Below are 144,179 nucleotides of genomic sequence, written 5' to 3' on the forward strand. Positions count from 1 at the left end.
GGCCCTGTACAACTGCACACAGTACTCCAGGTGCGGTCTCACTAGGGCCCTGTACAACTGCACACAGTACTCCAGGTGCGGTCTCACTAGGGCCCTGTACAACTGCACACAGTACTCCAGGTGCGGTCTCACTAGGGCCCTGTACAACTGCCGAGGCAGGCTGTTGTTCTGTGCCTTCCCATCCTTGCAGTATTCCCCTCCCTGACACAGTCTGATGAAGGGTCGCGACCTGAAACGTCATCTATTCCTTTTCTCCACAGATGCTGCCTGACCGGCTGAGTTACTCCAGCATTTTGTGTCTATCATTGTTATACTGCAAAGGCAGTTTTATTTGTGACTGCACAAATAAAACCACCAGCCAGCATGTCATGAGGAGCTATAGTAGGTTTCTTATTTAAAAGGTGGAAGAAGTTGTCATTTGGAGACTGGAACAAGACAGACTTCCCTGTAACCCAGCGAGACAGAGCACACAACAACATCTGGTAGTTAGTTGTCCCAGCTTCCTTCCCTGTGCTGTGGTGTAGCGATCAATAACATTCACCTCAACGCGCACGTAACAACTGTGCTGCCACCACATCAACATTTATCACCAAGACATTGTGCAATATGTTACATTCATTGGAATTATTTCCATTGACCAACCTTCCTGGATGCTGATAAACTCAGATTTTCTCCCTCAAACAGTTCTTGGATGACAATGTGTTCAAGAGTGAGTTGGATTTAGCTCTTTGGGCTGACAAAATCAAGGGATATGGGGAGGGGGAGAATGGAGGCACAGGGTACTGATTCTGGATGATCAGCCATGATCATAGTGAATGGCAGTGCTGGCTCGAAGGGCTGAATGGCCTCCTCCTGCACCTATTTTCTATGTTTCTATGATAGGTGAAGAAAAAGATGGTCCAAGCTGATGGAGGGCCGCGTTGATGTGTCAGAGGACTGATCCTGTAAAGAGTGTTCAGAACAAACTTTGGCCATTTCAACTGCAGATGGTACTAATCATCTGTCCACTGGGGAAATGACTCTTCTGACTAACTGCCCAGGGAAATGATGCTCAAAATCACCTTGGATGAAATAGAGTTGTATTGGCGAGTTACATGCTGGCCAAGGACTAGCAGACGAGTGTCTGTAAGGACAATACATAGAGGAGGAAATAACATGGGGGAAAAGGGCAAGTGATGGAAATCTGAAATAGTTTAGTTTATGTCATGTGTACCGAGGTAGAGTGAAAAGCCTTTTTGTTGCATGTTATCCAGTCAGCGGAAAGGGGGAGGGGGAGGGGGAGGGGGAGAGGGAGGGGAGGGGGAGGGAGAGAGGGAGGGGAGGGGGACTCCATCATCAAGTTTGCTGATGACACTGTGGTGGTGGGCCGGATCTCCAACAACGAGGAGAAGGCCTACCGGGAGGAGGTGGCTGATCTGGCACTCTGGTGTCAGGACAATAGCCTCCTCTTGAATGTCACTAAAACAAAGGAGCTGATTGTGGACTTCAGAAGGGCTAAACATCCAAGGACGTACACGCCACTGGAGATAAATGGGTCTATTGTGGATAGGGTGAGCAGTTTCAAATACTTGGGAGTCCGCATCGCAGAGGATCTGACGTGGGCAACGCACATTGCCGCACTGGTGGGTAAGGCTAAGCAGCGCCTTTACCACCTTAGACAACTGAGGAAATTCAGAGTGTCGCTGAGGATCCTTCATTGCTTCTACTCTGGGGCTGTAGAGAGCATCCTGTCCGGCAACATTACAGTCTGGTTTGGGAACAGCTCTGCCCAGGACAGGATGGCCCTGCAGAGAGTAGTGCGTTCGGCAGAACGCACCATGGGAACTACACTCGTCCCCCTGCAGGACCTATACATCAGGAGGTGCAGATCCAGAGCAAGCAAGATCATGAGGGACCCCTGCCACCCCAGTAACGGACTGTTCCAGATGCTACGGTCAGGCAAACGCCTCCGCTGTCACGCTGTGAAAACGGAGAGGATGAGACGGAGCTTCTTCCCACAGGCCATCAGGACTGTCAACTTTGATAACCCCAGAGACTAAATTTTTGTCGACACTTTTGGTGCTATGTTTAGTAACTTATTAACTTTATTTATTGTAACTGTAATTATTTTTGTGCACAACCCGCAGGCATTGCCACTTTCATTTCACTGCACATCGAGTATGTGTATGTGACAAATAAATTTGACTTGACTTGACTTGACTTGAGAGAGGGAGAGAGGGAGAGGGGGAGGGGGAGGGGGAGGGGGAGGGGGAGGGGAGGGAGGGGAGGGGGAGGGAGAGAGGGGGAGGGGGAGGGGGAGGGGAGGGAGAGAGGGAGGGAAGGGGAAGGGGGAGGGGGAAGGGGAAGGGGAGGGGGAGGGGGGAGGGAAGGGGGAGGGGGGAGGGGGGAGGGGGGAGGGGGAGGGAAGGGGGAGGGGGGAGGGAAGGGGGAGGGGGAGGGGGAGGGGGGAGGGAAGGGGGAGGGGGAGGGAAGGGGGAGGGGGAGGGAAGGGGGAGGGGAGAAGGAGAGAGGGAGGGGAGCAATAGGTGCAAGTGCAGGTGGGGCACAGGGGAGGGGGTTGTTAGAAGTTACTTACAATTGGAGCATTGAATGCTCATACCATTGGGATGTAAGCTGTCCATGTAGAACAGGAGGTGATGTTCCTCCAGTTTGGTGTGGCCTCGCTCTGACAATGGAGGAGGCCCAGGACAATAAGGTCAGTGTGGGAATGGGAAGGGGAGTTAAAATGGTCATCAACAGAGACCTGGTAGGTCTTGCCAGACCAACGCAAGTGTTTGGAGAAACGGTTGCCAAGTCTCTGGTTGGCCAATGTATTCACGTTTGAAAGACACTATTCAAATGCTGCCTCAATCCGCAATAACTAGCTGTAACTTTGAATAAAACATACAAAGTACAACTGGCCACAAGCCCAATGCATGGGGCCTGGCCAATCACAACATTACTGCACACCTTTGAAACTTCAATACAAATTAAAACAAATGCTGGGGATGTGTTTCCACACCCAATTCCCATGTTTGTGTTTCCTTGTTGATCCATGACCACAAAGAGCTCCCTGCCATATTTCCAAAACTAGAAAAACCCCATTCTGGTGAGATTTTACCTGCCACTTGTCTGTCCTTTCAGTACCTTTTCAATTCAATTTCCCTGCTAGTCAAACAAAGAGGTATCTCTGTTTCCCTCTCCCACTCCACAGAGATAACAAAAGCACAACAGTCCACTTATACGTTTGCTGTAGAGAGAGTTTACTTTACAGCAGTTGTAAAACTTAACTGCCAAACACAAACACAGAGCGGGTAAATTATGCATCAAACTCAATGAATATCAAAGACAGCATGGAATTTTAAAGTTATTTTGTCTTGATTTAAACTCAAGATAAACATGTTATATTAAAGGTCAGAGTAGTGCATTTTATTTTATGTAATCAATATTTAATAAAGAGTCAAACTATAACTTTCAATTACACAGCGTGCAATGATTTTACTTTGCTGAAAAATGACTTCTCACAATGCCACAATGGGAAGCAACTGCAACCATGCTGTCCGCTTTAGTTAAGTGAGGGACTTGCATCAATGAGCATGGTGGCGCAGCGGTAGAGTTGTTGCCTTACAGCGCCAGAGATCCGGGTTGGATCCTGATTACAGGTGCTATTTGTACGTTCTCCTGTGACTGCGTGGGTTTTCTCCGGGTGCTCCGGTTTCCTCCCACACTCCAAAGATGTATAGGTTTGTAGGTTAAATGGCTTCAGTAAAAATTGCAAATTGACCCTAGTGTGTGAAATTGTACTAGTGTATGGGGATCGCTGGTCGGCGTGGGCTTGGTGGGCCAAAGGGCCTGTTTCCACGCTGTATAGAAAATAGGTGCAGGAGGAGGTCATTTGGCCCTTCCAGCCAGCAGCGTATCTCTAAAATAAACTAGAGAAACTGAGTTGGTCATACAATCCACCAAACAGGATTGAGACAGCCATTAAATACAGCTCACATTTAAACAACATTCTAACTTCCTGGGACAAATACAGCAGCACCAACCAGAAAACAGATCTCCCCAGGCCTGACACAGCAACTTGCACACGTGTCCGTTCAATACACCAGCAAATATATTTAGAAAAGTGAAGTGTATTTTTACAGAGACTCTGACATGGAGCCATCTCTCCAGTTACATGTTAAAATTGTTACCACATTTCTGAAAACAAACTAAGCAGTTATCTCCAGACACTCATTGGATCACAACCGGTAAACCTCATTTTGACAGAGAGCGTGGAGATTAAGAGAATGCAATCAAGTTGGGAATGTTTAGGAACAAAGCCAGGTTATCATTTTACAGAGACCTGTACATTTTTGTTAGCCAAAGACACCAAGTAATTAGAGAGCTATAGCAACCAAATGGAGATGACCAGTTTAGAGGGATATAGGCCAAATGCAGGCAGGTGGGACTAGTGTAGTGGGCAAGTTGGGCCAAAGGGCTTGTTTCTACACTGTACAACTCGATGACTCAAATGGAGATACAGATACTGGCTCAGGGGTTTGAACAACCTCCCCAGGAAGGAGGCACGTTTTTTAAATTTTTAAAAATATTTTATTTAAGTTTTAACAGAACTCATACATTTAAAATTTCATAATAAACAATAATAACTACATTATAAATTCGATTATACACGTATTGTTCTGTATTTTCTCCCCTCCCCCACCCCCCTTCCCCCCACCCCCCAGTTAAAAAGAAAGAAAAAGAAAAAGCAAAAGAAAGAGAGAAAGAGAGGAACCTGGAGGCCCGAGGGAGTCACTTCCGAGTACTTATTATTAAATTCTTATTAAAGGTAACAAAACAATCCTGAATTTAAATATTTCCAATTCTTAATCCTAGCTTTAAAATGGATGGGTTCCACACCTTCAAGAAGAAGTCATATCTATTTCTCAGATTATACGTTGCTTTTTCTAATGGGATTCCTACTACGCATTTCTGCATACCATCTTTCAAATCTTATTTCATTTTGATCTTTCCAAGTGACCGCTACACATTTTTTTGCTACTGCTATTGATATTTTGAGAAATCTTTCCTGATGTTTATCTAAAATTAGCTTTGGTACTATTCCTTTTGTGTCTCCCAATAAAAACAACCTTGAATCCATTGGTATGATCTTATTCATCAATTGTTCCAAAATTTTTTTTAGGTCTTTCCAAAAAGGAGTTACCTTCTGATATGCCCATGTAGAGTGTAAAAAATTACCCACGTCTTGGTTGCATCTAAAACAACTTTCAGATGAGTTTGGTTTTAAATTGTTTAATTTTTTCGGGGTTAAATATAGTTGATGTAGAAAATTATATTGTACTAAACTATATCTCACATTAATAGTATTTTTCATACTATCTAAACACAGTCTTTCCCAACTTGGTTCATCAATAATAATATTAAGATCTGTTTCCCATCTTTGTCTTGATTTTTGAATTCCTATCTTTGGACTAGATTTTTGTAATAATTTATACATTGATGATATAAAAAAAATTATTCCCTTGCCCTGAATCAAGGATTCCATTCCTTTAATCTGAAATAGAGACATTGAATTACCTAACTTTTCCCTTAAAAAAGATTGTAATTGATAATAGAAAAAAATACTATTCCCTGGAATTTGATATTTATTTCTCAATTGGGAAAATGTCAAAATTTTATTTCCTTCATAGCAATCTCCTATATTTTTAATACCCTTCTGTTCCCAGAGTTGTAGTATTTGATTATTCCAAGCAAACGGCAATAATCCATTTTTTACTAATGGAGTTTTAGCTGTTAAAAAAAATATTTTATCATTAACTTTAACTGTTTTCAACAATGTATTAATTAAATGTTTTAGCAAAGGTGACTCTTTATCCTTAACTAATAGCTTCGCTTCCCATTTATATATAAATTCTTCTGGACATAACTCTTTTATTTTATCCATTTCAATTTTAACCCATGCTGTTTTTCCACCCTCTTGATAAAAGGATGAAATAAAACTCATTTGTGCTGCCAGATAGTAATTTTTAAAATTTGGTAATTGCAATCCACCTAATTCAAATTTCCATGTTAATTTTTCCAGAGACACTCTTGGCATTTGACCTTTCCAAAGAAAATTCCTCACAATTTTGTTCAATTCTTGAAAAAAATTATTTGGCAAAGGTATAGGCAGTGTTGAAAATAAATACTGTATCCTCAGAAAAATATTCATCTTAATACAATTCACTCTCCCTATCAATGTAATTGGAAGATTCATCCATTTCTTCAGGTCCTCATCTATTTTTTTTATTAGTGGTTTATAATTTAATTTATACAAATTATTTAACTTATTATCTACTTTAACTCCTAAGAACTTAATGCCTTCTTTTTGCCATTTAAACTGACTTTCTCTTTTACATTGATCATAATTGCCTTCAAAAAGAGGCATTATTTCAGTTTTATCTTTATTAATTTTATATCCTGATACTTTCCCATATTCTTCCAATCTGAAATATAATTTTCTTAAGGATTCCAATGGTCTAGTAAGACAAATTAAGACATCATCTGCAAATAAAGTAATTTTGTGATCTTCCTGATTAACTTTAAATCCTTTAATGTCTAAATCTGATCTTATTAACTCTGCCAGAGGTTCAATGGCCAATACAAATAAAGCTGGTGACAAGGGACATCCCTGTCTACTAGATCTTTCCAAATTAAATGATTGAGAAGATTGGCCATTTGTCACCACTTTGGCTTTAGGTTGTTTATAAAGAGCTTTTACCCAGTTAATGAAACCATTTCCTAATCCGTACTTCTCTAATACTTTAAATAAAAAATCCCATTCTAACCTGTCAAACGCCTTTTCAGCATCTAAAGCAACTGCTACGCTCAATTCCTTTCTTTTCTGTGCTAAATGTAAAATACTTATAAATCTTGCTACATTATCAGATATTTTCCTTTTTTTGACAAATCCAGTTTGGTCCTCTTTAACCAGCTTCGGTAAATATTCTGCCAATCTCCTTGCCAAAAGTTTAGCAACTATTTTATAATCTGCATTCAACAATGATATTGGTCTATAAGAAGATGCATTTAAAGGGTCTTTCCCTTTTTTTTAAATTACGGTTATAATTGCCAGTGAGAAGGATTCTGGTAATGTAGAAGTTTTTTCCGCTTAATGTATCACTTCCATAAATAGTGGTAACAACAAATCTTTAAATTTTTTATAGAACTCAGGCGGGAAACCATCTTCCCCTGGAGATTTATTACTTGGTAAAGAATATAATACTTCCTCCACCTCTCTCAAAGTAAAGGAGGCATTTAGTCCCATCTGCTCCTCATTAGATATTGTTGGTAATTGTATCTTGGATAAAAAATTATTTATCTTAATTTCATCCTTTTCAGATTCAGAATGGTACAGATTAGTGTAGAATTGCTTAAATACCTCATTGATTTCTCTAGGTTTATAAGTAATAATGTTTTGATCTGTTCTAATTGAATTTATTGTTCTTGATATTTGTTCTTCTTTCAGTTGCCATGCCAATACCTTGTGCGCTCTTTCTCCTAATTCATAATATCTTTGGTTAGTTCGTAATATTAGTTTTTCTGTTCTGTAAGTATGTAAAGTATTGTATTGAAATTTTTTATTTGCAAGTTGTGTTTTTTTCGTATCTGAAGAAGTTTTCTGTAAGTCTTTTTCTAATACGGTGATTTCTTTTTCTAGTCTTTCAGATTCATTCCTATAGTCTTTCTTTATCTTAGATGAGTAGCTTATAATTTGGCCTCTCAAATAAGCCTTCATTGCATCCCATACAATAAATTTATCATCAACTGAATTTAAATTTGTTTCCAAATATAATTCAATTTGTCCTCGAATAAAATCACAAAAGTCTTGCCTTTTCAATAGTAAAAAGTTGAGTCTCCATCTATACACTGCCTGTTCTTTATCTGGCATCGTAATTTTCATTAATAATGGTGAGTGATCCGATAACAATCTAGCCTTGTAATCTATTTGTATTATTCTACCCAGGAAGGAGGCACGTTGAACAGAACACCAAAATAACTAAAGAAGGGTCTTGACCCAAAACCTCACCCATTCCTTCCCTCCAGAGATGCTGCCTGACCCGCTGAGTTACTCCAGTTTTCTACAGTTCCCTCCTCCACCAAAATAACGTAACTGTCCCCCCCGGTGGTGCACACGGATCTTCAACATGCATTTGAAGCTTTAGAAGAAAACAAAAACCTCAGAAATCCGCAGTAATCTAACTGTCCTCGCTACCTCATTGGAGAGGTAAGACTGGTTTGTAGTCTCAAATATTTAAGCCAAACCCAGAGTCTACTTCCTTGTAGGGTGGTGACCCTAGCTGGAACTCACTTACCTCAGAATGCAACACAGAAACGCAAGGCCGGTCACCTCAGACTGGTGAAAAGTGCAAGACCATAAGCTTCAGGCAGTCACGGTGTTTCAGTGACGGCACTCCATGGCCTAGAATACCAAGAGTTATCGGTGGTGGACAGGGACAGGGACTGGCAAATGCAACACTCATTGATCCGGGCCATGCCAGTCGCTGGCATTAAACACAAAGCAAGAGGTTGGTGAAGGAAAGGGCAAGAGAGGATGGACACATTAAAGAGGTGAAAGGTCTGTTCACTTACCAGCAGCTTTACTTAAAAATACCATTGCTAAAATCAAATCCAGGTTGTGCTATTAACAAAGGGCAGCTGAGAATAGGGCAACAGCAATTTAAAAATGAATCCATTCATGCCTTGATCAGGAGGATGTAACTAGTAGAGTGGATAAGGGAGAACCAGTGGATAAGAGTGGACACAGATCCAATGGCCCTAACTCGTCCACACTGACCAATCTGGCCATCAACACTAATCCCATTTGCCCGCTTTGGCCCGTGTTGCTCTCAACCTTGGTATCTGTCCAAATATATTTTTAACATTGCAATTGTACCTATCACTCCCCCTAACTCTGGAAGCTCATTCCATGTACCCACCACATTCCATGTACCCACCACATTCCATGTACCCACCACATTCTGTGGAAAATGTTGCCTCTCAGATTCCCTTTTAAATCTTTCCCCTCTCATATAAAACCTCTGCTCTCCACTTGTAGATTCCTCAACCCCAGGGAAAAAGACTGAGACTTTCTACCCTAACTATGCCCGTATGATTTTATAAGCCTCCTTCCCAGCCTATCCAATCTCAATATAACTCCAGCTGCCCAGAGCAACGTTCCTGTGAATCTTTTCTCTCCCTCTCGTCAGCTACTCCCAGTGTAAAATTCCACAGTCTAACCTTTCCCTGCAGAGATGCTGCCTGACCCGCTGAGTTACCTGGTCTCCTGCCTTGTCTACAAAAATGGAAATGTTTTCTCCATTACTGAGTTATAAATTCTTTCATAATTTTGAAGAACCTCCATCAAGTTGTCTGTGTTTGCTTTTCTGGAGGAAAGATCCCTAGGTTCTTCACCTGATTCATAAATCTTTACCTTCTCCAATTATATTTTATATTGTGATCAGAACTGTGCACAAATTGTTTTGCCTATTTAAAGTCTAATACATTTATGAAAACCTGCTTTTAATTCTTCCCCTCAAGCAATGACACCTGGTTATGATTCCTCAGAACACTTCCCCCTCCACAATTCAACTTTTGCATTAGTATTATGGTTACCTTGTCACTAAGGAAGACATAAATAGTCTGCCGGAAATAGTGGGGGACCGGGGGTCTAATGAGATGGAGGAACTGAGGGAAATCCAGGTTAGTCGGGAAGTGGTGTTAGGTAAATTAAATGGATTAAAGGCAGATAAATCCCCAGGGCCAGATAGGCTGCACCCCAGAGTGCTTAAGGAAGTAGCCTCAGAAATAGTGGATGCATTACTGATAATTTTTCAAAACTCTTTAGATTCTGGAGTAGTTCCTGAGGACTGGAGGGTAGCTAATGTAACCCCACTTTTTAAAAAGGGAGGGAGAGAGAAAACGGGGAATTATAGACCAGTTAGCCAAACATCGGTAGTGGGGAAAATGCTAGAGTCAGTTATTAAAGATGTGATAGCATCACATTTGGAAAGTGGTGAAATCATCGGACAAAGTCAGCATGGATTTACAAAAGGCAAATCATGTCTGACGAATCTTATAGAATTTTTCGAGGATGTAATTAGTAGAGTGGATAAGGGAGAACCAGTCGATGTCTTGTATCTGGACTTTCAGAAGGCCTTCGACAAAGTCCCACATAGGAAATTGGTGTACAAACTTAAAGCACACGGTATTGAGGGTTCAGTGTTGAGGTGGATAGAAAATTGGTTGGCGGACAGGAAGCAAAGAGTAGGAATAAACGGGTCCTTTTCGGAATGGCAGGCAGTGACTAGTGGGGTACCGCAAGGCTCAGTGCTGGGACCTCAGTTATTTACAGTGTATATTAATGATTTGGACGAGGGAATTGAATGCAACATCTCTAAATTTGCGGATGACACGAAGCTGGGTGGCAGTGTTAGCTGCGAGGAGGATGCTAGGAGGCTGCAACGTGACTGGGATAGATTGGGCGAGTGGGCAAATGCATGGCAGATGCAATATAATGTGGATAAATGTGAGGTTATCCACTTTGGCGGCAAGAACAGGAAAGCAGAGTATTACCTGAATGGTGACCGATTAGGAGAAGGGGAGATGCAACGTGACCTGGGTGTCATGGTGCACCAGTCATTGAAAGCAAGCGTGCAGGTGCAGCAGGCAGTGAAGAAAGCGAATGGTATGTTGGCATTCATAGCAAGAGGATTTGAGTTTAGGAGCAGGGAGGTTCTACTGCAGTTGTACAGGGCATTGGTGAGACCGCACCTGGAGTATTGTGTGCAGTTTTGGTCTCCTAATCTGAGGAAAGACGTTCTTGCCTTAGAGGGAGTACAGAGAAGGTTCACCAGATTGATCCCTGGGATGGCGGGACTTTTATATGAAGAAAGACTGGATAGACTGGGCTTGTACTCGTTGGAATTTAGAAGACTGAGGGGGATCTTATAGAAACATATAAAATTCTTAAGGGGTTGGAGAGGCTAGATGCGGGAAGATTGTTCCCGATGTTGGGGGAGTCCAGAACCAGGGGTCACAGCTTAAGGATAAGGGGGAAGTCTTTTAGGACCGAGATGAGAAAACATTTCTTCACACAGAGAGTGGTGAGTTTGTGGAATTCTCTGCCACAGAAGGTAGTTGAGGCCAGTTCATTGGCTATATTTAAGAGGGAGTTAGATGTGGCCCTTGTGGCTAAAGGGATCAGGGGGTATGGAGAGAAGGCAGGTACAGGTTACTGAGCTGGATGATCAGCCATGATCATATTGAATGGCGGTGCAGGCTCGAAGGGCCGAATGGCCTACTCCTGCACCTATTTTCTATGTTTCTATGTTTCTATGTCAGACTATTCATGGTTCCTTCAAGTGGTGGCCAATAGTCACACTCACAGAGACTGTGTGCATTCAATGAACTAACTTTACAGTTTAGTTTATTGTCACGTGTACCGAGGTGCAGTGGGAAGCTTTTGATGCGTGCTATAATGCCAGCTCAAAGACAAGACATGATTACAATCGAGCCATTTACAATGTACAGATACATGATAAGGGAATAGCATTTAGTGCAAGGTAAACTGTGTGAATTATGAACACCTGCCTTGTGTCTCAAATCAAATGGCCTATTTCTGACCAGAGGGCAGTAAGTAAATAAATAATGCAGGAAGGAACTGCAGATGCTGGTTTAAATCGAAGATAGACACAAAATGCTGGAGTAACTCAGCGGGACAGGCAGCATCTCTGGAGAGAAGGAATGGGTGATGTTTTGGGTCATTAAATATCACAGGTTGTTCTGCTTGGGCATGTTGGGCATGTTGGGACATGTTGGGCATGCCTGGTAATGGGGCACTGACCTATCTTAGTGCAGCATCTGGCCATGTTATTGAACATGGGGTGGTTACAGCACATCTAGCACAGACTGGTAGTGTGGGACGATGTTGTTCAATGTCATTCTGGGTGGGGGTGAGAAATGAACCAAGGCTTGATGCGTTTTGTCTGTTTGTGAAGGGTGTAGAGTTTATTTTAGAACGTAGACACAACGGGTCAGGCAGCATCTCGGGAGAGAAGGAATGGGTGACGTTTTGGGTCGAGACCCTTCTTCAGACGAAAAAAGGGTCTCGACCCGAAACATCACCTGTTGATGCTGCCTGACCCGCTGAGTTACTCCAGCACATTGTCACTTAGAGTACCGTGTATAGTTGGCATCACCACTCCATGGGATGGTTGTCAGGGCTGTACAGACCATGCGGAGGTGATACGAGTGTTGGGACATTAATGACTCTGTTGTCACAAAATGCTGGAGTAACTCAGCGGGACAGGCAGCATCTCTGGAGAGAAGGAATGGGTGACGTTTCGGGTCGAGACCCTTCTGCAGTCTGTGACTCTGTGGGCTTTGGACAAAGAAAAGTGAAGGGAGTTTAATTAGAGAGATGTACAATTACCAGAGGCTTTGACAAGAAAACATGAGGGACCTATTTCACTTAGCATGTTGGTGAGTCTATTTAAGTGTAAGTTTATTTATTGAGCATAAATCCAAATGTCTTAGAGTCACACAGTGTGGAAACAGGCCCTTTGGCTAAAACTTGCACCTGCTGACCAACATGCCCCATCTACACTAGTCCCACATGCCCATAATCCCTCTAAACCTATCCCATCCACATACCAATTTAAATGGTTCCTAAACGTTGTGATGGTCCCTGCCTCAACTACGTCTGACAGCTCGTTCCATACACCCACTACCCTTTGTGTAAAAAAAAGTTGCCCCTCAGGTTCTAATTAAATTGCTCCCCCCTCCCCTCATTTTAAACATGTCCCCTGGTTCTGGACGGTAGGAAGATGGACCAGTGTTGAGACAATAGTTCACTCAATGAGTGGTGGTTGAGTGAACCTCATTCCTTCAAATGGTGGTGGAACAAAACAACTCTTGGCATTTTATAAAGTACCTGGATGGTCGGTTTAACAACTATGTGCTGCCATGCAATAGGGCAAGAGTTGGAATGTGGGCCCAGCCTGGCCTCTGATATGCAACACTTCATGCAATAGGGCAGGAGTTGGGACCTGGGCCCAGCCTGGCCTCCGGTACGCAACACCTCTGTTGAACTTTCCTTCCTTATTTCTGTTCCTCTCCAGAGCCCTACAATCCACCCATGGCTCTCGTTCCTGGGATGCCCAGACATGGGACCAAGAGGGCCTTTTCCACCAACAATGCAGAGTTGCAGCATTACAAGGAGCATCACTTTGGAAAGCCGACTACTCTGGCCAAGATTCAAGGTATCTGCATTTCACAAAGTTAATGCCTAATGTTCAAGGCTGGCTTCCAGTTAAACAGGTAAATCTATACAATTTGCTTAATCCATATTTTTCCAGGAACATGTTCTGGCTCGTATTCATTCTCTCCTCCTCATAAATATAATATACACAACTATATTGAAATAAAGATGGGAGCGAAACTAATGCATAATTAAGGCCAACCTACAAAACCTATCACAGGTGTTTGTGAAGTGACAGAGCTGGCTTCAACAAGGTGTTTAAACATAAATGTGGTGTTTCAACAAGGTGTTTAAACACTCCAAAGACGTACAGGTATGTAGGTTAATTGACTGGGTAAATGTAAAAATTGTCCCTAGTGTGTGTAGGATAGTGTTAATGTGCGGGGATCGCTGGGCGGTGCGGACTCAGTGGGCCGAAGGGCCTGTTTCCGCGCTGCATCTCTAAATCTAAAAAATCTAAATCTAAAATATTAATATCAGCCTCATGAAATGTAAAATATGATTAACCTTTCAGGAAAAAAATGTATCCTGCCCTTAGTAAAGAAAATGTCTGTTAACATAGAATTAAAGAGCATGGAAGTCAACCATCTGTCCAGTGTGCACATTCTAGTTTTAAAATAGAACAAAAGGCGTAGGAAGGGACTGCAGACGCTGGTTTCATCCGAAGACAAACACAAAAGGCAACAGTAACTCAGCAGGTCAGGCAGCATTCTCTGGAGATGTTGTCTGAGCCGCTGAGTTAATCCAGCCTTTGTTCTACTTCAAGAAGACAGACACAAATCTATGTTCCCATTCCCCTGTCCTTTCTGAATGTTCTGTGTATATGTCTCTTCACATTTATCTGATCTTCTTTCCAAAATTTCTATGATATTTGTCTTTATATTCTTCAGGGAATGCACTCCAGGTAAAAATGAGGCAAATCAATAGCAACGTCACCTCTGGGTTTATTTTGCAATTCACTTTAGATTTGATGTTCTTTACCTCTCTGCCTACTGACACTGAACCATTACAAACAGGCTCACTTTACTGCTTTACACTTTACCACTTTACACAGACTGGCATTCCCAATTTCAATCATACACTCTGGTTTTTCCTCATGATTTTAATAATTCTCTTCCCTTTTATTTTATACCAGTGACCTTGTGTTTTTTGTTCCTCCATTAACAGGAAAAGTGGTCAAACCATCATCATTCAAAGCTCCATCCCATTAGTGAGGGGCTGTGGTGTGGATGTGCTTTCACCATCCGGAGTGTTGATGCTTCCTGGTGATCTGTGGGATGCAGCGTTTCATTAAGCATCATTCAGGAGACTGGGTGGGGGGGATTAAGTCCCACTGCAGATACTGACCACCATTTTGGAAGCCCTCCTTGAGGTGGTGCTAAGGTACAGACCCATGCTCACACTACGACTTGTCAGATAGTAGGTGTCCCTCTGTCACCATTTACCCATTGCCCTTCATGGATCCCTGTTCTAAAGATTGTTTTTTGAGCACCATTTTCTTAACTTTGGCATAGAGTCTTACAGCGTGGTAACAGGCCCTTCGGCCCAACTTGCCCACACTGGCCAACATGCCCTGTCTACACTAGTCCCTATCCCTCTAAACCTGTACCTGTCTAAATGTTGCTTAAACATTGGGATAGTCCCAGCCTTAACTACCACCTCTGGCAGCTTGTTCCATACACCCACCACCCTTTGTGTAAAAAAGTTACTCCTCGGATTCCTATTAAATCTTTCCCCCCTCATCTTAAGCCTATGTCCCCTGGTCCTCGATTCACCTGCTCCAGGCCTGAGACTTTGTGTAACTACCAAATCTATACCGCTCGTGGTTTTGTACACATCGTATGTATACACTTGAAAAGGATTTCATTGGCTACAAAGGACTTCAAAATGTGCCATTTCCAAGTTATTTTTTTCTTTGAATCTTATGACACTGCATGCGTTAGGGAGAGATGATTAAATATTCTCATCCATTCTTGCTCTTGACTGAGCCTTGGGTTAACAATCTTTGCTTTAGCTCCACTCCAGTAGTTGACACCTATCCCAGAATTCCAGAATGGTCACACCCCATTCAGCCCAAGGTGTCCAGACCTGCTGTCTCCCAGTGCAACTCACTGGCTCCAGCCTTCCCCCTCCCCCCCCCTCCCCCCCCCCCCCTCCACGCCACCCCCCCCTCCCTCTGTGGCTTTGCAAACCTTTCCTCATGATGCATTGATCCATTTCCCTCTTGAAGGCCCACTACATCAGCAGGCACTGCATTCCTGACTTCAACCAAACACTCGGTGGTTTTCCTCATGATGCTAATAATTCTCTTCCTTGTCATTTTATACCCGTGACCTTTTTGTCTTTGATTCCTCTTCCAACAGGAAAAGGTGTCTGAACCTCATAATGTTATATTCTTCCATCAGGTCTCCCTTTAGCCATCTCTAAAGAAAATATTCTCGGTCCCACGCCAGTCATTAGCCTCTCATCCCAGGAGCTATCTTTGTGAATCTGTGCTGGATTGTGTCTGGCACCATGTCCTTCCTACAATGTAGTGGCCCATAGAGAACACTCTTTGCTGAGGCCATGTCAATCTCCCTGAAGGGTCAGAATGACTTCTGTGTGGTGACCAGAGCAGTGATGGCCTCACTAATGCGTTTCTTAGCCCCTCTGCAATATCAATGGCTTTTCTTTGCCCCTATTTACCAGGGGCCTTTGCTCGTACACTCCCTTTAGAAGAGCTACCTTTATTCCATGTGTAGGAAAGAACTGCAGATGCTGGTTTAAATAGAAGAAAGACACAAAATGTTGGAGTAACTCAGCAGGACAGGCAGCATCTCTGGAGAGAAGGAATGAGCGATGTTTCGGATCAAAACCCTTCTTCAGACTGGATTTCAGTCCTTTATTCCATGCTGTCTTTCCTGATTCTTCCTGCAGAAATGCAGCACCTCCTACTTCTCAAATTAAACGTCATCTGCCTGTTTAACCAGTCTCTTGATGTCATGTGAGAATGTATCAGTATTTTCTTTATATCTCATAGTAAAGTTTGGCCAAGTTTTAAGTCAACTGCCAACTTTTAAAATGTGGTTTGCAAGACATGTCAAGGTTATTAATGTAGAGTTATTTTTAAAAGAAACGCCCTGGAACTGATCTCTGTTGAATTATTCACCTTTCTCATGAGAGGAATAGATGGAGCAGATGCACAGTCTCTCGCCCAGAGTAGGTAAATCGAAGACCAGAGGAGATGGGTTTAAGGCAAAGGTGAAATGATTTAATAGGAATCTGAGGGGTAACTTTTTCACACAGAGGGTGGTGGATGTATGGAAGAAGCTGCCAGAGGAGGTCGTTGAGGCTGGGACTATCCCAACATTTAAGAAACATTTAGACAGGTATGTGAATAGGACAGGTTTGGAGGGATATGGACCAAATGTGGGCAGGTGGGACTAGTGTAGCTGGGACATGTTGGGTGGCGTGGACACGTTGGGCTGAAGGGCCTGTTTCCATGCTGTATCACTCTGTGACTCTATCACTCCAGACCAAGAAATAACTATTTGCAGTGACTCTGTCGTCTATTACTTGGAAAGAAGTAGAAGTGGGTCTGGAGTGGAGAGTGTGTGTGGAGAGTGGGTATGGAGAGTGGGTGTGGAGTGGAGAGTGGGTGTGGAGAGTGGGTATGGAGAGTGTGTGTGGAGAGTGGGTGTGGAGAGTGGGTATGGAGAGTGTGTGTGGAGAGTGGGTGTGGAGTGGAGAGTGGGTGTGGAGAGTGGGTATGGAGTGGAGAGTGGGTGTGAAGAGTGTGTGTGGAGAGTGTGTGTGGAGAGTGTGTGTGGAGTGTGTGTGTGGAGTGGAGAGTGTGTGTGGAGAGTGGGTATGGAGAGTGGGTATGGAGAGTGTGTGTGGAGAGTGGGTATGGAGAGTGGGTGTGGAGAGTGGGTATGGAGAGTGGGTATGGAGAGTGGGTATGGAGAGTGTGTGTGGAGAGTGTGTGTGGAGAGTGGGTATGGAGAGTGGGTATGGAGAGTGTGTGTGGAGAGTGGGTATGGAGAGTGGGTGTGGAGAGTGGGTATGGAGAGTGGGTGTGGAGTGGAGAGTGGGTATGGAGAGTGGGTATGGAGAGTGTGTGTGGAGAGTGGGTATGGAGAGTGTGTGTGGAGAGTGGGTATGGAGAGTGTGTGTGGAGAGTGTGTGTGGAGAGTGGGTGTGGAGAGTGGGTATGGAGAGTGGGTATGGAGAGTGGGTATGGAGAGTGGGTATGGAGAGTGTGTGTGGAGAGTGTGTGTGGAGAGTGGGTGTGGAGAGTGGGTATGGAGAGTGGGTATGGAGAGGGTATGGAGAGTGGGTGTGGAGTGGAGAGTGGGTATGGAGAGTGGGTATGGAGAGTGTGTGTGGAGAGTGGGTATGGAGAGTGTGTGTGGAGAGTGTGTGTGTGGAGAGTGTGTGTGGAGAGTGTGTGTGGAGAGTGTGTGTGGAGAGTGTGTGTGGAGAGTGGGTATGGAGAGTGTGTGTGGAGAGTGGGTATGGAGAGTGTGTGTGGAGAGTGGGTGTGGAGTGGAGAGTGGGTGTGAAGTTGTGTGTGTACTTTGTCTTTGCTTGTCAAAAGCTGCCTGGAAAACGGTGTCACCAAGTTAACTGCCTTCGCCAGCTCTAACATTACCTCATCCAAACATCCCATCAAACTGGTCAAACAAAGTTTTCCATGGCAAATCTACCTTGGCTTAATTTTTTCATTTTCTTCCTGGTTACTATTAACTCTGTCCTGAATCAATGTTATGAAGTGCTTTCCCCATCGCTGAGTTTAAATGGCTGTGTTGCTGTGCTTGTCCTTGGTGCTTTATGTTTGAACAAGGGAATAAGATTCACCATGTAGATCAAGGAACTGCAGATGCTGGTTTATACAAAAGGACACAGAGTGCTGGAGTAACTCAGCGGGTCAGGCAGCATCTGTGGGGAACATGGATAGGTGACGTTTCACAGAGTGCTGGAGTAACTCAGCGGGTCAGGCAGCATCACTGGAGAACATGGACAGGTGATGTTTTGGGTCGGAATTCTTTTTCACACTTTCGACTGAAGAAGAGTCAAGAGTGTTTTATTGTCATAGGTCCTGACACGGAGCAACAACATTCTTTCTTGCAGTAGGACTGATATGTAAACAGAGATGCAGTGCACGCCATCAACACAATAAAAGGTTCAATATAAAAACAAGCAAACAACAGAGCAAAGACAGAAACATTGCGCTCCCCCCCCCCTACCCCCCCTATCCCCCCCCCTACCCCCCCCCCCCCCCCCCCCCCCCCCCCTATCCCCCCTGGTGCTATCAAGACAGTTTGTAGTTTGGAGTTTAGTTGGAGTGTTATCACTCTGTGTTAGAGTGTGTTAGAGTGTGTTAGAGTGTGTTAGAGTGTGTTAGAGTGTGTTAGAGTGTGTCAGGGGTTACTGGGAGAAGGCAGGAGAATGGGGTTAGGAGGGAGAGATGATTAGGTGACATTTCACAGAGCGCTGGAGTAACTCAGCGGGTCAGGCAGCATCTGTGGGGAACATGGTTGAGCAGTCTAATGTGTTCCTATTGATTTGAGAAGCTGTTTTCTGGGAATTCTGGGCTGGTGTTCATTGTTTTGGGATATATATTTGGCCATTCTAGACTGAGATGAAAAGAAATACTTTTTCCCAGGATTGGAACTGCCCAAGACTCGAGGGCATCGCTATGGTGTGAGAGGGGACAGTTTAAACGAGATGTACGGGGCAAGTTTTTATTTCACAGAGTGATGGGGCCTGGAACACATTGCCCAGGGTGGTGGTGGTGGTGGAGGCAAATATGATAGTGGTGTTTAAGAGGCTTTTAGACAGGCGCGTAGGAACTGTTGGTACACGAGGGATATGGGTCACAGACAGACAGGTGAGATTAGTTTAACATGGCATCATGTTCGGCACAGACATCGTGGGCCGAAGGGCCTGTTCCTGTGCTGTACTGTTGGATGTTCTAATTGATTCACGTGCTTGTGGACATGTGGCATTGCCGACCCTCGAGAGCTGGTGATACTCAGCCAGAGTCAACGCCAAACATACACTGGGGGAAGGTGAGCTCAGCACAATCAGCATCTACTGCCCAGCTGGAGTTGGTCAATATTTAACCACCGCATTTGCAGAGGGGGCTTGGGGGAATGGGGCTTATATTTTCCAGTATTTCTCTCAATAATTACCTACGTTTATGAAAATTGAGCTAAATACTTCTTGCAGTCAATAACAAATGGCATCACATTGTGATTCCTGTCTGTGACGTTTCCTGACAAATCATAAACAGAAACTGGGTGTGTGCGTTCTTGGATAAAAGGCATAAAATAATGTCTTTCAATTTGTGGTCAGTCACACACAGAGTAAGCACTGGCATCAAGGCTTGGAGTGTTCTTTGTATTCCGATGCACCTTGTCCCTGAGGCAGAGAGAACAAACTAAGCCCCTCGCTCACAAACATTCCGACTCCGACTCCGACCAGCGACTCTTTCATTTAGTTTAATGATGCAGTGTGGGATTGGGCCTCTTGGCTCACTAGGTCCATGCCAACCATCACTGCTAACACACTAGTGGCAATTTACAGTGGCCAGTTAACCTCTCAAACCCGCATGTCTTTGGATGTGGGTGGAAACCAGAGCGCCCGGAGAAAACCCACGTGGTCACAGGGAGAACGTGGGAACTCCACACAGACAGCACCAGAGGTCAGGATGGATCCTGGGTCTGTGGCGCTGTGAGGCAGCAGCTCTACCTGCTGTGCCAGGTTGGTAGCTCAGTGAGTCACCTGTCAGTGGGGGACCCTGGTGCACATTGCCTGCCCCAGTCACATTGCCTGCCCCAGTCATGGCCTACAGTGACTCTGCCAAAACTAATTGAGCTGCTGACTCACTGGGAACTGCCCAAGGAAATAAAGCTTTCGCATAAACAAATGGTTTCATTTGAATTAATCTGAAACTAAACTAGAGAAGCATCACTCTGAAATTCAAAGAAACTTGGAGCTGATGAGAAGGGAGAAGGATTCCCACAGAATGTGATTTAAATTGTATGATTTAAGTACGAAAATGAGGCTAAAAGAAAAGTTAAAAAATATACACTGCAAATGCTGGAAATCTTAAATAGATTCATACAGCGGGGAAACAGGCCCTTCGGCCCATCCTGCCCATGCTGACCCAGATGCCCCATCGACATTGGTTACACATGCCTATATTTGACATCTACCTCTAATTTTTTTTATCCATGCACCTATCTAAATGTCTTTTAAATGTTGTTACAGTACCTGCTTCAACTATTCCCATCCCACCTGCCCTGGGCAGCTTGTTCCATGCACCCACCACCCTCTGTGTGAAAACACAAAGTACTGGACACACTCAGCAGGTCAGGAAGTGTCTGTGGACAGGGAATCGATGTCTCGGTCAGTAACCCTTCCCCAGTTGCAAGGAACGGTCTAGGTCTGTTTCTCTTTCCACATTTGTGGCACGGTGGCGCAGTGGTAGAGTTGCTGCCTCACAGCGCCTGAGACCCAGGTTCGATCCTGACTACGGGTGCTGTCTGTACGGAGTCTGTACGTTCTCCCCGTGACCTGAGTGGGTTTTCTCCGGGTGCTCTGGTTTCCTCCCACACTTCAAAGATGTACAGGTTTGGTATAATTGTAAATTGTCCCAAGTGTGTGCAGGATAGTGTTAGTATGTGGGGATCATTTGTCGGTGTGGAATCAGTGGGCCGAAGGGCCTGTTTCCACACTGTATCTCTAAAGTAAACTCAAAGTATGAAAGCAAAAGCCTGACTTCAGTTATGAAGTAACTGCAGGTGGCGTGGGAGAGGCCAGGGGTAAGCTGGGACTTTTAGGACTGGAAATGAAGAAGTATTTCTACACTGAAATTAAAGAACTTCCCTTTTTTAATCAGTATCTGAACTAATTTTAGAATCTATACTGATGTTATTGAAGGTAGACACAAAATGCTGGAGTAACTCAGCGCGTCAGGCAGCATCTCTGGAGTAAGTGGATAGTGACGTTTCGGGTCGGGACCATTTTTCAGACTTGTTTTGAAGAAGGGTCTGGACTTTACTTCTCTCCAGAGATGCTGCCTGTCCTGCTGAGTTACTCCAGCATTTTGTGTCTATTAATAGTAATATAATAGTTGTATCTGTCAATAATAATGACGATCGTTTGCATGCAAACATTTTAAACATATCAACCAGTTGAGGAATTGGTTCTCCCATCCCATGGACAGCTGATACATAGCTCTTCAGCTAGTCACTGATGGTTATCAAGACACCCTGTCCATTATCACTGTGCTGGAACAATAGTCCTGTAACCTCTTTGCGTATCCAGCATCAGCTGCCTCAGTGCTGATAAGGGAGGCCAAGTTCATCAAATGGAATGTTGCCACGTACCACAATAACTAGTTCTCCATTTTGTAACATAGGGTGTGGCTCTCCTCTGTGTTGTTACATGTCCACCTCTGATTCCCACGTGCCTTCTGTTGCAATGCTGATCAACTGGAACAATCGTCCCTCATCACAAATGGAAGAGAGAGAAATCCTCTTAAATTGTAGGAATGTGCAGAGCTGGAGAGAGGCAGGTCCATGAGTGAGATAGTGTCACGTGTGGTCATGGGGCAGGAGGCTGTGGGCTCATCACAGGTACAGAGTGTGGAAGGGGGGGGGCGAGATAGGAAATGTGGCTGGAAAAGAAACACTGAGACAAGATAACGAAACTGAAGGAGGGAGCGAGAAAAAAACAGAGAAAATGGGCAGGGAGAGAGAGAGGCCTAGAAACGGGTAGAAGAAGTGAAACCGAGACCGTCGAAAGCCGAGAGAGAAGGGAGAAATGACAGAACAGGAAGAACTAAATTTGACAACAAGAGAATTCTGTGAAGCTTGGGGGAGACAAATGAAAGGCAAAGACATTGGGCTGTGTGGACCTGCACCAGCTCTGAGCCAATGTTCAGCAGGGAAGAGACTTGGGATATCGTGTAAGATCACCCCTCACTCTTCTAAACTCCAAAGAATACCAAGCAAACATTGTTTAGTATCTCTTGATAAGATAGTATCCTATCTGTAATTAGACCAGTTACTGTCTTTTGCTACTATGTCCTTTCCTAGATCAGGGGCCCAGAATTGCAAGCAGCATTCCAGGTGTGGCCTCACCAGCACCCTGCACAACTGTAATATACTTCCCTCTCTCTGAATCCGACCCCTTCACAATAAAGACCAACCTGTGCACAAGATGCAGCGGCTGACATCTGGCACATCTGGCACAGACCCAGACAGCCGAATCCTCATGTCTGTCGCCTGTCTCCTCCCACGTTTATGCGATCCTCTTGGGCAATCAATGTTGTGTATTGCTATTGAGGGCGTGCAGCGTAGGTTTACTACGTTAATTCCCGGAATGGCGGGACTGTCATATGTTGAAAGACTGGAGCTTGTATACACTGGAATTTAGAAGGATGAGAGGAGATCTTATCGAAACGTATAAGATTATTAAGGGAATGGACACATTAGAGGCAGGAAACATGTTCCCAATGTTGGGGGAGTCCAGAACAAGGGGCCACAATTTAAGAATAAGGGGTAGGCCATTTAGAACTGAGATGAGGAAAAACTTTTTCAGTCAGAGAGTTGTGAATCTGTGGAATTCTCTGCCTCAGAAGGCAGTGGAGGCCAATTCTCTGAATACATTCAAGAGAGAGCTAGATAGAGCTCTTAAGGATAGCGGAGTCAGGGGGTATGGGGAGAAGGCAGAAACGGGATACTGATTGAGAATGATCAGCCATGATCACATTGAATGGCGGTGCTGGCTCGAAGGGCCGAATGACCTCCTCCTGCACCTATTGTTTATTGTCTATTGTTGGTGTGTTATTGCTCTGCCCCTCTCTCTGTGCCTCTGCCACTCTTTTTCTGTCTCTCTCCTTTGTATGTCTGTGTACATTTTCTATCGACTAGAGCCGCTGCCTCACAGCGCCAGAGACCCGGGCTTGATCCTGACTATAGGATCGGTCTGTACGGAGTTTGTACGTTCTTCCTGTGACTGCGTGGGTTTTCTCCGGGTGCTCTGGTTTTCTCCCACATTCCAAGGACGTACAGGTTTTTGGGTTAATGGCTTCTGTAAAATTGTAAATTGCCTCTCATGTGTAGAATAATGCTAGTGTGCGGGGATAGAAACATAGAAAATAGGTGCAGGAGGAGGCCACTTGGCACCTCGAGCCTGTACGCACTGCTGACAGTGCAGAACGACGGGGCTGTTTCCATGCTGCATCTCTAAGGTTTCAGGGTAAGTGGCCAATCATTGAATACTCTAGAATAATCACATTTTGTCTGACAGTAAGTGCTAATTCTATGCCCAGAATTGTGGAGGCCAGCTGATCATGAATATTGTGTGGAGACCATCTATTTGCAAGAGCAGGGAGTTGAGGGCATGGAGGGGTACTTGGGTCGAGCAGACGTATCGTGTTGGACGGCCGGGCGGGATTGAAGGGACAGAGAGCTACTGTAAGCCCACTGTTACTGTGATGGTATCTCCACCTTGACTGCCAGCCACCGACTGACCAGTGTGAAAGCTGCAAGCAGCTCCATCTACTGGTCACTTCTCTCACTGCGCCAGTGATACACACTGTCACACACACACACACACACACACACACTGTCACACACACACACACTGACACACACACACACTGTGACACACACACACACACTGTGACACACACACACACTGTGACACACACACACTGTGACACACACACACACTGTGACACACACACACTGTGTCACACACACACACTGTCACACACACACACTGTGTCACACACACACTGTCACACACACACACTGTCACACACACACAGTGACACACGCACACTGTGACACACACACACTGTGACACACACACACACTGTCACACACACATACACTGTCACACACACACTGTCACACACACTGTCACACACACTCACACAGTGACACACACACTGTGACACACCCTGTGACACACACACACACACTGTCACACACACACTGTCACACACACTGTCACACACACACACACACACTGTCACACACACTCACACAGTGACACACACACACACTGTCACACACACTGTCACACACACTGTCACACACACACTCACACACACACACTGTCACACACACACACTGTCACACACACTGTCACACACACACTGTGACACACACTCACACACACACACACACTGTCACACACACACTCACACACACTCACACACACACACACTGTCACACACACACTCACACACACACACTGGTGGAGGAGAAGAAACTGGGGGGTGGAGAATCCAGTGTCCAAGGATGTGGGGAGGACGCAGAGAATCACATGCAGAGAATCAGTTGATTTCAGCCCATCAGGTCTATCCCACTGACAGAACACCACCACCACATTCCCTGTAACCTGTTCTTCCCACATTCCCACCAACTACCCCTGGATTCCCCACACCAGGGGAATTTACAGTCTCTAGTTCACCCACTGAACCACACGTCTTTGGAAGTTCCTGGGGAAACCCAAGTTCTTTCTCAGAGTCCCCTGTGCTCGAGAGTTACTTCTCCTCCAGTTGTGTTGTAGCTGATGTGGTCAGTGTGGGGATTTGTGGCGAATGGCCTTCCACTGTTTGCACTGGACCTCCATGCTGGTCATCAAAGAGGTCCTCTCTCGCTAACTGGATGCACCATCTCCAGGGTGGGGGGGGCAGGGATCCTGTGATCAGTCTAGTTTATTGTCACGTGTACCGATATACAGTGAAAAGCTTTTTGTTGCGTGGTAACCAGTCAGCAGAAAGACTATACAGGCGGTGGGGACAGTTCAACTTTCTTAAAGAGACTTTGAGAGAATCCCTAATGCTTCCTTTGTGCGCGTGGATATCTCTGCTTGTGTGGAGCTGTAAGCTGAGTGCCTGTGTTGGGAACCCATGACTCAGCATGTGAATGGTGGAGGACGCTGGGTAGCTGGCCGCTTTGTGTCATTCAAGCTTGGCTGCTGGAGGTGGCCGTCTGATGAAGGTCTCTGACGATGGCTCATTGATCTGCCAGTGGATTGGGAAGGTTTTATGGACAGTGTTGGTGCTAACCAATCTGCTAATCCAGCTTGCCTGTGTACACATAAAGAACTGGTTTACAAACATGGAAGCAAAGTGTTGGAGTAACTTAGCAGGTCAGGCAGTATCACACGGGAAATGGATGGGTGATGTTTGGGTTGGGTCATTCTTCAGATTGTTTGTAGGAGGTGTGGGGGGAAAAGAAAGCTCGGAGAAGAAAGAGGCAGCACAGAGCGAGGTGGGTGATAGGTGGATACGGGAGGGGGGCGGGATAGGCAGATGGTGTAAATGAAGGCCAGAGATTAGAGAAGAAGGTATGAGATGAACTGAATGGATAACAGTAGAATCCACCGTTGCTTCTCGTGCACCTGTGAGGCTGCAGCAAGCAATAACTGTTTTTCTGGTTCATACGACAAATGGACACTGGTGATTCTTGCCAGCACGGCCTCTGCTCATCTGAGGTACAGCACCTCAAGCTCAGCACAAGGGTGTGTCACAAGGCCGGCTGCAACCTACAAGAGGCACGAATCCTCTCCTGCCTCAGACTGGCCAGGATCTGCTTCAATCCCCAGAGCCGTGACACCTGCCTGAACTAACCGCTGCGTGCGACGCTGGCAACAATAGACAATAGACAAAAGGTGCAGGAGGAGGCCATTCGGCCCTTCGAGCCAACACCGCCATTCACTGTGATCATGGCTGATCATTCTCAATCAGTACCCCGTTCCTGCCTTCTCCCCATACCCCCTGACTCCGCTATCCTTAAGAGCTCTATCCAGCTCTCTCTTGAATGCATTCAGAGAATTGGCCTCCACTGCCTTCTGAGGCAGAGAATTCCACAGATTCACAACTCTCTGACTGAAAAAGTTTTTCCTCATCTCAGTTCTAAATGGCCTACCCCTTATTCTTAAACTGTGGCCCCTTGTTCTGGACTCCCCCAAAATTGGGAACATGTTTCCTTCCTCTAACGTGTCCAACCCCTTAATAATCTTATATGTTTCGATAAGATCTCCTCTCATCCTTCTAAATTCCAGCGTATAACAAAGTCCCACTGATGTATTCTGGTACATTTTCAGCAAGTTTATTCCAATTTTTTAATTGTGTTACTCCTTATCTGCATTTTTTTATTTGTTTAGGGCAGTCCCCTCTGGCATCCATTTAAAAAATTAAAAATAGAATTTCATTTCATTAGCAGCATGTAAAAGACACAAAGTCGAGTGTGAACTTTATTGAGGATGCAGTCCGGTCCTTGCAGTGACCAGAGATCACAGAAGGTCTGGAGTATTTTGCTGACTCTGTCTAGGATGACTTGCATAAACCCTGGCAGTCAAGCAGTAGGTCAGATCCTTCCCCGATAGCCCAGTGCCTGGATCTATGAGTGGCCACCGTGGCAAGGCCCAGGAACGATGTACCACTGCAACCCCTTGACCAGCCCACCATCTACACCAGGTGCCTGAAGACCAGAGAAGCAGTGTTTCCCACACACACTGCTCGTGGAGGATGAGGTGGGGAGGGGAGTTGGAGGAAGGAGAGTGGAGAGAAATGGTGGGAAGATAAAGAAGGGGAATGGGTGGGGGAGGGGGGAGATGTGGAGAGAAGGGCAGAGTACCTGGAGACGGGGTGGGAGAGGGAGGGGAACAGAGATGTGGTGTGGATGATGAAGGAGGGGCAGTGTGATGTTGGTGAAGTTTGATGTTTGCCCCAGCTTCATGTGCGCAGCGCAGCTGATTGTTTGGTCTATTTTGAGCACTACTGTGCTTGACTTGTCAGGAATCAGGACAAACCAGTTTCAGGGGTAGCCGAGTCTGCTGGGAGTTCTCGATCACAACGGCAAATGCTGCACTTGCTGCAGTCTCGCGGGGAAATAATGGGTAAGCTCTGGGTCAGAGGACCCTGCGTCCAGCTCTGGTTTGTTGCTTCAATGTTTAAACCGGTTTTATTCTTGTTCCCCCCCCACCCCCCCCCCCATCTCCGTAACATCAGAGGATGATGGAACTGTAAAGAATGTGAGAATTGTGTGCGCGTGTAACAAGAGATGCTCTCTGCCTCTGAATATATTTATCACTTCACTTATGCTCTGTCCTTTGTTCGGATTAAAAGGACTGGGACTTTTCTAACTTTGTGTCGGTGTTCCTGCAATTATTATTATTGGACAGGTGAACAATTACCCACCAGGCTGAAAGTCCCCCTGAGACCAAATCCAGAGCTCCGTGCGCCAGCCCTGTGTGGTACATCACACACCATCCCCCCAGCTCCATCATGTTCCAGAGCTCCGTGCACGGGGCCTGTGGTACACCACACACCATCCCCCCAGCTCCATCATGTTCCAGAGCACCGTGCCATGGGCCCTGTGTGGTACATCACACAGCAGGCACCATCCCCCCAGCTCCATCATGTTCCAGAGCTCTGTGCCATGGGCCCTGTGTGGTACATCACACAGCAGGCACCATCCCCCCAGCTCCATCATGTTCCAGAGCACCGTGCCATGGGCCCTGTGTGGTACATCACACACCATCCCCCCAGCTCCATCATGTTCCAGAGCACCTTGCACGGGGCCTGTGGTACATCACACAGCAGGCACCATCCTCCCAGCTCCATCATGTTCCAGAGCTCCGTGCGCCAGCCCTGTGTGGTACACCACACACCATCCCCCCAGCTCCATCATGTTCCAGAGCTCCGTGCGCCAGCCCTGTGTGGTACACCACACACCATCCCCCCAGCTCCATCATGTTCCAGAGCTCCGAGCGCCAGCCCTGTGTGGTACATCACACAGCAGGCACCATCCACCCATCTCGGCCGTGTCTAACTGGCAGCTTTTGTGTGTGCAAAGTGGATGTGCTGGGCAATGCAGCTCAGTGTTCCCCCTGGACACACCCTCTCTTGGTAGTGGGTGCTGATGGTTTATCTTATTCAGGAGTCTTAGAGCGCTGCAGCTGATGTTGAATTGCAGGAAGCACTGCGGTTAGTTTGTATACGGCAGATTCACACAGAGTGCAAAGTTTGCTAACAATCGGTTACCAATATTTCATTGCTCTTCCTGGTCCTAAACGTGGTCACAGATCTGGGTCGAGCTCCTCGTTAATGGTCTGCCAGATTGGGGGGACAGGGCTTTCTCCATCGCTGCTCCCACCCTCTGGAACTCACTACCCCAAACCGTCAGAGACTCCTCCTCACTCACCACATTCAAAACATCACTGAAGTCTCATCTGTTCAGCACTGCCTTCAACCACTGACCGTTACCTCACCTTCTTTTTCCGTTTCTCTTCGTTTATTCATTTATCTATTTATTTTCTTTTATGTTTTAGTAAAACTTGTAAAGCGTCTTTGAGTGTTAGAAAAGCGCTATATAAATGTAATGCATTATTATTATTATTATTATTAATCACCATCTGTGAGAACATGTTCATATGTGATAGGAGCAGAATTAGGCCATTCGGCCCATCAAGTCTACTCCGCCATTCAATCATGGCTGATCTATCTCTCCCTCTCAGCCCCATTCTCCTGCCTTCTCCCCATCACCCTGACACCCTTACGAATCAAGAATCTGTCAATCTCTGCCGTAAAAATATCCATTGATTTGATCTCCACAGCCGTCTGTGTCAATGACAGAGAGATCCAGGTTTAAATTCTGACCAGAATGATGACAATTCTGGCAACAAGGCACACTAGATTTTGTGCTAGTTTCTCAAGATGACTCTGACTCTCAAGCTTTCATTTCAAAGGCATGACCACTATGCATTCAAGCCTGGCTGACAGCAGTGTTGTGGACACCTGCAACCTTCCCAGAGGTGCGGTGAAAGCTGCAGGCAGATGAGCGAGGCCTCAGCTTCGACCATCGCCCCGCTGCACCAACGCCCACGGTCACCTGCATCTCTTCTTTTCCGTAGATCACCCGTACGGGAAACTCACAACAGTCGTTCCTTCAGGTGATGTCCTCCGACTCATCCAAAGGCTGGTTACTCCGACAAACCATACTGAGACGGGAAATAGTAAGGAGAACGTGCCGACATTCCATTCATTGCTGAATAAACTAAATCTTAAATATTTAACCAATAACCGAAACTAAAATAAAGCAAACATTCCATTTATATGCTACCTTGTGCAATCTTAGCGTGTTCCTAATGATCTCAGGTGCTTTATAGCTGTAAAGTACCTTTTCATAATGCTGCCATTGTAACTTTAGACTTTAGAGATACAGCACAGAAACAGGCCCTTCAGTCCACCGAGACCGTGCCGGCCAGCCATCACCCCGTATACTAACCTACACACACCAGGGACAATTTTACAATTTATGAAGCCAATTAACCTACAAACCTCTATGTCTTTGGAGTGTGGGAGGAAACTGGAGCACCTGGAGAAAACCCACGAGGTCACAGTGAGAATGTACAAACTCCGTACAGACAGCACCCCTGATCAGGATCCAACCCTCAGGAATCGAGCACAGGAATGGCAAGGGAAGTTAAAGCTAGCATAAGATGAATGGAAACGTTTTATAATATTACCAAAAGAGCAATAAGCTTGACTGGGGAGATTTTCAGAATTTAACAAAGGGCAATTAACAAATTGATGACTTGTGAAAATAAAGGGTAAATGTAATTCAGTGAGAAACAGGCGGATTTTAAATGTGGTTGTAAATTTGCATAAAGGAAAGGATTAACTATATAATGGGCACTGATAAGGACGGAGACAGGAGAAATTATATTGGGAAATATAATGAAATGACGGAGAATTTCAGCAAAAATTAGAAGTGATGCTGAGAGCCTTGGGAATGTAGATCCAGTGAATGAGGAGCTGAAAGAAAATAATGCAAGTGATGTGAGTTGAGTATATGATCCGATGCGATAGAACTTTATGCCCCCAGTCATGAAACACAACAAGATCTATGAAACATGAAATTAAAGTGACGAATGGAAAGGATTGAAGGTGTGCAAAGATTGGGGATGGGATGGGATGGGGGGGGGGTTGTGTGTACATGTGTATATATGTGTGTACATGTGTGTACATGTGTGTACATGTGTATATATGTGTGTAAAGTAAGTAAAAACGAGGCATTGGTAAAATTAATGGAATTGACAAAATATTGATTTCCAAAGACCTGATGAACTTCACCTCAAGGCTTTGAAAGAGGTGTCCATGGAGATAATGGATGCACTTGTTGAAATCCTCTTCCAGAGCTCTATCGATTCTAGAATGGTTCCTGCAGATTATCGTTAGTCTCTACTTAAGAGATAATGGGAGAGAAAACCAGTTAACCTGGCAAAAGGCTCGATTTTATTATTAAATAATAGTAACATGGAAGATATTAATAGAAGATCTATTTATATTTTTCATATCACCTCTCAGCCTCTAACATTTTAGGGGAAATAAACCTCGTGTCTCCACTCTCTCCTCATAACTCAAGCCCTCCAGTCCATGCAGCGTAACTGCAAGTCTCTTCTGCACCCTCTCTGCTTTAATCAGGTCCCTCTATGGTGAATAGCCAGAACTGCATAAAATACTCCAAATGCAACCTATAACCTTTCCTGCAAATGTGACATGACAGCCCAACCCACATATTCAGTGCCTTGACCAATGAAGGCAAACATGCCAATTGTAAAGCAGCATCTGCAGTTCCTTATTCTGTCATCCTCACCCCCTGTCATCCTTGGTCCCATTTTCAGGGAAGTTGGTACTTGTACCTCAAGGCCGTTCTGATCAACAACAGTCCCTCGTTCACTCTGCACATCCTCTCGTAGTTTAATTTTCCAAAATGCTTCACTTTGCATTTGTTCAAGTTAACTTTCATCCATTTCCTGACCCACTTTCACAGTTAATCTACGTCATGGGGTGATCGTAGACAACCTTCTTCACTGTCCACTCGACACCAACTTTGGTGACTTCTGCTCACTTGCTAATCATGTCAGTTACATTCTCATTGAAATCATTATTGTGGTGTGTGCTGGCTGTGAACATAGTGGAGGTATCCTAAACCAGCCCCACACAAACACGCCTGGAGAATTGGCTTCCTAGTTTAATAGAATATGGAACTTGGCGTAAAGTGGATTATATTCATTTGAGGGAAAATTATAAATGTGAGGGAGGTTGCAATGGGAAGCTGGGATGATAGGCTGTGGTGGGGTAGATGTGTGTGCATGAGGAGGGATGATAGGCTGTGGTAGGGTAGATGTGTGTGCATGAGGAGGGATGATAGGCTGTGGTGGGGTAGATGTGTGTGCATGAGGAGGGATGATAGGCTGTGGTGGGATGATAGGCTGTGGTGGGGTAGATGTGTGTGCATGAGGAGGGATGATAGGCTGTGGTAGGGTAGATGTGTGTGCATGAGGAGGGATGATAGGCTGTGGTAGGGTAGATGTGTGTGCATGAGGAGGGATGATAGGCTGTGGTAGGGTAGATGTGTGTGCATGAGGAGGGATGATAGGCTGTGGTGGGGTAGATGTGCTGGGATGATAGGCTGTGGTGGGGTAGATGTGTGTGCATGAGGAGGGATGATAGGCTGTGGTAGGGTAGATGTGTGTGCATGAGGAGGGATGATAGGCTGTGGTGGGGTAGATGTGTGTGCATGAGGAGGGATGATAGGCTGTGGTGGGATGATAGGCTGTGGTGGGGTAGATGTGCTGGGATGATAGGCTGTGGTGGGGTAGATGTGTGTGCATGAGGAGGGATGATAGGCTGTGGTGGGGTAGATGTGTGTGCATGAGGAGGGGCTGTTCCTTGTGTCTTTGTTGTCATTTAAGAGTTCCAGTCAGAAACATCAAACAATGAAAAGGCAGTCTGCGCTGCGGGTAGTACTGAGACGTGCTCATTCTGATGATGTTCCTCTCTCTGGTTTCAGATGGCGGTGTGAATACGCGAGGCATCATCATTGCCGTCTGCTTGCTGCTGCTGACCGTTGTTTCCCTGGCTGCCCTCTACACCCTCTACCACCAACGTGGGCACTGCTTTAAAAGTACACCAGCAATGTTTCTGTAATCACTGACCCCTCACTGACCCCCAGTGACCCCCCCACTGCCCCCCCCCCCCACTATCACCAACCACTGACCAGATCTACCTCCCACCCCTTCCCCCTAAACCAATGCCTATTGTTTTGCTCACGTGCTATGGGGAAATATTTCCGACTGTCTACGCCACTCACGCTGCCTGGAACATTGTAGTCCCTCCTCAGCCTCTCCCACATCAAGGAATACAGATGGCACCATCCCAACCTTTCTTCAAGTGAAACACTGCATCCCAGAGATCCTGGTGGGTCGTCTCTGTGGACCTCTCTTGTGCAAACACGCCTTCCCTACAGTGTGCCGACCTGTGTGTGAGTGTGTTCTGTGTGTGTGCTTGATGCATGTGTGTACTGGCACCGTGTGCGGGCGTTTGTGCAGGTGTGCACATATTAGACCAGCTTGTTGCTTCAATGCAAAGCCCGTTCTAATCCTTGTTCCTCTTTCTGTACATCCACAGGGCCCAAGATGAACTTCAGTCGGAATATTCTGAGGTACAGTTCACTATTGGTGTAGATGTGGACAGTTCACTATCGGTGTGGGTGTGGACAGTTCACTACCAGTGTGGTGTGGATAGTTCACTATCAGTGTGAGTGTGGACAGTTCACTATCAGTGTGAGTGTGGACAGTTCACTATCAGTGTGGGTGTGGACAGTTCACTATCGGTGTGGGTGTGGACAGTTCACTACCAGTGTGGGTGTGGACAGTTCACTATTGGTGTAGATGTGGACAGTTCACTATCGGTGTTGTGTGGACAGTTCACTATCGGTGTGGTGTGGACAGTTCACTATCAGTGTGAGTGTGGACAGTTCACTATTGGTGTAGATGTGAATAGTTCACTATTGGTGTAGATGTGGATAGTTCACTATCAGTGTGGGTGTGGACATAAAACGGAATGAAGTCAAAGACTTGCCATTCAATGGTGTGCAGCGTGTGCTGGTCCCTGTAAAAGCACAACGTTTAATTGTTGTTCAGTAAAACTGGCTCAAATCTGAGCTGAGTTGTGTGCCACATGCCAGCTGCATTGCAGTTCCGCTTCACATTGCAGGTCAGAAGAACCTTGCACTAAACACGGTTCTTTTCCTTAATCCATTGTAAGACACATGGCTGCCCTCCAAAATACACCCACCAGCCTTTGTGTAAAATGTTGCCCCTCAGGTTCCTATTAAACATTTCCCCCATCACCTTGACTTGTGGAACTGGACATGTACTAACTGCTGGATTCTTTTTACAGAGAGCTGAACTCCATCCAGCTGGAGTTCGACCCCCCATTTACTGTCAGTGGGATGATGAACAGTGTGGGAAATCGCAGCTCAGACCACCAGTTCCAGTATCACAACATGAGGACTAGTGAAGAGGACTTCTCTGCAGCCAGTGTGTAGCATCCTTGCTTCATGGGCGGCTGGTGCAGGGACCAGGACTGCATCACCATCAACAACTCCTAGAGAAATAAGGGACCTCGTCCTCTGGTTTCTGTGGAACTCATTGCCACAGGCGGCTGTGGAGACCAAGTCAGTGGATATATTTAAGGCAGAGATAGATAGATTCTTGATTAGTGCGGGTGTCAGGGGTTATTGGGAGAAAGCAGGAGAATGGGGTTAGGAGGGAGAGATAGATCAGCCATGATTGAATGTCAGAGTAGACTTGATGGGCCGAATGGCCTAATTCAGCTCCTATCACTTGACCAGCTGCTCGGCTGTGTGTATGAATGTCCATGTTGGGCGTACACAGCCCAGAGAGGAGCCGTAAGCTTCTGCCATTCATTCTGTACAATGTACAAGGTCAAGAGGTTCCAGAGTTCCTGCTCATTCATAACTAGTCAGTTCACAGCTTTGGTTTTGGTGAACCTGGCTTGCGCCACTCTCTGGATAAGGTCAGTGATGGAGCAAAGACTTTGCCTTCAACGCCTGCCCGTGGAGATGGGAGCCACCTTGCCTCGGTAATGGCCAGCTGACTACTTGAGACCAGACGATTTCTACATACTGGACAGCAGAGTGTAGCAGCAGACAGCAGATGCTTTATCTGTGCTATCCTTTGGCTGAGATTTCAAACTGAGGCCCCACCTTTCCTCTTGGGTAGAAATAAAATATCCCAGAGTAAGTTTTAAGACTACAAGAAGAGGGATAATTCTGGCCAATATTTATCCAGATATTACAGAAACATATCTGGTAAAGTACTGATCGGAGCCTAATTGGCTCAAAACGACTCCTGCATTTCCGCCAGCAGTGACTACTCTAGAGTCGCTGTGAGATAAAAGGAGTGAGTGAGTGAGTTAGCCCTTGACATTGGAGCAATGGGTCCTCCTGATATCTTTCTCCACCTCTGTTTTGTGAGAAAGATTCACCAGGTAGTTTACATTTTTCCCATTTCTGAGATTTGTTTGCCAGGGAGTGCAAATGTTTTTAATTCAATATTTTTTTAACCATTTGAACATGAGAAAAGACTAACGCCTTGCATTTATACGGTAACACTGAGAGCTACATCTTACCAGCAAGTACTTTGCAAGTAACTATTGCTATAAATGTAGAAATGTTTCTGGTGTGAACTTGCTGTGTGCCAATTTGTACAGATCAAGCTAAGATACAATGCCCAGTTATTTGTTTTACTGTAAAGAGACACAAAGTGCTGGAGTAACTCAGCGGGTTAGGCAGCATCTCTGGAGAACGTGGATAGGTGACGTTTGGGGTCAGGACCCTTCTTCAGATGTTGGTTACGGATCAGGGTAACAGGGCAGAAAGTACTCAGATCAAGGAGATCTGCTCGTCTACTCGAGAGGCCAGACAGTCTCCCTAGGGTGCTGTTTATTCTGAGATTCAGCACCTCAAATAACCCATGCCAGAGAGAACGTCAGGTTATACGTTCACACTTCACAGTGGGTCCTGAACATTCTGACCCTGTGGGCCAGCGATCTGATTGTGATCCTCGTGTCCAGAATCCAATGAAGATTTGAATACTTGTGCCATTGTGAGTAGCTTGAGCTGCCTTCAGCTTTGTGTTGAGTTGAAATCATTGTTTATTTATCAAGGCTTCTAGAAATTTATCAAATGCTTCTAGAAATAAATCAAATTGCAATGGGTGGGAGAAATGAAGTTTTTTTAATAAATAGTTAAATTATAAAATGCATGGTAATCGCTTTCAGAATGTTGAATATGAGGATCTTTTGCTTAAAGTTCATTATCCATGAACATGACATCACCTAAAGTGAGAGGTGTGTTTGTGAAGTCTTGTGCCACCGTGATGCCTGTTACTGGGATGGTGCAGGGCTGGGCGTCTGGGCCAGGCTCTGCCATCATACTGCTCATTGCTGCCTCTGGGTCTACGTGAGTCCTGGGCATCTGCCTCTGATAGCCCGAGCCAGTGGTGTCCCCAGTGCGGTTGCCCAAGACCGTCCTTGCAGCTGGGATGTGTACCGAGCACACATTGATGGGCTGGCAACTGTTCTGCCCACACTCAGAGTCAGTGCTCTGGACACCACTGGAGTCTGGCGTTTGCTGCCTGTAGAGATTCATAACCTCATCAAACAACACTGCCCGTCCTGACGTGTTGCTGCCAATATCAATCCCACTGTCCACAGAGGATGCCTCCCTCATCTTCTGCTCTGGCCATGTGTCATCCTGGTCCAGAGTCCTGGTGACACTGTGATGAGCACCATCGGCAAACACCTTCTGTACCACCACATCCTCCGTGAAACCCAGGTAGTTCATTTTGCTCAAAAACTTGCTGTTCTTTCCAAAGGTTTCCTGTGAGAGGGAATAACAGTTTAATTGTAAATGCAAAGCAATGCGATGGAGAGCACAGGATGGGAAAGTCGTTCAACCCCAATGAGGGAACCCAAAGCCTGTTTCAGCCCAGCGTCGAGCCGATCCTGAGATGCCAGACACAGACCATGCACATCCACCATCAGGTCTGAATGCAGCCTCAACCGAACTCACTAATGTGATTCCATCCGAGCATTCCTGCATCAATGAGTACCATGTACCGGTGTAGATGGGGCATGTGGAGTGTAGATGGGGCATGTGGAGTGTAGATGGGACATGTTGAGTGTAGATGGGGCATGTTGAGTGTAGATGGGGCATGTTGAGTGTAGATGGGGCAAGTCGAGTGTAGATGGGACAAGTTGAGTGTAGATAGGGCATGTTGAGTGTAGATGGGGCATGTTGAGTGTAGATGGGGCATGTTGAGTGTAGATGGGGCAAGTCGAGTGTAGATGGGGCATGTTGAGTGTAGATGGGGCATGTTGAGTGTAGATGGGACATGTTGAGTGTAGATGGGACATGTTGAGTGTTGATGGGGCAAGTCGAGTGTAGATGGGGCATGTTGGTCGGCATGGGTAAGTTTGCCAAAGGGCCTGTTTCCACGCTGTCTGACTCGAAGCCTCCATTGGGCTGTGCACCTCACAGGGATGATGGTTCATCCTATTTGCTGCTTTAATGCGAGAGGGGTAAAGTTTACAAGGTTCGTGGGGCAAGTATTTTTTACAGAGGGCACTAGGTGGTTGGAACATGCTGTCAGGGGTGATGGTGGAGGCATATATACGAGAGACATTCAAGGGGCTTTGATATGAGCATGGATATCGCAGTGAATGGAGGAATATGGATCATGTTCCAGCAGAGGAGATTAGCTCATCCTGACATCATGTTTGGGGCAGTCATTGTGACCTGAGGGTCCTGTTCTTGTGCTCTACTCTGGAAATGTGTTAAGGAGGTTGTGGCTCCTGAGCAGATTAGGCACAGAGTGAGTGCCTGGATTTAAAGCTGAAGTGCGAGACCCATCGAGCTACTAACTGGTGTTTGATGTGGGCTGGGTTGGCAGCAATCTCCCAACAAGCATAGACACAGTGGCATTCACGAATCCCTCCTCCCAACCATTTTTTTTGTTGCCTAGTTGCCTGAAACAGACACGAGGACCATCTGTGCGAGACTATTAATTGAACGGAGAGGCCAACGTTCAGGAGACTGGATTTGGAGTAATTGGTAGAAAGATGAAAATGGAGCTGAGGAACAACTTTCTACCCAGGATGGTGGTGGCCATGCAACTTCACCTGAGCACTGTCACTGATGTACAATGCTCTCAAGTGTTCCTGGAGAGGGATGTAATGTCATAACATCCCTCCCTATCCAGGCCCTTCGTGCGGTGCTGGCTCGAAGGGCCAAATGGCCTCCTCCTGCACCTATAACCCAGAAAGCATGCTGGCATAGGGATGATGAACCCAGCAACCTCTATTTGTGCCATTATGTTCTAAAGTCACACTTTCTCTTTAGTTACAAAATATTTCAGAACCTCTGGACACCTTAAAATCACCCTGATGCAAAATTATCAAGTACTAGAAAATCACCCATGGGTCAAAGAAATTGGCCTTCATTACAATTTAGTTTTGTTTAGTTTAGAGGTACAGCACTTCGGAAACAGGCCCTTTGGCCCATCGAGTCCCCTCTGACTATTGATCACACACACGTTCATGCTACACGTTATCCATTTACTCATCCACTCCCTACACATTACTTTTTTACAAAGGCCAGTTAACCTACAAACCCGCAAATCTTTGGGATGTGGGAGGAAACCAGAGCACCTCTGACAGACTGACGTGATCCAGTTACGTCTGTACGATTCTACTGCTTCATAGTAGTTTCTAAGCTTTTTTTCCAGATGTACATGTCTCAAAGGGAAGGAGAAAGGAACATTGTGAGCTGGTCTTGCCCATGTTGCCCTTATGCTGCGTATGATTAACACCCAAGTGAATAATAAACTCGGATTTGCAAATTGACAATTACTCATCAGATTATTAACCATCAACGTTACCGCACTGAGCTAGCAAATCAGGCGTGAGGATTCACACGGCGACGTTACTAGCTGGTAAACGTACACTGGGACATTCTGAAAGGGACGTGGAAACTGCTTACATGCTGCAAGCAGCTCTTTATTTATAATCCATACAAAACAAACAGCGATCCTCACACATTAACATATCCTATACACAATTGCCCGAGTGTGTGCAGGATGGTGTTTGTGTGCGGGGATCGTTGGTCGGTGCAGACATGGTGAGCCAGAGAGCCTGCATCCATGCTGTATCTCAGTCTAAACTAAACAAAGCTAAGTCCTGCTAGTTTTCTCTATCTAGTTTAGTAACCCTGATGGAAATACAGGGGGCACTAAATAGTCAGTCAGAGGAGCAGGTGGCCGGGCAGCTTTGGGTTGTGGAGGACTGCCAACAATGTGAATATGTCGGTGGGGAGTCAGGGTCGAGTTATGCCACTGGGATCACTCTGGAGGTAAGAGGTTAGATCAGATTTCTTGGCAGTAATTACTTTGGATATAATGGTTTGCTAAACTGTCAGTGAGTGAGAGGAGAACTTACCAGGACAGCTGGAGTTGCTCTTCGTTGCTTCACATAATGCCGGCAGAACATTGCCAGGCAGAAGCTCAGAACCAACAGAGTGGTGGCTGCACCAAATACCCCAACGACTGTGTTAATCAAAGTCTCCAAATCTGGAGGGAAAAAAAGGCCACTAATTATCAGTAGGAATAATAAAAACTTAATTCAGGCCCTTGAGATTCATCTGCAATTCAATGAGATCAACCTCGATCCAAATCTCAACTACATTTGCCTGGGTATTTTTGTTCTTTGTGGATAACGATCTAGCAGGCTCAGACATCCCACCCATCCCTGTTCCAAACGACCCTGTTATAATCGTTTCACAATCCCTAAACCAGCCCTATACTTCCATATATTCCAGGCTACGTCAACCGGTTTATGCTTCTTGCTCCAGGGCATTGAGTATTACAGGGGTTTGCATGCACATGGACATTGAGTATTACAGGGGGTTTGCATGCACATGGTCTAAGCATGTGGATGCACATGGACTAAGCACTATTACAGGGGGTTGCATGCACATGGGCATTGAGTATTACTGGGGGTTTGCATGTACATGGACATTGAGTATTACAGGGGTTTGCATGCACATGGTCTAAGCATGTGGATGCACATGGACTAAGCACTATTACAGGGGGTTGCATGCACATGGACTAAGCACTATTACTGGGGGTTTGCATGCACATGGGCATTGAGTATTACTGGGGGTTTGCATGCACATGGACATTTGAGTATTACTGGGGGTTTGCATGCACATGGACTAAGCATTTATTGTTTTGTTTATGAAGTCAACGTGAAAATAAATGTTGCCCCAGAAATGCTGCCAAATACATCACCCTGTTCTTTCATGAGAAGTGTTTTATCATATAATTAAGCAAGAAGAGATATGTATTATCTTGTGTCTTCCATGCCCCTGTTTTGTTTATCCATCAGATTCCTACAGCTTGGCTGCCTGTTGAATTGCAAGTGAATGTAATGGCAAAGTTGGCACTGTGGCAAAGGGGCTGACTTCAAACAGGAAGTGCTACTAACTGTGTCACAGTTAAATACTTCACTAATCCATATCCCCTTTTCAAGTTTCTTCCAGCGTTTAAACTAAATTCTACTTGGATGGGCCGAGTAGTTTTTAATTTCGGACATTTTACATTCTTTTCTTGGTCTTTCCACTGGAATAAGGTCTTAGGTCCATTGTTTCCTAACAAGTGTACTAGGAAAATTAGCAGGCCAAAGAAAACTTCAAAATTGGAAATGGTCAGGCAGTTTCTGACAGGAATTGGTTCATTTACTAACTTTCCAACTCAGCACAATAGATCAGGTTAGGAGGCAAAGCCTTCCTCAATCTGTCTGGACTATATTCACTTGGCCCTGTTCTGTTATGCCAGAATAATCTTGTCAAACTAAACAACCAACAGGCTCTTGAGACACCAATAACATTTATATTAGTCAAATTCTTTGAATGTTGCAAAACATACTTGGCTAATAAATTAATTACGATTATGATTACGATTAATGTCAGACATTACCTGGATTAGGGATTTGGATACATTTCTTTTCTGTAATGTTGCTTTTCCTCGAGTCTCCCTCCAAATGTGCTCTGATGCTGATGCAATACATATTCCCTGGTCGCACGGCAGTTTTGCTCGGTGTTCCCGAACTGTGAATTTCCTCAGGCTGTTGGAACATGAGGTAAGTGAATATAGTCCGGACAGATTGAGGAAGATTGAGGACACGTTAAAAACCAGCCAACGTGCTATTCATATCAAAACAATGTTCCAAGAAGTTAGTTCTAATTAATCACCATCCATACCACAAACAGCTTGCAAACTACTTATTGCTGGTGCCACAGTAAGTTTGAACCAACCGTGGAGTTATTTGACATGGCAAATGGTTCAGATTTGAGTCACCGTGCTGAGATTGACATGGTGAGAGGGGAAATCTAAATATTGGCCGTGAACTTCTCAAAGCTCTCCATTCCTGCTTCCATCACCATGGCTTCTGACTGTGGTAGACTACATAGTGAAGAATGGTTTCTATGATTTATTGGCATCTTCCACAGAATTTGGCATAGTAAAAAATGACTTTGATTTACCTAGTTATTGCTGTCCCATTACCAATTAGTATTCCATCCAAAACTAGCCAGTTGCCAGGTGAATAGCACTGTAATGTCCAAGGTATCTCTTCCTCCATTGATAGTATGCTTCATCTTGGCTGTTAGTGCAGTCACACAGGAAGCAAGGAATCTACAACTTGGCCCAATATTCCACACCGACTGACATTGTGGGGCATATAAGGAGATGGGTGACTGCACTTTCCATCAGGAAAGGTATCTGTGTCCTAAGTGTAACATTGGGGCTCACATTGTCGACCTCCCCATGGTGAGCCCTGTAAACTGACCTCAGTCAGGCAGACGACAACAAACAGAGACAGCAGAAGCAGAAGCAGCTTCATAACTTCTGCTGCCTCAAACGCAAGAAGAAGAAGTGTAACATTGAATTTAATTCCTGAATTCACTTGCAAGTGATAGGAGGCAAGACTCGGCCGCAAGAGAAGGAGAACCAAGTTTCTTCTGCATCCCTATTTTATAATGCTTCATCATTGGTTTGTGTTCTTTCAGCAGTCGGAGTACAAATCTCACCAACCGTCTCTCTGAATCTCTCCGTCTCTCAAGTCCTCTCACCTCCATTAAGTTGTTCCCTGAAAACCCCTCTGTGCATTAGGTCACTGATCCTATTATATCATGAGCTTGAGGTCAAATATTGCTTGATAATATTTCTCTGAAATGATATGCTAAAGCTCTGTATAAATTCAATTTATTAGTATTAAAGAAACCTAGTAGACCAAACCAGTGTGGACCTAGCAATGCTCAGCTGCAGGGTTGGGCCTCTATAGTTCTCAAACAGTGAAGGGAAAATACAATCACGGGGGTTTCTATCCATTGCTGGTGTGATAGCCAGTAAATCTATCCTGCAAGCACATGCAGAACTGTAGTAGGGTGAAGTTAGGGCTGCTAACTGACTACCCAACTGTGCCTTACACTCCTGGGATGACCCGCTCTCGAGAAACAATCATCAGGGCAAGCAACAGGAGGATTTTGCTCCAGTCCTGTCAGGAGTGAGTGGGGAAATGTGGGTGGCAGTTTGACTACCAAGGCGCGTATGGGTCAGCAATGTATAAATTTGTCATCAGCAAGCACCAATTTTATGAAAATTACCATTGTCATTATTAACCGTGGCAGAGATTGGCAGAGATCCACAAGGTCTTACCCTGTCAGTGTCACTCGCATTGATATAAATGATGTACTTCAATCTGTGTGGGTACACGTCCTCCATTGACCTGTTTCTCTTTGCTGTGTACAGGGTGGGTGGGAAGAGTTGGACTGTAATCATGTCCTGCTCAACTTCGGTAACAAAGGATGGCAAACCCAACAAGGCTGAAAGGAAATGAAATCCAAAATTAGATTTTGGTCTACATACAAAATGACAATGAATTAATCTGTAAGTATTAATGTGTCAATTAATTAATGAATTAATGTGTCAATATGCATGGTGAATGTTTCCATAGGTGTGCATTGGTGAGCAAATCTGTCCGTGCCTGATGTCCATAGGAGGATGTGGCAGTGTTTATGTCAGACAATAAACAATAGACAATACACAATAGGTGCAGGAGTAGGCCATTCAGCCCTTCGAGCCAGCACCACCATTCAATGTGATCATGGCTGATCATTCTCAATCAGTTCCCCGTTCCTGCCTTCTCCCCATACCCCCTGACTCCGCTATCCTTAAGAGCTCTATCCAGCTCTCTCTTGAATGCATTCAGAGAATTGGCCTCCACTGCCTTCTGAGGCAGAGAATTCCACAGATTTACAACTCTCTGACTGGAAAAGTTTTTCCTCATCTCCGTTCTAAATGGCCTACCCCTTATTCTTAAACTGTGGCCCCTGGTTCTGGACTCCCCCAACATTGGGAAAAGATTTCCTGCCTCTAACGTGTCCAACCCCTTAATAATCTTATATGTTTTGATAAGATCCCCTCTCATCCTTCTAAATTCCAGTGTATACAAGCCTAGTCGCTCCAGTCTTTCAACATACGACAGTCACGCCATTCCGGGAATTAACCTATTAAACCTACTCTGCACGCTCTCAATAGCAAGAATATCCTTCCTCAAATTTGAAGACCACAACTGCACACAGTACTCAAGGTGCGGTCTCACTGGGGCCCTGTACAACTGCAGAAGGAACTCTTTTGCTCCTATACTTAACTCCTCTTGTTATGAAGGCCAACATTCCATTGGCTTTCTTCACTGCCTGCTGTACCTGCATGCTTCCTTTCAGTGACTGATACAATAGGACACCCAGATCTCGTTGTACGTCCCCTTTTCCTAACTTGACACCATTCAGATAATACTCTGCCTTCCTATTCTTACCACCAAAGTGGATAACCTCACACTTATCCACATTAAACTGCATCTGCCATGCATCCGCCCACTCACACAACCTGTCCAAGTCACCCTGCAACCTCATAGCATCTTCCTCACAGTTCACACTACCACCCAGCTTTGTATCATCTGCAAATTTGCTAATGGTACTTTTAATCCCTTCATCCAAGTCATTCATGTATATTGTAAATAGCTGCGGTCCCAGCACCGAGCCTTGCGGTACCCCACTGGTCACTGCCTGCCATTCTGAAAGGGACCCATTTATCCCCACTCTTTGCTTTCTGTCTGCCAAACAATTTTCTATCCATGTCAGTACCCAACCCCCAATACCATGTGCTCTAATTTTGCCCACTAATCTCCTATGTGGGACCTTGTCGAAGGCTTTCTGAAAGTCGAGGTGCACCACATCCACCGGCTCTCCCCTGTCAATTTTCCTAGTTACATCCTCAAAGAATTCCAGAAGATTAGTCAAGCATGATTTCCCCTTCGTAAATCCATGCTGACTCGGAACGATCCTGTTACTGCTATCCAAATGCTCCGCAATTTCGTCGTTTATAATTGACTCCAGCATCTTCCCCACCACTGAGTCATTGACATCAGTGAGCCTGCATGTCAATGACTATGGACGTCAGTGATGATGTCTAAGTAAATATCAATGTGCATTCTGGTCTGGATGTGTTGGTGAGTGTAAATATACTTGCGATGTTTATAAGATGGAGCATGTCAGTGAGTATGAGCGACTGAGTCTCTCTTCCTTCCCTTTCTGCTCATTTCCCTCTCCCCTGACTCAGTCTGAAGGTCTTGATCTAAAACGTCACCTATTCCTTTTCTCCAGAGATGCTGTCTAACTTCAAGTTGCCCTTGCTTTCCCTCTCTCTCCATCCCCTCCCGCTTCCCAGTTCTCTGACTAGTATTTTATCTCTGTCCCGCCCACTCCCCTGACATCAGTCTGAAGAAGGGTCTCGACCCGAAACGTCACCCATTCCTTCTCTCCAGAGATGCTGTCTGACTCGCTGAGTTACTCCAACATTTTATGACTATCTTCAGTTTAAACCAGCATCTGCAGTTCCTTCCTACACCACATGTAGGTCTTGCTACACACACAGACCACCTCCCACAATTAACTGTGTCAGGCTAGCAAAAGGCAAGAGTCAGGGCTTCTGTTAGTATTAATGCTTAAAAAGCAAAAACATCAGGCAGCCTTTCGGTTTTTGGCTAACTTTTGGTTAGGATAGAGTTGATCGAGAGATTATAATCCCAGACCGATCACCTTGAAAGTGAGACAATAGCTGTGTTCTCCATTTGTGCCGTGGATATCAATCTCAGCAGTGAATTTAAAAAAAAAGGTTTAACTCATAATGAAGCAACTTAAAATTTATCATCAATCACCAGATTTGCAGAAACTTTTCAAGGTGTCATCTTTCATTAAAAACTGTTCCATAACAGTAGTGGGCACTGTAGGTGATTGAAGTTACAGTCATTGTGGTATGAGAGGTCACTTACTGGAATCGAAGGGTCTAAAAATGGTCCTTTCCCATTCTGAGGTTGTGTTGCCGATCACACTTCTGACATAGGTGTAGTAGGTAATGTTGACATCCCATGTCTCCTCAGTCAGGTCACAGTAGCAGTGGGCAGTCCCAGTGCAGTGTGAGACGGGGATAGATTCTTCATCATGTCCATACCTGGGAATCAATAACCAGACTCATCAACAACTTCACATTACCAGGCAAGCTAACGTCCACAAGAAGCAGCCTCATTGCAGACTTTTCCTGTGCTAACTCTGGGCATTCATATTTCAGGATGTTCTCTCACACGATCTCTCCCCTACAACCACCCTCCCTGACACTGTTATAAAAACAGGGGAGGACTCCTTGTGTCCAAACCAACCTTTATACAACCCACCAGTAAAAGCAGTGGAAATGTAGAAACAGGGTGATGACGCGGTTAGAGCTGCTGCCTCACAGTGCCCGAGTCCCGGGCTCGATTCTGACTTTGGGTGTTGTCTGTGTGGTGTTTGGGTGGACTTTATGGGTTGGTCACACAATCTCCACGTGACTGCATGGGTTCCTCCCACATCCCAAAGACGTGCGGGTTTGTTGGTTAATCGGTTCTGTAAACTGCCCCGAGTGTGTAGAGAATGGATGCAAAAGTGGGACAACAGAACTGATGTGAATAGGCGACCAATGATCGGGATAGACTCGGAGGGCTGAAGGGCCTGTTTCCATGCGATATCTCTCAATCAATCTAGTCATTTCCACATTGCTGTCTATGTGAACTTGCGCACACTGCTGTGTTTTCCACATTAAACGGTAACTATATTTCAATGCGATTTGGCCATGCTGAAAGGGCATTTGAAAGGCAGTAGTTTCATGCAGATATTTTTTATATGCTTTGGATGCCACATTAAAATCAAGCTCTGATACCTGTTATGTGTTTGCTAAAGATGCTCTGTGGAGAAAAGTCTAATACTTTGAAATGACCTTAAACATTTCCTCTCTGGGCATGCAAAACATTGTATTAATATGTCGACACAACATCACTGGCAGATAGACACAAGAAGCTGGAGTAACTCAGCGGGTCAGGCAGCATCTCTGGAGAGAAGGAATGGGTGACATTTTGGGTCGAGACCCTTCTTCAGACACTGTGGCAGAACCATTAATCTAGTAATCTGACTAAGTTTCACAGCAGGGCGCAGAGTATTATTGTCCCATTTCCCTGATCCTTGCACACCAATGGTTTGGCTCTCTGCAGTAAAGGCTTAGTGGTGGAATGAGAAACCCCAAGTCATTGCTACAACTCGCAAATGGACTTGGTAGGAATACTGAGAATTACAGTTTTGCAGATAGACAATGTCATTTGTGGTTTTTTACAATTAACTCGTAAACAAGCTTGGTAAAAATGGGTTTATTCACAGTAATGGTGGATGCGTTTACATGTATGGATGACTCATGGCCAAACCAGGAACAAGAAGTCTGAAGAAGGGTCTCAACCCGAAACATCATCTATTCCTTTTCTCAAGAGATGCTGCCTAATGCTGAGTTACTCCAGCTTTTTGTGTCGATATCCAGGTCTATGTTCTGTAGAGCATAATCAAAGTGCATTTAAAGGCTGCATTGGCCCTTACAATTCCAAAACATCTCACGGTACAGGTGGGCTCGCCAACACATTCTCAAGGGTTACTGGGGATTAGTGACAGAATGCTGGCTTTATTAGTGACTAAAAGATCCCTAGGACTTTCCTGCTGTAGTTTCTGTGGCTGGAATAAAGCGTTCTAGTTATAGTGCTGTGTAGAAACAGTTCTTCACGTCACCGTTTACTTCTCAGTTTAAAACGCGTTGCTGAGATAAGTACATAATCACACACACAAGATTCATGATCACTGTGCGCAGGTTTTAACATTTCCGCATTTGGACATTTCCAACATTGCAACACAAATACACAACACAGCGTCAGTGAAAGTCATAATTTACAAAACATTGATAAATCAGGAAGTTAACTGTAAAATGCTGACATATTGAGTAAATCAAACTTGAATTTTTTTGATACTGGCATGTTCCGAGTCATCATGTTAGTCCATACTTAAAGCGACTTCAGTTCATTCACTGACTCAGACCTCCACTGAACCTCTGCTCAAATTTGATGTGGATTGTTCATCTGTAAACATACAATTCCTATTACACCCCAGTTTTCGGTTAAATTTGTCACCTGGTCCAGATTAAGCCGGCCATTATCTGATAGTTTGTTGATGACCCATAACTCAACTGTGGTAAATAATGAGGGGGTTGTACAATAGTCTCCAGGACAACATTAATTAACCTGGGAAATGACCCATGAAAGCATAAAATTAATGCTGTGTTGTGGCATTTTCAATTAGAAGTTATGAGGAGAAAGAAGGAGACACAACCTCAAGTGTGATCTAAAAGAGGTAAAGTGTTGGAGTAACTCAGCAGGTCATGCAATATCTCTGGAGAACAGGGTCAGGTGACATTTTGCATCAGGACCCTTCTTCAGACAGATTGGAGTGGGTGCAAGAAAGCTGGAAGAGAGGTAGTACAAAACCTGGCGTCTGAGGAAGGTCCTGGCCCGAAATGTCACCTATCCATGTTCTCCAGAGATACTGCCTGACCCGCTGAGTTACTCCAGTGCTCTGTGAAACGTCACCTATCCATGTTCTCCAGAGATGCTGCCTGACCCGCTGAGTTACTCCAGCACATTTTGTCTTTTTTTTTGTGAGGTGATAGGTAGATACAGGTGAGGGGTGTTTATGATTGGCAGATTTGGTTGGATAAAGGCCTGAGATGAAAAGACAAAGAGTGTGGGATAGGGCCTGTGAACTGTGTTGCATGTGGTGCCAAGGGAAGAATGTGAGCCTTGCTCTGGACAGCGCTGCCTGCCACTGACTGGGGTCCACTGGGTACTGCTAACTATGGATGCTCCGACCACAATAGAGCTTGCATTAATTGATACCTTGTCTGCATGCTCTCTGATTCCCAAAACAAATAATCTCAGTTGAAACAATAAGAAGAAGTGCTGCTTGTTGTATGCCAGGCACCCCAGCCCTTGCCCGCATTACCCTGCTCACATTGCCCACAAATCCACCCATGTGCAAGAGTTCAGTTCAGTTCAGTTTAGCTTATTGTCACGTGTACTGAGGAGGTACAGTAAAAAGCTTTTGTTGCATGCTAACCAGTCAGCAGAAATACAATACATGATTACAATTGAGCCACTTACAGTGTATAGATACATGATAAGGGAATAATGTTTAGTGCAAGGTAAAGCCAGTAACAGATTCACTGAGCTTAATGTAGTTGCTGCATAAAAACCTTCAAATATCCTCAAAGATCACCATGTTGGCTATGAGACAACGACTCTCTTACCTGTGGTACTGCACATCATATCGGATGTGTTGTGAACCATTCTCGGCTGGACTCCAGTGAAGGATGTTTTCAGTATTCACAGAATTAAAATGAGGACATTTAGGGGGCTGTAGGATGATTTCAGCTGCTGTGAAGAAAGTTGAAACAATAATTCCAGTGTACAGCAATCAATGCAAGTTCACTCCACAGGTTGATTGTCAATGGCGTTTAGCACAAGTAATATTCCTCTGAACTTCCGCACATTTTTTCAAATCAAATGAAAGTGTAATCCCCAAGAGGGATCACAATGCAGAGAGCAACAGAAAAAACGCAGACAATCAGTGTGTGGCATTGTGCACAAATATATCAATGTGTTGTAAATAGTTACACTTGGTCTTGTATGGCAAGTCCCTTATGTAATTCCTGCCATGATTTACACTAAGAAAATTCAACCGTATATACGTAGAGATAATGTGGGTCCAGTGGTACCAAAGAAAGACAACCTATTACTCCTTGGAAACCAGAAAACATAATGTTTGGCTCCACCTGATTCACATTGCAATTCCCAAGGAAAAATGAAAATCTGCAATTCAAGAAAAGTTTGTTCGGCAAGTCTGTACTAGACCCTTGTAACCATCCCTGGTGTGTGTGACTCAGCTGGAGGGAGATGGGGTGGGGTAGCAGGAGAAACATGACTGGCATACATCCTGGTGGGCTCCACAGCATTATTCGTGTTAACAGTGATGGCGGTTTTGCCCTGGCACAAATGATTGTGTGTGGTCTTTTACAGCTGCCAGTGGACAGGATGTTTGCAATACTAGTTATTTATATAGAATATATAAAATGGAGAGCTCAGAAACATACTGCTTATCATGCAAAACATGCCTTTGTTTATGCTCTATCACCAGGAAACACAATCTTTCCCATCTCATTTATATCCTTGGCTTACCCATAAATGGACCAGCATTACATTCACTTCCGGAACCCACCACTGGACAGGTAGAGTCAATAGACAATAGGTGCAGGAGGAGGCCATTCGGCCCTTCGAGCCAGCACCGCCATTCAATGTGATCATGGCTGATCATTCTCAATCAGTACCCCGTTCCTGCCTTCTCCCCACACCCCCTGACTCCGCTATCCTTAAGAGCTCTATCTAGCTCTCTCTTGAATGCATTCAGAGAACTGACCTCCACTGCTTCTGAGGCAGAGAATTCCACAGATTCACAACTCTTTGACTGAAAAAGTTTTTCCTCATCTCCGTTCTAAATGGCCTAAATAGTCTCCCATTCATGAGCAAGTATTTATGTAATTATTGATCCCTCGTCTTAGAGTTTCTCTGAAGAGAAAACATCTTTTCCACCTGTTCCCTGTTAAACTATATCATAATAAATTAATGTGTGGAATTTATAGTGAATGCGTAGACTCCACAATCCACAGACAGATCATCCACAATCAGTACCCCGTTCCTGCCTTCTCCCAATATCCCTTGATCCCGCTAAATTTAACTCTCTTTTTATGATCTTTTGACTGATTTTAGATGATCAGCCATGATCACATTGAATGGCGGTGCTGGCTCGAAGGGCCGAATGGCCTCCTCCTGCACCTATTTTTCTGTTTCTATGCTTCCGTAATTTAAAATCAAATCCTCCCTTCAGCTAACACTGCCTTTTAAATTCAAAGTCGCCTCCAGAGACTGTTCAACGTGCAGAATGCAGCTAACTAACCCAGGCGTGTGCAGTCGTGAGATCACAAGTCAGAGGTGCAGTATTAGGCCATTCGGCCCGTCAAGACTACTTCGCCATTCAATCGTGGCTGATCTATCTTTCCCTCCTATCCACATTCTCCTGCCGAAGATAGACACAGAATACTGGGGAAACTAAACACAGCGGGTCAGGCAGCATCTCTGGAAACTCCACTGAGTTACTCCAGCTCTTTGTGTCTATCGTCGGTGTAAACCAGCACCTACTGGCAGTCCCTTCTTACATGTTCTCCTGCTTCTCCCCATTACCCCCGACACCCGCACTAATCAAGGTTGTGTCAACAATAGTGTCCACTCTCTCGGTTGGAGGTCACTGTGGAAGCACGGCGAGATACACAGCATTCCCCCTCGACCCGAAACGTCACCCATTCCTTCTCTCCTGAGATGCTGCCTGACCTACTGAGTTACTCCAGCATTTTGTGAATAAACACATCGGTTCATTAATTAACACGTTGCTTTCCCCGGAACATTGCTGCGTGTAACAGGCCGGTGCACAGGGCGAAGGTTGCATTTCAGGGAATACTCATTTGGCTGAAAGGCACTTTGTGGCCAAATAAAGCGACCCTGCAGATAGACACAAAACGCTGGAGTAACTCAGCGGGACAGACAGCATCTCTGGAGAGAAGTAATGGGTGACGTTTCGTGTCGAGACCCTCTTCAGACCTACCCTGCCTTGAAACAAGAAGATAGGTACAGGAGAAGGCCATTCGGCCCTTCGACCCAGCACCACCATTCAATATGATCATCTCAAATCAGTACCCCGTTCCTGCTTTCTCCTGATATCCCTTTAGCTGTGACCAATCCTAATCACCAGGATCAACTCCGTCCGGGAAGCACCAACTATCGCCACTCCTCAAACTCTCTCCATTCAACACGTTCAACAATGCTGAGTTAATGATCGACCCAACAGGATAAAATGTGACCATAAAATCCTACAGCAACGAGAAAGTTTCCGCATTTTGCCGAGTAGATCGCTTCAGCAGATGAATAAACCTACCGGTGAGGGTGGTGACCAGTGTCAGGAGAGTTGGGATCACAAGTTCCATTGCGCTTTGCTGTTGCAGTGATGAGATATCTAGGGAGCAGACAGAGCCCCTTCAGTGCTGACTGCACTGTGCTAGCCTGGCCCCAGGCAGGTATAAGCGTGGGAGGAGGGTGGGAAGGACAACCCGCTTCCGCCTCCACAACGGCGGCCAGTAATCAGCAGTAGCGGGGAATTTTCTTCAAACTCTCCCAGAAGCTGCTGCACTGAGCTCACCAGCACGGGGGTGCAGGGAGAGGAAGTGTTTCTTGGACCCATCCCAGCCGCTGTCAATAGAGAGACGAAAACGAAATCTGAACTGGCTCTGATTCCCCACATCACACAAAAGCATTTCAAACTCCACATTGACAAAGCTCAAATTATAACAGAATGTAAGTGTTCTGCATTTTTGAATGGAGCCAGAAAAGACTGCCAATGTTGGAATCTGGAACAACAGAAAAATAAAGTGCTGGAGGAACACAGAGGGTCGGGCAGCCTCTGTGGAGACAGAGGGATGGTCGACACTTCGGTGTAGATCAATCCCCGAGGCGGATTGATCCATACCTGACTTTCGTATTGCTGACCTGATCTACGGTCCATGCCTGGTTTTGGTAGTGTTACCTGTATTGTGCTGCTGATTAAATTCGTTTAACTTCTATATAAGCGTTTTGATCGTCAATTATCCCATGTATTGGGAAAATGAAATCTGTATATTAATTTTTGTAAATATTGTTATGTAAATATTCATGTAAATATTCAATAATTTTCATGAAACACAATTAAACAATTTTCTAAAAGGGTTAGGTGTTAGGTTTAGTTAAATAATCCCTTTAGTTAAAAATGGATTGGGTGCACGAGAATGACACTAGATTTAATCAGTGCCACCAGAAAAGTAAATCCCAAACGTTTATTTCTGTGTGTTTGTTTACAACTTTACAGGTTATATTGAAAAGCCACCGTTTTTATTATTGTCCACACTCATTAGAATGAGTGAAGAATGGTAGTGGTAGCGATATCATCCAGTCAACTTGTCCTTTCCAGAGGTCCTGCTTGACCTGCTGAGTAACTCCAGCTTTTTGTGTCTATCTTTGGTTTAAACCAGCATCTACAATTCCTTGTTCTTCATTGCCGATCTGAAGGCAGGCAAGCAGCAGACTGTCCCCATTCCTCCCGCATGTCCATATTGCATCACACCGCAAACAAGATGGCAGGTTCTCAAACTGGTCCATGTTGAAATAACAGGTCAGCACAGTGGCACAGCTGGTAGAACAGCTGCCTCGCAGCACCAGAGACCTGGATTTGATCCCGACCTCTGGGACTGTCTGTGTGGAGCTTGTGTGATCTCCTTGTTGCCACATGTACTTCCTCTGGGTGCTCCAGTTTCCTCCTACATTCCAAACATGTGCAGGTTTGTAAGTTAATCGGCCTCTACAAAATTGTCGCTAATGTGTAGGAAGTGGATACGAGCGTTAAGTAATGTGGAACTAGTGTGAATGGATGATCAATGGTCAATGTAACCTGGAGAATCACCAGGATGTTACCTGGTGTAGGGATGTTTCAGTTAGGAGATGAAACTGGTGAGACTAGGCCTATTTTCCCTGGAGTGGAGAGTTCATAAATCATAGGAGCTGAATTCGGCCATTCAGCCCATTAAGTCTGCTCCACCATTCAATCATAGCTGATCTATCTTTCCCTCGCAACCCCATTCTTCTGCCTTCTCCCAAGTCAAATATATGAACATTAAATGCGGTTATCTGCCAGATACATTTGCCCACATTAAATGGGGATAAAACTAGAAGAATAGATTTAGGGTAAGGGGTAAGAAACTGTGAGGGTATCTGCAAAGGGCCTTTTCACCCAGAGAGTGGTGTGCAGCTGGAATGCACCGCACACAAAGGATAGAAGCAGAGTTGGTGACAACATCAAAGAGGTATCTAGAGCATTTGACAGCACTGGGCATGTACTCGCTGGAGTTTACAAGGATCAGGGGGAACCTCATTAAAACTTACTGAATAGTGAAAGGCTTGGATAGAGTGGATGCGGAGAGAATGTTTCCACTCATGGGAGAGTCTAGGACCAGAGGACATAGTCTCAGGATAAAAGGACGTACCTTTAGAAAGGAGATAAGGAGGAATTACTTTTGCCAGAGGATGGTGAATCTGTGGAATTCATTGCAACTGATGGCTGTGGAAACCAAGTCAATGGCTATTTTTAAGCTGGAGATTGATAGATTCTCATTTGTAGGGGGATCAGGGTTTATGGGGACAAGGCAGGAGAATGGGGTTAGGAGGGAGAAATAGATCAGCCATGTTTGAAAGGCGGAATAGGCTGGATGGGCCGAATGGCTTAATTCTGCTTCTACACAACTTATGAACTTGAATCATCTAGACATAGAAGACTAAAGGCCAAATACACAAACATCTGATTAATAGGATTGGTTGGCACAGATATGATGGGCCTGATGCCTGTTGCTGTACTGTGTGACTGTATGGCCTTGTGTAAGAGAAGGGAGAGAAGTGCTAACACATATCTATAAATTCAATTCCTGTCTTGCTTTGACTTCATAACAGTTAAGAATTATCCATGGGAAAATGTTTTGTGTTTCATTTCTGGTTTCTTATGCGTTAACTGAAAGTGGTCATGAGAATATGGGACCAGTGGCCTGCGTAAAATAGGATCATACTTGTTCATTTTACAAAGCAATATTAAGCCGATTGCTGGTGTAGTTATTCTGTACTTTCTCAAGAAACAAAAAAGGATTAAAAATCATTGTACTACTCAGAGTAAAGCTGGCTTGCCCCAAATTAGTTTCACATTTTCATATAATGTTGCTGTTCAGAATAACTAAACTTGTTTCATGTGAATTGTAGCTCAAACCAAGTTGTGGTTAAGTTCAGAAGTTCCTGCTTCCCTCCATAGCCTGATCGTTCCCCATCGTTGTAACCTCTTCAAGCTTTACAGCCTTCATATTTCTGCCTTAGTCCAGTTACGGTATTATTCACTCCTCAAGACAATTGTTCCAGCATCAGCTTACTAGGCCCTAAATCTGTCTCCTTTTACTGTTTTTACACCGAGGGTGGTGAGAGGCTAGAACGTGCTGCCAGGGGTGATGGATGAAGCAGATATGTTATTGGCATTTAAAAGACTTTTGGATAGGCACATGGATGTGCAGGGAATGAATGGATGTGGGTTATGTGAAGGTAGATAAGAGATGGTCTTGGCATTATGTTCGGCACAGACGTTGTGGGCTGAAGGGCCCGCTCTTCGGCTGTATTCTATGTTAAGATTAAATCTTTCTCTTATCAAACATTTAGTCACCTATTTTTATATCTCCTCTGTGGCTCAGTGTCAAATTTTGTTCAATAATGCTCTTCTGAACTGTCTTGGGAAATGTTGTTGTGTTACAGGTGCTTTCTCAATGCAAATTGTTGTTCAAATTCATAAATGGTTAAATACATTGGTCTTTTCTCTTTTAGTCTTTCAGTGTTTTTTTTCTATTTTGTTTGCAGGGTGTGGTCAACCATAACAAGGGCAGCATTTATTATCATCCTTAATTGTCCTTGGGAAGGTGGAGGTTAGGATCAGTAAGACTCAAAGGAAGGACAGGCAGGGAGGGCTGAAGGACTATGGTCATGCTGATGGATTGACGTATGGTTATTTCAATGCAAGGAGTGTTGTGGAGAAAGCAAATGAACTTAGAACCTGGATCAGTGCTTGAAACTATGATGTTGAGGCCCCGGAAACATGGTTGTAAGAATGATACAACTGGCAGCTCAATGTTCTGGGGATTCATAGTTTCAGATGTGATCGAGAGGGAGACAAAAGAGGTGGAGGAGTTGCGCTACTTGGCAGATGAAATTTAATCCAAGCAGGTGCACGGTGTTGCACTTTGAGAAGTCAAATGTAAGGGGAAAATACACAATTAATGGCATGACCCTCAACAGCGATTGCCCGACTCATCCATGATGAGCCCATTTGCCCACGTTGGCCCTATAAACCTTTCCTGTCCATGCACCTGTCCAGGTGTCTTTTAAATGCTGTTATTGTACCTGCCTCAGCCTCCTCCTTTGTCAGCTTGTTCCATATACCCACCACCCTCTGAGTGAAAAGGTTACCCCTCAAGTTCCTATTAAATCATTCCCCTCTCACCTTAAACTTATGTCCTCTGGCTCTTGATTCCCTACCCTGGGTAAAAGACTCTGTGAATTCACCCAATCTATGACAGCTTTAATGATTGATGGCAGTGCCTTTTGTAGATGGTACTGGCTTTCTGCTCAGTGGAAAACTAATGTTTAGGATGGTGGCAACCAATCTAATGGCTGCTTTGTTCTCAAGAGGGTCAAGCTCCTTAAGTGTTGGTGCCATTCAGACAAGTGGAGAATATCCCATTGTGTTTGATCCTATATATGGGACACATGGTAATATACACTTCGATTTGCTGACCGACAGAAACCATCCTGAGTTTCAATTCAGGTTCACTCACACATGAGATTAAAAATGGAAGGTTGAAGATCATATGGAATGGAGTCATATTGGAGCACTGTGACAGTCCAGTCTATCGTGCTGTGACTCTTCATCGATCTCTGACCTACAAAGCACATATCACCAAGCTTAAAGGAAAAGTCAGTTCCAGAAATGCTCTTCTTAGCAAGCTGAGTACCTCAACATGGGGAGCAAATTCTAAAACCATTCGATCAACAGCTCTGGCTCTCTGCTTCACCACTGCCGAGTATGCTTGCACGGTATGGGAAGATTGATCCTGTGCTAAACACAAGCTGTTGCTGCATCAGTGGATGCATGAAACCTACCAAGACTGACAACATCTACCCACTCTCAGGCATTGCACCTCCTGGAATCAGAAGAGGTGTAGCCAGTCCAAAAGAACGCCACAGACAATCAGAGGATGAAAGACACCCCCTACATGACCACCCTTTGCTACCTCAGCGTTTGAAATCACGCAGAAGGTTCCTCTCCTCTGTCCATCCCCTGGACTGCAGTGCATCGTCCAGAAAGCTCAAACTCTGGGAAGAGAGACGAGAGAAATCTCTGGAAGACATTCACATGGCAATCGATCCCTCTGAGAAAGTCCCACCAGGTTCTGACCAATCGTGGATAACCTGGCGCAGTCTCAACAGACTGGGGACAGGCACGGGGAAGAGCAAATGGAACATGCTGAAGTGGGGATATACTGAAGATGCAGCAGACTGCGAATGTGGACGGGGCCTCCAGACTATGGAACATCTCCTGAGCTGTGACATGCTGCATGACACACGCACTGTAAAGGATCTTGCAGAGGCCAAGACTTGGCACTAAAATTTTCTAGCTATTGGCAAGCAGTTGTGTGATGCGCGAATAAATAAATAAATAAATAAATAAATAGATAAATAAATGAGACTAAAGCTTCAGACACAAATATGGAACCTTCAAACTGCCAGCATTGCACAAGGTTATTGATATGGTGATTGTAGTATAGGGGAAATACTCACAAGTGCAAATTCCACAATAAGAAAGAGTGAAACTAACTGCAACTTAAAAATAAGCAACAATATAAGCAGTTTGATTGTCACAGACTGATTTTACACCCATAATATGAGAATGGTGCATTCTGAAATCACAGTATCACCTTGCTATTTCTTATTCTTCAGAAATAGTGATAATATCTACATGACTGCATTAATTTCAACTCCACTCCTTATAGCCTTCCTTTGTCAATAAGACATCGTTGGTTCAATATTTTGGAAAAAATGTTCAACCAAATTCCTGGCTTTGGATGGGAAAGATCCCAAGGCATTATATGGATAACAAGAGAGTTTTCTGGTCCCCTGCTGAATATTTCCAACATCTTCTGTAATTATATTTGATTTCTAACATCCACAGTAATTTACTATGTAAATACCTGAAGCCAGAAGTAAACATGGCGGTTTGCAAAATGATGCCGAACAGTATCGCTGGCTACATTGCTTCCCTGATAAGCTCAGTGCTCACTTTCAACAGAAGGTCAGTGAAATGACGTCACCCATCCCGACAGCCTCGGGTGCACATGTTCATCCACTGTCACCGTAGCACATGTCAGATAGCCTTCTTGTGTGTTAAATTGTGAAAAGCAACTGGGCTGGATGGAGTCCCTGGCATTGTCCTCAGAACCTGTGTGGATCAGCTGGCAGTATTTGTGGACATACTTAACCTCCCCCTACTCCAATCTGAGATATCTATTGCTTTAACAAGACCACACTGACCATCAGTTTGCAAATGACACCACTCATAGTGGGCTGGATTTTGAACAATACAAGAGTCTCAGAAGGAAATAGAGAGCTCAGTAACATGGTGTGGTCGTTACTGATAAAATACGTTGCCTTAAAACAATGTAATTTCAAAGCTTGATATTATGTCAAATATGTTTATTTGTCTTGGTCTCTGTTACATAAGTGAAGAACACAGAAAACCTGCAGCCCTAACATGAACTATTGGCACAATATCCAATAAAATATTAATCTCCAGTTATTTCTGCCCATAATAAATGGAACACTGAAGATGCCACAACAGGTAACTCTGAATTTAACTTTAATGAAACTAGTTAATGTTTTCCACTTATTGCTCAACACAATCAATAGTTTGTTTTAAATATGGCGGCATGTATTTGGATATAATTGGTTTCCCTGCATCCAAAACATTTATATGCTAGAATATCTTAGAATATTAAGTTTTGAAAACATAACTGATCATCAATTTAAATAAGATTTAGTTGGATGAATATATTTATTATGTAACATTTCACATGAATGCATGTCAGGATTGGTGTGAATTGTGCTGGACAACTCATTTTCAGTTCCATCATTTTAATAAATGGAAACCTTGATGTTGCTGGTTCTGTCATCTTCACCTTTTCCCAATTATCCACTTGCATCCCACACCCAATGTGCATTACTATTATGCTCAATGTTTACATTTCATCCTTAAAATCTGCTTGGAACGTTGTGTGCTTGGTGCAAACTCCATTTTCACCATAGCAGAGAAAATCTTCTAAGTAATCCCGATTATTTCTGTACTCCTTGTAAATGTCGTCTTCTGTAAAGTCTCCCAGGTAAGCCTGGCACATTTTGAATAATCTGTAACAATTACACATAAATGTTAATCTGCATGGAAGAACTGAAGTGAGGAGTACAAAAGCAATTTCTGCTTCCTCTTATACAAATTTACACCAAAGATTATTAAGGGGTTGGACACGTTAGAGGCAGGAAACATGTTCCCAATGTTGGGGGAGTCCAGAACCAGGGGCCACAGTTTAAGAATAAGGGATAGGCCATTTAGAACGGAGATGAGGAAAAACTTTTTCAGTCAGAGTTGTAAATCTGTGGAATTCTCTGCCTCAGAAGGCAGTGGAGGCCAATTCTCTGAATGCATTCAGGAGAGAGCTAGATAGAGCTCTTAAGGATAGCGGAGTCAGGGGGTATGGGGAGAAGGCAGGAACAGGGTACTGATTGAGAATGATCAGCCATGATCACATTGAATGGTGGTGCTGGCTCGAAGGGCCGAATGGCCTACTCCTGCACCTATTGTCTATTGTCAAAGCTATTTTCAGTTTGAGATTTTATAATGAAATCGTTGAAGAGCTTAAAAATCTCTTAAAATGATTATAGTTTTGTGCATTTTAAATTATTTACATCTAAAAGACAACTTTAAACCGGATTGTTGTTCCTCTAAAGTGACATTTGAACACACACTAAGCAACAAATTTACTGTGTAGAAATAATCTAAAAGTGTGGGCCAACCAAACCAGAAGTCCTTGCACTTCCACAATCAATTACAATTGCCATGCAGAAGGGGATGTTGAAGTTCTAACAGCTTAGTGAAGACATCAGGAATAATGAAATGTAAAAATTACTACATACAATATGATAGAACTTTATTTATCCCAGGAGGGAAATTGATCTGCCAAGCCATAAAATATAAGATACATGAAACATGAAATTAAAGTGACGAGTGGAAAGGATTGGGGATGTGCAACTATTTGGGGGGGACGGGGGGGGGGGGGGGGGGACAGACAGTCTACCCCACTACAGAAGGGGGAGGAGTTGTACAGTTTCTGTTTCTTTTAGTTACCTTCCAGGCCATGGTCCACTCAACATCTTCACTCCTGTAAAGTCTTCTGTTTCCAGTCCTGGACCCGACAGGCGTTTAACACCATCGAGGTCTATTACACCATGCCTGAATGGCATATCAAATAAAGCCAAAAATATCACTGATCTATAGGGCTTTAGGGCCAAATAACAGCAAATTCTCATTATTGTAAAAATGTAATTATGCAATAGATGCAATTATCCAAAGACGTACAGGTTTGTAGGTTAATTGACTGGGTAAATGTAAAAAATTGTCCCTAGTGGGTGTAGGATAGTGTTAATGTGCGGGGATCGCTGGGCGGCGCGGACTTGGTGGGCCGAAAAGGCCTGTTTCCGCACTGTATATATATGATATGATGATATGATATTGTGTTGAAACTCTGGTAAGTTTACCAGGGTGTGATTGTAATTTATTAAACTACATACCACAGAACACAACATACAATAACGTTGGTCAGCTCCAAATTATTACTTGAGCCACATGCAAATTGATGAATGTTAAACAAGATTAGAAAGGTAAAAGTGTGGTGTGAAATGGGTCCCTATTCATGCGACACTGGGGAACGAGAGAGCTATTCTGAAGATAGACAAAAATGCTCGAGTAACCCAGCGGGGCAGGCAGCATCTCTGGATAGAAAGAATGGGTGAAGTTTCTTCAGACAATGTTTCAGAGAGCTGTTCTGTTGGAATAGGCTTCATCTGGATCTTACCGAGACCTGTGTCTATGTCAACCATAGGGTTGTGGACAGGGCTTTATGTTAAGAATAGGCTCCAAGAATGAGATAATTGGTGGAGTACCAGTATTGGAGTACCTCAGTGGGTCAAGTCAAGCAGCATCTCTGGAGAATATGGAAAGGTGACTTTTTGGGATTGAAGAAAGGTCCCAATCTGAAGAAGATCCCGACCCGAAACGTCACTTATCCATGTTCACCCTCAGATGCTGCCTGACCCGCTGAGTTACTCCAGCACTTTGTGTCTTTCTTCCCATCAATGGGATGTATGGTAAATCATGAGGAAATGAGAGTGCAGTGGCACGGGATTGTGAGGGGAAAATGACTCGTGGCAACAAATGTAAATAGTACCCAGCACAGATTATATTCAGAGTTAGTCAAAATTATTAAAAATATGAAAGCACAATATAGATGTTGATGGCACGTAACAATGTATAAGTATGATATAATATTGTCATGGAGAGTTGGCTGCAGGGTGAGCAAGGTTGGGGGTTCATTTTCCCAGGTCGCCAGGCTAATACCAGGGATGACAGGGCCATCGCTTCAGAGGATATACACATTAGTTCTGTGTTCCTTGAACTTATTCAAACATAAGATCCCAACGTTGATGCCAAAATGTTTTCACTAATGGGAGAGTTACAAAAATGGAGACATAGCTGAAAAATATGTGTCCATTCATTTATAACTGAAATGAATACAAATTTAGAGAAATAAGGAACTGCAGATACTGGAGTCTTGAGCAAAATACAAAGTGTTGGAGTAACTCAGCAGGTCAGGCAGTATCAGTGGAGGACATGGATAGGCAACATTTCGGGGGAAGTGAAACATCGCCTATGCATCTTTGTGTCTATCGTCCTGAGAAGCTGCCTGACCACTGAGTCCAGCACTTTGTGTAATGCATAACCATTTCTCATGTCAGAAGGGTAATACATTTTTAGAATCCACTGCCTGCAAGGGTGGTTCAGGCTAGATCATTAGATAAATTTAAGGTAGAGATAGATAGATTTTTTTTCTGCAAAAACCTGAATGAATTTAGTAAATCGATTACATGCTATCTGAAGAAGGGTCTCGACCCAAAACGTCACCCATTCCTTCTCTCCAGAGATGCTGCCTGTCCTGCTGAGTTACTCCACCTTTTTGTGTCTGCATGCTACATAATTTCATGGAAATGAACTAAACATTGTTTCTTGATAAAACTAAAAATTCTGGTTAAAGACAGATATTTTAGAGAAGGGTTAAAAATATTGGCGAGGTTATAAGCTCCGATTATACTTTTGCTGCAAGAGATGATGATCATAAACCTCACCAAATATGATTACCAAATATGATCTGAACCACAATTCACTTTTGTAGTTTGTGATGTTGTTGGAAAGTTTAGTCAGATAATGTCTTCCTCACTCTTGTACACTACGCAAAATCTCATTTCAGTGTTTATTTCAAACACTTACTTACTTATCTATATCACTGCCAAGACAAAAAACTAAAAGTTTCATAAAAGACAAACTTGCAGCAAACTCACCTTTCCCAACTCTGAGCACAGCACTTCTCCAAAGCATCAGTGTACTCAGATTCAGTCAGCATTGCTTTGCCCTCTTTCACCGCAGATATCTGCGATTCCCTTTTGGAAAGATATTCTTGCATCTTTTCCACATCAAGTTGAACAATAATGAAAGAATAGTTTGGCAAAACATCAATAAGTTTCAAAGAAGTAAAACCACTTTTTGTTAATTAGTATAATTCAGTTTCCTTCTGGATATGGTCAACAGGAACATTAATACTTATGCCTCACACAAAACTGCTTCCTCCTTGTTTCACCCATTTCCAAACTCCCATAATAATATTCTCTATTGTGAACAAGTTGAGATTAGACATCCTCAATAATCAGATAGTTCAATTCCCAGCAAAATAAAATCATAAGGACTTAATTGTTTTGCTATCCTTTCATTATCTCTAATGTTTTTTCCACTGAAATATATGAGAGCCTGTAAAGGACTATCTTCACTAATTTGTTTAGTCTGTCTTTAACGAAAAGGTAGTGCTTCTCAGTTTGTAAGTAAAAATCTAATAATCGATAGCTAGCAATCAAAATGTACCTATCAGATATCAGATGGGCGGCACGGTAGCGCAGCGGTAGAGTTGCTGCTTTACAGCGAATGCAGCGCCGGAGACTCAGGTTCGATCCTGACTACGGGTGCTGCACTGTAAGGAGTTTGTACGTTCTCCCCGTGACCTGCGTGGGTTTTCTCCGAGATCTTCGGTTTCCTCCCACACTCCAAAGACGTACAGGTATGTAGGTTAATTGGCTGGGTAAATGTAAAAATTGTCCCTAGTGGGTGTAGGATAGTGTTAATGTACGAAAATCACTGGGCGGCACGGACTTGGAGGGCCGAAAAGGCCTGTTTCCGGCTGTATATATATGATATATGATATATGACAACGCCACACAATCAATGAAAAATCTTAGTCCTTCATAAATGCATTCATTCTAAATTTACTTTGTTTTGCCAATTCAAATTTGGCTGCAGTTTCTATTATAGGCCATCAGGTAGTGTGGAGGAAGGAGGGAGGCTGCAGAAGGACCTGGACAGGTTGGGAGAGTGGGCAAATAAGTAGCAAATGGAATACAGGGTAGCAAAGTATACCGTCATGCACTTTGGTAGAAGGAATAAAGGTGCAGACTATTTTGCTAAATGGGGAGCAGATTCAGAAACCAGAAGTGCAAAGAGCCTTGGGAGTGATGATGCAGGATTCGTTAAAGGTTCATTTGCAGGTTGAGTCGACAGTAAGGAAGGCAAATACAATGTTAGCATTCATTTCAAAAGGACGAGAATATAAAAGCATGGATGTAATGCTGAGGCTTTATCAGGTGCTGGTAAGGCCACATTTAGAATGTTGTGCGCAGTTTTGAGCCACATGTCTGAGGAAGGATGCACTGGCATTGGAGAGGGTTCAGTGGAGGTTTATGAGAATGATCCCAGGGATGATTGGCAAAATGTATGATGAGCGTTTGAAAGCTCTGTGAATGTACTCGCTGGAGTTGAGAAGCATGAGGGGGATCTCATGGAAACATATCAGATAATGAAAAGCTTCGAAAGAGTGGACATGTACAGTAATGGGAGAGTCTAGAACCAGAGGGCACAGCCCCAGAATAAAAGGACATACCTTAAAAATGGACAGGAGCAGGAATTTCTTCAGCCAAAAGGTGGTGAATCTGTGACATTCATTGCCACAGTTGGCTATGAAGGCCAAGACAATGAGTATTTTTAAGGCAGGGATAGATAGATTCTTGATTGGGAAGGGCATGAAAGATTATGGGGAGAAGGCAGGAGAATGGGGTTGAGAGGGAAAAATAAAACATCCATGCTTATCTTATGATCGATCAGGGTATTTTGGGATTGTGGTCACCATTATAATATGGGGATAATATGGGGATTTTTGGTTATCAACTTATTAATTTTCCCTTTAGTATTGAAATGACTCATGTCAATGAATTTGTCATTTGTTAATTGAAGAAATGTTCAACTTTGAATTATTAGATTAATAAACCTGGTTGCAAAATATAAAGGAAATGATAAGTAAAGACAGAAATAATGAAAAAAGTTCAGATAAAGATCACTGCATCTCTACACGAGCAGTGCCAAAACATAGCATTGGTAGCACAGCAGAGTACGTAACCCACCTGATAAGAAATAGCTCTGCAGGAATCACACTTCAAATGATCAGGCATATGGCTGGAGTGAAACTCTTCATCATTTAGATCTGGCGATTTCATCTCAATAGTCCCCGAGTTTTGAAATTTTCCCGTATTTTGAGAAATAGTCAATTTCTTGTTAATCTTCTGACTGACTCCGACGACCGTTTTATGCACGCAAAAGAGTAGAATTGTCAGAACAAGAAGCTTCATGATAGCTTCGTGTTAATGGTTGGCGATATATTCAATCAGCGTAATTCAAAATCGAAGGCTGATAATAACAATTTCCAATGCTTATGTGGAACGATGCTGCGTTTCCTTGTGCTGCACCAATGAGGAAATGAAAGGTTGCACTGTCTGATTTTACAATATGAAAGGGGGAGGAGAGAAGAAAAATAATTTTTATTTTAGTTTCTCAGAGATAACTCAACAATCGTCTTGCATCATCCCACATAAGCATTTTCAAAATGAAAAATGTTAATGGTCATTTAGAAGGTCTCTGACAATATTTGTCACTCTTTACCAATAATCATCTACTCCCTATATTTTCCTGTTACTTTCATACCTAAATCACCTCAGGTTTAGACAACCTCTGGCTTATTGCTTATCTAAACCAATTGAAATATTCTCTGCTCATATTCATTGCCTGCAAGACAGAAATATTTCGTCTCCACACAGTGCTTTGTCACAATTTCTTGGAGCACTAAAGAGTCACTGGAGACTGCAGGTTAGAAACATAGAAACATAGAAAATAGGTGCAGGAGGAGGCCATTCGGCCCTTCGAGCCAGCACTGCCATTCATTGTGATCATGGCTGATCGTCCACAATCAATAACCCGTACCTGCCTCCTTGCCATATCCCTTGATTCCACCAGCCCCTAGAGCTCTATCTAACTCTCTCTTAAATCCATCCATTGATTTGGCCTCCATTGCCCTCTGTGGCAGAGAATTCCACAAATTCACAACTCTCTGGGTGAAAAAGTTCCTTCTCACATCAGTTTTAAATGGCCTCCCCTTTATCCTAAGACTGTGGCCCCTGATTCTGGACTCACCCAACATTGGGAACATTTTTCCTGCATCTAGCTTGTCCAGTCCTTTTATAATTTTATATGTTTCTATAAGAGGTTCTGGAATCTTGAGCAAAGAAACAATGTGTCAAAGGATCTCTGTGAGTCAGGCAGCATCCGTGGAGGGAGATAGTCAGACTAAGTTTCAGGCTGGGACCCTTCTTCAGACCCACCACAGATGCTACCTGGCCTGCTGAGTTCCTCCAACACTTTCTTTTTCAATACAGGGATACACACTAGGAGCAAGTGCAACCACACGCCCCTCAAACCTGATCTGATATTCGATAAGATGAGCCATCTGATGATAATCTATACGGTACATTTCTACCAATTCCCAGTGACTCTTCATTCCCTTGCCTATGAAAAACATACACACTTTTGTCTATAAAAAAGCAAAGATTCTGCTTTGAGGAAGTGAGTACCAAAGATTCATGAGAGAAAAATAGCTCTATCTTGAATAAGTAACCACATGTTTAAGCTGACCTTCACTTCTAGAACAAAAGACAAAGTGCTGCACAAACTCAGCAAATCCCCTCTCAGTCTTCTAAAAGCCAGTGCATATAAGCCAAGCCTGTGCAACCTTTTCTTCCAAAACAACCCATCTTTCCCATCATTAGTCTAGTAAATCTTCTTTGACATGCTACCAACATATGCATCCTTCCTCAAAGAAGGAAACCAATCCTGTACATGAAACTTCATGTGATACTAACAATATTTTACAGGTCCTCCCCAGGTTACAACTGCAACCCCGACAGTTTGCAAGCTGGAAATGTGGTTAACTGGCAAGTTATTTAAATAAGAACATAGGCCAGCCAAAGGCAACGTGTAGTTAAATCAGGGCGTCCAAAACAACCATTTAGATATTTCTGTGAACCGAGTTCCCAAACTATAAAATTATTAAGGGATTGAACACGCTAGATGCAGGAAACATGTTCCTGATATTGGGGGAGTCCAGAACCAGGGGCCACAGTTTAAGAATAAGGGGTAGGCCATTTAGAACTGAGATGAGGAAGAACTTTTTCACACAGAGAGTTGTGAATTTGTGGAATTCTCTGCCTCAAAAGGCAGTGGAGGCCGATTCACTGGATGAATTCAAAAGAGAGTTAGATAGAGCTCTTAGGGCTAGCGGAATCAAGGGGTATGGGGAGAAGGCAGGAACAGGGCACTGATTGTGGATGATCAGCCATGATCACATTGAATGGCAGTGCTAGCTCGAAGGGCCGAATGGCCCACTCCTGCACCTATTGTCTATGTATCTATGGTACCTGCAGCTGCCAGCAAATACAACCTGCCAGCTTTCCAAATATGTACGGGCTGCAATAAATCCGGCATTCGTATCCTGGGGAGTACCTGTACACAACTGTAATCACCTGCTTCTCATCTCATTGCATCGATGATAACATTGTTAACTTAATTACCTGCTCGCCTGCACAATAACCTTTTATAAATTATACGCTAGGACATAAAGGACCTTTAATCTCCCAAAACATTTAGAAAACATGCTCCATGTTATTTTTCCTGCCAGGTGTACAATTTCATATTTTCCCACACACAATATTGCATTTGCCACACCTTTGTTCACACAGTCAATTTCTTCGTAGACTTCCTTTGTCCTCTTCACAACTAACTTTGCTAGTAATCTTTGAGTCATCGGCAAATTTAGCAATCATACCTTCCATGCCTTCAGGCAAGTCTCTTATATTGTAAAAAGTCACCGATCCCGAAACAATCCCTGTGGCACGGCAACTATTTAATTTTGTCAAGCAGAAAAAGACCCATTTATGCCTATACTGTTTTCTGTTAACTAGCCAATGTCCTATCCACATCAGTGTTTCTTGCATCATGAGCTGTTATTTTCTCCAATAATCTATACTGTGGCATCTTATACCATATCAAAGGAGCAGAATCAGGCCATTCAGCCCAGTCTACACTGTTATTCAATCATGACTGATCTATTTTTCCCTCTTAATCCCATCTCCTGCCTTCTCCCCATAACCTTTGACACCTATCCTAGTCGAGAGCCTTTACAAATGCCTTCTAGAAATCTAAGTACAATAACTCCGACGGTTCCTTTTTATAAACTGCATGTTATTTTTTTTTATAACACTCCAATAAAATCAGGCAAAAATGATTTGCCTTTCATAAAATCATGTTGTCCATTTCTGATTACTTTGAATGTTGCCCCTTCCTTTGCTATAATGTTATTAATAACCTCTAGTCTAGCTGGCCTTGCACTTTACATCTTTCTCTCTCTCTCTCTCTCTCGATTTTTCAATAAAAACGGTTATACATGCTATTTTCCAATCTAAAGGAATCTATATATGCTATTTTCCAATGCAAAGGAACCTTCCCAAATCCAGGGAGTTTTAGAAAATTAAATTTATAAAAATTAAATTAATACATCAACTTTCTCGCTAACCTCTTTTTAAGACATCAGGAGACGGGTTTTGCTCTCTCTCTCTCTCTCTCTCTCTCTCTCTCTCTCTCTCTCTCTCTCTCTCTCCAAATTCCAGCTATTTTATTCCTCCAGCTCCACCAGTACCCATTCTCCATTCCCAAAGGAGAAACACCAACATCTGCCAACAAGTTGCTGGAGTACCTCAGCAGATCTGACAGCATCTGTGGAGAACATGAACGGGTGACGTTTTGGGTCGGGACCCTTCTTCAGACACAGTCCCGACCCGAAACATCAAGGCTTCCAGAGATGCTGTCTGACCCGGTGAGTCACTCTAGCACTTTGTATCTTATTTTGTAAACCAACATCTGCAGTTCCTTGTACCTACGATATCTACCCTTTTACTGCCTCTGAGCTATCATCCAGGGCTCTAAATACACTTTCCGCATGAGTCACCAAATTCTTTCTGTTTACTATTCTGTATTTGCGGCTCACCGCTCACTCCTACTCAGCCAGCTACAGTGTGCAGCTCGATGCAAGTATGAGAAGTTGCACACCATCTTCTTATTAGGCACATCACATTTGGATAACAATGAGTTCAACAATTTCAAACAATCAATATTTCCAATTTAATTTATATTTCAGATTTCCAGCATGTACTCCACATTCCTTTTGAAATTCCACACTTTTGCAGTATTTCTAACACTCCAGACTGACCTAATCCTTATCACAACCATTCTACATCTTGCATTCACACCTCCTCACACCTGACCTTTGCTACCTAATGTCGTTTTTTCCATCATGCATTCACACCTCCTCCAGACTGACCTTTGGTCATTTTAATTTTACCTTGCACAGTCATTCATCTGTTATTTTATCTCTCAGGGGTTATGGGGAGAAGGCAGGAGAATGGGGTTAGGAGGGAAAAGTAGATCAGCCATGACTGAATATGTGTCTTGATGGGCCGAATGGTCTAATTCCGCTCCTATCACTTATGACAATAGACAATAGACAATAGACAATAGACAATAGGTGCAGGAGTAGGCCATTCAGCCCTTCGAGCCAGCACCGCCATTCAATGCGATCATGGCTGATCACTATCAATCAGTACCCCGTTCCTGCCTTCTCCCCATACCCCCTCACTCCGCTATCCTTAAGAGCTCTATCCAGCTCTCTCTTGAAAGCATCCAACGAACTGGCCTCCACTGCCTTCTGAGGCAGAGAATTCCACACCTTCACCACCCTCTGACTGAAAAAGTTCTTCCTCATCTCCATTCTAAATGGCCTACCCCTTATTCTCAAACTGTGGCCCCTTGTTCTGGACTCCCCCAACATTGGGAACATGTTATCTGCCTCTAATGTGTCCAATCCCCTAATTATCTTATATGTTTCAATAAGATCCCCCCTCATCCTTCTAAATTCCAGTGTATACAAGCCCAATCGCTCCAGCCTTTCAACATACGACAGTCCCGCCATTCCGGGAATTAATCTAGTGAACCTACGCTGCACGCCCTCCATAGCAAGAATATCCTTCCTCAAATTTGGAGACCAAAACTGCACACAGTACTCCAGGTGCGGTCTCACCAGGGCCCGGTACAACTGTAGAAGGACCTCTTTGCTCCTATACTCAACTCCTCTTGTTACGAAGGCCAACATTCCATTGGCTTTCTTCACTGCCTGCTGAACCTGCATGCTTCCTTTCATTGACTGATGCACTAGGACACCCAGATCTCGTTGAACTCCCCCTCCTCCTAACTTGACACCATTCAGATAATAATCTGCCTTTCTATTCTTACTTCCAAAGTGAATAACCTCACACTTATCTACATTAAACTGCATCTGCCATGTATCCGCCCACTCACACAACCTGTCCAGGTCACCCTGCAGCCTTATTGCATCTTCCTCACAATTCACACTACCCCCCAACTTAGTATCATCTGCAAATTTGCTAATGGTACTTTTAATCCCTTCGTCTAAGTCATTAATGTATATCGTAAATAGCTGGGGTCCCAGCACCGAACCTTGCGGTACCCCACTGGTCACTGCCTGCCATTCCGAAAAGGACCCATTTATCCCCACTCTTTGCTTTCTGTCTGTTAACCAATTTTCTATCCATGTCAGTACCCTACCCCCAATACCATGTGCCCTAATTTTGCCCACTAATCTCCTATGTGGGACCTTGTCGAAGGCTTTCTGAAAGTCGAGGTACACCACATCCACTGACTCTCCCTTGTCAATTTTCCTAGTTTCAATTAAACTAAACTGTAGAAACAAAGGACTATAGTTGCTGGTTTATAGCAAAGATACACACAAAATGCTATAACATTCTGTAACATTTAACCTTATTTATGCATTCTGGATTTTAAAGGGTACAATATAATATTCTTTAAATAAACACCGTAAAAACATAACTTGAACTTGTGGCCCAGTTATCATGGTTTTTTTTAAACCTTGTGCCATATCAGAGACGCCAAAAGAAGACATGGGCAGAACACGTTTTGTTGGTTTACTGATAAGATTCATATTTTGTTCCCTTTGCAAACAAGTGCGGTTAACACTCAATTTTCTGTCTGATTCTGCCTGAAGTTGCTCAATAACTAATTCTGAAGAAGATACTTTACTGAAAATAACTTTTATCTATGTTTAACATCTTTCTCTCAATTTCTAGACCCATGTGGTTGATGATATCTGTTCAGAGGAAAAAAACCTCTGCAGCTGCACTCACTGACACAGCAGGTGTCAATTGTTTTCTTGAACTTTAATGGTGAACTTGAAATGGTCAAGAACATTTTAATTCCACTTGTGATAAAGGACAAGCATCCATTTTAATCCAGAATGCAGATTCCTTGGGAACAATACTTTATATTTGTCCAAAGTCCACCTGATCAACTGTCAGTTATGATGCAAAAATAAGGTAGAGTTTATATCTCATGCCCCCCAAGAATTATAAGCAAACATCCAACCACATCTTAAATATTCTACTTTTGACCAGATTGTTCCAGATATTTTAAGGACCCTTTCAAAAATAAATTTAAATGGTTTATTATGAGCTTATTCAAGTAACTACCTATTGTTTCTGTCACTTCTAAATTCTCTTTTGTTTCTGATCTGAATGGGCTGACTCTGCTTGCTCCAGAGCGAAGGAGTCAAGGGTGACATGGACGAGGTATATAAAATGATGAGAGGCATGGATAGGGTCGATATCCAGCAACTGTTTTCTGCAGTAGGACTATCAACAATTAGAGGGCAAAGGTTTAAGGTGAGAGGGAGGAGTTTTAAAGGTGATCCCAGGGGCTAGATTTTTCACACAAAGAGTCATTGGTGAATGGAATGAGCTGCCAGAGGAGGTGGTGCAGGCAGGAATAGTAACAACATTTAAGCGGCATCTGGACTGCTACTTGAATGAGGGAGAGAGATTAGAACTAATGCATGTGAGATTAGTAAAGACAGGCATTTTGGCAAGCTGAACTGTTCAAATCTATGACTCTATGAATTTTTAAAATGTATATGGCACAACTAGGGTAATCATTTTATTATCTGGAATCCAGATCATTTCATGTCGATGAACCCATTTATTGCTTTTCATACAATCTTTATGTTATTTTTTTTTAAATGGTCATATTTATCTCCTTTCTGAACCTCCATCAACACTGAACTGGTCAAATTAACAACTGGAGGTTCAAAAATATCCTGGACATTCCTGTAAGGATATATCAAATCAAAGAATAGCTCATTGGAAACCTAATAAAACTTTTAATTAGCTAAAGCCAAACTATAAAGACAACATAAAAGTGACATCGGGCTTAACAAACTAAAAACTGATCTTCACCCAATGAACCAATGAGTATTCTGTCCTGTCTAAGACAGGGTGCTATTTACATCACATTGATATCTGATGCGTTTCTTGTAGGTAAATGAGCTATCAAATGAGGAACCAAGTCACAGAGGGCACAAAAGTCCCATCTTCAATTACTCGTGCTGAGTGAGCCAAGTACGTTGAGCAGCAATAGTAGCCCGTTACCTCAAAGTTCCTAATTAGGGAAGAGTAACATTTAGTCTGCATTCACAATAAATCCCAATCCGTTGTTTTCTGCTGAAAAGTGCCTAGTTATAATCATCTCTGGAGAAAAAGGATGAGTGATGTTTCAAGTCGAACCCTTCTTCAAAGGGTTAGAAACATAGAAAATAGGTGCAGGAGTAGTCCATTTGGCCCTTCGAGCCAGAACCGCCATTCAATATGATCATGGCTGATCATCCACAAACAGTACACTGTTCCTGCTTTTTCCCTATATCCCTTGATTCCATTAACCCTAAGAGTTAAATCTCCAGAGGCAGGGTCCCGACCCAAAACGTAACCCATCCTTTTTTCCAGAGATGCTGTCTGACTCAGAGGTATGCCAGCACATTGTGTCGATGAGTGATCTGGGAGAGTTGTTGGACTGGAAAAGATTATAGAGGTGATTGTGTTGATGAGCAATAGAGGGCAAGTGGTAATTGCACAGTGACTTTAAATGGATATTTGGGCCAGTTAGTTTCTTACGTTGGGAACAGAAAGAGTAGCAAGACGCCCATACGCAAGAAGACCACTCTCCATGGACACAATAGAAATATAGAAAATGGTACCAAACTGGTGATTGTATACTGCTGTTTTACACTTGTACTGTATCTGGGATGCTTATCTAAGATGTATTTAATTGTTTGTGTGGTGATACTTGTATTGAACTGTATACAAATCTGAATTTCATTGTAGCTCGGTACATGGGACTTACCAAATAGTGAAAGGCTTGGATAGAGTGGATGTGGAGAGGATGTTTCCACTAGTGGGACAGTCTGGGACTAGAAGTCATAGCCTCAGAATTAAAGGACATTCCTTTAGGAAGGAGATGAGGACGAATTTATTTAGTCAGAGGAATCTGTGGAATTCTGCCACCGTAGGCTGAAGAGGCCAAGTCAATGGATATTTTTAAGGCAGGGATAGTTAAGATTCTTGATTAGTACGGGTGTCAGGGTTATGGGGAGAAGGCAGGAGAATGGGGTTAGGAGGGAGAAATCGATCAGCCATGATTAAATGGCGGAGTAGACTTAATGGGCCGAATGGCCTAATTCTGCTCCGATCTCTTATAACCTAAATAAAGTACCATTAAACCATATACAAAGACCTCAAAACCAGGCCTACAATGATGTTCTGACAAACTAAATTCCAAAGACAGGTTGGTGTCAGTTTTAAATATTTGGTAACTAAGGCACAGAATACCCTAATGTCTTAGGGAGCTTCAATGTGAATCTTTCCAAAATGTACAATTACTAGGTTATCCGCATCATTCAAGCCATGTCCACAAGGTTCAACTCTCACCACCTGTAATCTGGCAATCACCTCAACTCCCTCCGCACTCCCCCCACACACACACATCACCCACCCGCCCCCCCACAACCCCACCTCCCCCCCCCACACAACCCCACCTCCCCCCCTCCACAACCCCACCTCCCCCCCAACACACCACCTCCCCCCGACACAACCCCACACCCCACACACAACCCCACCTCCCCCCCACAACCCCACCTCCCCCCCCCATAACCCCACCACCTCCCCCCAACCCAACCCCATCACCCCCACCTCCCCACCTTCCCCCCCCACAACCCCACCTTCCCCCCCACAACCCCACCTCCCCCTCCCCTCCAACAACCTCACCTCCCCCTCCCCCCACAACCCCACCTCCCCCCACAACCCCACCTCCCCCTCCCCCCCACAACCTCACCTCCCCCTCCCCCCACAACCCCACCTCCCCCCCACGACCCCACCTCCCACTCCCCTCCCCCCATGACCCCACCTCCCACTCCCCTCCCCCCACGACCCCACCTCCCCCCCCCACAACCCCACCTCCCCCTCCCCCCCACAACCCCACCTCCCCCCCCACGACCCACCTCCCCTCCCCCCATGACCCCACCTCCCACTCCCCTCCCCCCACGACCCCACCTCCCACTCCCCTCCCCCCATGACCCCACCTCCCCCCCACGACCCCACCTCCCACTCCCACTCCCCCCCACGACCCCACGTCCTCCCCTACCCACTCACGTCGCCTGCCCCCCCCACCTCACCTTTCCCCCACCGACGTCACTCGCCCCCCACCCACGTCATCCACGTCACCCGCCCCCCACCTCCCCCACCCACAACCCCACCCCCCACACTCACGTCACCCACCTCAAGGACCCGCCCCCGTCGCGCGCTATTGGCTCAAGTGCCTCACACTGATAGTGGACAGCTCAACCGACCAATGAGCGCGGTGTAATGTTGAGCAACACGACGCGAGCGATAGGCGGGATCACGTGGGCCAACGGGCGCGCCGGGGTCACGTGGGTACCGGTCGGTGCGCGCGGGAGGGGGCGGGGTCACGTGGGTACCGGTCGGTGCGGGGTAACGGTCGGTGCGCGCGGGAGGGGGCGGGGTCACATGGGGCAACGGCCGCGCCGGGGTCACGTGGGGGCCAACGGCCGTTTTATTCTACATGCAACGTGGTTATTCGGCCCGACGCGTCCATGCTGGCCATTGACCTAGTCCCACTTGCCAGCGCCTGGCTCATAGCCCTCCAAACTATTCCTGTCCATAGATCTGTCCAAATGGCCCTTAAACTGTGTGATTGTAATGGTGCCACTGCCAATGGCAGGTTGTGCCTTATATCCACCATTCTTGGTGAGAAAGTTGCCCTGCAGATCCTTCTAATATCTTTCCTCTCTCACCTTAAGCCCACCATGCCCTCTGATTATGTACTCCCCGACCCTAGAGGAAGGGCACCTTGCATTTTGTCTGGGCAGACTAGAACCCTGCATCATGAACACTGAATTCTCCAATTTTAGGTAACTTGCAGCCCTCTGTCCATATGGTTCCTATCTCCCCAGCCCCTCACAGGCAACCTTTTCCTCACCTTACCCCCCACCCCCTTCAGCTGCCTATCACCCTGTTTGCTTTTTACGCTTCCCTTCCTCATTTTACTGATCTGATCTGCCCTTGCCCCTGCCCATCTCTTTATCTTGGCTACTTCTCCTCTACTCTGAAATGTTAACTGTTCATTTCCCTCCACAGATTCTGCCCAACACCTGGGTTCCTTCGGCTGCTTTCCTTTTATTTTACTGCAAATTCCAGCATATGCAGTATCTTGTGCCTTCTGGAACAAAGACTGTCACCATTTGCTTTATCTGTGCCCCTCCTGATTTTATAAATATCCACAAGGTCACCTCAGGTTCCTACACTCCAGTGAATAAAACCCAGTCTTTTGTTGTACATTATTTTGATGTTTAGTTTGAGATACAGTAGGAAACAGGCCCTTTATCCATGCTGACCATCGATCACCTATTCACATTAGTTCTATGTTATCCCTCTTTCTCATCCATTCCCTGAACATTAGAAGGTAGACTCAAAATACTGGAGTAACTCAGCGGGACAGGCAGCATCTCTGGAGAGAAGGAATGGGTGACATTTTGGGTCGAGACCCTTCTTCAGACCCATTCCTTCGCTCCAGAGATGCTGCCTGTTCCGCTGAGTTACTCCAGCATTTTGTGTCTTGCTTTGATTTAAACCAGCATCTGCAGTTCTTTCCTATACATTTTGTCCCCTAAACATTAGAGACAGATTGCAGAAGCCAATTAACCGACACCTGTACATCGTTGGAATTAATATGGGAGGAAACCAGAACACTCGGAGAAAAACCAAGTGGTCACAGGGAGAATGTGCAAACTCCACCCAGATATCACCAAGGTCAGGATTGAACTCTGGTGCTGTGAGGCAGTAGCTCTGCCATCTGTGCTACCCTTATTGCTGCTGCTTTTTGTCTAACTGAGTTACATCTTGTTACAGGTGAGAAAGCTTTGCAAAGTGAGCAATTATTTTTTGTTGAAGTATATTTTGTGTTTGATATGTTTTGGTTACTGGGGTTATTAAGGATCAGATCAGTCATTTTCACTGTACCTCGGTGCGTGTGACAATAAATAAACTAAACTAAACTTCTGTCAATGTTGATCCTCAGCAGGTTATGTGACTGCACAATGGTAATGGACTTGAGAAGCAAGGGGAAATAGCAACATTTCCTGTGGAAATTCAAAAAATTGTTTTACTTATGGCAGACAGAGGGTAGTGAGTGGTGGGAGGGCATTATTCTGGCTGGAGATCTGTGACCAGTGAAGTTTTGCAAGGATCTGTGCTAGGACACAAAAAAAGGATAGAATTCTATCACTTCTGTTTTTATAATTCTGAAGATCACTGTGACCAAATTACTAGCTGAATGAACAAGCTGCATTGTGTAGTAGAGATTCGGAAACCTTGAAAGATTGTACAGTCTCATTCATTCTAATATTACAGTGTAATATTAAGCATCAGACTTGCTTTTTGCAATGTTTAATTGGCTTTCGACACGATACAATACGATAAAACTGCCAACAGTCATAAAACACAGGATACATGAAGCATGAAATTAAAGTAACGAGTGGAAAGTCCAGAAACGGGAATGGGCAAAGATTGGGGAGGGGAGTCAGTCTACCCCACGACAGAAGGGGGGAGGAGTTGTACAGTTTGATAGCCACAGTGAAAAAGGATCTCTTGTGGCATTCTGTGCTGCATCTTGGTGGAGCAAGTCTGTTGCTGAAGGTGCTCCTCAGGTTGACCAGTGTGTCATGGAGGGGGTGAACTGTATTGTCCAAGATGCTCTGCATTTTGAGGAGCATCCTCCCCTCCAAGACCATCTCCAGTGAATCCAACTCCACTCCCAGGATGGAGCCAGCCTTCCTGATGAGCTTGTAAATTCAGTTGGCCTCTGTGGCCTTCGCTCTGCTACCCCAGCACGCGACAGCAAAGAAGATGCAAAATAGAGGAAAGTTTTGAAAGTCAAAGGGAGGTTGCAATAAAGCTTCCATTTTCACAAGGGTAACCGTGCAAACTGCCTACAGTCTTGGGGATTTACAGCTCTTGAGGTATATTTTCTTTATAAAGGCGTGCAGTGTAATTTATTAAATAATAGCACTGCCTGATGTGAAGGAGTCTGCGTAGGCAGCACAAGTGAAAGTGGTTAAGCTGTTTGGCATGTCTGCTGTAGACAGTCCAGGTCTCACTGGCATAGAGAAGAGTGGTGATTACCACTGCACGGTAGACCTTCAGCTTGGTGGTAAGGCTGAGTCCTCTCTGCTCCCAAACATTCTCACGGAGTCGCCCAAAGGCAGCGCTGGCCTTGGCAATCCTGTTGTTGACCTCAGCGTCAATGTTCACCACTCGCGAGAGTGTACTACCCAGATAGGTAAAGCTGTCGACTGCCTGTAGATTCTGCCCCTTCACCATGATGTGTGGTTCCTGGTAGGGCTTTCCAGGCGCGGGCTGGTACATAACTTCAGACTTTTCAGTGCTAATGGAGAGACCAAAGTTGTCACAGGCCTGTGAGAAGCAGTCCATTTCATTGGTAAATTCAGAGTCGGAATCCCCAACGTCCACACCCTCCTACGGAAAGCCCAAGCCAGATGGGCAGGCCATGTCGTCAGAATGCCCGAGAGTCGACTGCCAAAACAGCTTCTGTATGGAGAACTGTGTCAGGGCAAGCACTCAGTAGGAGGACAGAAGAAACGGTTTAAGGACTGCCTCAAAGTGTCCCTCAAAGACTTGGACATCCACCTCGGCACTTGGGAGTCTCTTGCTCTGGACCGTCCAACCTGGCACAGCAAGCTCACCACAGGAGCCTGTGCAGCAAAGAACAGACGCACTGCAGAGGCCCAGAGGAAACGCACTGCGCGCAAGGCCCGGGCTACCTTCACCCACTGCAGCAGCCATCCACTAGTGTCCTACGTGTGGGCGTGCCTTCCGGGCCCGGATTGGCCTCACCAGTCACTTCCGGACCCACAGTCACCAATCCTCCAACTGAAAGTGAAGTCATGGTCATCTTCGAACCCGAAGGACGAACAACAACAGCAACTTCCATTGATCTCGCCATTATTTATCTCGCTAAGATAACACAGAGCCATTGTGAACGGGTGTTTGATGGTTGGTGTGGACTCGGTGGGCTGACAGGCCTGTTTTCATGCTGTACCTCTAAACCTTGCTGGGTTGTGGATCCATGGCCGCCATCTCCTAAAGTCAATAATTAGCTTGTTACTTTTACTGACGTTGAGAGCAAGATTGTTGTTCAGGCACCATTCAATCGGTCGATTGATTCCCCCCCCCCCCCCCCCCCCCCACATATACTCTGACTCGTCATCATCTGTAATTCGTTCAACAACAGTGGTGTCGTTGGTGAATTTGAATATTAGATTGATTGTAACTATGTCCGGCTACACATTCATGGGTATGGAGTAAATCTCCAATATCTTGAGTCATCTACTTGAAAGACAGATGTTTCCTGTCAGAGGATGAAAAGCAAGAATAAACTAAAAAGATTCTGTAAAATTATTTTTTTGCTATCGTCTTTTAACTACTGTTTAACAAAAGTCCCTATCTTCCCCCGATCTAATTATCAGAGGACCAATTCATTTCACCGATACACACTAATGTTTAGAAATTCAATTGTCTGCGTTCTGCAGCTGCGGCTCACCGGCAGTCTCTCTGTCTTTTTTTTGTTTTTTTGTCTATTGTCATCGTTTAATGTACGTTTTGTTCTATTTTTAACTCTGTTTATGGGGGGGGTGGGGGAAACCTTTTTTTCTAATCTCCTCCTCAACGGAGATGCGATCTTTACCGTGTCGTGTCTCCGTTCGCGCTACGGCCTAACACCGTGGAGTCGGCGGCCTCCAGCTGGGATCGACCTTGAAGACTCCGGTCGCAGGGCCCGGACTTACCATCTCGGAGGCTTCGGCCGTGGGTCCTGCAGACCGCAACATCGGGAGTTCGCAGGTCCCTGGCTGGCGACCGGCTTTCGGGAGCTCCAGCCGTAGCAGCTTCGACCGCCCCGGAGCGCGAGGTACGATCGACCCGCCCGCAGGCCCTTCATCACCCTGCGTGGCCTGGCCGCGGCACTTTCCATCGCCCGGTGGGGGCTCAGGACTTTCATCGGCCTGCTCGGCTCGGCCCTGGGACTTTCCATCGCCCGGTGGGGGCTTCAAAAGTTGGGAGCCTCGATCGCCTCGTGGCGCCACGGGAGAAGAATGAGGAGGAGATAATTGACTTTTCTTTGCCTTCCATCACAGTGAGGGTGTGCCTGGAACAATCACTGTGATGGCTGTTTGTGTTCAAATTGTATCTGTGTGTCCTGTGCTTTTTGTTGTCTACTGCCGGACCCTGACGTGAGAGGACGCTGGCGCTGTTCGCCGCTTCTCCGTCAGGATAGTTTGTCTGTTTGTTTTTATGTTATGACTGTTTTTGTAAAGCGCTTTGAGCACCTGGTAAAGCGCTATATAAAATAAATGCCTATTATTATTATTATTATTAATTGTATAAGCATGTTTTAGTTTGAAGCATTAGGGAAATGAAATTGCTTTTGACATTTCACATCACTTGGTAGTTGTAGTGTCATAGAGTATTACACTGTGGAAACAGGCCCTTCGGGCCAACTTGCCCACACCGGCCAACATGTCCCAGCTACACTAGTCCCACCTGCCTGCGTTTGTCCAATATCCCTCCAAACCTGTCCTAATCAGGTTTCTTAAAAGGTTGGGATAGTCCATGCCCCAACTACCTCCTCTGGCAGCTCGTTCCATACACCCACCACCCTTTGTGTAAAAATGGTACCCCTCTGATTCCTATTAAATCATTTCCCCTTTGCCTTAAACCTATGTTGTCTGGTTTTCGATTTATCTACTCTGGGGAAGAGACTCTGCATCTATCTGGCCTATTCCTCTCATGATTTTACACACCATTGCACACTCAGTGATTTCACCAAATAATGCATGTGGATGATGCCATTTCCTGTGCAATGCTTTAGGAATATGAAAGGGAACATGAACTATTTGTGTAGGAAGGAACTGCAGATGCTGGTTTAAACTGAAGACAGGCACAAAAGGCTGGAGTAACTCAGCAGGTCAGACAGCATCTCTGGAGAAAAGGAATAGGTGACGTTTCAGATCAAAACCCTTCTTCAGACTCAATCCACTTTAATGTATGGCCCGTGGCCAATTCACCACATGGCCAAGTGACAGTAGTACAGTATTCATCCAGTAACAGCCAGGTGAGCAAAGACAGCAGAAACATCTAGGTGTCTGTCTTTTGGATCCAGAGTTAAATTGTGACTCAGATTGCACCTTGGGTAAGCATAATCGAGCTACAGCATTGTTTTAAAGAAGTGCAAGCAGTTCCTTGTTACCAGTTCCTTGTTACACTTATACATAACAAGTTTTACTATATAATCTCTTAACATTAGCCAAAGTGATTAAAAAGACAAATGATCTGCTCATTATCTCTGTAATTGAAAGTCAAAAAGCTGCTGAAAATCTGTCGTGAAAACACAAATGCTGGAAACATGTGGCAAGTAAGTCGTGTAAAATGTGGAAATAAAACAGATATAGCATTTCACGTCAAAGACTCTTCATCAACATTTTTTGACAGATAAAGTCATAAGAGTTCTAGAGCACACAAACGAGCCATTCCGCCCAGCATGTCCATGCTGAAATTTTCGTCCATTTACATTAATCGCACTTCCCTACATTTGGCATGTATCTTTACATGCATTGCTATTTAAGTGCCTGTCTAAATGGTGATTGTATCTAATTTCACCACCTCTGGCAACGAGTTCCAGATATCAACTACACTATGTTTTTAAAAATAAACTTCCTCTCAAATCTCTTTTAAATCACTTTCCTCTCACCTTAAACCTTTACCCTCTTGTTTTTAATGCAACTAACATGTGAAATGATCCCTGTCTCTTGTGTGATTTTTTATCTATTGGGTCATACTTCAGTATTCTTCCCTTCACGGCAGCCTAAAACTAAAGTTCTCCAATCCAGGCACCATCCTCTGCACTCTCTCCAGCATGACCACATCTTTCCTATAGAAACCACATTTGTACATAATATTCCAAGTGTAGTCTAATTTTACAAAATTGCAATATAATATCCCAACTTTTATATTCTGTGCTACAATCTACCTAGCTAGGCCAGTGTTTATTCATTGCAATACTAAGGGAATGCTGCACAATTAGAAGACACTGTCTTTCAATTGAAATGTTAAACCAAATGGATTTGGAGTGCACTGGCTGCCCTGTTTAGAATTCTGGATGGGAATTTACTGTTACAGTTCAAGCATGCAGATTAGATGGGATGTGAGTGATTAGTAGTCAGGGACACCTGTACTGTTGGACCTCCAGAAGAAGTAAGAAGATAAAATTATGATGATAAAATGTTGTATTAATTCCCATTCTGTTGGAATTGGGCCCATGCAAAAGTTGAATGTGGGAGTTTACTGCATTTCCTGCATTAGAACAGTAACTAAATTTCAGAAGTAAGGAATTGGCAGTAACATGTTTTTGGAATATACTGAGGCTCTTTCACATCCAAGTTCTTTTTTTTAGTTTGGTATAACACTGCCCTCAGTAACACTGTAGGATATAAAGGACAGGTAGACACAAAATGCTGGAGTAACTCAGTGGGACAGGCAGCATCTCTGGAGAGAGGGACGGTCAGGTTCTGGGTGTTCAAGACCTTGGGAGGATGCCACGATTAGATGCTGGAACGATACCAGTAGTGAAGGGGTTCTTTTATGTGCAAGGATGCACAAAACTGCAATTGTATTCAGTGCAAAGACGTCTAAGATAAAATGTTATACTGGTGCTCTCAGGGATGAAAGGTTTTAAGAAACAAAAACTTTCTATTTACAAGAAGGCAATTAAACAGTGCATGTATCATATCATATCATATATATACAGCCGGAAACAGGCCTTTTCGGCCCTCCAAGTCCGTGCCGCCCAGCAATCCCCGTACATTAACACTATCCTACACCCACTAGGGACAATTTTTACATTTACCCAGCCAATTAACCTACATACCAGTACGTCTTTGGAGTGTGGGAGGAAACCGAAGATCTCGGAGAAAACCCACGCAGGTCACGGGGAGAACGTACAAACTCCTTACAGTGCAGCACCCGTAGTCAGGATCGAACCTGAGTGTCCGGCGCTGCATTCGCTGTAAAGCAGCAACTCTACCGCTGCGCTACCGTGCCGCCCGTGTAAATTTAGGAAAATAAGCAAAAGAACCAGAAAGGCAAATTAGATTGTTTTTTAATTGTGCAGTGGCTTGTTATGATCTGGAGTTCACTGCCTAAAGGGTGGTGGAAGCAAAGTCAGCAAAAACCTTCAATAGGGAAATGGATACATATTTAAAAAGGAAACACTATCAGGGCTGTGGGGAAAGAGCAGGGGAAGTGGGACGAACTGGATAGCACTTTCAAAGAGCTGGCACAGGCGCAATGGCCCAAATGGCCTCTTTCTTTGCCATGTGATGCTACGAATGTTATTGCTGTTGAACTGGAAGATGTAACCAAATACTTACCTTTAAATCCCTTCTAATCTCTCAAGATCTGAACTAAGCAAGAGGAATTCAATTACAAAGTATTCAGCACTGCGGTAGGCAGTCTGTTCTTTCACTTTATCAGAATTCAGTTTAGTTTCTTGGTTTTCTCTGTTGCAAAATAGATTATATTTTCAGTTTACATCTAATGAGTGTCAACTATTTTCAATAGCTATGCAACTGATCTTGGATAACAATCATGCCAATTGCATATGATGATCAAATTCAAAGTCCTCCTTGCACATACATGGTCATCCCAAGGCATTTTACAGTCAATGAGCATTTTTGAACTATGCTCACTCTTCTCAGTTAGGAAATGGTTGAGTAAATTTTCAGAAAGCAATCTCTGAAACAGCCAAGTAATGATCATATAATATGCCTGAGTAATGTTGATTGAGAGATGAATATCGGTGAGCCTCATAATGCCTGAAGGTAATGATTGAAAAGTACACACGTCCTGCTAAAATGTAATGTATCCTGATAAAAAGTGTAGGAAAGAACTGCAGATGCTGGTTTAAATCGAAGATAGACACAAAATGCTGGAGTAACTCAGCGGGACAGGCAGCATTTCTGGAGAGAAGGAATGATAAAAAACTAGAGTATATGTATCCAGATAATTATATACATTCTCATACAGGGTTCACATATTCAAATAAATTGACAAGTGCATGCTTATATTCCAGTGAAGAATCTATGTAATAAACACTCCTCACAGCGAGCTATGAAGTTGCAGTTTCTGGTGGTACACATTGCTGCTGCTGCTGGTCCACAAAAGCTTATGGATGTCCATTTTTGAGCTGTCAGATATCTATTGAAGGTATTGTGCTGATGATTACACTGCTGCACAACACGATGGATTGTGTTCTCAATGCGAGCATTCAGCTTTATCACCACATGAACTGTACAGTTGCCACATCTACTAAAGCTGTGTTTGACAGATGCATCTGCCACCGGTCTGTTAGTGAGCACAAGGTCATTCAGGTTCATCCTATGTGTTGGTTGTCTCATTACCTGCCTCAGGTGCAGCCTGACTGCTACATATTTCAGGGCTCAGTCATCTCAGTCACTGTGGTGGTACCAAGCTGACAGAAATTGAGTTTCTTTGCCCAAAGTATGCTTTGTGTTATTATTATTTTAATTGGTCCGAACAAGTATGGTACAACGTGGGGAAGTACTGATTTTTTTCAACTGAGGGAGAATGATGATTGATAATCAGAAGGAAGTATTCTTGCCATATTTGAATGGACTTAACATATAAGATTATTAAGGGGTTGGATACGTTAGAGGCAGGAAACATGTTCCCAATGTTGGGGAAGTCCAGAACCAAGGGCCACAGTTTAAGAATAAGGGGTAGGCCATTTAGATCGGAGATGAGGAAAAACCTTTTCAGTCAGAGAGTTGTAAATCTGTGGAATTCTCTGCCTCAGAAGGCAGTGGAGGCCAATTCTCTAAATGCATTCAAGTGAGAACTGGATAGAGCTCTTAAGGATAGCGGAGTCAGGGAGTATGGGGAGAAGGCAGGAACAGGGTACTGATTGAGAATGATCAGCCACAATCACATTGAATGGCGGTGCTGGCTCGAAGGGCCGAATGGCCTACTCCTGCACTTATTGTCTATTGACTTGAGGAAGCCCAGAGCTATTCCTTCCCACCTATATATCAATGCATTGCCCCCTTTGGTCTTTGCTGCCAGTTGGACAGGAAATGCTGCAGATTGTGATGGAGGAGTCTGCCATCTTGTCAGTAAGATACGACTCAGTGAAGGAAACTAAGCCAGGTTATCACTTAACCAACTGGACACCAGTCCTCAGATGTTTGTGAGAGGGACTTTGCAGGTAAGTTGAGAATGAGTGACTTTGCCGTGTAACTGGAAGAGTGTAGTTTTATTTTCCCTTTAAAGCTGACTGCTGGGATCACAGCTGCAAAGCTGTATGGTGACAGTCACAAGATTAGCAATCACCCAGTGCAGTAGTACCCATTGAACTGATTTTGTGCAGGAAGCCCATATTCTGGAACTCGGCAACTGAAGATTGCAGCATTTATGCAGCTTTTAAAAGCAGTATTGGTGTGACACACAATACAGTCTTCGTGCTACTAAAAATTCCTTTAGTGCATTTTGGACCAGTCTACCTCTGACACTGTAGCAAGCATTGGGAGTAGCAAACTGGATTATATATTTAACCTGTTTGGAGTGATTGTTGAACACATTCTTCTTTTGCAGTGCCACAGAGAGGGGAAGCTTTTGTGAAGCTTAACAGAACAGTATGGAAATGAGGCTTGATTTGGTGCTGTAAAATTATCTGTAATGCAATTCAAAGTAAATCGTTATTTTAAAGTTCCTCCAGCAATAAAACCTGAGAGGCAAATGGGTCTGGGTCTGTGCCACATAGTTCGAAGTAAATCTGCACATAGAGTATTAAAGAGTGGTTGCATTGCGCTGTGAAAACATTTAAGAGAAAACTGTTCCATCTTTAGTTCACGATTATGTAAAGTATTTGGGATTGTTGACGTGCATTCAAACACACTGGCTGTTCAGCATTTTGTATTACATTAATTTTTCTCTGACAGTAAGCAGCTTTAGGCAAATGACCGTTTCTATTTATATCTCTCTACTCGTTCCTCCATGACTTTAGTCCAAGTATTGCCTGGCACTCCCAACTTCATTGTTTCCTCTTTGAACCTATTCCAACCCTTTCCTGTGTCGGCTGCAGGTTGGATTTCAAAGCTCTTGACATTAATCCTCTGAGACAACTGGTTCAGCTTGCAACCCAAACCAGCAGCAGAACAGCTCTGTAGTGATTTACAAGGGATGATACCAGAACAGGCAAGATTGTGATTCTGTTCTCTAGATAAGACAAGACTGAAGGGTGAACAGAGGTCATTTATAATTATGAAAGAATTTGATAGAGCAAATGTTTCCTTCATGTGAGGTGTTTTCAATATTTTGGAGGGAATTCTAAAACTGGTTTTATGATAATACAAACCAATGAGAAATTAGGAAAAATATCTTCATATTAAGAATGTAATTAGAATTAAGAACTTGCTTCTATTGGGAATAGTTGAGGTGAAAACCATTGAAATATTTAGGGGGAAAGAACGGAAGGGTATTGTGCTTTGGTTAAACATGGCAAGGCGGTTTGAGGCTCATGTGGATTAGTTAGTCCAGTAACTGCTTCTGTGCTGTGTAAGGCAAGTATTCTCTACAGACGCAGACACACATTTAACATCAATTTTTTAAAGAACTGTAGAACTTCTTGACCTTTTTATTTTGCATGTGGTCAAGACACTTTAATTGCAGCATATTGTATCTTCTACCCCAGCTGTACACCTGTAGCGCTTGTCATTCTAAACATATCTCGCTACCCAGTCAGGAGATGTTGGAATGCTAATTTTAAAGGTAACATTTTGCAATTCTTTGAACATGCAGCAGTTTGTCAATGTTACACCAATGCACCAGCCTAGACTTTATGCTTAAATTGAATAGATTGAAAGATACAGCATGAAAACAGTCCCTTTGGTCCATTGAGTTCACATCGACTATTGATCACTCATTCACACCAGTTCTATGTTATCCACTTCCGCCGTTTAACTCTCTGGAAGTCAAACACTTGCTTATCTAACTAAGATGAGAGCTTCTATTGAGCCATTGCTGAATGTCAACTGAGATTTAAAATAAACCACATGGGTATAAAGACAAAGAATTTTGATTGATTGACATAATCTGCAGATTCACTGGGATGTTGCCTGGTGCGGTAATTTTACAGCTACAGGGTGGGGCAGCTGGTAGAGCTGCTGCCTCAGTGCCAGAGACCCGGATTCAACCCCGACCTCAGGTGCTGTGTATATGTGGAGTTTGCACGTTCTCCCTATGACCGCATGGGTTTCCTCCAGATACTCCTGTTTCCTCTGGATACTCCCCAATATCCCAAAGATGTACAGGTTTGTAGATTAATTGGCCTCTGTAAAATTGCCACTGCATCGGGAGTGGATATGAAAGTGAGATAACATGGAACTAATGTGAATGAGTTATCAATAGTCGTCGTGGATTCGGCGGTTCGAAGGGTCTGTTTCCATGGCGTATCTCTAAAGTTACTATTGAACCCATTGTCTAATAGTTTATCTAAGGCCAATTTTTGGAAACGCTGTATTTTTTCTGTGTTTATATTGTCAACCAGCACAACAGTCTGACCGGGTGTTCATGATTCACCTGATCCTCTGCTTATTCTTTATCAAACAGAGCAATAAATCCCATTCCTTCCCTCTTCAGTTTAGCTCTTTGTGCCTTGATTGCAGTTATGTTATTTGTCTCAACTCTACTGCTGCTGTGCCACCAAGAATGTAACCAAGAGCGCAGCGGTAGAGTTTCTGCCTTACAGCGAATGCAGCGCCGGAGACCCGGGTTGGATCCTGACTACGGGTGCTGTCTGTACAGAGTTTGTATGTTCTCCCCGTGACCTGCGTGGGTTTTCTCCGATATCTTCGGTTTCCTCCCGCACTCCAAAGACGTACAGGTATGTACGTTAATTGACTGGTGTATAATGTAAAAATTGTCCCAAGTGGGTGTAGGATAGTGTTAATGTGCGGGGATCACAGGTCGGCACGGACCTGGTGGGCCGAAGGGCCTGTTTCCACGATGTATCTCAAACTAAACCAAACCTATTCCTCATGTTAGAATTTCTAACCAATTTCTGAGTATTTTTTGTTGAATTGAGAAATGTCTATTAATTATTTATAATTTGTTAAAGCAAACTCTTTAGTATTGCAGGGAAAGCAAAGTTGTTACCCTGAGTTTATCAAGGTGCAGTGCCAACAGAATAATGTGCAATGGATGTAAAAAAATGAAGTGCTAGTAGAACTCGACAGGTCAGGTAGCATCCGTGGAGGGAATGGCCAATGATTTTTTGGGTCAGGTCCCTTCTTGAAGTAGGGGGAAGAATGCTGGAAAAGAGAGGTGGGTGTGGGGCAAAGCCTGGAAAGTGTTAAGAGGATACAGGTGAGGGGTGAGTAATTAGCAGATGGGTGGAGTAAATAAACAAGGCTAGGCAAATGCTAATTGATATAGTTAGGGGGATACAAATTAGCAAGGTGAGAAAGAAATAGAAGGATATTCCCAGTTTGGGTAAATGTGCTCAATTGGTTGGAGGCTCATGTGGCTCAATCAGCCTAAACACTATTGTTTGTTAGTACATTCATAACTCTGGGTTTACTGTTGCATTGTCATAAAGTGTACATTTCCTCAGCCACATGTTGCCTAGTTAAGAATTTATGATCAAATAATACTAAGCGCGTTTCAAAATGGTAGTTGCTTCAATTTTGGTCCTCTGTTGAACAACAAAGGAATATAACTGAGGATTTCACATTTTTTGTTTAGAATCCCTTCAGCAAAGTGTGTATTGCTATTTACATATTTACAATAAAATTCTCTCAGGAGGTCTTTATTTGTTATTCATCATAAGATGCAATCATTTTCATACAAGACAAACCTGTGGAATACAAGTGTGATAGCATATCAGATACCATAACATGTCTTAATCTGGTACAAAACGTAAGCAGAACTAAATAGTATTTGCATTCTCAAAAGGCGTGATTGTAACTTTAAAAAGTAACAAAAGATATATGATTCCACAAATCATTTCTTACACTAAAGTCACTATAAAACACTATATCCCTTTCAGGCTTTGAAGAAGTTATATAGTGTCTTTCGTGATCTTGGGGCATTCTAAATTACTTGACAACCAATAAACTACATTTGAAGTATAGTCACTGTTATAATGTAGGAAAAATGGCCAATTTGTACACGGTAAGGGAGTAACAAACTGCAATAAAGTGAATGACTAGATAATCTGTTGTAGGTGCTGAATGAGGAATAAGAGTTGAACAAGGCATTGGAGAAAATTCCCCTGTTCTTCAAATAGCATCATCTGACCTTTCACACCAAATGTACAGGACAGACTGGGTTTCAATTTAACAGCTGATCTAAAAAGAAGTACCTCCTTCAGGGTATCTTCCTGCAGCTATGTTCTTGAGAATGTTAGCCTAAATGTTGTGCTCGTGTTTCTGGAGCAGGCCTTTAATCCACAATATTTTAACTCGGGTTTGAGAGCAACACTGCTCAATAGCCTGATTCTGAAAATTATCGCAATGAATTTAGGATCAAGATCATTTTCATTGAAGACTAATCTTAACATAAAAAAGGCATTTTTATGCTAGACATCAGTAATAACTGGGGTGGTTCAGGGGCTATTAGCTGTCTGTTTTACCTCGTGCAGAGTTTCTGACTTTTGCTGGGAAGGCCAGAATAGAACGAGCAAAAGAAATTGTCTTGAGCTCCCCTCTGTTGTTTTATAAAAGGTTACATGAATATTGTCCCAAAGACCAGAAACCTCTCGGGGCTCTTTTTACCTTGGGCATTTATTTATGTTTTAAAGGGTACTGATTTACACATAGGAGCATTTCTGATAAGCCCCATAGGAGCTTCTGAAGAGCAGACATTAAATTTGTTGAAAATAGATCTTACTCCACCGTAGCAGCAGTTTTACAATAAGAATTTTGAGGGTTATTAATAGTTATAATTGTGGGATTTTGAAGCTTAGAAACCATGGCCATTAGTACAATATTGCATTGCACATATAAACATCACAAGATATAAAACCTAAAACTTAATGCATAAATAAAACTAGTATTAACTCCCATTTTATAATGTTTCACTGTCATATTAGGCCTCTATTTGCATACAATTGTTAATCACTTTCATGTACTACTTTCTTCACTTTTCTCAAAAATGCTTGCTCCTAACAAGGTCTAGCTCTCCTTGACTATTTTAATTTAAGCCCAAACCATTAGGTTTGACACAGTGGCCATCATAGTCCCTTTTTGTTCCTATGTTGTCTTGTTCATATAAATGTTACCAGTGGGAGTCATGAACTCACAGCATATCGGGTGGCATTTTGCCCAATGTACTGTGCATTGCCAGCTCCCTGAAAGAGCTGTGCAATGATTCCCATCCCTCACAGATTGTCATAATTCCCCTACATAGAATATTTTGAATTTACTTTTAAAAGTTAATGTTGTTTCTACTTATGCTATTGCTTCAGGCAATGCATTCCATGTAATAAAAACGAAAAACATTTAAGACAATGCCAAATTAATTTGCCTCGGCCAAAGTGAGGGTGATGCTTGTGAGTGGAGTCTGTGAATCATTTTCACACTACTTTTTAGCCGTTAGGTCAATTGATAGAGACAGCTCCTGTCATCCTGATGATCTGGTTCATACAATGCAGATCACCACTGATGGTTGTATCCTTCTTGTCTTCATAGTTTAGTATCCTGGCAGGCAGTGAACATATCCACACTTATTTAAGAGAGGACATCAATCACTCATCCTTTGTTACATCTAATGCTGCAATTAGCTGAGTTGCTGTTATGAACTGATACATTTGTAATGAATGGATTCAACACTGCCATGATAGTATGTTATTTGCACAGTGACTAATACCTCTGGATGCTACAATCCAGTTAGTCAACTCAACATTAACAGCTTAGTTTTCTTGCCTTGAAGCTTTCCTGTTGGATTCATTCTCCTTTATACAGATTTTTAACAAGTAGCAAAAGATTTTCAGAGATAATGCAAAGGAAAATACCAAGGGACCTAACCTGATCTGAAAAGCACTGCAATAACTAATGATGGAAACAAGGATTTGAAATAGTTTTTCAAGTATTTGCCTGGAATAATTTATCTGGATAGATCAAATGGATTACAGTTCCTTTAATAGCTTTCTTCGGTACTGTCAGATTAAATGATTTAATGATCAATATGATTTTTTTTATTTTTTAATCCTCTTTTAAAACCTTCCTTTTTTGTTAGCTGTGACACCTTACAGCTCGACAGAGGGAATTTCCCAGTTTCCAGTGAATGGAAAATTAACTATGGGATCAAAGAGATAGTGTAAGTCCCTTTGAGGAATGTGGATGTTAACTACTATTGTTTCTCTATAACATAATGCTCAACATTCCTCCACAATATTAGCACATTAGAATTACAGACTGCATGCAGGAAATAGGAGAACAAGGCTTTTGCAATTAGCACATTGGGTACAGCAAGACAATCGGAGTAAGTAGCTGTAGGTCTTTGATGTCGAGTTTTAAATCCATTCGCTATGGAGAAGTAAGGTGGAGGGAAAAAATGAAGCTTTGAAAAGTGAAAAAACAGGGATGATGGTTTCATCGGTAGTGTCAACAAGATAATAACAGGCAAATTTGAGAGGTAATTACAATGTTCTATTAATGGACTAGTCAATGGCTTGATCTAACAACCCAGAAGCTGAGCACAAGCCCAATTTGGGTATTTTGAGAATCTTAATTCGAATTTAAGTTTTAAATAGAAAACTAATATTGGTTTAAAAAGAACCACAAAATTGTTAGATTACTGTAAAAACTCAGCTTTTTCATTCATGCTCCCTAACTCTTCAGATTTATATTTGACTCCAATCCTGCACCAATGTAGGTGGCACTTAATTGCCCTCTGATTAGTTCTTAATTTGCAACAATTCAAAAATGGTAATCCATCACATTCAAAAGAGCACCTGCTGTTTGAAAATTGCAAATGATCCTCAAATCACAAAAGACAGACTTGGCACATTCAGAGGTGTGGTTTGCAGAGTCCAGTTGGACTTTGCTGGATCACACCCCTGCGATTGATCTAAGTCAGCAGCTAAAACGGGTGGTGAAAGTAGTACCCAGATAAGAGTTGTGTTCAACCAAATTTTACAGTTGAACAAACCTTATGAGCTTGTTCTTGAGTAAATACAATTAAAGATGATGCTGAAGTAAGAGATGGGTAATACTCACATACCTTCGACCAGAGTTCAATTCTAGACCAAAATAATAACTTTGCTCTCTTAGCTGCAAAGGTAAGCCTAAGGCATTCCCTAGTGAATACACGCTCGCATAAACCTGAGCATATCAGGAAAGAAAGGAGCTCATTCAGGAAAGTTCTAATGTTGGCAAGTGTCATTAATGTAATGACTGCACTGGTGTATAGGTAATCTTGTATTTTAGGACAGGTTTCTGGAAAGAAAAATCCATGTTTTGTTTACATTTGAGTCCAAGTATGATATAGGAGCATTTATACTGATATCATAGTGGATTTGTGTACATCCCTTAAACCGAAAAAATGGTGTGGCATATATTAGAAAATATATTTCTATGGCCATTAGTTTCACGGACTCCTTTCTTACTGAACAACTCTTTTCTCCTTTCTCCTCATACCACATTTGTAAATCACATTTTTATCTTTTAGAAAATTAGAGAAATCTTAATGGATCTATTTTACCGCCTTGGTATGTACACTGAATAACATGTTTCCAACGCATGCTCAACAGTTACTATACTTCAAGGGAGATTTATTATGTTAATATGTTTAGAGCTGATATATAAATGCAAGTACAAATTAAACTGAGCAGCGTAATTTTTTTAACGCACACCTAAATGGAGATCACCATCAGTCACGGCATTGGTAGAAAATATATCCCCAACATTAGCAGCCTTAGTTAATGCTAAGTGCTCAATCTGTATTATTCCAGCAATGCCTACATGAAATGTAGTCTAATTCAACTTTGAAGCGGACTCAATTAATATATAGGGTTCAAGAATCACCCCCCAATAAAAAAACATTTCTGTTGACAGGTCTCTGAATTCATTTAAGGTGTTTTTTTTGTGTCAAAAGGTAAGAAAAGTTGTTGATATTTGTTAAATTAATAATATAGCTCATCTTTATAAGCTTAATGATAAATTCTATTTCAGATTGCACAACGATATATCGATGGCCGATTGCAAATTCCTCAAAAGTGTGACACGTAGAATGAAATAAAACTTTACAGAGTATTTCTTTGCTTGAACCGCCTAGATTGCAGTTAACTGTGGACTCACAATCAGGTTTGCCGACAATTTTACCACATGCACTATGCCCATATGAACATTATTTTAAAATCATAGAAATATTCATGTCAGTGTTTATATAAATAGTTGCTTAGATAGTATTTGTGGAACTCACAGGAAATATACAGTGGGTCCAGAGCACTGTCCTCACATAACTTTGGCCTTTTACTGATTGTTTTATGACAATAAAACATTACATTTATGGTGGCTTTAAGCAACAGTAACTAAACATCTTTGATGTTATTTCTTTTCACTCAAACTGCAGGGACCAAAGTCAGCGAACCCATTGTAGCCATGTATGAATTGCTCACATACTTCAGTAGCTGAAAAGAAGGCTGAGGCGATACTCAATCAATTCTCCTCGATTCTTTGGTCTTGTATTGAACCAAACTCCTTCCACGAACTAGGGCACAGTAAATGCTTCCCGGCATCATCTGAATAAAGCCATGAACAAAACCTTATGGCCCTGGAGTGATAATGTTGAGATGCCTGGTGGAAAATACTTGTATGGTGTACAGTGCTTGCCAGTTGTTCATTCCGTGGCAATGTGGTTGAATCTGCAGCCAATGTTTGATCCTTGCTCATTTGCAGGTTCTTCTTGCCACACCGTAGCCTCTCATCAGATATACCGTGTTTTCTGCTTATTCCACTACAAAGCTGCTTGGCCTTCCGTGGGGCAGATAATTGCTCACGTCATAAGTATGTTGGATTGGCCAATAACCTATAGCTTTATTGTCTTTGACATCAACATTAGGTTTGGCTTGCATGGCTACTTGCTGCAGAGCAGGTTGACTTGGGTTTGGATATAATGGCATACCTGTCGGTATATAATACAAAGTCTCCATCTGTGCAGACTCAGAGGAGAAGCTCCTATGGAGGGGGTGTTCATGATGGTGCATATCTGCTTTATCTTGTGCAGTGCCTTGTTGAGACTGTGGTTGGCTTTGCATCTCCAGAGATCTCTGAGAAGACACAGGAGGACCAACAAATACCCCAGGATATGGCATATTGGGTAAATAAGATGGACCCATAACTCCTGGATGTAAAAGGTAAGGAGAGAAAGGCACTTGATACACACCACCGAAAGGTTGCTGAGACATTACAACTTCCACATATTGTCCTGTTACTGGGTCCAATAACATTCTGCGTGAAGGTTGAACTGGAGCATCCACATAGTAATAGTTTCCAGTCTCTGGATCCACAAGCATCTTTTTCTGAGTCTGAGGGTACTGAAAAGAAGAGATGCAAGGATTATCTGTTTCTTGAGACTGGGGTACATCACAAGCTGTCTCCACGAAGCTTGATGGCTTTGTCCCTAGAAAACAAGAGGACAATTGAGGCTGACCTTGTTTTGAGGAGCCATAGCATGGATTCTGCTGAGAAGCCTGTGGCTCCTGAGGATGAGAAAGTGACTGCTTTTCCTGTTTTGTAGGTTCAGTTATCTCCAAGCTGCGCTGATGTTGAAAATAGGGCAATGGTTTAATGGCGGTAGAATGAGGGGAAGTGGTTGTTTGTCCCAAATTTGGCACCTGTGACCTTCGTTCGTTGTTAGGAATAGCAAGGTAATTTACACTTTCCAAGGATGTTGATCCATGTTCTTGTGTGCCTTCTGCTCTAGCCGATTGCACCTTACCTGAGCAGGAATTCTGCTTCTGATCCAGGCCAAATAGTCTGGTGACAGAATTTATTGGAGGAAGTGTCTTCGCCTTCAATTCTGCTGAACTTGGAAGGATTTGTGAAGCTATATCTTGGTATTCCACTAAAGTTGAAACAGGAAGATTAGTGGCAAAAACTGATGTGCTTTTCTTATTAACATTGCTTTCAGGTTTGTAAGTTGATGTCTTTGCTGTGCTCTGTGTGGTCTGGTGGTGATTTGTGGCCTTCACGGTAAGTGTACTTTGTTTATCTTTGACACCTATCGGAGATGGTTGAGAAGCTTGTGCAGTAATGCTATTTAAGGCCTGATTCTTCATAGATGAATGTTTATTTCTAATGTCATCATCAGATGACTCGGAGTTATTCTTGCTTTCTTCTTCTAAAATCAATGATAAAACATAACTATCCTTTATTGGCTCTTTTAGCATTTTCGGTCCACTTTTTTCCACTGTTTGTGCTTGTTCAACATTTTTTACTTGTTCCTCAGAATCACACTTGTTTTCCTTCTTAGACTCACTCTTGCTTTCACTAGTTTCGGTGCAGTAACCCGGGAGTCTTCTCTGATGATCCTGCCCAGCCTGACTTTCACCAGCAGCTTTCGTTTTCCCAACCCTTTCTTCATTTGACTTTCCTTGAACTTTACACTGATTCTCCAGTCGCACTTGTATATCTTTGACAGTTTCATATTTCCCAAATGTTTCATCTATTACGTCGCTCTTTGATGTGGAATTATTTGAAACACTTTTTTCCCTTTTCTGTCCAGCTTGTGTCTCATTTTTAGACTCTACTCTCCTAGGCAACTTTGTGACTTCTGCAGTTTGGGAGAGTGACTTACTCATCAATGCACTCTTACTTTCCAGACCATACTGAACAGTCTTTATATTCTCCTCTTTTCCTACGGATGTGTTAAGCATCGAGCTCCCAGAGGATTTTCTCTTCTGTTCTACCTTGACTTGACCTTCTGTTCCACATTCATCCTTTCCTTTAATTTTTTCAGTCTTAAAAACGGAATATTCAGAACTGTTATTTTTATTTCCCAGGTTTCTGGCTTGGCTTTCCTTGTTGAGTTGTCCTTTCCCAGTTAACTCTTGAGTCTTCTCACTGTTTAATGAAGACATCCTTGAGGATGTCTTCTGAAGATCCAATTTGGAATGGAGTTTCTCCAATATATCTTTACCTGCTGATAACTTTGTATCATTTATGTTATGAGTTGAAGTATTCAAATGTATATTCTGGTTTTCCACACTTTTAGGCTCATTAATCCCCACTATTTTGGTATCATTATTCTTTGAAATTGTAATCTTCTGGAGTTTATTTGTTTGTTCTGATCTGTTCTGAATTTCACTTTTAGAATCAGCTTTTCCATGTACTGAATTTTGATCCTCATGGAGTGAAGATATATTTCCAGTATGTTTCTTTTCACTGTTCAGTTTTACTGAATCTTCTCTTTTACAACCAACTCTATTGGTTGGCACTTTGCTGTCGTTCCTCCTTGGAGCAGGCTCTACAAAATCCTTCCTGAACTTCTCTGCTACGTTTTGATTAGCCCCAACGGATTCGACATTCTTATCTTCTGTGTATGCATTAGACATTGATAAAGATGAATTCTGGTTCTCTACTCGAGCAGAATGCCTTATTTTATCCTGTGAAGTATTATCTTTTTTTGGAGGCACCTTGGTATCTTCCATTCTAGAAGCAAATGAAATTTGTGATTCATCATCGTTCATCATTTTCTTTTTGTAGTTCTTCATTTCAGTTGGCACTCCACACTCTTTCTTCCCATCTTTTTTACCACTTTGAGTTTCAGTTCTTGCCTTTTGTGGGTGATCAATTGTGCTTTTGTTTGTATTGAACGGAATCAATAACTTGATATCATCAGAGTATGTCCTGGAGGTGTCTGTGCTCCCAGCATAGGTCCAATACTTTTTGTCGACTGATACATTGCTGTTGACTCTCCAACTAGTTGCCTTGCCCTGGATGTAGACTGGCAGTATGGGGGAACCTTCCATTGCTGCAATGCTTTGATCAGATGCCCTGGGCATGCGTGAGCCATTGGGCTGAAGAACCTGTGCAGATCCAAAAGCTTTTGCTTCATTGGCATTGAATCTTAAGGCACCATAGGTATTCTTGACAAGCTTACGCACATCCCGCACCTGGTGGATTGGACCTTTATTTTTCTCTATTATAGATTCTCTTCTTTTAAACTGTAACTCTTGGATCCTGCAGCCATCCGTTTCAAACTTAAACGAAGCAGGAAGAGTCTGATACTTGGGGTCAAGGGCAATGACCTTACTCCGAGAGCCAATGTGTGGAGCCAACTGTTCAACTGTTCCAAAGGGATCTACTTGATGCTGGTGTTTGGCACCAGAAGCAGATGTCTTCCCTAAAGGCTGTGGCATTGTGATGCTCCTGGAGGCATTCCTTCTTTCCAAGTTACTACCTGACTGCTTACAAATGGCTTTGTCCTCGCAACCTGCCAGCTTGCTTTCCACCAAACTGCCAGCCTGCAATCTCTCTCTGGCAGCAGGTTGGGTACAGTCCACATTATCTGAGGCGCCTCGGACGCTTGGGGTTTCACACTGATTGTTGGCCAAATCGCCGAGCGTGGCCTGGGATTTATTTCCGCCCAACCCCATGCCCCTCCCTGACCTGACTCCTCTCGGGGCGTCCGCACTGTTTTCCTTCCAGTGGTCGAGGATGTGGTGGTTGCTCTGCCCATCCATGGAGATACCTTCACCCATGAGGGAGCCGCAGCTGTCCTGCCGGAGCACGCCCCTCTTGCCATCTGCACTGTCGCCATTCACCTCGCTGCTTCTCCTCCTTAATAGCGCCGGCACATCCTCCCCCGTAACATCACTCTCCGGCTTTGCGCTGGAATCACGCCGCTTGCATTCGGCGTTGACGGGGAACTCGAACTCCTTCAGGTTGACGGAGGAGGGTGTGGAGGGCACGGACGACAGGGGTTCCTGGACCGCGCCGCGTTCCATCTTCAGTTCTTGCTCAAACTGCATCTTCTTGGAGATGACATTGGAGATGTGGCAGGATGCGAGCTTGGCTTTTTTGGAACACTCCTCCGTCGACTCCATCCTCTGCAGCGGCCTCTCGCAGCCCCCTTCCTTCACCTCCGGACCCGCATCCTCTCTGCAAACACCGCTCTCCTCGTCCCTCGGTGCCACCTCCCCACACCGAGTGCCATCCTGCCCGCCATTGGCATCGCTGGACCTGAAGAAGGTCAGCTCGCTTCTCTCCCTCTTCTTAAATTGGATCTCCCTCTTGGGGACGGTCCGGCCCTCCTGTGTCTCCACGGCCACATCGACACACTCAACCTGCCCTCCCCCGATGGAAGGGCCGCCTCTCTCCTCCCTACTCTCCTCGCACTTTGCGCTTGCAGCGCGGATGGGGGTGCCGGGGTGCTGGTGACTTTCGGCCAAGTTAGCCTCACTCAGCTCGGCGTAGGTGGACCACTTATTAGTGGCGCTGCTGTCCTCAGACAGCGACAGGGACCACTCTGTGGACGCCCTGGAGCTGGAAAGCTCGATGTAATTGTTGTGGGGACAGGCCAGGCTCCGGAAAGATAAAGCAGTCAGCTTTCGCACCTCGTAGTCCGTTTCATCTAATTCACTCACCAAACTGGCCGTGTCGCTCACATAATCAGCGTAGGCGCTTGCAACACTTCCGCGAGGGTCCTTGGAGAAATGGTCCCCAAAGTCCTTCTCAATCTGGAACATCTCCCCAGTTTGTGTTCAGTCCGTGGCCCTGGGCGCATTCACTGTCCCTTCGCGCTTCTGCTCTGCAAAGCTGTCTAGCTTGCTCCCCTTGCTCACTCTGCACTATTCTGGGCAGTGGCTGACAGCTGAACCTGTCGCTCTCCCTCGTCCTTGCAGTTGTTGTTGTGCCCGTCCCTCTAACAACCCCCCTCCCCCCGCCTCTCTCGTTCTTTCCCCCCTCTCTCTCTCCCTCCCTCCCCCTTCTAATGATGGATCAGGTTCATTGCATTTGCTGACTATCCCTTCAATCTCTAGATTGGCGTTTGCAGTTCATAAATTATAAGCAGTGGCTTGGACCAAAGGGTGTTTTATTTTTAATATTCCTGAAAATGTTTTGTTCCTGTGGTGTTAGTTTGGATGCAGAGTTAAATATTGGGTATCTCTGCCACCTCTTCTGAAGGTTATCACCTCTCCTGCATTATACAAGGTGTTAACATTTTCTATAGTATTGGGGTTGCCAGCCTTAAGTTGACAGAGACATTCTTTTTGAGAGAACCCTCTAAATTGATATTTTTTTCAATGTAATTCTCTCAGATCCTCCATATATTTATAATCATCCTTTTCATAACAGTGGTAAAGGTCTTTTTGTAGGCAATTAAGTATTTTTCAATGATGCAAAAATGTGAAGTACAAACACCAATTAGAGTCATAAAGTCATAGAGTGATACAGGTTGGAAACAGGCCTTTTGGCCCAACTTGCCCACACTGGCAACATGCCCCTGCTACACTAGTCCCACCTGCTCGCATTTGTTCCATACCCCTTCAAACCTGCCCTATCCATGTACCTGTCTAACTGTTTCTTAAATGATGGGATAGTTAGTCCCTGCCCCAACTACCTCCTCTGGCAGCTTGTTCCATGCAACCATCACCCTCTGCGTGAAAAAGTTACCCCTCAGATTCCTATTAAATCTTTTCCTCTTCACCTTAAACCTATGTCCTCTGGTCCTCGATTCACCTAATATGAGCAACCATTCCTACAAAAAAGAATGTTTTTCATTTAGTTCTATTGTATGGGGTTAATTGATTAGGACACTGGAGAAACCTGCTGGTGCTAGAGACATATCGACTACAGCAGCAGCCATTTTTGCCCAGTGTAGTTGTGCCATCATGGTGGAAAATTAGGAAAAATCACCAGATTGGGTCCTCAACTTTCCCAAAAGTCTTTTATTTAATACTATTCAAATTTACATTCAAATCCCTTTGAAAATTACTATTAAATGTGCTTCAGTATTTTCCATTCAGTGCATTTCATACTGTAAAAAGTGGAGCTGTGGGAATTTTTGTATGTCGGACTGAAAGTGCAGACAAGGCCTTAATTTAACGTTGCATTTGGAAGTTAATACCTTGACAGGCAGTGCTCTCTTTGCATTGGACTGGGATTTTCAGCCTAGATATCTGGAAAACCAATTAACCCACGGCCTCTTGAATCATAGGTGAGAGAGATCTCCACTGAGTGATGGCCGATGCGAAATATGGCTCGTGGTTGTACTGATTCGCTCTGTTGACTGATCGAGACTGGGTTACCAGCAAACAGCTAGAAGTGGTCTTTCAGATAAGTGACTCCTACTGACCGTGAATGTGCACATTTGGCAGGTTCAAGACTGGCTGCATTTTTCTTCATGATCAATTATTCAGCCAGTACTCCCCATCTAGACCCATTCATCATTTGAGCTGTGACTTCAGGTGAGGAGAAACCAAATTGGAAAGGTGTGGTGTTGACTAGAAAGAAGGGTGTTCACTTGTACACCATTGTGTACTGTACACCACTGTGTACAAGTGACTGTTAATGAAGGAATGGTGTTCACTAGTGACTTATGAGAATTCAAATGTTACGAATTGTGTTTCATGAATATAAAATGGATAATAAACACTTGATGAGCTTGCAATCTAAATATTCATGGTTTTGCAATGCATGAAAATGTATTTTAACCTTTTTGTGTATTTATTAAAATAAGATAAATAGCAGATTCTACAATCATTTTTGGATAATGCTTTGTTACTGCATCGCAGGAGATTTTTTAAGCAAATACATGCATGAGGTACAATTTTGCGTGTAAGATGATTTTAGTGCTTGTGACTAAATTTGGGTTACCATAGCAATGTATTTGGCTTGTCAGCAATTTCCATCAGACAACACTTTCATAAAAGGACCAGAGGTAACCTAATCAGTATAAGCTATGTGGAATGTGAGAGTTTGTTTGGAGAGCTCCTTCTCCGATTACAGGGGACCTGGACGATATTAGCGGAATTAGAATTGGCTGAGCTTTTGTCAAGTTTAATGCTGATTTCTTCCTGGACTGACCTCTCCATGAGAGTATTTCAAGAGTAGCCAACACCTTGCTCACCCACCTATTTTTGCTCTGAAATCCAACCAGCCACTGCATTTACAATGCAGAGAGGGTGAATAGGGCTCGGAGCCAAGGGTCAGGTTCTGTTTGCTCTGAAACATGAGTTCAGCATAGGAGCTTTAAGAGGATCTAAAACCTCGCAGTAGAAGACAGTGTTCCCCCTAAATATTCAACTTATTTCACAGTGTTAACTTCAAGTTAACAAATCAATACAACTCTGCGTTCATTTTTATTGCAGCTATTTTTAAAATTACTTTCATGACTTCAAATGCCGTCTCTTGTGGTCCTGTGATTATAAATTCAGCAGGCACCCTTATCTCCAAAGTAGTTCTCATTAGCTAGACTCCGAGTAAGGAATAATTTTTCTACCATTTCCTCTATTGCAATGTTTCTGCTTCCCTTCTCCTACATGTTTTATGTTTGCTATTAGTTAGAGTCATAGAGTGATATAGTGGGGAAACTGGCCCAACTTGCCCACGCTGGCCAACACGTCCCGTTCTTGTCCCTTAATATATGCAATCAACAGCAGGTACAAGCTCAGGGTGACTATGCTCCCACAACAACTCTTCCATTCCAGGTATTATTCTAGCAAATCCACTCCCAAACTACTTCCAATGTAGTATTATCCTCCCTTAAATAAGGAGACCAATACAATACGCAGTTCTCTAGATGTAGTCTCATCCTATTTGACTGGAGTATAAGCTCCCCACTTTTATATCTAATTCCATATAGCAATAATTGATAATATTCTGTCAGCTTTCCATGTTACTTTCTGCATCTGCATTTTACCCTTGTGTGAATTCTGCATTAGAACTCTCAGATCCCTCTGCATCTCTGGGCACTGGACTCTCTCACCATTTAGATAATATTACTTTATATTGTTCCTGCATAATTAAATAAGTTCACATTTTCCCACAATATGCTCCATATACTAGATCTTTGTTCACACATAACCCATCAACATTCCTTTGTGGCCCTCGTGGGTCCACATTACAATGTACTTTGCTACCTGTCTTTGTGTCTTGAGCAAATTTAACAACTATCTTTGTTATTTTCATCCAAGACATACATTATAAAAAAATTAAAGTGCTAACTCCAATGTGTGTGGAACACCACTCATTACATCTTGCCAATCGAGGGAAGACCCATTTGAGCCTTGTCTGTTTTCTGTTAGTCCTGTTAGTCATTAAATGGTCTATCTACACTAATTTGTTCAATCCTACACCATGATCTTTTATTCTCCACAATCACCTTTGATGTCAATCTTATCAAATACCTTCTAAAAATCTACCCACAATACATCTACTGGTTCTCCTCTATCCATGGCCTGTTATGTTTTCAAAGAACTCAAATAAATTGTTGAAAAGTGATTTATTTTTCAGAAAATCATGTGCTTTGTCAGATTACTTTGAATTTATGTAAATGCCCTACTTTAATGTCAATAATAATAGCTTCAGATATTTTCACAAGACAGATGTTGAGTTAATTGACCTTTGGTTTCCTGTTTGCTGGCTCCCTTTTTGAATAAAATAGTTAAATTTGCATTTGTCCAAACTAATGGAACCTTCCATGAATATAACGTCAACAAAGTATGACAAACCAGATATTCCCAATCCTAGTGTTTTAAAGTATGTCGCTGTATAAATTTCCAAAGTTCCCTTAATTTAGTAACTGTTTCATTAGCTGGAAAATGATCCACTTTTTAAAATGTCTGAATGATGAAAATCAGGAAATGACCAACAAATTTACATAACATCCATTGTGGGGAATATTAGCAGAGTGAGTGAATGTGTAGATCCGTGAGGTCCAGTATAAATTTGCAAATGAGAGTTCAAGCTCACTGAATTCAAGTGTTTTTAGAGAGATAACTAAATAGTGGGCAGTGATGTTATTCATTTGGACCTCTGTATGGCATTTGATGAAGAGACTGTTAACCAAAGCTCTTTGAATTGAAGGGAACTTTTTGCAGTGGCTAGAAAATTGGCTGAGTGGGGAGAATAGGCAATGTCTGAAGAAGGGTCTTGACCTGAAACGTCACCCATTCCTTCTCTCCAGAGATGCTGCCTGTCCCGCTGAGGTAGTCCAGCATTTTGTGTCTATCTTCGATTTAAACAAGCATCTGCAGTTCCATCCTACATATTTTGGATACTATTAAATATGCCCATCCATTTTGCACCTGGAAAGAACGGAATGCTTTCTAAATGGTGAGAGATGTGATTAAATAGAAGTTGAAATACCTCGGGGTCCATATAATGTCGTGGACAATACTGAAAATAATCAGTATTGCTTTATGGGATGCTGCTTTTTATAACTAGTGGACTGGGGTCAAAAATACATATTGTGCTACACCTGTGCAAAACACTTCTTCGGCCACACCTGGAGTACTGTACTGTAAGCAGTTTTGGGCACCTCTCTTCGGGAAGGCTACATTAGTCTGAAAATCAGATCGAATCTTTCAGAAGCAATTTTGTCGATAGCTTTATCAGGCAGTGAATGGCAACATTTTGGATAGATTTGGATAAACAGAGGTATTAAGGAATATGGGACATATGAGCCCATATGGAGTTAGATTAGAGAACAGCCATGACAGGGTGGAATGAGGTTGAGGAGCTAAATAGGCTAAACCGGTTCCTATAGTCAGACAGTGCTCTTGTAAACATCTTGTGATGATTAAATAAAACAAATGCTGTATAACTGCATTTCAGTATTTTTTTTACCAGGAAAGATAGTTGATATAAATGACTTCCATCCCGGATGGTCAACAGGGAAGTGCCCCAGTTTAATAAGCAAAGGGCCATCTCCAGCAACAGTTGTGTGGCCAATCACCCTGGATTGTATGGCAGTCTCCCAGAATTGAAGGTTAGTTTCCTGAACATGATAGTGAACAAAACACAGGAGAAAATCATAGAAGGAAATTGGAAAAAAAACACTTTATTTTAACACAAATAGAAATGCGATGAAAAAGGAGAAAAGATTGTCAGACTGTGCTGAGTCACTGTGGGTGGCCAGGACTAGGCATTGTTTCAGATGTGTCAAGGATGAACAATAATTGGTGGCTAGCAATGTCCCCATCCGTGCTCATAGCTAACTGATGGAAACAATTTTTTGAGCCATCAGGGTGTTGATGAGAGGCTAATTTTACTATTATGTCAAATACAAAAGCTTTATTTACCTGACAATACTGCGCTCACTAGTGATTTCCACATCCTTCCATCTGATAGCATCATTCCCAAATCTTCAAAGTTCAAGTCCAGATGCAAATGAAAATTATCATCGTTATTGAACCAACAATTCATGGAGAAAAACGATGAAACAGACAGAACCAAGGCTGAAAGGAGTCATCGCGGAGATGATGTCGACCAAGATGTAATGAATGGGTGTTGTGGATATGATGGCCAAAGGTCAATTAGCCAGTTATCTGAAATGGGTACATTGCTGAACGATGGAAGTATACGCTTGAGAAACTAGTCCACGGATAAAGCAGCAGAATAGGAAATATTTTAAGGAGCAAAAAACCCAGCGAAGTGTGACCAAACAATTATGTCTCCTGGATAGATTTCAGGCAAACAGTAACCTCCTGTTGGCAGCAACCAATTCCTCTTTCTGCACCCAATCTTGCCACAGTGCACATGCTCAGGAATTCCCCAGTCAGCATGGGGAAACTCCACCATTCCTGAACAATGGTGGATCTTTCCATCTTTATCTTCAGTGAGAAAGGACCAATTACCATTGTGCCATTTGCAAACACTCCCTGTCTTGTGGTAATAAGTTGCAAGTAGGAAGAATGCAAGGCTTGTCTCAGCCTGACGGCCACATATACTTCATTAGCACTTGTCATTTTTGTGACCTTGTTCCTGATTGATGATCTATTATCAAGCCCAGATCTAAATCATTTCTCTGTTTCTTGGTAAGAATATCTTTAAAATCAAAAAAACAAAAACACTTCAGTTTGCCTGAGAGCTCATGTGGTGAGCATTTGTGTGTGCGTGTGATAACAGAAAGGTGAAGATTCCTTGCAAGACTTATTTCTATCTAAGAGCCTGCTGTTTTTCACTCTAGTCTCACACATGAAGATAGGCCTTTGATAGCGTACTGAAATAGATTTAGAGAGGGACTTGATGGTGAAAAGGCAATTCCTTCCAGCTCCAGAGAGCAGGATTATGGAAAGAAAATAAGAGAAATGTTATCTTCATTCCAATAAATTCAGACTTCATTTCCATGCTGGCAAAAAGAAACTGACAGTATAGGAAGGAACTACAGATGCTGGTTTAAACCGAAGATAGACACAAGATGTTGGAGTAACTCAGCAGGACAGGCAGCATCTCTGAAGAGAAGGAAGACGTTTCTGTTCAAGACCCTTCTGGATGACATTCCTTTCTAACGTATTATCAGCTAGGAAGATGCATTCTTAAACATTAACTTTATCTGCAATTGATTTCAGTAATTATCCTTTTTAGTGAGATGAGGAATCCACGTTGGCCAATAAACATGGCACCTTTCTCACCTTCTGAAAAGTTATAGAAATCGTCAAAATAAAAATATCCAAATATGGAGGCAGGAATATGTGGTCATGGGGGTATTAACAAGATTGATTACAGTCCCAACCTAGTGATGTCTTTGAATCAATTATAGGATACGTAGTTTGATAATAGTCATGACCAACACAAAAGGTTTAGCACTCTATTGCCTTTGTAATAGGCGTTGAAATCCAGAGATCTGGACCAGCAAACCAGAATAAATGAAATTGAATATTGCTATTATAACTTGAGAATGTTAATTCTTTGGTTTAAACCAGCATCTGCAGTTCTTTCTTACAACAAGGTGAACGTTCATTGACTGCAGCAGTTCAGGAAGGAAGCACATCACCAGTGGCATATCAAGGCAGCTAGGAACAGGCAATTAACTATTAGCATTGTTAATTATACCCACATCCCAAGAATACAGTTGGAGTTGATGCCAACAGAATACAGATCAAGGTTGGTGAGAAGATGTATCCACCCCAGAGAAGCCGCCTGGCATCAACTTTCCGTCCTTCTGAAAAGATACAGAACAGCTTATCAGGTATTAGCAAAGGATTGAGTCCCACTCAGACAATTCATTGTCAACTAAAGCAAGAAGACTCATCCCAATACCATGCGTCGATGCAGGGGAAACACATTCCCCACCTTGAGTACAGTGGATCAAAAACCTTTGTGATCCATTGGATTTCCATTTTATTGAAAAATAACACAGAGATTGTCTTATAAAATTCAGCCTCAGAGATCTGTGATACATATCAGCCATGTTGTATTGTTTAACAAAATGGCCACAGTTGGAATATGGAAACACGGCTTAATCTTGCAGGGCCTTAGGAAAATGGCATGACTGGGAAACTTGCTCCACAATGGGAAATGTCTGCTCTGTTGCCTGCATGACCAATAGATTTCATTCTCAACCTTGGCTATGTTGGCAACACACTTGACTTGAGGTCACTCCAGGGAATTGAGTACATAATCTTATCTGAGAGGTCGGTGGTGTAGCTTGAGATGATGTCTTCCGATTGAATGTCCTTATCTGCCTTCTCGGATGGGTGTAAGACATCCCGCAGCACTATTTCGAAGAACTGCAGATGCATTTTCTCTGGAGTACTGGCCAATATATAAACCTCAACCAAACTTCACTAAAAATAGATTATTTGATATTATCACATTTCTTGTTGTGGGATCTTGCTAAGTGCTAATTGGCTGTCCTATCTTCTCTCGACAGAGTGAACACATATCAAAATGACATTGTGACCAAGATGTCTTATCATGCATTCCCGAGATCCACTATAAAAATGCAAGACACTATTTAACCTTGCATCGAGTCTTGTAGCTTGAGTAGAGGAAATGGATCTGAAAAGATTGCAGGCGGGAGGTGCGGATAAACAGAAATCATTTTGAATGTGTATGCTCTAAAGTTACAGTTAGCAGCAGGTGTCCAAATCACACCCAGCCCAGAATCTGAAGCCTGCTATCAGACGCAGTCACGTGGTAGCTAAAATTACCCATAGCTGGGTCAAGTCGTGTTGGCAAATGTTGTTTGAATTCATTGTTGCCCTGGAGACAAAGCTTTCTAACCCGTACAGAGTTGACAGAAGGAAGATATCAACATGACCACAACAAAAAGTCACCCTACACACACCCTGCAGCCTTTTCAACATGGCTTAAAATGCCTTCCCTGTGGATTATTCTCCACTATTCTATTGCTCTCCTGGCCAGAATCCCACCTTGCAAACCATCTACATTTCAACTCATTAATACTCGTACCCTAGCTTGCACTAAGCTCTGTTCACATTTCACCCTTGTGATCTCTGACCTATACTAGATTCCAATCCAGCAACACATCTCGGTTTTAAAACTTTCATTCTTGTTTTTAAATCTGTCCATGGCTCCTGTCTCTATCCGTCTCTAGCCTCTAATTTGTCCAGGATTCGTGCACTATTCCAATTCTGGCTTCTGTGCATTCCCAGTTCTACTAGATCCACCATTGACATTCATGCCTTCAGCTGCATGTGCCAGACTCTCCACAGTTCCCTCCCTACATTTCTCCAGCTCGGCATTTCTATCCTACTTTAGTTTGTTCCTAAACACTCTTTTTTTTCTTGAATCACATTTTCAGTCACTGTCATAATATTTCCTAATTCGATCAGTGTCAGATTTTGACTGGCAATATACTTGGAGGGATCAGGTGTTTTGGAGAGACCTTGAAGGGTACTGGCACAAACTGGCCTTTAAGGAGTGATCTCAGTTGCAGAATATGGTGCATCTAATGCATCTTAGATTGGATATTGCATGTTATGTCAATTGAGGTGACACAAGAGACTGCAGATGCTGGAATCTTGAGCAAGACACAAAGTGCTAGAGGAATACAGCAGGTCAGGCAGCAACTATGGAGGGAAGGAACAGGTACCAATTTGGGTCGGGACCCTTCTTCAGGCTGATTGTCGTAGGTGGGAGAAAGCTGCAAATGAAAAGTGGGGTGATACAAAGTTTCTAGCAGGTGATAGGTGAATACAAATGAGGTGTGTTTAGTTGGGAAATGGATAGGATATGTGACAAAGGCTAGAGATGGTAAGGTCACAAAAGTAGAAGAGAAGTGAAATGTAAAGCTAAACAGTGAGGTGGAACGGTCAGGGCGTAGTGTAAAGATGGGGGTTAAAAGGGAAATGATAACAAAGTCAATTGAGGAACCTGTTGTGTGAACAAAATAGGAGGAGAAGGGGTTATTTTGGGAAAAGGGGGGTCAGGAATGTGGAGATGGTGGAGAGGGAGAAAATGGTCTGGAGAAGGGAAAGATAATGGGAAGATAGTTAAGTTGACTGGGAAAGATCTGGATTATTGGAAGGGGAGTGAATGCTGAATGGGGTTTCTAGAATTATAACAGACCATGCCAGTATAAGGTTTATGTAGGAAGGAACTGCAGATGCTAATTTAAACCAAAGATAGACACAAAATTGTTCTCACCTCTCTTGTTCTCACCTATTGTTCTCACCTCTCTTGATTCCTCACTAATTACAATCTCTCCTCTTAATTCCTACCCCTCGCTCAGTCTCAATGATCAATCCAATCCTTCACGTTCTAATAATAAGACTAACTATGACCCGTGTGGTACAGGTATACATCAAAAGCTCACAATTGCCTTCCTCTCAAAACTTTGTTTATAAAAGGGAAATTTACAGGGGTTTATAGGGAAATAAAACTGCGATTCGGGAAATGCTATTCCAGGAAGTGAGAAATAAGGAAGTTCTGGTTTACTGGCTGAGTGTGGAGGATGAAGCTGAGAAACCTGGGCGAGTACAGTCCTCAGAGCTGCAACAGTGGATGCGAACAGTAATTTACCCGTCAGTAAATCAGTGGCATTAAAACCAGACGGCCACGTTGTTTCAGTACTGTCTCTGGCAGGTTGAAGATAGGAAGACTTATTTCCGGACTGAGAGTGAGGCCAAACGGTGCTAACTCCTTCACTTTGTACAATGCATGTGGTTTGTGTATGTCAGGGATGGAAGAAAAAGGGAGCTAAGTTTCTCTCATATGCTCTCTTTCAAAAAGCATTACGCCATTGTCACACTCACCATTTTTTTCATCTCCAACCTCTCTGTCTTCAGGCTGCCATACTTTTTTATTACAGTGGTGACTGCTCAAATCTAGTTTCATCTCTTGCTTGCCCTCCCAAATGTTAGTGTGGCACAGTAAGGCATTGGTTCTGTGTCATGAGTTTGTGGCAAAGGCTGGAAGCTCACTCCAAGGCAACACTTAGAAAGCACCCATGTTCTCAGAGATAGAACAGTACAGGAACAGGCCCTTCAGCCTACAATGTCCACGCCGAACATGATGCCATGTGAAACTAACCTCTGCTGCCCGCATGTGATCCATATCCCTCCACTCCCTGCATATCTATGTGCCTCTGCAAAAGTCTCTATAAATGCCACTATCATACGAATATGTTTATTAGCCAAGTATGTGCATATACAAGGAATGTGCCTTGGTGCTCCACTCACAAATGACAACACAAACATACAGTCAACAATTAAGAATAAAGCATAACCACATCAAAACAATAAGGATACAACGTTATGGTCTAAACATGTGGGTGAAAATAAACCAGAGCAAAAAAGAGACGACAGACGTTGGTTATTGAGTAGAACTACTACTCGTGGACAAAAGCTGTTTTTATGTCTGGCTGTGGCTGCTTTGACAGTCGGGAGTAGCCTTCCAGAGGGAAGTGCTTCAAAGACTTTGTGGCCAGGGTGAGAGGGGTGAGAGATGATCTTGCCCGCTCACTTCCTGGCCCTTGCAGTGTACAGTTGGTCAATGGGGGGAAGGTTGCAGCCAACATAGCTGCCTCCACCACCATCCTTGGCACCCATCACTCTCTGTGTAAAAAAAACATACCCTGCACATCTCCTTTAAGTTTTACTCCTCTCATCTTAAAATTATGCCCTCTAGTCTTGGACATTTCCACTCAATATACCAAGTTTTGACTGCTGCCTAAGTCATGCTGACTTTTGATGGATACAAATCGTGGATTTTTGCTCCCTTCCAGGTGATCCTATTTTGAAGAAAAGTAGTGTCTGATAAATATTTCTTGCTCAATTGACATATATTAAAAGCATAGATTATTTGGTCATTCTGCTAATGCCATTTTTTTAAACTGGCTTTACAAAAATCAGTTGCCATTTTTGTACATTGGAGCATTTATTGCACTGTAATAGCATTTAAACCATATAAATCATAGACATTCATGGGACCAAAGGAAGTCATTCAACCTTTCATGTCGGTGTCAGTCAGCATGCACTTTAATTTAATCTCCATTCCCAGCTGTTGGTCCAGAGCGTGCTGATTATACTGCTCACTAGGCTCCTTTTAAATGTGGGAAGAATTTTTGTTTCCACCACTCTTTCAAACTTTGATTTCTAAATCTTCACCACTTTTACCCTCATCTGTATATGTTAATCCTTTACTAATTTACTTATGAATCCCCTACCCTTTTTCTTCCTTTGATTAAATCAAGTTAAATTAAATTTATTGTTATATGCACATGTCTGGTGAGGTACAGGTACAATGAAAATCTTGCTTGCTCATCGACTCTGACAACACATAGAAACATAAATTATACATACATTCTGCAAGGCAGTGAAAATAAAAAGTCTGTGCAATGAAGACTTTAATGCATCTGATATACTGTATTGGTCTTGTCCACGTGCCCAAGAAATGATGTACTTGTGATACGAGCGAGTGTGAAGAAGGCTCACCAGATTGCTGCCAATGATGTGGGCTTGCTCTGGGAGAGGTGAGACAGACCAAGCTTATATACTTTCTTGAGTTTGGAATAATATGTGATATCTGTGAAAAGAGAAACCAAATGCAGCCCGTTTCTCTTTCCATACCTCCTGATGACCTCTTGCAGCATTTTCTGGCTTTATTTCAGATTTCCGGAGTTTTTTCAATTTATGTCCACATATTTCTTAGTCCCACAACTTCTGCCAAACAGAAGTCCACAAATTTTCCTTTTGAAATATTCAGTTGACTCTCAGTCTCAATGTCTTTCTAATTTCCTCTATCCTTTACAATTGATGGTTAAGGTCATGCCCTACCACCCTCCTTCCCTGCCAGAGGAAGCACCCAAGCAAATGATCCAACAATGAATAAAAATAATTAAATGGATTATAGAACATAGAAAATAGGTGCAGGAGGAGGCCATTCGGCCCTTCGAGCCAGCACCGCCATTCATTGTGATCATGGCTGATCGTTCGCAATCAATAACCCGTGCCAGCCTTCTCCCCATATCCCTTGATTCCACTAGTCCCTGGAGCTCTATCTAACTCTCTCTTAAATCCATCCAGTGATTTGGTTTCCACTGCCCTCTGTGGCAGAGAATTCCACAAATTCACAACTCTCTGGGTGAAAAAGTTCCTTCTCACCTCAGTTTTAAATGAGGTGAGAAGGAACTTTTTCACCCAGTGAGTGAAAAATTGTTCTAAGATCAGTGGGAGTAAGACAGGGTGAAGAAGGTGAGTTGCTCTTTACATGTGAGTTAACAGTAGAAGAGTCATTATCTTTCTGCATTTCATGTTTAGCTGGAGCTGATACCTAACGGAAGACTACGATCGCTGATACTAACAGTTTGTTCACTACCCAATCATAGAATTGCAAGAATCATAGGAAACCTGTTTGGTCCTTCACATTTATCCTAGTCTCGTACAGAGTACACAGTCTTTCATTCAGCCAATGATCTTCTCTGGAGTGCATATCCCATTGCAGTTTGAAAGTTCTGATTGATTCTGTTTGCACCAAACTCTTGGATCATGAGTTCCATCACCACTCTCTTCCAAGAAAATTGTTACTGGTTGATTTTTAACTTTCATCTGGGAATCCCACGTTTCCAAAATATGTCCATGTCTCTGTCTTTGGGATGGACATCACGATGTGGATGGTTATTCAAAGAATCTTGGTCTGTACAGTTGCAGTCTATGAGAGATTTTCCGAATACCCCAATATGAATGGGGAGGAGTTGATGGGAATGTGGGGGGAATGGCATGGAGTTAGTGTAGGATTACTGTTAATAGCTAGTGTAGATTCTGTGACTATTGTGCTGTGAGACATGATTGCTAGAAGGCGCTGTCATAAGTTCTTCTCAATTGGTACCTTTTACTCAGTGGTAGCTTTCTCTTCTCCAGGATTGAGCCACACTGTAATGCAGTGGCAGACCTGAGCCCAACAATAGTACCTGGCAGCATTCCAGTGTCCAGCAATAATGTGCCAGCGCAATACAGCACCACCGCTCAGTGATGGAGGGTGACATAAGAGACTGGAGATGCTGACTCTTGAGCAATCGACAAAGTGCTGGAGGAACTCAGCAGATCAGGCATTATCAAAGCAGGGGAATGGACAATGTTTTGGGTTCAGACTCTTCGGACTGAATGGAGAAGAGGAAAGAAAACTGTTAAGGAAAGGTGATGGGAAGGAGTGGGGTAAAACTAGTAGGTAATAGGTGGGAATAGGTGAGGAAGGATGCTTGTCAGATGGGTGGAGACAGTAACAAAGGCTAGTGGTTTGCTCAGTCTGGTTTTGGGTTGCACCCCCGTTTTTAAAGAATGGCAAGTTGCAGGAGACCAGCATGGGAGGATAGTTTATAACTCTTGGTAACACTAGAGAATTATTTACTCAGGATTACCTCTTTAGCCCCATATCATTTAACAGTCGCATGTGACCACTTGTAATGTCCCTGCTCTTTCTTTGCGTGGAATTTCCCTCTGCTGTGCAAGGGGAATTCATTGGTTGCATTCGAAGAAAATGGGGTATTTTGTCATGTTCCTACAAACAGAAAAACTTCCTCTTCAGAAAACCAGAAATTCCAGTGCCGCATCTATTTGGTATCAGTTCTGACCTCTTGTTGTTTACACTCTGCAAGTAAGTTTTAAGTCATACTCCAGAGACTTGACACATAAGTCTGGGTTAGTATTCCAGTAGAGTGCAGAGGGAGCGATTCATTTTCAGAGGTACAATGTTTTAGATTTTACATTAAACTGGCGCCATTCTGCTTTTTCAGTGGGTATGAAGAATCCCAAGGAATTATTTTGAAGATCAGCAGGCTCGATGTCTGAGGTGTCAAAGAATCAGATTAAATGCGTACTAACATTGTACTGTTTCTTTAGGAACATGTTATGTATAACGTAATTCATTATTTAATTGGCTGTAAAGTGCTTTAGGATGGTGTGAATCGTACTTGTTGGGATTAACTCTACCTTTTAGTTTTAGGAATAATGTCTCATCAAATCGTAAAGTCAACTTGCTCGGAGAGACAGGATCTTTGACCCACTGAATGTAAGCTAACCATCAGGCACACATTTACACTACACTGATCCAATTGTATTACAACATAGAGCTGTACAGCAGCACAACAGTCCCTTTGGTCCACTGTGTCTGTGCCGAACATGATGTGAAGACCATCACTTATCCACCTGCATTATCCCTCCATATCCATGTGCCTATCCAAAAGTCTTTTAAATGTCACCAACATATCTGCTCCTGCCAGCACGTTCCAGCCACTCAACATCCTCTATGTAGAAAAAATTGCCCCGCGCATCTCCTTTAAACTTTGCCCCTCTCACCTTAAACCTATGCCCTCTACTACATACTTTATTTGAATTTTTCCATCCCAGTCTACCCTATCTATGCCTCTCATAATTTTATATACTTCTAGCGCAGCGGTAGAGTTGCTGCTTTACAGCAAATGCAGCGCCGGAGACTCAGGTTCGATCCTGACTACGGGTGCTGCACTGTAAGGAGTTTGTACGTTCTCCCCGTGACCTGCGTGGGTTTTCTCCGAGATCTTCGGTTTCCTCCCACACTCCAAAGACGTACAGGTATGTAGGTTAATTGGCTGGGTAAATGTAAAAATTGTCCCTAGTGGGTGTAGGACAGTGTTAGTGTGCGGGGATCGCTGGGCGGCACGGACTTGGTGGGCCGAAAAGGCCTGTTTCCGGCTGTATGTATATGATATGATATCAGGTCTCAGATAAAACAGACAAAACAATCCAAATCTGCCAACCTCTCCCTGTAGCTAATACTACCTAATACTACCTAATCCAGGCAACATTCTGATAAACCTCCTCTGCGCACTTTTCAAAGCCTCCACATTTTTCCTGGAATAGGGTGACCAGAACTACACACAATACTCCAAATGCAGCCTAACCAAAGTCTTGTAAAGCTGCATCATGACTTCCTGACTCGTGCACAATGCCCCAACCTATGAAAAGCAACCATACCATATTTCCCCACTTTCCTGTCAACTCCCCAGATTCTAGCACACACTTGCACAATTGTTGTGATTTACAGTGGCCAATTAACTTATCAACCTGCATATCTTGGGAATGTGGGATGAAACTGAGCCTGGGCCCTGGCACTGTGAGGCAGCACTGTTATGAGTGCTGGAATTCGGTTGGAATTCCCGAAGTCGGTCTCCAGCAAAGGCCACCAGCTCCACTATGTTAGACCGCAGTACGGACAGAGATACGATACGGAAAAAAATCGCAAACTCCGTCGAGGTAAAATTTTTTTTTAAAAGTTTCCCCCAACACACCATAAAACAAGCTAAAGAACACTAAAAGCATACAATTAACACATACTATAAAACGCCAGAGAAGGAAGTGACAGACAGACTGTTGGCGAGGCAGCCATTGCTGGCACCACCCCACTTCCTGGGTGTACTGCAGTTTTTGACTATGAGTCCTGTTGGGGGTGAGCTGGAAGACTTGAGATAAAAAGACATGTTCTCGCACATTCCCATTCACAAACTCTCTCAAAATATTTTATGGTCAATTGAGTATTCTTTAATCTGTAGTCACCTTTACAATGTGGAAAAAACAAAAGCCAGTCTGTGCATTACAGTGGCCAATTAACTTATCAACCTGCATATCTTGGGAATGTGGGATGAAACAGCCTGGGCCCTGGCACTGTGAGGCAGCACTGTTATGAGCTGCACCAGTGTGCTAGCTTCTATTTCCATTTTGCAGCAGTCTCATAAAACAGCAATGCAGACACCATACCTTTTTATTGCCTTTCCTGATTGTGGTTGTTTTTAATAATTTGGATTGTGTTGAACACTTGTTTCAGTAATAGTGATGTGAGGTTTTGTTCTGGGGACTGTGTGGGAGGGGAATTTTTAATTTCTTTGTACAACTGACCTTTGACGAGATTACAACTATCCAGCAAATGTCATGTTGAGTGTTTGCATGTATGGCACTGAGCTGTTAGAGGCCCTGGGAAGGATCGCTTGTTCCAATCCATTAAAGAAGTTGCATCCTTATTCTTTGGAGAAACATGAGGGGTGTTCTTAGTGAAACATAGAAGGGGAGCAGGGAAGGGTGGATGTGGAGATATTTCAACAAGTGGGAGGGTGTCAGATGAAGGGGAACATTAACGAGAGCAGAGGTTGGTCTTTAGAAACTGAAAAGTGTAGAGATTTCTTCTTGGAGAAGGTGATGTAGCATTAGAATTCTCTACCCTGTGGATTGTGAGGGTACCAACATTGGAAATGTTTAAAAAGGAGGAAGTGTACTTTTTGAAAGGCCTGGGAACTGAGAGCTAAAGGGAAGTAGCACAGGAGAGGAGTTAAGATAATATAAGAAAATAACTGCAGATGCTGGTACAAATCGATTTATTCACAAAATGCTGGAGTAACTCAGCAGGTCAGGCAGCATCTCGGGAGAGAAGGAATGGGTGACGTTTCGGGTCGAGACCCTTCTTCAGACAGGAGAGGAGTTAAGGCTGAGGCCACATCAACCTTGTTCACACAGACGGGCCAAATGTCCACTTCTTGGTTCTATTTTCTTGTCGTCTTGTGTTCTGAACAATCACTCTGCCTTAAGTGCTCAACATATCAACTTCCTGGGAGCACATTGCTACATCATGCAATCTTCTGCCTTTCATTTTCCCTCCCTTGAGCTTCCAGCACTGAGTCATGCCACTGGGATTATGGTGGCTACAATACCCACACTCTCTGCCTTCCCTTTCTACCTAGTCCACCTTTTTATGTAACATTACTTCAAACATTTCTAAGGTATTTTATTGTCACGTGTACCATTTAAGTTACAGTGATATTTGTATTACCATACAGCCATACTAACAAAAAAGTAACAAGACACACAACCACTTAAAAGTTATCATAAACATCCACCACAGCGGATTCCCCACATTCCTCACTGTGATGGATGGCAATAAAATCTAATCTTCTTTCTTCATTTTTCTCCCGTGGTCGGGGTAGTTGAACCATTCGTCGGGGAGATTAAAACTCCCGCAGCCGGCGGTGGAAGATCCTGCATCGGGGTGGTTGAAGCTCCTGCAGCTTCGAGCTCCCGAAGCCTGTCTCTAACCAGAGACCGCCAGCTCCACGATGTTAATGTACGTAGGCTCGCACGGTTGGAGCTCCGAGGTCAATCCTTGGCAAACGGATCGACAGCTCTGCGATGTTAAAGTCCCGCAGGCTCCTGCGGTTGGAATTCCCGAAGTCGGCCTCCAGCAAAGGCCACCAGCTCCACTATGTTAGACCGTAGTACAGACAGAGATACGATACGGAAAAAAATCGCAAACTCCGTCGAGGTAAAAAAAAAAAATTAAGTTTCCCCCAACACACCCCCCCCCCCCCCCCCACATAAAACAAGCTAAAGAACACTAAAAACATACAATTAACACATACTATAAAACACCAGAGAAGGAAGTGACAGACAGACTGTTGGCGAGGCAGCCATTGCTGGCACCACCCCACTTCCTGGGTGTACTGCAGTTTTTGACTACGAGTCCAGTTGGGGTGAGCTGGAAGACTTGAGATAAAAAGACATGTTCTCGCACATTCCCATTCACAAACTCTCTCAAAATATTTTATGGTCAATTGAGTATTCTTTAATATGTAGTCACCTTTACAATGTGGAAAAAACAAAAGCCAGTCCGTGCATTACAGTGGCATTCAAACAGCAATGTGATAAAGAACAGAATTACGTGGCTGAGGAATAAACACTGTCCGAAACAGGTGTGCCCCTCAGAGTACCTCAGTTTCGATGCTCAGCTAAATAACATCTTCCACAAGGATGCCTCCTTGACAATGCCTCAGCGCTGCACTGGAATCCCACATCTCACAGCTCCATGCACTCATATTTTCACAACACTTCATTCATTCTTTCTAACTCAGATGCACAGGGATATCCTTGTGGTGCGTATTCATTCCTCAGCCAGTACCAACTACATCTGACCGCAAGCCTGGTCTTCAATTCCAGGATAGACACAAAAAGCTGCAGTAACTCAGTGGGACAGGCAGCATTTCTGGAGAAGGAATGGGTGACGTTTCGGGTCGAGTAACTGGAGCTCCTTCTGGTGAAGTGTGCCACCTGCTGGTGGAAATTAATTACAATTATTATAACAAGAGAAATGGTCTGGATACTGGGGAAACAGTTGGAAGAAAAAGAAAATGTCAGAAAGCATCTGTGCAGAGCATCAGTCTCAATATTTAAACTCTGTGATCTTTTGTCCAGATATTAACAAGAAAAATGTCGGCGAGGAGGAAAAAACAAGGAAAATGCGTGATTAAGTTGAGGCTAGAAATGATGAAAGAGATGACCGTCCAAAGCAAACATTAGTGCCGATGGATGTACATAAGAACTAAAGGTCAGTCCAGAGGAATTGTGATTGCTTACATTTAAAGCTCTCTGATGGTATGGATGTGGTGATGATGATCTAAAATGGTTGATGATGATGATCTAATAATGGAATACAGGAGGCTCCCAGCAATGTCATTTGTGGCTCAATTTGATGGCAGGTTTTTCTTGCACAGATTCCAGCACCGACAGTCTCTCATGTCTCCGTTTCAGCCAAGCGATTGAGTTCAAGTCTCACCATGGCAAACTGAGGACCAAAGTTTGGTCTAACAGTTTGGTAGTGTAGAACAAGCTGGGGTTTTAGAGTTGCTGCATTTTGCATGTGAAGTTCAAGATAGGCAGAGAACTCACCAACCAACTTGTACGCTGTGGTCTCCCACTAACAGGAACAGCAATGATCACATAATGGGTTTATAATAATACAGCTGAGGAATAAATATTAACCACCAGAACACTCCTGTTCAGCTTCAAAGCAGCACCAAAAATATTGACTATCTACCTTAGCGGCATACATAGATAGAGCCTTGGTTTAGTGTCACAACTCACTGGTGATCTGTGCTAATTTGCTACGTTTTTGTTACTGCAAAGGGACTCTGCTGACATTGGGAGACATAGAACAGGACAACACAAGAACAGGCCCATCGGCCCACAGTGCCTGGGCTCAACATGATGCCAAGATAATTACTTATCTCCCAACAATAACCCATATCCCTCCATTTCCTGCATATCCATGTGCCCATCCAAAGTGTTTTAAATGCCACTAACGTATCTGCTTCAACCATCACCCTCGGCAGCACGTTCCAGGCCTTCACCACCCCCTGTGTAAAAAAACTTGCCCCACCCAACTCCTTTACACTTTCCTCCTTGCCACAGACACCTGACTAATTACTTCCAAGATTGATTGCGTGTGGCTCAAGCATCTTCCTAAGTCTGCCCTGTCTGAGTGGTTTCTCCACCATTTAGCTGCAGAGGTTTCATGGATGTCTGTGTTGCTTGCTCTGGCAACATTCCACATCATCCTGACCATGGTTGGCACTGAGAGTGGGTTAGGCTGGAGGCAGAAACATCGACAGACACTCTCCTGCCAAAGGGCTATCAGGAGCACCATTTCTTACCTCAGCCTCTCTGTTAAACTGTGTATTCACAGAACATAGACACAAAAAGATAGATTAACTCAGCAGCATCTACGGAGAAAAGGAACAGGTGACGTTTCGGGTCGAGATCCTTCTTCACTGAGTTCTCCCACACTTCTCCACACTCCAGCCTTTTGTGTCTATCTTTGGTGTAAACCAGCATCTGGAGTTCCTTCCGACACATGTATTCACTGTCTTGGCTTTACCATGGCTGTCGGAACATCTTGATCCTGGCACGGCTCTCTCCATGGAAGTCAAGATCATATTGATTTTCCCACCAGAGGAACTTTTCCAAGTTTCTGGAATGAACATTGCTGCTGGTGATGATAGTTAGGTGGGTAGAGAACAATATTGATTGGTTCCGCAAACTCGGCAGAGTAATGGCAGATGGAATTTAATTCTGATAATTGTAAGGTGATGCATTTAGGGAGGTCTAATAAGGGTAGGGCATAGGGCCTTGGGAGCTTTGAGGAACAAAGGGACCTTGTACAGGTCAAATATACCTGAAGGTGGCAGCACAAGTAGACTGCGTGCTGAAGAAGGTTTGTTTACTTTAGTCAGGGCATAATGTGTAAGGACAAGGAGGTTTTGGTGCAACTTTATGAAACGTTGGTTAGACCACAGCTGGAGAATTGAGTGCAGTTCCGGTCACAAAACTATAGGAGGGACATGACCACTGGAGAAGATGCAGACAGATTCACCAGCCTTGTGCCTGGAGGAGGGACTGGGTAGATTGTGTTTGTTTTCACTGGAGCAGAGGAGGCTGCGGGTTTCCTGATAGAGGTGTGAGAAGTATTGATCAGGCATATGGTAAAAAACATTTCCCCAAGACAGGACATTATGAGTACGGGTGTCAGGAGTTATAGGGAGAAGGCAGGAGAATGGGGTAGAGAGGGAAAGATAGATCAGTTATGATTGAATGGCAGAGTAGATGAGCCGAATGGCCTAATTCTGCTCCTAGATCTTATGAACAAAGATCATGGTTAGAGGAGATCTGAGGAAGAATTTTTTCACACAGAGAGTGGTTGGAGACTGGAACACATTGCCTGGGAAGTGGTGAAGGGAGTTGCTTTCACAACATTTAAGAAGTATCTGGATGAGTACTTGAGTGTTAAAGCCCGTCTGAAATAACAAACACCGTCAGACACTGGTAGTAAAGACATAACTTTATTGTGTGAGTGGGAGATTCACTGCGAGTATGGTCATACACTTGCAACTCCTCGCGGGCTCACTCAATTATGTTGTGCACCGACATATATTTATACAGGAGTAGTCACGGGTCTAGCTAATCGCACACTCAGCACATTTCTGCACTGGTTCTATTGTCTAGAACAGACTTGCTGTTCTCTGCAGTACCACTTGGTGTCGGGCCTTTCTCTGGTCACAACACCCTCTACATTATGCAAAATAACCTGTTATACTCTAGCTAGCAATTCTAAGTAAGTAAAGCAGGCTCACCATGCACAACATGCAATCTGTACACATTAACTGTTAAAGTGCCATCCCCCTCTACATGAGTTGCCAAGGCATTTAGAACAAGTGTTAGGAAATGGGATTAGTATGGATGCCCTGGTCGTAATCTATTAAAATTCCAGCATTCTGAAGAGGTCCCACAGGATTGGATAAACCACTAATGCATTGCCAAAATTCAAGAAAGGAAGGAGGCAGGGAGCAACAAACTAAAGGCCAGTTAGTGTAACGCCTGTCATTGGACAAATGCTGAACACTGTTGTTGAGTGGGTGGCAGGGGAGCAGAACACTCCCATCAGTGGAGACAACATGGGCTTCTGAAAAGGAAACCGCGACAGACAAATTTGCCACGGATTTTGAAGAAATAACAGAATGGATTATGGAAAAAAGAGTTAATTTCCAGGACGCATTTGTTAAGGGACCCCATTAAAAATATGAGATTACCAAATCTAAAGGAAAATAATTTTTTTAATATATTATATTATTTAAATAGAGTGGCTTAACCAAGTGTTTTAGGAAAAGGGAATCTGGAGCTCCTGACGCACGCAGCTTAAGGATAAGAAAGCGAATGGAATGTTGGTCTTTATGGTGAAAGGCATGGAATATAGATGCAGTCTTGGTGCATCTTTATAGAATGATGATAAGGCTCCACCTGGAGTGCAGCGTACAGTTTTGGTCTCCATAATTAACTAAGCATTGGACAGTGAGCGAGAGACTGCCCATTTACATCAGAGGCAAAGAAAGATTCCTTTTCCCAGAGGATTGTGACTCATTGGAGTTCTTTACCCCAGAGAACTGTGAAGCCATTGAGTATCTTTAAAGCAGAAATTGACAGACATTTGAACTACAAAGGAATCAGCCGGTATGGGAGGAAAATGGTGTTGATCCCAAGACTGGACCTGTCACGGCATTATTGAACGGTGGAGCAGGCCAGAGATGCTGATTGCACCTGTTTGTCATACCTTCATGTTTCTTCACTAAATCTCGTGGCATAGTTCAAATGGTTTATTGATAAGGTTTAATTTTTAGCTTTTCTATTTTCCACCAAGAATAAATTTACAATTACTTATAAGTACCAGAAATATGAAGTGAGGATCTATTGAGTCTTGCAGTACTGTGGTGGAAATAACTCTCTGTGCTGGAGGCTTTAAGTCATCTTGGAACATGATCAAAGTGTTGTATAACTTGAAAGGAATAATAAATGTTATGCTATCTATGACACAGTTTGTGAGACAGCCCTTGACAGGTGACATGAAGACTATGTATGACAATGGTAGAGAAACTAACGGCTGATCAAATGTAGAGATTTAATTTACGTTTAATCTTTATAGACAATAGACAATAGGGGCTGGCGTAGGCAATTCGGCCCTTCGAGCCAGCACCGTCATTCACTGTGATCATGGCTGATCATCCACAATCAGTACCCCGTTCCTGTCTTCTCCCCATATCCTTTGACTCCACTATCTTTAAGAGCTCTATCTTGCTCTCTCTTGAAAGCATCCAGAGAATTGGCCTCCACTGCCTTCTCAGGTAGAGAATTCCACAGATTTATAACACTCTGACTGAAAAAGTTTTACCTCATCTCAATTCTAAATAGCCTACCCCTTATTCTTAAACTGTGGCCCCTGGTTCTGGACTCCCCCAACATTGGGAACATGTTTCTTGCCTCTAACATGTCCAATCCCTTAATAATTTTATATGTTTCAATAAGATCCCCTCTCATCCTTCTAAATTCCAGCGTATACAAGCCTAGTCGCTCCAGTCTTTCAACATATGACAGTCCCGCCATTCCGGGAATTAACCTAGTGAACCTACGCTGCAAACCCTCAATAGCAAGAATGTCCTTCCTCAAATTTGGAGACCAAAACTGCACACAATACTCCAGGTGCAGTCTCAGTAGGGCCCTGTACAACTGCAGAAGGACCTCTTTGCTCCTATACTCAATTCCTTTTGTCATAAAGGCCAACATGCCATTAGCTTTCTTCACTGCCTGCTGTACCTGCATGCTAACTTTAAGTGACTGATGAACAAGGACATCCAGATCTCTTTGCACTTCCCCATTTCCTAACATGACACCATTTAGATAATAATCTGCCTTCCTGTTCTTACCACCAAAGTGGATAACCTCACATTTATCCACATTAAACTGCATCTGCCATGCATCTGCCCACTCACACAACCTGTCCAAGTCACTCTTTATCGTTGTTACTTTATCATTCATTCTTTAAATAGGCATCATGTTCAGCACAAACATTATGGGTCAATCGGCCTGTTTCTGTGTTGTACTGAGCGGTCCTAAGCTGCTATCTAACACATTGGAAACCATCGGACTATCTTTAATCGGATTTGACTGGACTTTGTCTTGCACCACGCTGCACCGTGGGCAGCACGGTGGCGCAGCGGTAGAGTTGCTGCCTTGCAGCGAATGCAGCGCCGGAGGCTCAGGTTCAATCTTGACTATGGGCGCCGTCTGTACGGAGTTTGTACGTTCTCCCCGTGACCTGCGTGGGTTTTCTCCGAGATCTTCGGTTTCCTCCCACACTCCAAAGAAGTACAGGTATGTAGGTTAATTGACTGGGTAAAATGTAAAAATTGTCCCTAGTGTGTGTCGGATAGTGTTAATGTGCGGGGATCGTTGGGCGGCGCGGACTTGGTGGGCCGAAGGGCCTGTTTCCGCGCTGTATCTCTAAATCTAAACCAAACATTATTCCCGTTATCATCTGTACACTGTGGACGGCCCGATTGTAATCATCGTCTTTCCGCTGACTGGATAGCACGCAACAGAAGCTTTTTACTGTACCTCGGTACACCTGACAATAAACTAATCTAAACTAAACTAAACTACTGTTCTATGTTCTATATACTTTATACAGAACATTGACCATCATTGTAAGTAGTGTAGCCCTGAAGAGCAGACCTGTGCAAGTAGTATGTATGAGTATAGCTGCCCTGTTCCAATCGTGTCTTGTGATAGATCGATTAGATGTATCTCCATACAGGTGAGATACATGCACATGTATATCCACCACCTGCAGACACGTGCATTGTAATGACCTGCTCAGGTGTGCACATGCCCTTGCAAATTACAGGTCTGTTCGTGTGTGCAGCTTTGGGTGGATCCCTACAATCAAAGAACGTTCATGTTGTAAAATTCTCTATTGTGGTCATTGTAGCACTCACACAAATTGTGCATTAATATAGAGACATTCCTGAGAGCATTTTACTCATTCTCTTCATTCCTGGCAAGAGTCAGAAAATGTGTCACTGCTCAGCCAGAGGCTGCTCAGTTTATTCTATCTTTGTAATGGCACCTGAAAGCCCCTGAGCAGATGTACAGACCACTGTAGATCCCAATCCCCTCAAGCTTCTATCATTCACCTTAAATCTATGATCATCCTTAAAGACGCTTTCACCTTTACTGCCATTACCATACAAACCATTGGCCATTGTCGTAACTAGTTTAGTTTAGAGACACAGCATTGAAATTGTCCCTTCGGCCCACAGAGTCCACACCAGCCACTGATCACCTGTCCATACTAGTGCTATGTTATCCCACTTTCACATACAGTCCCGACAACTGAGGGTAATTTACAGAGGCTACAAACACGCACATCATGGGATGTGGGATGAAAACAGAGGGCCCAGAGGAAAGCTACAAAATCTTCACCAGGGTCACGGGTCTCTGGTGCTGTGAGGCAGCAGCTCTAACAGCTGTGCTACTGTGTCACCCTGATGAAGCCCCAAGTAACCTGGGTCCCAGTCACATGCACCTTCTTCCTGGCCTTCTATGCAGGGGCAGAATGATCAAGGCGTGAATGTGCAACTAGATCAGCCCTGGGGCATGTACCTGTACAGGTAGCAGGTAAGGGCATATCTGTAAAGTTATGACTAATGTATCATTGTGTGGAGGTGAGAGGTGTTGCTGTACCTGCATGGGTGTACCTGTGGAGACATGTGCAATGCTTTCATCTGTGCAGGTTTGCATGTGCCTCTACAGGTTACAGGTTTGTCTATGCTTCAGTGAGTTTGCAAAGTAAGAGGTCCCAACTCCATCCTCCATGCGTGTCAGACCCACAGAATGTCAAAAGCTGTCATTTGCTTATGTTTGAGATAACAACCCTAATAGGAGAATGAGGCGATCGAGAGGAAATACAGATTCTGTTTAATGAACACTATTGTTCATTCGCACCATTTGTTGTGATCTGTAAGACCCGTATAGAACCTCTAGAGCTAACCCGACCGCACCCGATACGGTGCATTCAGAAAGTATTCACACCCCATTTTGACAAAATGGCGGCACTGCCCTAGCAGCTGCCGCTCACCTGCGGTCCATTTGTCTTTGTGTTTTTGTTGTTTTTTTTTGGGTCTTAATTGTGGTTGTGATGTGGTGTTTTTGTGTTTGTGTGCTGTGTGTGTATGTGGGGGGGGAGGGGGAAACTAACACTGTAAATAGATGTCCCTTCAGAACGGAGACCCGACCTTTGTTTTCTGGGCCGTGTCTCCGTTCCAGCTGCGGCCTACCATCGGCCCAACTCCTGGAGCTGTCGGCCTCCAGGGCTCTGGTTCGCGGAGCCCGCGGATCGGACTTACCATCACCGGAGCCGGCCGTCTTCGGAGGCTGCGGGAGCAGCTGCGACTCGCCTTAGGCTCGGGCCGCGTGGATGCCGACATCGGGAGCTCCGGCAGCGGCAGCGTGTTCGCCCGCCCCGGATCGCGGGGCTTGGGGCGCGGACATTTCACCGTCCGGCGCGGCCTAGGATGGCCGCGGGATATTTCTCTGCTGGGCGGGGGCTTCAATGTCGGGAGCCACGACCGCCCCGACGTGCAACAACAGCAGCAGCGTGTTCGCCCGCCCCGGATCGGACTTATCATCGGCGGAGCCGGCCGTTTTCGGAGGCTGCGGGAGCGGCTGCGACGCGACGCGCCTTGGGCTCGGCCCGATGTGGACCGTCCGGTGCGGCCTGCAACCACAACAACCTGGCTGCGGGCGAGGACAGCGGGAGAAGGGAAAGACATTGTGGCCTTCCATCACAGTGAGGAGAGAGAGGACTGGAGGAGACTCACTGTGATGGATGTTTCTTTGATGGATGTTTCTTTTTTTGTGTGTTTTTTTGGGGTTGGGTGGTTTGAGTGCCTGTTTGATGCATTTATTGTTGGACTGTGTTTTGGGGGGTTTTTGGGGTTGGGTAATTTGGGTGCCTGTTTAGTGCTTTTATTGTTGGACTGTGGGTGATTGAATTAACATTTTGTTCAAGATGGCCGCGCCGTTGTGTTTGGCTGCCTGCCACTATGTTTCTTTTTTTTTTCCTAGTCAGATGTGCAGCACTTTGGTCAACGTGGGTTGTTTTTAAATGTGCTATACAAATAAATTGACTTGACTTGACTTGACTTCACTTTTTCCACATTTTGTTACGTTACAGCCTGATTTTAAAATGGATTACATTTTTTATCATCAATCTACACACCCGAATGAAGAAGCGAAAACAGGTGTTTAGAAATTTTTGCAAAGTAATTAAAAATAAATAACTGAAATATCACATTTACATAAGTATTCAGACCCTTTGCTATGACCATACGGTGAAGCATGGTGGTGGCAGCATGCTGTGGGGATGTTTTTCAGCGGCAGGAACTGGGAGACAAGTCAGGATTAAGGGAAAGATGAACGGAGCAAAGTACAGAGAGATCCTTGATGTAAACCTGCTCCAGAGCGTTCTGGAACTCAGACTGGGGGGGAGGCTCACCTTCCAACAGGACAACGACCCTAACGGCACAGCCAAGACAACGCAGGAGTGGCTTTGTGACAAGTCTGTGAATGTCCTTGAGTGGCCCAGCCAGAGCCCGGACTTGAACCTGATCGAACATCTGTGGAGGGACCTGAAAATAGCTGAGCATCGACACTCCCCATCCAACCTGACAGAGCTTGAGAGGATCTGCAGAGAAGAATGGGAGAAATTACCCAAATACAGGTGTGCCAAGCTTGTAGTGTCATACCCAAGAACACTTGAGACTGTAATCGCTGCCAAAGGTGCCTCAACAAAGTATTGAGTAAATGGTCTGAATACTTATGTAAATGTGACATTTCAGTTATTTCGTTTTAATGACTTTGCAAAAATTTCAAACCACCTGTTTTCACCATTTTATTATGGGGTATTGTGTGTCGATTAATGATTAAAAAATGAATTTAATCCATTTTAAAATAAGGCTGCAATGTAACAAAATGGGGAAAAAGTGAAGGGGTCTGAATACTTTCTGAATTCACTGAATCTCACTCATCTGAACTCCCAAATCAGTACAGTACAATTTGTTGAATGTTGCCTAGTGATTGTTGCTGTGGACTCCTGATTCCGTGCAAAAGTTGCATTGATAAATACACAAGGAAAGGCATTGATGTAATGCTGTTACTGTACTGACGTACAGTCGAGTGGTTTATTGTCATATGTCCAAGATAGATCAATGACATTCTTACTCATGGAGATGGAATCTACACCATGCATATAAGACACTTATTATTATTACAAATAATTCAAAATTATTTCCTAATGCCCTTTCTCCTGAAAATAGAGGAAACATGCAACACAAAATAAATAGTTGGAGGTAAGTAGCTAAGGTGTAGCCCTGGGAGGTGAGGTTGACAGATGAAGGAGAAAGGAATCCAGGGACACAGGCAGGCAGAAATGGTGGATGGATGAGGCTCTGGGACAGTGGACACTCCCAAAGGAACAAGTTATTCCAAATAGATTTGGTCAACTCCACTGGTGAGAAAGAAATCTGCAGTTATTTGTGCTAAACCCACGATAGATTAGAAGCAGGTTATTGTACTCTGGGTATGAAATGTAGTTTAAATGATTTCCACTTTACCTGCATCTGTACCATGTGACAGGTAACAATATCCTCCAATCTGTACTGGGACAGATACATGTCCTAACTAAACACGTGTCTAAACCTCTATTGTCTAAACACGTGTCTAAACCTCTATTGATAGACACGCCCTTTAGCTGCCTAAGTATAGAAACATAGAACACAGGTGCAGAAGTAGGCCATTTGGCCCTTTGAGCCAGCACTGCCTTTCAATATGATCATGGTTGATCATTCAGAATCAGTACCCTGTTCATGATTTTCCCCTATATCCTTGATTTTATTGATTTTTTTTTGGTCAGACTTTTCTGCAGTGCTTTTGTGCACGGGAATTGTGGCAACCCACCTGCCCCAGCGACAGCAGGGATGTGCACAAGGCCCGATGGCTCAGGGCCTCATTACTAATGCTAAGGCAGCTTTGGTCAAGAACCTGGCACTAGTGTTTCAGCAGAATGCAAGACCTTGCAATTCATTCAGATAGTGTTGTTTGATCAAAGACCTGTATTACCAAACATCCAAAGATGGACACAAAAAGCTGGAGTAACTCAGTGGGACAGGCAGCATCTCTGGAGAGAAGAAATGGGTGACATTTCAGGTCGAGACCCTTCTTCAGACATCCACTTTGGTTGGAGAGAATCCCAATAACGGCCGTTTCAACGCACTGGCGAAATCTGACCAGGTTCTTCCCAGCATAAATTGGACTTTGATATTTGATAATGTACCAGAACATCCCCCCCCCCCTCCATGTTTCCCCCCCTCCCACCAATGTCACTTCATAATCCCTTATGCTCAGCTGGCTGAAATCCTCCATCACCCGCCTATCCCACCTCCCTGACCTCTTGTCCTGACCCCAATCAATCAGTCTCCAACACCGTACCAGGATTGGCCGGCTGCCTAAGACCTCTGGCCTCTGGCCACATGACTCTTCGTTGTCCCCGGTTACCTTCTTCTCCATACCTTCTCGACTCCGCAAAAAAATTCCTTACCTTCCAAACTCTCTCCCTTACATCTCCAAAACTCTGATGAATGATCTTCCTGCCAATCCACAGCTCTAATCAGGTGTCTCTGCTGGCGTTCTCTGCTAGTTGACCCTCTACACCATCCCCTCAACCAGGCAGTGCCTTCTCCTTTGAACTTGTTATGCTGCAGAGGAGATGTAACACGGTCCAGTAGCAACTCCACCACGACTGAACTAACTTCTCAGTTGCTGATGGAATCAAGGTATATGGGGCAAAAACTGGAAACGGGGTACTGTTTTAGATGATCAGCCATAAACACCGATCGACTTTTGGGAACTGCAACCGCGGGAGCCTGCGGACAACATCGTGGAGCTTGCGGTTAGGGACCGACTTCGGGAGCTCAAACCGCAAGAGCTTCGATTGCCCCGACGCGGGAGCTTTGATCGCCGGCTGCGGGAGCTTCGGTCGTCCCGACTGCGGATGGTTCCACTGTCCTTTCCGCAGGAGAAAGAGGGAAGAGATTAGACTTTATTGCCTTCCATCACAGTGAGGAATGTGGGGGGGGCAGCTGTGGTGGATGTTTATGTTAACTTTTATGTAGTTGCGTGTCTTGCTGCTTTTTTCTGGTATGACTGTATGGTAAATCAAATTTCACTGTACTTTTAATGGTACACGTGACAATAAAAGACCATTGAACCATTGATCATATTGCATGGTGGTGCTGGCTCAAAGGACCGAATGGTCTACTCCTGCAACTATTTTCTGTCTCACAATAACAAGCCTGTGATCAAAATTATTACCAACACTATCCACAACAACAAAATAGTACTTCTCCAACAGCACTCACCGATCCATGATCACTGTCAACATCTGCTTCCCGGCTCATCCAGGTGAGCAAAGGAACGATGGAGCAGGTGGATGATGGTGTCCTCCACCCCCACCTTTGTTTGTTATCGACTTACAGGGGGTCCAGGTGAGATTTAACCAGGGGCCGCACAAAGTAAGCAATAATAAATGTGAGGTATTGATGGATTGGAGGGAAAAGTAGGTCAGTGAGTACAAGAGTGACACACATTAGTGTGAAATAGGGCAGTGACTGTCACGTTGTAAGCACGAGTAAGTGAGATTATAACATCAAGTCTTGTGGCAATAAACTCACAAATGTGGGCTTCAGCAGAAAATAGTTGAGGCAAGACGTAGTGGAACCAGTCTTGTTGATGGCAGAGTATTGGATGGAACAGTAGCTTAAGGTCAGGTGAGTGGGTCAGAAGAGTTTTGATCAACATTATGGCCCAGGATACAGTGCTGTCAGATCCACTCACTCCCTCTAAACCCCCATTTCCTTTCTGTGCTGCTTTGGATATTTTCTGCTGAAGCCCACATTCGTGACAGGATGGGCCTGAGGTGTTTAAGTTGCACGTGACCTTGACAATGCTGAATAAATTGCATGCTTTGGTTTGTTATCAGTGACTTGACAGTCTGGGATGGAGAGACTGGAGGGAGCACCAGGTGGACTGCTTGCTCCACAGGTATTCTGAGAGAGGTTCAGAGCTTTGGGCCAGGTGAGCAGCTACACAGCCACAGGCCGGATGGTGGTTGGGTTCAGTGGGAACCAGGGAATGAGGACGGAAAAGTAATGAGTGAGTTTAGTGGGAGTTAGTTGGAAGGGCGGGAGGCTTTCGATGCTCGCAGTCTGTTTATGAGCTTGTAACCTGCCACATTGCCCAGTGCAGCACCTACTGGGCACAGTGCAGTTCCCACTCACCGATCCATCATCACCCTCATCATCTGCTCTGGGTCTGGCTCCTTGTCTAACCCAGCACAATACTGAGGGAATGCCATTCAGAGATGGCGTATGTGATCTGCCTTCAACCTGAATGCAAAGGAGGGCAATGGTGGGGTGAGTAGGGGGTTGCTGGGCATTTGATGGATGTGGACAGACAGCATGGGGGAGTGGATTTCCACACAAAGAAAACTATAATAGATGTGAAGTATTGATGGATTGGGAGATGTAGGTCACATGAGTGACTCACATTAGTGTGAAATGGGTCAGTGACAGTCACGTTTTAGAGGAAAATGTTTTTGGAGAATTGAAAGCAGGAATCAGATTACAACATCAATTCTAGTGGCAATAAACTCACAAACGTGGTCTTTAGCAGAAAATAGTTGAAGCAACCAGACTTGTGGAACCTGTCTTGTTGATGGGAGATTATTGGATGGAACTGTAGCTCAAGGACAGGTGAGTGGGTCAGAAGAGTTTTGATCACCATTATGGCCCTGGATATCATGCTGCCAGATCCACTCTCCCACTCACCCCCACCAAACCCGCAAAAGGCATAAGGAGTAGGTTTCCATGATACAATACGATAAAACTTCATTTATCTGAGGGGGGAAATTGATCTGCCAACAGTCCGAAAAGACAACAAGATACATGAAACATGTAATTAAAGAGAAGAGTGGAAACTCCAGGATTGGGGATGTGCAAAGGGGAGTCAGTCTACCCCATGACAGGAAGGGGAAGGAATTGTACAGTTTGATAGCCACAAGGAAAAATAATCTCCTGTGGCATTCTGTGCTGCATCCTGGTGGAGCCAGTCTGCTGCTGAAGGTGCTCCTCAGGTTGACCAGTGTGTCATGGAGGGGGTGAACTGTATTGTCCAAGATGCCCCACAGTTTGAGGAGCATCCTCCCGTCCAAGACCACCTCCAATGAATCCAACTCCACCCCCAGGACGGAGCCAACCTTCCTGATGAGCTTGTTGGTTCTGTTGGCATCCACAGCCTTCGCCCTGCTCACAAATGTGGGCTTTAGCAGAAAATAGTTGAGGCAAGACATTGTGGAACCTGTCTTGTTGATAGGAGAGTATTGGATGGAACTGTAGCTCAAGTTCAGGTGAGTGGGTCAGAAGAGTACAGTATAGAATACTCTGCCATCAACGACTGGTTCCACTACGTCTCACTTCAACTATTTTCTCCTGAAGCCCACATTTGTGAGTTTATTGCCACTAGACGTGATGTTGTAATCTCACTTACTCGTGCTTACAACGTGACAGCCACTGCCCTATTTCACACTAATGTGTGTCACTCTTGTACTCACTGACCTACTTTTCCCCCCAATCCATCAATACCTCACATTTGTTATTGTTTACTTTGTGCGGCCCCTGGTTGAACCCCACCTGGACCCCCTGCAGGTCGCTTAACAAACAAAGGTGGAGGTGGAGGATACCATCATCCACCTGCTCCATCGTTCCTTTGCTCACCTGGATAAGCTGGGAAGCACAGAGAGTCATGTTTTTTTACTTCTCCAGTGCGTTTAACACCATCCGGCCTGCACTGCTAGGGACCAAACTGATGAAGATGGGGGTGGATGCTGCATTGGTTCCTGGATCACTAACTACGTGTCTGGATGACCACAGTATGCCAGGCTACAGAACTGTGTCTCAGACACGGTAGTGAGCAACACAGGGGCCCTACAGGGGCCGGTCCTCTCTCCCTCCCTGTTCACCATCTACACCTCGGATTTCAGATACAACTCAGACTCCAGCCACCTGCAGATGTTTTCGGATCACTCTGCAATTGTGGGCTACATCATTGAGGGGGGGGAAGCTGAATACAAAGGTGTGGTCAACGACTTTGCTGAGTGGTGTGGGCTGAATCACCTGCAGCTCAACACCGACAAGACTAAAGAGTTAGTGGTGGACTTTAGGAGAAGAGGAAACCCCTGTCCCCAGTCTCCATGGGTGTGGATGTGCAGTTTACCAAGGAGTACCTTGGCGTTTACCTGGACAGTAAACTGGACTGGTCCAGGAACGCTGAGGCACTGTATAAGAAGGGACAGAGCCGGCTGTATTTTCAGAGGAGGCTCTGCTCCTTCAACGTCTGCAGTAAGATTCTGCAGATGTTCTACCAATCGGTGGTGGCCAGTGCCATCTTCTACGCTGTCGTGTGCTGGGGCAGCAGGGCGAAGGCTGTGGATGCCAACAGAACCAACAAGCTTATCAGGAAGGCTGGCTCCGTCCTGGGGGTGGTCTTGGAGGGGAGGATGCTCCTCAAACTGTGGGGCATCTTGGACAATACAGCTCACCCCCTCCATGACACACTGGTCAACCTGAGGTATTCATTCACAAAATGCTGGAGTAACTCAGCAGGTCAGGCAGCATCTCAGGAGAGAAGGAATGGGTGATGTTTTGGGTGGAGCCCCTTCTTCAGTCTTACATTACTCTTGCATTACTCAACCTGAGGAGCACCTTCAGCAACAGCCAGGTTCCACCAAGATGCAGCACAGAACTCAGACTGACTCCCCTCCACAAATTCTGCATGTACCCAATCCTGAACTTCCCACTCCTCTCTTAATTTCATGTTTCTTGTTGTGTTTTATGACTGTTGGCAGACCAATTTCCCTCCTGGGATAAATACAGTTTTAGCGATTCGTATTGTGAAAATCTACTCCTCACGCCTTTTGCGGGTTTAGTGGGAGTGAGTGGGAGAGTGAATCTTGCAGCACGATATCCTGGGCCATAATGTTGATCAAAACTCTCACTCACCTGTCCTTGAGCTACAGTTCCATCTAATACTCTGCCGTTAACAAGACTGGTTCCACAAGACTAGTTGCTTCAACTGTTTTCTGCTGGATTCGGGCTAAATGATGAAGCAATTCAAGGATGGATTCCAAGCCTTCTGGAATTGTGCAACATCCCTAGATTCCTGAACCTCCTGGCCCAAGACTGCTCAGTTTGGCGAAGGAGAGTTTGGGATGGAATTGAGCGCTTCCAGACCATTTGTTAGGAGTTTCAAAGCTTTGCTTAATTGGCAGATGGAGTGCATCACCTACCAAACTACCATTCCCACAATGACCCAAGAGCTAGTCCACAGAATCAGAGTGAGCACGACATTCTCAAGCCTAGACAATCTTCATCTGAAGAAGGGTGTCAACCCGAAAAGCTCATCTATTCCTTTTCTCCAGAGATGCTGTCTGACCTGCTGAGTTACTCCAGTTTTTTGTGTCTATCTTCGATTTAAATTAGCATTTGCAGCTCTTTCCTGCACATTCTCAATCCTAATGGATTGTGAAAAAAAACTTCATTCAGCCATACGATTTATTAGGTACTCCACATTTCTGCACTTCTGACTCTTAACATCTATCTGCTTTGCTTCACTTCATTGTTAATGATGATGCACTTTTTCTGCCGGGACCCTACGTTCTGTAATTCCTTTTCTAAAGTTGTACATCTCTCTCCTTCTCCTTTAAGGCACTTCTTTAAAACTCTAAAAGTGTTCTAATCTCCTTTATATATCTTAATATCAAATTTGGATTGTTTATGGTGTGAATTCTTGTTGAGATAATTTCCTGCATTAATGCTGCTGCACAAGTGTAAGTTATTTCTATTGGCAGCTGTTAAATATTCAACACACAAATCAAACTACATGCACCTGGGTGTGGTAATGTACGCAATACACAGGGGCAAGCCCCACCTCAAACCAGTTTGCCAAGTTTTATTTAATAAAGTCAGTGACACCAGTCTGTATGCTCACACGGCAGCCGAGTTTCTCTGGCACTCAGTTCATCCTCCAGTCTCCTGCAAATCATTGCAAGTGAAGTGCAGTACTTTAGACATCAGGACGTCTGCTGACGCTACGCTTCAAACCTCCTGCAATGTCTTCCCCTAAGGTAGTTATTTATACCTAGTATGCTTGATTCATTCTCAAGTCTGGATTGCTGATTCCTGTGTAAAGAACAACTGGGGAAATTCATGCTACCCCAGTGTTTTACATGTAGTTTCTGAAAATGGGTATTCATTAATGAATGTCCATTTATGAACAGAAATTGTCATTTTGTTGTTGGTCACTGATGGTAACTACTGCTCGTGTTTGGTCTCATTGGGTAGGTTTGGACTTGTGCACAGGACTGATACAGGGTGTGTGCGTAGGACAGGGACAGTGACTGTATGCAGGACAATGAGTAAAGACAGAGTCTGAGTACAGGATAAAGGTGTGCGCAGGAAAGTGTCAATTCTCAGGAAAATCGTTGCAGTGTGCACAGAATGGGTGCATAGGATTGCTTCCATGCAGCACTGTTTGTGCAGGAGTTCAGATCAACGTGGAGAGGGTTCGGGTCAACGTGAAGGTAAATGTGCAGTTAGGGTCAATGAGGGCATTCGGGTCAATGTGAAGGGCATTGATACACAAGACGGTACTTGGGTGCCAGTGAATGTCTACCTGGCTCAATGTCGAGCAAGGGATCACAGACTCAAAACAAGGTGACACTCGCTCCGGACAGGATGGCACCTTTGGAGTTCTCTAAGCAAGTGGCTACAGAGTATCAGCTCCTTAGTACATTCAAGACAGCAATTGGTGAATTTTTTAATATTCGGTAAATCAAGGGGTGCAGGGATAGTGCGGGAGATTGACTCTGTCAGAGATTGATGGTGCCATTATTAAGTGGCAGAGCAAACACGATGGTGGAGGTGATTGGTCGTTTTCTGCTTCTATGTCTTATGTTGCATCTACATCAAGGAAAGAGTTGAGACCTGAGACAGGGTCCATATCCAGTCGGACACACGTACAAGGTAGCATCTGTCAACAGGATATATGTGTACGGTGCTAAAATCTGTGCACTGGAATCCTTGCACAACCTGGGGTCTGTACAGCTTGTGTGCTGAGGTTTATACACTGAAAACATCTATGTTCTGGCGGGAATCATGGAATAGCACTTTTACATGTAATGGAGTATGTACTGAAAAGAATATTCACAGGACAGGATCGGAATACAAAGCACAGGAACCGGTTGTATTGATTTGCGGGACGTGGCATCACTGGCAAAACCTAGCAATTTTCGCTTGACCCTAATTTCCAGTGGAGAATTGTGTCAAGATGTGCATGTTTGCAGTGGAATCTAGGGTGATGGTTGAGTGTGCTGGTTGTGGAATCTAGGGTGATGGTTGAGTGTGCTGGTTGTGGAATCTAGGGTGATGGTTGAGTGTGCTGGTTTATCCTTGATAATTTTGAGCTTATTGAATCCTGTTGGAAATGTGTTCATCTTGGTGCAGAATATGAATAAAGTGGGTTGTTTTTCTGGAGTTGTGTGCGTGTGTGTTAGCGTTTTTGTGTGTGTGTGTGTGTGTGTGTGTGTGTGTGTGTGTGTGTGTGTGTGTGTGTGTGTGTGTGTGTGTGTGTGTGTGTGTGTGTGTGTGTTGGCGTTATGGGGGGAATGTTTGTGTGTGTGTGTGTGTGTGTGTGTGAGCGTTATGGGAGGATGTTTGTGTGTGTGTGTGTGTTGGCGTTATGGGGGGAATGTTTGTGTGTGTGTGTGTGTTGGTGTTATGGGGGGAATGTTTGTGTGTGTGTGTGTGTGTTAGCGTTATGGGAGGATGTTTGTGTGTGTGTGTTGGCGTTATGGGGGGAATGATCTCATGCTACAAATGTGCCTCTGTTATTACTGCAGAGCGTGCAGCCCCTGAGCCCACACATCGCCCAGCACACGCTCCCATTCCATCTTGCACATGTCCCTGCCCAGACAATGCAAGCGTATTCTATCACATGTCTGAATCATACTTTGCAGACAGTGGACAGGCTGTTTGGAGACAGAATGTGAGTCATCCTGGGACCTGCCTTTGTAAAATAGGTGCAGTGTTTGGACATATTTCAGCAGAACATTGTAACTCTTGGTATTTTTCTATTTTGGATGTCAATGCTTCTCCGATACTGAATACGTTGAGGGTTGAGATTGATAGTTTTTTGGACAGTGAGGAATGGACAAATGAAGTATCAACCATGATCTTATTGATTAGCCTCCACTGGCGCCAGTTCTAATACTATCACTCTGAGAGGCCACAAACCAGCTTATAGTAATTGGTTGACTAGCGGTCAGCTTAATCCACTGCCTCTAACAGCAATAGCTGACCTTGTGCTAAAAAAATGTTCTTTCCTCTGCAGTAATGTGAACATAAAAGGTAATTGCAGAAAGTCTCCGATACACAGGTTATAGTAGGGTACACTTGTTATCATCCGCTTCCAAAGGCAATCCATGCAAATTGGGAAGCGGAGTGTAAGGCACATGCAGTAGAGTATTTAACGCATGATGGATCAACCATGATCTCAGTGAATGGCCTCCACAATCTTCTATTTGTTATGTGTTCTTATTCTTTTTAACACTATCATTTTGAGAGGCTATGGATCAACTGCCTTGTAGCAACTGATCGACAAGTGATCATTTTAATCCACTACCCTGAACAGCAATAACTGATATTGCTGTGATATTTAAATATTCTCTCTTCATAAATAAGTGTGGACATAAGGTCATTGTAGAATTGGGTGATAATCTCAGAAATTCACCTCATCTAATCCCTCTCAGGTCGGCCAGCTCCTCACCAGACTGAAAAGCTTATCCTGTATCCCCAGTGGTTACATTGATTGGGTCAGGTTAAATAGATCATTCTTTTAGTTAAAAAAGTCATCCATGATCAAAATCTTAAGGCAACCTGAATATTGCAGATGTGCTACAGTGGATTAGGGAACTTAGAAATGAGGAGAAAGCGGAAAGTTGGTTTAAATTGTGATTGAAAAAAATTGGAGTTTTGTGTTCTTTTTTTAAAAAGGTCTTGACAATGTCCTGGAGGGCTCAATCTTAAAACTTTCCTCACCTCTTCCAATGTCCATTCCTTAAGTTCATTATAAAACAGCGAAGTACTTATATAATACTCCAGCAGCATTAAACCTTGCAAGGTACTTTCATATCTGAGTTTTAAACAAAACATCAAACATTGAACCATATAAGCAGATATTGGACCAATACTTTAAAAAACTTCTGCTTCAACCATGCATTTAATCATCTGTCCTAATAATTCTCCATCAGTTCCAGTGCCAGGTTTTGGCTGAAAATACTTGTGTAAATCACCTTGAGATATTTTGGTACTTTGGATGCTTCTTTGCAGTTCTGTCACATATACTGTAAAGATGCACAGAAACAAGGAATGCCGCAGAATTTACTAAATGGAGAATTAGAGGGTTACCAGTTTTGATTGGGCATATTCCAGAAAGTTGGATGACATCCTTCCCATTTGTGTTTTCTCCACATTCCTCTCGATTGTTGTTCATTTCACTGATCAATTTGGAGCCCATTGGAATGCACCGAGATCTTTCATTATCATAATCATTGACTTTCAATGAAACATTACTTATTTAACGATCTCAGGCAGTGTTTTGTAGGTTCATGTTTGTTCTGTCCTGGAGATCTATCTTTAGCTACTTGGTGACTTCAGAGCAACCTCTTTGGGTAGGTTTGGCAAACTCACTGATACGCATCTGTGGATTTACAATGGTGAACATATTGGTTGTGGACTATTTGGCAGAACAGAGACAAACGAAGTTCATTATGCATCAGGAAGAGTGTGGGAGAGGATTGCATCTGGTCGGGTAAAGCACAGGTGGCCATGGGGACAAACTGTAAACCAGATTATTTGGTCAATGAGTCAATGCAAACAGTTAGAGAATGAGAACACAGACAAAAGAACATTTACGAAAGATGGTAGGCGTGGCAAGATGCAGAGAAGGAAGAGTTGGCAGGAGGGTCAGGCTGGGCAGACCCCCATGTCAGGGGAAAAGAAAGGAACAAAGAGAAGTGTTGTTTATCTGTAACATATGGGTTTTCTCCAATATTCCAAAGACAGTCAGGTGTGAAGGTTAATTGGCCTCTGTAAATTGCCCTAATGTAGGACAGATGTAGTGTACAGGTGATTGTTGGTCAGTGCAGACTTGGTGGGTGGGCCGAGGGACCTGTTTCCACGCTGCATCTCCAAACTACCACTAAAACTGCAAGTTTTGCACATTATTATTCACCCTTACTAGTGAAAGGAATCATATATTTATCAATAGAAATGCATTTAATTGCATTCAGATTGTCAATTAGACACACTAGATAATATATGAAACATTCCCACTGTAGGCTAACATCCCCTTATATGACCATATATCTTGAGTATTTCACTTTTCTTCTGCAAGAGTTTCGTACACGAGCTCCCACAAATAGCAGCGTGATGATGACCAGGCCTTCTAATGTAGGTATTAGCCAGAGAAAAACCATTGACCAAGACCCTAGGAGAACCTTTGTACCCTTCTTCAAATTGAAGCCAAAGGATCTTACATAGAGATCTACGGAGAGTTTGAAATGAGTTATATAATTTTTAAATGTTTGTTTTTTTCCATTAAAAATTTAAATTAGACCTCGTGCAGAAAAGCATGTGAGTTTGAAGTGATTCTTGCTGAAATGCATGTCAATTCTATTGATCCGTCCATTGATCCAGAGGGTGGTGAATCTGTGGAACTCATTGTCACAGACAGCGGTGGAGGCAAAGTCAATGGATATTTTTAAGGCGGAGATTGACAGACCCTTGATTAGTACGGGTATCAGGGGTTATGGGGAGAAGGCAGGAGAATGGGGTTGAGAGGGAAGGATAGATCAGCGATGATTGAATGGCGGAGTAGACCTGATGGGCCGAATGGCCTAATTCTGCTCCTATCACTTATGAACTTGTGAAGTGTCAATAGGTTTGTCGGCATTACTGGCAAAACATATAATCATTATCACTGTATCTGGTCAAGACTGACATAGTCTTGGAATCGAGCAGAGATTGATGAGGTATGGCCAAGGATTTAACAACCAAATTCCCAATATTGAATGAGTTGCACATTGTAACAGTAGTTAATTAAATAGGTTTGGCAAACTCACTGATACGCATTGTGTATGGGTGCAGTACCCAGCTGAACAAAGTGAAAAATGTTGCTTATATATGTCACCTTTAATTATTACAAATGGGAGGCAACCCTTTCCTTTCCAAGGTGAACCAATGGTTCATGTGTACCTGCATTGAAAGTGCAAATGTGAGCTGTGCAGTTGAAAGTTACAGGTGCAGCAATACCTTTAGAGTTGTGAAATATTTGGCAGTGTTTACTGGTGTCATTTGGTGCTGGAGCTGCCAATTAAATATCTCCTGGGAGCAAATGACTCTGGTCAAATGTCAAGAGTTGGGTGTTGCTGCATACAGCAACATTTTTTGGAAACTTTATACACAAACTAACAAACTGACAAGGCCCACCATGATCTGAAAGCACATCACATCATCCACCCAGGCTTTATTGCTACTTAGCAATTAAAAATGAACCTCGGAACAAGAAATATGGATGTTGAGTGAAGGAGCAGGTCTATTTATCTGCTGAAAAACAAAAAACAACTGCAGATGCTGGAAAACGTTGAGAAAACGGTTGGAAATGCTGATCAGTCCCATCCACATCTGTGGATTTACAATGGTGAACATATTGGTTGTGGACTATTTGGCAGAACAGAGACAAACGAAGTTCATTATGCATCAGGAAGAGTGTGGGAGAGGATTGCATCTGGTCGGGTAAAGCACAGGTGGCCATGGGGACAAACTGTAAACAAGATTATTTGGTCAATGAGTCAATGCAAACAGTTAGAGAATGAGAACACAGACAAAAGAACATTTACGAAAGATGGTAGGCGTGGCAAGATGCAGAGAAGGAAGAGTTGGCAGGAGGGTCAGGCTGGGCAGACCCCCATGTCAGGGGAAAAGAAAGGAACAAAGAGAAGTGTTGTTTATCTGTAACATATGGGTTTTCTCCAATATTCCAAAGACAGTCAGGTGTGAAGGTTAATTGGCCTCTGTAAATTGCCCTAATGTAGGACAGATGTAGTGTACAGGTGATTGTTGGTCAGTGCAGACTTGGTGGGTGGGCCGAGGGACCTGTTTCCACGCTGCATCTCCAAACTACCACTAAAACTGCAAGTTTTGCACATTATTATTCACCCTTACTAGTGAAAGGAATCATATATTTATCAATAGAAATGCATTTAATTGCATTCAGATTGTCAATTAGACACACTAGATAATATATGAAACATTCCCACTGTAGGCTAACATCCCCTTATATGACCATATATCTTGAGTATTTCACTTTTCTTCTACAAGAGTTTCGTACACGAGCTCCCACAAATAGCAGCGTGATGATGACCAGGCCTTCTAATGTAGGTATTAGCCAGAGAAAAACCATTGACCAAGACCCTAGGAGAACCTTTGTACCCTTCTTCAAATTGAAGCCAAAGGGTCTTACATAGAGATCTACGGAGAGTTTGAAATGAGTTATATAATTTTTAAATGTTTGTTTTTTTCCATTAAAAATTTAAATTAGACCTCGTGCAGAAAAGCATGTGAGTTTGAAGTGATTCTTGCTGAAATGCATGTCAATTCTATTGATCCGTCCATTGATCCAGAGGGTGGTGAATCTGTGGAACTCATTGTCACAGACAGCGGTGGAGGCAAAGTCAATGGATATTTTTAAGGCGGAGATTGACAGACTCTTGATTAGTACGGGTATCAGGGGTTATGGGGAGAAGGCAGGAGAATGGGGTTGAGAGGGAAGGATAGATCAGCGATGATTGAATGGCGGAGTAGACCTGATGGGCCGAATGGCCTAATTCTGCTCCTATCACTTATGAACTTGTGAAGTGTCAATAGGTTTGTCGGCATTACTGGCAAAACATATAATCATTATCACTGTATCTGGTCAAGACTGACATAGTCTTGGAATCGAGCAGAGATTGATGAGGTATGGCCAAGGATTTAACAACCAAATTCCCAATATTGAATGAGTTGCACATTGTAACAGTAGTTAATTAAATCAGGCAGCTAGCTCCCAGCAGCTGAACTGAGGGTGGGCAGATGTTTAAGGTTTAGATGAATTACCTTACCATCTACCTCTCCATGTTACTCTTTTCCTTTTTATTGTTTGCATATTTTCAACATGTCTTGTTGAAATATTTTTACAGCAGCTATTTCATCAAATAAAATAATTGTCATCATCTCTTCCTCTAGATGTTTTCATCATGTATCCCCACGGTAACATCCAATATTCTCACCGATAAGTAAGGACAATCCTTTTGAATGTTCTAAAGTTGCTCTTCTTCACAAGTGGAGAAGCACTCTATTCAAAAGCAAAGTGCCTCTGTGAATGGAAAGCTGAGGTAGAGAGAGATAAGCAGGGCATCTAAAGAGAGAATTGAACCTTTTGTTGCATTTTCAACAGCCACATCAAAGCCTTGTGTGGCTTTGGGCATCAGCATGGCACATCCAGTAGAGCCACTGTCTCTCAGTGCCAGAGATCTGGGTTCAGTCCTGGCCTATGGTGCTACCTCTGTGGAGTTTGCACATTCTCCCTCTGACTATGTGGCCACTCTGTAGATGCCCTGGTTTCCTTTCATGTCCCAAAGATGCACAGGTTGATGAACTGGCTGGCCACTGTAAATCGCCCTGAGTGATGCAGTGAGTGGTGGAGTGTGGAGGGGCTTCTCGTTCTCCTACACCCACCCACAACACGGGCGGTTTGCAATCGTCCGTCAGTCTGCCAGCCAGCTCATTATTGGGATGTGGGTGATGGGCTGAGCCCAAGCAACATGTAAACACCCAATCAGCACTGGTGATCAGGAGCACGTCACCAGCACTACCCGCTGCCCCACCATGCTGCCCGTTCCAGATCCACAGTGTGAACGAACGATCTGCAAACTATGTCTATCAGTTGGGCAGCAGTCCTATGGGACCTATGCGTGTGAGTGTATCCATCTCAAACACCAGTAGTTGTGACAATGCCAGTCTAGAGGCTGTCAGTGAGGGCTACCAAAAGACATACCAAGCAGAGTATGCAAGAAGTGGTGCTGACTTTCATTCAAGTAAAGTCAGTTTTTCCAACACCTATTGGTGTCTTATTATCTTTAAGTTAATTGATTTCAATTAATTATCTGGAACTTCCCATGTTCTGTGTCAAATTTAATGACTCTGTGATCATGTCAAAAAAAATCTAACAGCCCCTTTCTGTGATTTGTCAATACTGTGCAGACAAAGACGTTTTTAGATTAAGTTTCATTGAAACCTGTGAGGCATTACTGTTCTGCCTTGTAACTCTTGGAATCAGTTCAAACCCCACCCACCCTGAGGGTAAGAACGCTGGTACTCACCTGGTTCCCTGTGTCCTTTCTGACGTCAACCCCGCACTGCAACTTGGCCCATATTTACAATCACCCTCAAATTGACTGATGCGAAAATAACTTTCTATGCCATGCTGGCGGAGCAGAAGAGACGATAACCATCTCTCACAATCTCACAGCACCCCAAACAAAAACCCTTACGGCCAATGAGGTGTAATCAGAGCTGTCATGTCAGAATGCAACTATACACTTCCCACAAACACTAAAAATATAATGAGTATTCTGTCAGTGTCAGGCACAAAACACTGCATACACTGGTACACTGTATGTCCGACCATTCGATTTGGATAAAATAAGTCACTAGACCCACAGACGGACACAAAGTGCTGGAGTAACTCAGCAGGTCAGGCAGCATCGCTGAAGAGAAGGACTAGGTAAGGTTTTGGGTCGAGACCCTTCTTCGGATCCCACAGAATTGGTGTTAATAGGAAAGGTGTGAAATGAATTATTTAAAGTTGAATTCCTTTCTTTCTTTATTACAGAACTTTTATGGCAGCTACTTGCCAGAGCACGTTCAACCTTCAGTTAACGGAAATACACAGCAATGGTTTCCACCACCACTTTATCCCAGCATGCCACAGGACGCACCTCAATACACAAGCTCCGGACAATATCCTGCTGCACCTTACCCTGGCATTGGGAATGCTCCTCACCAACCTTATTACATCCCCACTCCTGGACCAACCCACCCACCAACTCAAGTCACCCAAAGCATAGGTAGGTTTTGGATGTGTCTTTAACACATGTCTTCTGTTGTGTCTGGGAGTGTCGTATTCGTGACTGAGTTTAACTCTGCAGGTGAACGTGTCCATCTATGAGTGAGTGCATGTGTACGACTGATGGGTCTAATGAGGCAGACTCATGTTCCTGATTATATGAGTGTGTCCATAGACATAACTCAATGTGGATATATATTCATGAACAGATATAGATCTTAAAGCAGAGAAAGTTGTTTGAGTTAAGAAATTAATCAAGGTAAATACTATTGACGAATGAAGCAGGGATTTGTAAACTATCGTGTTCAGTAATGTAGTCTTTGGCCAAAAGTGCATGATGGAGACACCCTGAATGTTCAGAGATAAAGTATGGGAGTCTCAGAGGGCAAACGGCAGACAAATCACTGCCACCCTTGGGGCACTAAAGGAAGTGGATGCAGAGATCGTGGATCCATCAGTTGACATTTTTCTAAACTTGCTGACCTTGCTAAAGGAGGGGCACTAGAAGATTTTGTAACAGTAAATGTAACTCCCTCGTTCAAATAGTGAAGAAAGCAGGGAACTATCGGCCAGTATTGGCAAATAGAGGAGTCAATAATCAAAGAAGATATAACTATTAATTTAAGAAAATTTGATAATTAAAAAGATACTCCCCTAGCACACTCAGCATCCATAGCATTCCACTGTAACTCAGATGTTAAATCTATCAAGAATGACTGAAGAAAAGTGAACACTGGTGGGAATATGGTAAGATAGACAGATAAAAAATCTTTGCAAAGGAGAACTCCAGATCCAGGAATCCTAACTGTACGACAGTCTGTGTAAATCCAGGTCAATCGTGTCTAGAATACAACGAGAATGCAGTTGCTCTAACGAACTGGTGAAGTGAGTGATTCAGATATGTTCAGGAAAAAGTCAGAAAAACATGAGGAAGAAATGAATGGAAAGGATTGCCAATGGGATTGGATGAAGTAAGGTGGGAAGAAGCTTACAGCCACATGGACTCTTGTACAGACCATTCTGGCCAAAGGCTTGCTTTCTGGTGCTTGTTATTCAAAAGCAATAATATTCAGTTCTATTGTAATAAAATAGAGCCGTAGATGCTGGTTTATACCAAAGATAGATACAAATGCTGGAGTAAGCGGGTCAGGCAGTATCTCTGGAGAAAATGGATAGGTGATGTTTTGGGTCAGGACATTATTTCGGACCACAGAATATTTAATTTTACTTGCTCACTGTACACTTTGTGGATAAACCTCGGTGGCAATTTGTCGAGCCTGGTGTAACTTGATGGGAATTTTCCCTGGTTGTCACAGTTGTTGTATCAATTGTGCATCCAACAAGTTAGGAGACTTGCAAGAAGATTCACCAATATGTATGTTCATTTCTGTCACAAGGTATTTCAGTCTGTTCCTTAGTGTAAAATCCTTAGCATCTTCTCTGTTTTCTTTCAGTTCCCAAATCTACACAATGCTGCGATCCAAAGAGGAGGACCTACTGTTATATCATCTCCCTGTTCCTGGGCCTTTCCATTGTGGGCATTGGTGCTTGGATTGTTAGTAAGTATATTTAAAACTCGTCTCATTGGTGAAACATGAATAGTTGAGTAGATGACAGTAACTGAAGAACATGGGGCTAAAATGAAAAGCTGAAAGTCCAGTGGGAAGCACGCACACAGTCCAGCAGATGGATCTGTTACTTGGCATTGTCGAATGGTAAAGAAGGAATATCAGGAATCGAGGAACAGGCAGCCATTCATCCCCGAACCATCAGTCACTGACACAATGGGTTTAGACAATATAGACAATATGCATCATAAGAAGAAGAAGTTGTCTTCTGTTCTTAATTTCCAACAATATTAGTCACTCCATGGTTGATTCAGGTCAGTTGAACAGCTAGCCATATTAGGGACATGGGGGACAGAAAAACCCCATCCAGCCCCTTGAGCTATTCTCACCATTCAATTAGATAATGGTCTGTAATCAGGGGAACAATTGCCTACTCATCCCACAATCTCCTTTGCAAGCGCTCACAAATACATATACATCTCATAATGTACAGACAGCATGTCAACAAAGTACTTTGCTTCCTCCTGCTAGTCAGGTTCATAATGGACAGCCCAACACAGATGATCAGCCACTGCCCCGGCACACCGACCCGGTGCAATGGCATCAGTGAATGTGAGGACAACAGCGATGAACTGGGATGTGGTAAGCTGCCTTGACCCACACTCATTCATTAAATATCTTCCATTAAATGGAAATAACTTCATTAAACTACTTCATTTACTCTTCCAGTGCGATTCAAGGGAAGGCAATCACAGCTGGAAGTCTATGGATGGGAACGAAACCAATGGTCACCTGTATGTTACACAGCCTGGAGTCCAAATTTGGCAATCAAGACATGTCAACAACTGGGATTCACAAGGTACATTGATCAAGTGTCTAGACATGGCATGCAAGATACAAGTAGCAGATAAACAAGCTGCAGCAGAAGGCCTACTGTTGGGATGCTGGAGGCTTGTAGGAGGTGCAGGCATCTTTGACAGGGATACTACGTTATGACAGATGGGTTGGATATTGGTACAGAATATAAAAGGTTAATTGCATGAACGTCACGGTCCTTTAAAAACAAAATTTGACACAATTGTCATTCAAAACCTTTAATAAATCCATGCTGACTTTAGTAATCAAACCATACTTGTCCAAGTGATTGTTAGTTCTATCCCTTATTATCTTTTCCAACACTTTGTCCACTGCTGAAATAAACCTGTGGGGAAACAAACTGCAGATGCTGGTTTAAATTGAAGGTAGACACAAAATGCTGGAGTAACTCAGCGGGTCAGGCAGCATCTGTGGAGAGAAGGAATGGGTGATGTTTCGGGTGGAGAATGTTGATCTGCAGTTGCTGGATTTCCCTTCCTGCTTTGGTTGTGATGAGCAGCTTTCCTGCTCAGTCCCTGGTTGGCCCCATATCTTTCACTAACCATATGCCAGTTAGATACTATTGCATTCTCTCTCATGCCTTCACCAGTCTTTCCACTTGCCTTGGAACAATCTAGTATCTGCACATTAATCTGCAATGGTTTTGGTAGCATTTTGTTGTGTTATAGCATAGTTTATATTCTTTCAGATTAAATGGATGCAACATTGTTCGGCCACTGGAAGCTCATCTTGTGTAATTGTTTTCCAGTTATTACCGAACCAAGAGTATGATTGGAGACACTTCTTCAGCACTTGTCATCAATGCAGCACAAAAACTGACCAACCTGCAAAGTATCCTGAGCTACAGGTGTGTTATTGGTTGCTGAATAAAATAAGAACAGGGGCTGTTGAGCCCCTTGGAGAGACTTGTCGTAAGGTCATAGAGCAGAGGAACACACCAGTGAAGGATGACCTCCACACTAA

The 144,179-nt window shown here is 43.6% G+C and overlaps 4 protein-coding genes across 4 annotated transcripts in view; 1 reads left to right on the forward strand and 3 right to left on the reverse strand.

The window, feature by feature from the left end:
* Positions 1 to 35,439: 35,439 nt before the first annotated feature.
* LOC144608717 (interleukin-10 receptor subunit alpha-like) lies at positions 35,440 to 50,933 on the reverse strand. Its single transcript, XM_078426745.1, has 7 exons — positions 50,731 to 50,933; positions 47,996 to 48,122; positions 44,622 to 44,800; positions 41,948 to 42,114; positions 40,208 to 40,355; positions 38,670 to 38,800; positions 35,440 to 36,054 (listed from the first exon to the last, which is right to left on the reverse strand). Exons 1-7 carry the CDS (start codon positions 50,777 to 50,779, stop codon positions 35,479 to 35,481), a joined length of 1,377 nt encoding a protein of 458 aa, XP_078282871.1. The 5' UTR covers positions 50,780 to 50,933; the 3' UTR covers positions 35,440 to 35,478.
* A 6,230-nt stretch (positions 50,934 to 57,163) lies between these two features.
* LOC144608696 (marginal zone B- and B1-cell-specific protein-like) lies at positions 57,164 to 63,646 on the reverse strand. The gene is made up of 4 exons (XM_078426699.1): positions 63,282 to 63,646; positions 61,122 to 61,243; positions 58,855 to 58,959; positions 57,164 to 57,860 (listed from the first exon to the last, which is right to left on the reverse strand). Exons 1-4 carry the CDS (start codon positions 63,504 to 63,506, stop codon positions 57,695 to 57,697), a joined length of 618 nt encoding a protein of 205 aa, XP_078282825.1. The 5' UTR covers positions 63,507 to 63,646; the 3' UTR covers positions 57,164 to 57,694.
* A 26,986-nt stretch (positions 63,647 to 90,632) lies between these two features.
* LOC144608624 (uncharacterized) lies at positions 90,633 to 96,534 on the reverse strand. The gene has a single exon (XM_078426596.1). The coding sequence runs from the start codon at positions 96,532 to 96,534 to the stop codon at positions 91,792 to 91,794; it is 4,743 nt and encodes a 1,580-aa protein (XP_078282722.1). The 3' UTR covers positions 90,633 to 91,791.
* Positions 96,535 to 131,549: 35,015 nt separating this feature from the next.
* LOC144608747 (transmembrane protease serine 3-like) overlaps positions 131,550 to 144,179 on the forward strand; it is a 25,574-nt gene continuing 12,944 nt past the window's right edge. The window contains exons 1-6 of the mRNA XM_078426794.1: positions 131,550 to 131,674; positions 140,539 to 140,788; positions 142,227 to 142,331; positions 142,872 to 142,982; positions 143,070 to 143,199; positions 143,965 to 144,063. Of these exons, the coding sequence (XP_078282920.1) occupies positions 131,660 to 131,674; positions 140,539 to 140,788; positions 142,227 to 142,331; positions 142,872 to 142,982; positions 143,070 to 143,199; positions 143,965 to 144,063 (710 nt within the window). The 5' untranslated portion in view covers positions 131,550 to 131,659. The remainder of the gene's footprint in view (positions 131,675 to 140,538; positions 140,789 to 142,226; positions 142,332 to 142,871; positions 142,983 to 143,069; positions 143,200 to 143,964; positions 144,064 to 144,179) is intronic.

Source organism: Rhinoraja longicauda, chromosome 32 (assembly GCF_053455715.1).
Source record: "Rhinoraja longicauda isolate Sanriku21f chromosome 32, sRhiLon1.1, whole genome shotgun sequence".
In the NCBI taxonomy this organism is placed as follows: Eukaryota; Metazoa; Chordata; class Chondrichthyes; order Rajiformes; family Arhynchobatidae; genus Rhinoraja; species Rhinoraja longicauda.

Bases quoted from the DNA above. Each gene is read 5' to 3' on its own strand.
- LOC144608717 (XM_078426745.1), bottom strand. From the start codon at position 50,779: ATGGAACTTGTGATCCCAACTCTCCTGACACTGGTCACCACCCTCACC. The intron at 48,123-50,730 runs GTAGGTTTATTC...CTTTCTTCACAG, and splicing joins ACTGGTCACCACCCTCACCG to CAGCTGAAATCATCCTACAG. The intron at 44,801-47,995 runs GTAAGAGAGTCG...ATTGATTCCCAG, and splicing joins TATGATGTGCAGTACCACAG to GTATGGACATGATGAAGAAT.
- LOC144608696 (XM_078426699.1), bottom strand. From the start codon at position 63,506: ATGAAGCTTCTTGTTCTGACAATTCTACTCTTTTGCGTGCATAAAACG. The intron at 58,960-61,121 runs GTGAGTTTGCTG...TATGCCATTCAG, and splicing joins TGTGCTCAGAGTTGGGAAAG to GCATGGTGTAATAGACCTCG. The intron at 57,861-58,854 runs GTAACTAAAAGA...TAATTGTTACAG, and splicing joins AGTGGACCATGGCCTGGAAG to ATTATTCAAAATGTGCCAGG.
- LOC144608624 (XM_078426596.1), bottom strand. From the start codon at position 96,534: ATGTTCCAGATTGAGAAGGACTTTGGGGACCATTTCTCCAAGGACCCT.